Source organism: Gadus chalcogrammus, chromosome 21, assembly GCF_026213295.1.
Source record: "Gadus chalcogrammus isolate NIFS_2021 chromosome 21, NIFS_Gcha_1.0, whole genome shotgun sequence".
Classification (NCBI taxonomy): domain Eukaryota; kingdom Metazoa; phylum Chordata; class Actinopteri; order Gadiformes; family Gadidae; genus Gadus; species Gadus chalcogrammus.
Genome location: NC_079432.1, coordinates 11,829,312 through 11,930,449, shown reverse-complemented (window position 1 = coordinate 11,930,449; position 101,138 = coordinate 11,829,312). Strand labels below are relative to the sequence as shown.

Sequence of the window (101,138 nt, the reverse complement as noted above, 5' to 3'; positions counted from 1 at the left end):
AGAGAGAGAGAAGAGAGAGAGAGAGAGAGAGAGAGAGAGAGAGAGAGAGAGAGAGAGAGAGAGAGAGAGAGAGAGAGAGAGAGAGAGAGAGAGAGAGAGAGAGAGAGAGAGAGAGAATTTGTTTACCTAGCCATTTTCCCTCTTAAGGTCTTAAGCATTGCAGTCTCTTTTGCCCTCTGTCTGTTCTCTCACACACAGGGGAGACGGTGGCTGCCTGTTGGACTGACCATTCGTTTGCATTTTTTCTGGTGTTTTTGCCGCTGAAACCTATTCTGTCCCGGTCACAGCCCCTTGGGAGCCGCCCTGGGCTCTGCACCCTGCCTGCTTGCGCACACACACACACTCAGACAGTTCCTAGACTAATGCTGACTCATTGTCCAGATTGTAAATCTGGGCATGTATCTGTTGTACATCCTGACCTCTGTGGCCCACAATGAATGTCAAGGCGCTAAAGTCAACCAACACAGACAAGGAAAATTATGTCAATTCCCCGCCCAACCCCCCCCTTCCTCCTCTCCCCCCCCCCCCCCCTCCTCCACATCTCTTCACCCTTCCTCCTCTTGCTCCCCCTCTTCCTCCCCCCCCCTACAATGGCATATGAGGCCTGTTGTTGTGGTGTGGTTTGTCGGTGATCAGTGCGGTGCCCATCGGAGGTGATGGCCCGTTTTGGACATGACGCGTGACACCGCCGTGCGACTGTGGTGGAGGACCACGACGGGGGCTCTCTCGCTCTGCCCTCATCCCAGGTCCTCCTCAAGCCTCATCCCGGCTCGGAAGTGTGCAAGAGTGTGTGATTTGACTCCCGCCTTCCTGCTCCTTTCATCGGTGGCAGTGGGGGAATCATTTGCCTCATGTCATGGCGCAGGGGGGGAGGGGGTTTGGGGTGGGTCGGGGGGAGAAGCATATGCTCCGACTCATACATTCAGCGCTTCCACTGTTCAGACATCATCTGCTCTCTGCACGACCAAACTGTCTTTCTCGCGCTCTGCCTGTTCCAACCCCGCCCCCGTCCCGTCCTCCTCCTCCTCCTCCTCCTCCTCCTCCTCCTCCTCCTCCTCCTCCTCCTCCTCCTCCTCCTCCTCCTCCTCCTCCTCCTCCTCCCATCTATCTAACATCCGTCTGTTCGGCTGTTGGTCTGTCCTTCAGGATGAGTCTCTGCAGAGGGCTCTGGGTTCTGCAAGCTTGTTGTGATGTGTGTGCTGTGTGCCGCGGAAACATTGATCAAATGTTCCCCGTGGGACGCTTCTCCAGGGACCGGGCCTCAGGCAATTCTTCAGGAATTATGTATGGTTTAACCTTACCACTACGCGGAGAGAGTGAGAAAGTCTGTGTGTGTGTGTGTGGCTGCATGTGTGTGGCAATAAACATGATAGATATTCCAGTGGCGTGCGATGATGTGATAGAAATGATATAAGATATGATGCACTTTATTAATCCCAGGCAATGTAATAAGATGTTTATTGTTGCGCAATATCGGCGGGCTACTTGTTTTTGTTTGTGTTTGCAGGCGAAAAAATCCTTACAAGGTTTTTATAGCCACGCTGGATCAATGCAAGCAATGTCTAAAGGACATCTTCTCTTTATCAAGCTGTAGTCCCTCCGTCCTTCTCCCCAAGATAGATGGAAGTCTAGCGAGTCTCGCCAGTTGGGTGCACCACTGTTTTAAGTGCCTATAAAGCGAATGATGGCGTCAACTTCACTTACGAGCCAAAAGAAAATAATTGTAAAAGTTTTCTGCTTACGCTTGCCACCTGACCCGAGTCTGGCAGCTCTGAACGAGCAAATTGAAAAGGCTCTGCTTGTCACCACACTCGGGCTGGGACTAATCGATGGCACCCCAGCGAGTCATTCAATTGACTGTTTGATTGTGTGTGTGTGCGTGCGTGCGTGCGTGTGTCAGAGAGGCCCTCCTTAAGTCTGAGTTCATTCTGTTCGATACATTACGTTACTCCTTATAAATCTATAATGCTGATTAATACAAAAACAATGTTGGTGCGATCGCAACAGCCGAATCCAGAATGATGCATACAAAGATGCAGCTGAAGCGGACGCGGTCTACAGATTTGATTTAGATTTAGATGTTGTATATATACTAATTGATCCCATGGGACCACGCTCTGAATTCCACCAATGCTAGCTAGGAGCCCTGGGCTGCCACAAGGTAGCATCTCCATGCGTAGTGCTCTTGCCTGGGTAATGGGCAGGGCAGGAGTGTTAACTTGCAATTTTTTTTAATTTTTGTGGTGCATATAAATAAGAGCCGTTGGGGTTAACAGGCAAACCCCTCTCAGGTAGCCAACCCTCCTACCCCCCTGAGGTTCAAACCCAGGACCTTCTTGCTGTGAGGTGCTTACCGCTGTGCCACCCGTAAGTTACGGGTGGCCGACCGCAAGATAGTTTACCATTCACATAGTGTGGTGGTACAAAGCCACTACTGGAATGAAAGCGCTATTGCATATTGTATAGAAATGAAAACGCGAATCCAGTTCATTGAAGTGCCATAGATAGATCAAGGGAAGGCATTTCATATTCACAGTGTATCACATCAATCAGGGAGAATCAGAATCTGATTATTGGCATGTTTTTGTTTTTTCGAAATCCTGGAGAAACTTTCACCACTAAGGAATTGCCCCAGATTCTCTCTTTTCTCTCCTACATCCACACTCAAAGCAGCTGTTTGTCAGAGCCAAAAGATACATTTGCGGAAAATGTCCCTTTGAGTCTATTTGTGTAAATAAAAAACAAAACAGTTCTCTGTCACTCTTTCTCTTGTTGCTCCAGATGTCTCGTTTTCACTCTCTCTCTTGCTTTGCTTCCACATTAGCGCTGCCTTGAACGCCTTAAAGTTGTGGTGTTTGCGTGTTTGCGTTCGTGCGACTGACAGCCCTCCGTCTAGCTCGCGCCCAGTTGAGGGCTGTCACACAAATCCAGTGCGGCTTGTTTTTCACGGACCAGCCACATCAAAGAGAATGCACAGCAAGCAAAGGCAAAATTAGACTCAATACTCGTGAGTGTGTTGGGCTTTTTCAGATTTTTGTCTTTGTTGCTTTAAAGAAAATTGTTTGAAGAGCTCTTGAGGGGCGACAGTAAAAAGATAAAGAAATTAATGCAAAAGAAACAGAGCATGGGGTTCTGATGAGAGAGAGAGAGAGAGAGACAGACAGAGAGAGAGACAGACACTGGAGTACTTGTTTTTTTTTAGAAGAGTAGACAGGGAGGAAAGGCAGAGTGACAGAACCAGGGCTTCTGTTACGAGGGGCGGGCGTTGATTGTACAACCGTGGTGGGGTAGAAGACAGAGGAGGAGAGATGGAGACGGTGTTAAATAAACAGGAGGTGATGACGATGATAATGAGGACGGAGGTGGAGGGTGCCAACGAGCAGGGGACAGGGTGCACGTGGACTAATGGAGTTAGTCTGAATGGTTTCAGCGACTGCTCAGGGGGGATCAATTACACAGTGTCACACATACTGAGATCAACGGCTGTTGCGGCTGTCATTGAAGGAGCGGAGGCAATCAAATGGCCTTATGAACAAGCCCCAGAAAAAGCTGCCCACCGCCAAGGTGACTGCTCCCTTGAATTTTCTAAATTGGTACTTATGCATGTATATATGTGCGTGTGTGTCTCTGTGTGTGTGTATGTTTGGGAAGTGAGTATACATCCAGCTGCTCTGTTACATCCAATCAGCTACGCTCATAATGGTTTCATACCTCTGCTCTAACTTGATATCTGACTCACTGGCTTCTTGGCCTCTACCCCATTTTCAGCAGCAGACCTACGAGAAATTAAATTAAATAAAATTGCATATTTCTCAATCTCCGAACATCTGTCTAGTGTGTGTGTGTGTGTGTGTGTGTGTGTGTGTGTGTGTGCGCGAGACAATAAAAAATAGTGTGTGTGTACGCGAGAGTGACGATGGAGAATAGTGTGTGCGCGTGCGTGCCCCCAGTCTTGCGTGCGTGCGTTGGTCGGCGTGCCTCCTAAATATCATTTGGATTAGTGCTGGGGGCTTAATTAAAAAGCAATTACCTCTGGTGGCCGCAGACTGCGCGTGGCAGGGAGCAGCTTGGCTGTGTGTACGGCGGATGTGGGGTGTGGGGGCCTCTGTCAGACACACACACACACACACCCACGCTCAGACAGAACCTAACACACTGACCTCTCCTGACCCCCCCCCCCACATACACACCTACACACCTAATTACACCTACACACATGCTCAGACCGAACCTCACACACCTACACCTACACACACACTTTTACACACGCACTTGTACACACACACTTATACACAAACACCCCTACACACGCACCCCTACACACACACACACACACACATACCTACACCTACACACCCCTACACACACACAACTACACGCACGCACGCGCAGCACACACAGTTCACACAGCACACACACGTGTATGCAAACACACACACACACACACACACACACACACACACACACACACACACACACACACACCACACATGCGTACACCCACACACACACGCACGTAAATTCCAAAATTGTGTAGCGTATTAAAGATGGTTTAGAACACTAGTTAATCAGTGAAGTGGGATGCGGGCCGCAGGGAAGCCGTACAGCCCCCTCCCACCCTCCGATCTCTCCTCGCCACGCAGGTGTTTAATCTACGAGGTCAGACCCACTATTGATACACAGAGGAGGGACTCTGTGTGTTTTGGGTCACTTGGGCTCTGACCTTCTTCATACTCTCTCTGTCTTCTCTTCATCCTTCCTTCTCCTCATCTGGTTCTCTGTGTCTGGGTCTCTTGATCTGGATGTCTCCGTCTCCCCCTCTCTCCCTCTGTCTTTGCCTTGCTCTCTCACTCAATCTCTCTCTCTCTCTCTCTCTCTCTCTCTCTCTCTCTCTCTCTCTCTCTCTCTCTCTCTCTCTCTCTCTCTCTCTCTCTCTCTCTCTCTCTCTCTCTCTCTCTCTCTCTCTCTCTCTCTCCCCTAACTTTTCTCTTTCAGGTTATCACTGGTGGTGGCGCGGCTAATATCTTTTCATTTTCCAGCCTAAATTAGATTGAGCTAATGGCCATAATTAGATCTCCTCCATCGGGGAGGGGCTCAGAAGCGTCCTTGAATTGCCAACACTAGTGATGTCTGTTTCCAGGAGTGTGAGTCTGTGTGTGTGTGTGTGTGTGTGTGTGTGTGTGTGTGTGTGGCCACTTGGATTGCGGTCCCTGTATCGTTGAGATTCAATGGATGTAAGATGGACAATATGTGTCAGAAAACGATGGCCACTTTAAGGGAGGAAGACAGTAAAAGGCAAGTAGCCCATGTATATTGTATTAAATTCTTATTATTATATGTGCTTCTGTGCTGTGAGACGGCACAGAAGCACATAAACCGGTATATGGAGGTATTTGAGTTAGTCAGACATACAACATTCGGATTGTGCTGCGAGGATTGGGGACTGCGCACACATGCCCTCAGACACAGGCACACGTGCACACGGACACAAAGACACAGTAGCTCGCCCCTTGAGATTGTGTCTCATAATTGTCCTCGTTCTCTCACTGGCCCTGCTCTATATATAACCCTTGGAGCCCCGCCTTCTGTGAGACAGCACCTTGGTGACTGGCTGATTGACAGCGCAATCGACCAGCAAACCGACTGGAACTTTTTGCCTGACCCTCTCTATCCCTTTTTGACCTTCCCCTCTGACCATCAACGCTTTTGTGTGTGTGTGTGTGGGGGTGTGGGTGTGTAGGGCATAGCGGGCGGGGGGGGGGGGTTGTGTAATCATAATTCAATTTTCTACAACCTTACACCCCAGTGGTAAATGTCCCCTGACAGAGAGCTGGAGCAAAGTCAGCACAGAAATGTATTGTTGGAAACTACAACCACACAAAAAGACACACTCCACCAACCCCATCTCGACCGTCTTATTTGTTGCATTCACTGATGCTTCACATTGGGGGCCTTCCATGTGAAGCATGGAAGGCCCTTATTTCCTTCTCCTCCCTTTCGCTCCTCTGTCTGGAGCAGAAATCATGGTGGGGGGGAAACCAAGGCCCTATAGTCTGTCTTCAGACGTTGCATGCAGCACACAAAGAGCATACTCGCTGTCAAAGCAACATTCCTCTGTACATGCACGCTGATTACGATCCCTCCGTAGCAGTTGTCATTTTCCGTTTTGAGTCATACGCCTATCACGAGAAGGTGAACGTCACTCCTTGTTATAGACGGTGAAACTAATCCATTTCACCTCATATCAACGTTTCCACAGTCTGTCAAAATGCACCTTTATTTATTTTTGGAGCTTCCTTCTGCTGCATTCCACAACATTTTCTGTACATTTCTAGTGCATCTCTAGTGCATCCCAAAGCCCTTAACAGGACCTTCACTGCTAGAGTCAAGACGTGGCTATATACAGAGACATATTTATTTGGACAAAGGAAAGTCAGAAGTGTCGACAGAAGCAGTTCTTTAGAAACTTGATCCTATCACTAAAATAGCAACAGTTCCAGCAGTGTTGTCGTACAGAAGGAGCGATTCTGTCGTTTGCTTCTGCAGCATTCAGTCCCTGAATCTCCTGCTGAGTCTACAACAAGTCCACCTGTACCTCCATAAGGACTTGATGAACCGTGGCGTGCCTTGTAAGCGCTGCAGTCCCTGCAGAGCGCCGGCTTAAGCCCGTCCCCAGCACATTTCCACCACACAGCCCAAGCACACAAACACTTGTTGGTGGTTTGTGAGTAATAGCAAGCCCCCATACCAAAATGAAAGCACTGTTATTAAATGGAATAAAAAAAAAAACACAGACTCTTGAGTCTTTGTTTGACTCTCTGCTTTTTATTTCTTTATGGATTAGTCATTTTGCAGATGCTCTTATCCAAAGTGACTTGCAGCGAGGACAAATCCATTGATGAGCAAGGGTGGGTAAGGGTTCGGGCATCCTGCCCAAGGATGCCTTCCGGTTGGGCTGCGGTAATCGGGGATTGAACCCTGTGCCTTCACTTGGTTGGCAAAACACAATATCCACTAGGCTATGCACGCCCCCATAACGATTCCTTTCAGCTAGATCAAATCCTTTGAGATGAGACAGGGCTAAACTCGTACACCTCCATGCAGCCAGCCATGTCTATTTCTGTCTGTCATGGCGGTGGGCTCTTGTTGTGTGTTCTCTCTGTGTGTGAGTCTGTACTTTTCGTGTTATCACGTTGAAGTCGACCCACCGCTCCGTGCAACAGGAGACCGGTACAGCAATGCACCGTCGAGGGGGAGATGGAGGGAGTTTGAGACGGGGGTAACAAGGAGAATGTCTTAATGTACGTCATCAGTCGGCCCACATGCCACCAGGCCGCCTCTGGGGCTTCTGAGCCGATTGCGATTGGGGTTATATTTCATATCCCGTGGCAGAAGGTCACCAGGGAGCAAGGCACCACGATCAGATTTCGGTACTCCTTCCTCACTCAACCCATTTCTCTCCCAGCCGCCTGTGCCTTGGCGCTGTGTACCGCTGTTGTAAAGTGGATTTATACAGGATTGCGTCGCGGCATGCGGTCTCCCAGGGCTCCACTGGCCTATATTAACAGGGCAATGTGGACGGCATTTCTCTCCGCCCACCATGCCCTCGGACAGGCATGGGAAATTGTCAAATTAAATGGGATCCTGGTAAGAATGGCCCAGGCGATTTGTGAGGGGCCAAATGGGAAATATAGTACAGCAGAAGTTGATCCATAAATATATATGGGCAAATTGAATAAGTTGAATCCATAATGTGTATCTACACCAGGGGGCGGGGGGAGCAGGGGAGGGAGATTGAGCTGGGGCGGTGCTAGAAGGAGGAAGCCGGAAATCGCCAGACCAACTGGAAAATGCATATTAGCCTTTTCATTTTTGATTTCCTACGGGGCGTTATCAACGGGCTCAGACTAAATGCCTCTGGACGCAATTGGAGCAAACAAACCTGTGACATAGCGCTGAGAGCTCCGTTGGTTAAATTAAACTTTTACCACATCCTATTCGAAGTAAGGCAAACATATCTTTGTAGACCAAAGCATTAACTACAGTCGTTTCTTCTTCTCTTAGGGAAAATAATTCCACCCGGATTCAACTGACGGTTCCAGCGGTAGCCATCTTGTTCATCTAGTCATCGGGTGTGTTCGAAACCACCTACTTGCTTACTGCTTACTACCTACTAAATATTTGGCTCACTTCTCGAATCCTTAAATAATGATTGAGTAATCCATTTGAGTAATCGACGTTCAGAAGACCGTCCTTACTTAACCACCTCAGATGACGTGAATCAAATGACGTGTCAATAACCTGCCGGCCGGGCCGTTAATAAATATTATAAATAAATATATAAACGTCACAGTACATCTTCAACCTAAGGATTTGCGGTGATGTGTTAAAAACAATTATTAAACAATTACATCGGTATGGCTGTGGGCTCTGCTGCTGCGGCTCCCCGTTTAGCGCCATTGCTTCCACTGTTCTTTTGAATAGACGCAGTGCATTCTGGGGCAGTTGAGTACGTCTAGTAAGCTAGCGATGCTTACACAAAATCTTTCCGGAAGTAGAAGACATTCGGATACTACTCGCTTACCTAAAACTCGCTTACTACGTTCTGCTTACTCAATTTGACGTCATAGTTAGTAAGAGTAGTAAGCAAGTAGGCGGTTTCGAACACACCCATCGTATTAAACCCGCCCAATATCAGGGGGGCCAGACCATCTGCCAGAGCAAGTCAAACATGAGCTCACAGATTAAGGCTTAGAAGGAAGTTATCCAATCTAAAAAGAAAGCTGCCTGTTAAGTTAACATCGTTTTCCTTTCCTTTTTGCGATGAACAGGAGGCCGGGAAAACTTTGTACATTTTGTGCGGTCGAGTTAAGACATGTGTGCGTGGGGGGTTGGACGGGAACGCCATTCTGACTTCCAGTCATTAAAAATCCCGAGCAGCGGTTTAACCGGCTCAGAATATGATAATCAAGTCGTCTGCACTGCAGCGGTCCTCTCCAGTGCCGGTGGCCTCGTCCTTTCCGAAATCTTCCTAATGACTCTTTCCTCCGCGCGTGCCCACGGGCAGCTCATTAGGCACCAAACAGCTTGCAGCCCGGAACATTCTTTCCATCAAAAACGCTTTCATTGCGCTCCTCGCTCACTCGGGCGCGAGTGTGTGTGTGTGCGCAGCGGGTAAAAAACCTCACACAGCCCCGGAGGTGACGGTCTGGAGTGCCGGGCCCGCGCTTTTCGTGATCAAATCCTAAAATGTGTGCGCTGGGTTCATCGTTTGATAAGAAGTTAATGAGACTGGGCTCCGGCGATCCCAATCACCTCGGCCTTATTAAAGGGAAAAAGACGGGGAAAAGTAGCCCGCAGCTGTCGACGGCTAAACGTAGCGTGGCTAGCGCGTGACGCACTCTGGCGCCGATCCGCCATGTTCCCCCGCCCCTAACGCCTCAGCCGCCTCCTCATCGCCATCCCGCCGGCTCGAGGATCAATTGTGCTTCTGGTCGGACGGCTGCCTCAACGCAGAGTTGTGTGTTTTGTCAACCGACGGAGCCTGGAGAGATGCTATGCCCGGCCGGCACGGGTCCGAACCGCTCACAGGAAGTGAGTGCAAGCTAGCTCTGGATGGCGAGCGCAGAAGGGGTGGGACAGATGTCAACGTTAGTGGGAAAAAAGATCGCCACAGGCTGTTTCTTTTGCTCTGGCAGCCTTTAGTGGAGATTATTATTATCATTATGGTGATTATAATTATAATGATGTTCTTTTTCCCACCATCTGTCTGTTGCGAGGTCATCAGAGGTCGATGTGGCGTTGCGTCAAGGGTGTGAGAGTCAGGTGTCTGAGTGTCTCCTGCTTTGCAGACAGTCTGCTGATGGATGTCAATGAGGGCAAGGACACCGGTTCAAATCTCTTGAGGTGGATGTACCGGCGCTCTGCTGAAGTGCCCTTGAGCAGAGGCATAGAAAACCGCTTTCCGGTTGAGGGCGTGATGCCAGCCCACTCTAGCACTGTTCTTCCTCTCTCTTCAACTTCCCTTATAACATTGCTTCTCTAGTCCTCCTCCTCCTCCTCCTCCTCTGTCTCGAGCAGCGAACGTGGTCTATTGATCTGCCTGCCTTACAACCCGACTGGCGTTTGTAAGCTCTGTCTTCCCTTTTACAATGATTAAGCAGTTCTGTGCCATGATGTGCCTCATTCCCTTAACCAGCCATTCTCTTCTGGACATAAACTGCCTAATTGCCTCACTAGGATTGGATTATTTTGCGCTCTCATTTTCGTATTCCTTCTCCATTTGTACCTGCACACGTTTCCTTCCCGCCTTAAATTGGGTGTTTACCCACGCTCCGTAGAGACGAGCCGGAAAAAATCACCGGCGGAATATCAGGAAATGCTTAGTCATGCGTTTGGCATTTTGTTTGTCCCCACAAATGTAATTTCATTGGTGTTTTCATAATTCGCACACCGAATGTAGTTTGTGTATGCCAGACACACTTCTCATCCTGGTTCGGAGGGAGCTCCGTCTCCTGCTGAAGCCCCGAACACGGCTCCTTTCAGTGGTGTTCGTAAAGTGTCTTTATCCGAGATGATGTATAGCCTAGAATGTTATCACTTCAGACCGCTTTCCTGGCAATGGTGCGCCGAGAATCTATTTAAGTTCCCTGTAAATGTACTCCGCTTGACAGATAGTGGATGGAAGAACAACTTCTGCCTGACTGTGATATCTCTTAGTGTACATGAAAGCCTGTGTTTGATAGCCGCTAAGGCTTTGACAGATTCCCGGGGGGGGGGGGGGGGATGTTTACCCCCTTTCCTACCATAAAACCCACAAGGATCATGCACACCTTGGTAGCAATGCTAATCTGTTTTGTTTTTAATTATTGTGGCAGTGTAGCCCCAAGCTGACTGCTCCTGTTGCAGATAACACTATTATTCCTACGATAAAGCTGTGCTGGCCTACTGCCCATGCCGACGGACTCCCTTCTCCAATCTATTATCTTTGTTAAACCTGACCCCTTTCTCCCTGTCGTCTGGCCCTTTCTTACTTGCTTTCCTTTTTCCTCACTATTCCTCGCTCTCTCGCTCTCGCTCTCTTTCACTCTCTCCTTTTCGCTCTCTCTCTCTCTCTCTTTCATTCACTTTCACTCTCTCGCTTCCTCTATCTCCCCCCCCCCCCCCCCCCCCCCCCCCCCCCCCTTCTCCCTCTCCCTGTCTCTCTCTCATCCCATTCTCCGTCTCCCTCTCTCCCGCAGTCTCCATGGTTTTTGTTTCTTCCTATTCTCTCCGCGTACCTCTTGTCACTGTCTTATCAATAAGGGATTGCATGAATTGATTTTGGGGGCGTGGCAGGAGTTCTTGTTCCTAAATAACGCAGAACACTGATGCGGTCATCTGTTTTTGACCGGCTCACCTTCTGCAGCGACGGCTTGTGGGTTCGGCTGGGGAGGGGGGCGATGCGTTCAGAAACCATAATGTTCTGGGGATATGACTTGCCGTTTTTGCACTTCAAGTGTTCCCGTATTCTCTAATGGTCTGTGTTATCACGGAGGTGAAATAAAACGATGTATAACCATTTATAAAGACAGTGATTCAGATGGCACGCACGGCAATCACAGCAATAAATCTAGAAATAAAATAGCAGACAAGGTGAACAGGGTCACAACAGCAGCTGTCATCACAACAACCCTGCCCAGATTCTGGCTTTACTCAGTCTCCATGTTTGGTGTTAAGCATCACCCAGACCCTGTGTGTGTGTGTGTGTGTGTGCGTGTGCGTGTGTGCGCTTGTCTCGCACAGATGTTGCGCAATGTGATGGCAGTTTGGCCGTGCGTTGCACTGCTGTCCCACCCAGATGTGGGTCTGGTGCTGTGATCAACAACATTGTGTGTGTGTGTGTGTGTGTGTGTGTGTGTGTGTGTGTGTGTGTGTGTGTGTGTGTGTGTGTGTGTGTGTGTGTGTGTGTGTGTGTGTGTGTGTGTGTGTGTGTGTGTGTGTGTGTGAGTGATCGGTAGTGACGTCTGGGTTTGTGTGTGTGTGTGTGTGTGTGTGAGTGATCGGTAGTGACGTCTGGGTTTGTGTGTGTGTGTGTGTGTGTAAATCAAGGCTTAGCCATTTAATGTCCATCGCCAGGCTGCCAGTCTCCACATTAATATTTACAGCAAAGGGGGAATGGAGGGAGACATCCACATGTCTCCCCTTGTTATGATTCTGTTTACCTCTCGTGTAAAGTTACAGAGCTATGCTCAGTTAGCGCTGTCATCCTTCACTCTCCTTGCATTACCTGGAGGAAACCACCCCACAACCCCTCCGTTCTGCCCTACAGGCATGGGTCGGTGTAATGTGAGGTTGAAGAAAACAACAACAACCACCCAAACAGACGGAGGAACTATATAGATCTCCGAAATATCGAGGCGGCCCGTCAGGGCTGTTGCACTGAAACGTCGCCCCGGCTTTCAGAAGGGACTCGCCTGCTTACTCCCAAGGCCTCGTTAGGCCTGGCCCCCCCCATGCAGCTACAAACGCAGACGGCAGGGAGGAAGTGTCTGCGGTAAACAACGGAGAAGAAACGAGCCCCCTCCCCACGGCCCCCACCTTCTCCTCATCCCAACGCCGGCCCTCGCCAGAAAGCTTTTAGAAGCTACACTTTGGTGCTTCGATCCAGCCACTCTCTCTCATGGGGGCGAGGTAGAGCGGCTGCTTCCTAATGGGCCCCCTGTCTGAGGCGCTGCTCTCAGGGCACACAGGGACGCTTGTGTTGCCTAGGCTGCTCCGAGCCGAGCTGGGATGTGAAGGTAAAGAAAGAAACAACAACCTGCCTGTGTGTGGGTGTGTGTGTGTGTGTGTGTGTGTGTGTGTGTGTGTGTGTGTGTGTGTGTGTGTGTGTGTGTGTGTGTGTGTGTGTGTGTGTGTGTGTGTGTGTGTGTGTGTGGGACACAGTAATATATTTCAAACAGGTATGAGGTTTAATGTAAAGTGCCAGAGAATACCAGAGAACAGCCAATTGTTTATGCTTGTTTGTGAGGGTGGGTGGGTGTGTTGGTTTGTTTGGGGGTGGGGGGGGTGTTATTCTTCAAAGAGGTATGATGTTAGGTAATGCAAGGTGCGCTGTAAGGTGTTGGTGAAATGGAATCATTTTCAATTTACGCGGGCGTGTGTGTGTGTGTGTGTGTGGGCGTGCATGTTTGTGCCGAAAGCCATGTGCACCCTCATTTAGAGATCAAAGTCTAGCCAATTAGCCCATCAGGGCTCTGCCGGTCAGGGTTAATTGGACTAACCGAGTCTGATATCGGGTCAGTCCCGTCGTCGCCGTCCCAGCGAGACGTTCCGGGGGCACGGAGAACAGGAGAATCTGAAACATAAGGAAAAGGGCATTTGAGGAGACGGTGAACCTGAAACACAGAGCTGTGAGGAAGGTTTCGTGAATAAGGATCGCAGGCGATTTATTCCTTGAGTTCGAATGGATCCGGTGGTTGAATCCAAAGCAGGGCTGTAAACAGGAAGAGCAATAACAGCAAATGGGTTGGACATAACATTTTGCTTGTTATCTTGTTATGTTCGATGGGATAATGTTGTTTAGAGCTTACAGCTTCTACGGTCACGGCCTTTTATGCAAATAAACATCAGGAAGAAAAAAAAAAAGCCTTGGGGTGGATTTGCAGTGGTGAACAGCCGTCACTGTGATGTCCCGTCTCCTTCAAAGGCTTCCTATTACTTGAATATTTCTGCATACGAGGGGGCAGGGGGGGGGCAGGGGGGGGGGGGGGGGGGCTGGGTTCTCTGCCACATACTGAGTTCAATTAGAGAGGCAGCGCTAGCTCCACAGCTCCATCTGTATTATTAGAGGAAATCCCCCTTTTCATTCATTATAAATACGTTCCCCCTCCGTCTATTCTTTGCATTGTATCGGTGGATGTATACAAGATGGCCGACGAGGGTTCTTACCACCGGGGTATGTTCACAGATTAGGGGGGACGTACCTGAAGACATCACTTGAAGCCTATCACGGCTGAGTGGATGTAACATGTTGCAGGGAGGTCAGCTCAGACATTGAGACCACTTTGGGTATGGTCAGTAGTGCACAGTGGGTGATTATATGTAAGATTCATGATCGGTAGTACTTACCATATTTGACATTTTCATGATTCACGCCTTTTTTATATGGGGTGCGTGAATCATCGTTTCATGACGTTACTTTCCTCGTGAATTTGCACTGTAAAATGTAATGTTTCCGGCCAAAAGCATTCAGTAGCTATTTTCTTACGTGGTCGCTAACATACTTTTCATCAATGTACTAGTGATGTGTCGCCTCACATTTTTGTACTTTGACAAAGCCCTCTGATTTGACTTGCCTGTTGGTGTACCCAACAGCTTGCCAATCGCTCTTCACCCAATCCAAAGCTAGTGGAACAATGCAATACAATACTTCTAAAGCCGCTGTGGTGTTAAGTAACGATGACAAAGAAATGATTTGTACGACCTAAGCGTGAAATTGATGACAGCCCGACAACTAACGCAGACCAATCCTCCATTCAAATCAAGCATGAAATAGTCTTCATGCTGACAAGAAAAATACTTTCCTTATTTCATGATAGGAATACATTCTGGGAACAACCCAGATGCACATTGCTGTACCCGTTTGGACAGCAATGTACATCTCTGTATACAGACAACAATGTGCTGTTGATGCATAATTAATTAATTTCAATGTTTGCCGTCACAGCTATTCATCTATTAATAATACTCCCTGTCCACTCCCGTCCACTCCACAAATAACGATGTGAGCCAATGCTTATGACTAAGTTAAGTCCATCTGAATCTATTCTAGCATTTCTTTTGAGGGGAGAGCGCTTTCACTGCAGTGCACGGCTAACCGATACGTACACATATTTTGCTTCAGAACTATGCGTTTCATAAATCGCTTTAGTCCCCTCTAATTAAGGCCCGAATGTGTGTTTCCTCATCAAGTTGCGAGATCAAAGGGAGTGCTCAAAGGCTGTAAAAGAAGGCCTTTTGCAAGTGCATCTGTGTGGTTGCATGCGCGCGTCAGTAAATCGCTTTCACTCTGTATTTTTGCTGTGTGTAATTTGTAGTGCTCCACATCAAGACCGACCTTCAATAGTGTCCTTCTAAAATTAGCGCCGATTGTACAACAACTATGTATTTTTGGGCGGAATACAGATCTCTATTTATCACAGATGCCTCGACCAGTCATGTCAGATCTGCTTCGTTTGAGGCAACACAGTCGCGTCTGACTGACCTATTTGGGACATGAATGAGAGTATTCACCGTGATGTGTTCGGCTAATGGAGCATATAAATGAGAGGGCAAGGGCACGCGTGTAAAGTCAGCCTGATGGATGTGAAAAGCCAGGCTTAATCAAGAGTGAGGGATGGAGGGAGGGATGTCGAATGAATAAAGCAGAGGGAGAACTCAGTGGCAAAAGTGACACGAGGTGATATGAGGTGAAATGTAAATGTAAATATGACCCCAGCAATGGAAACCGTTCCAGATCTGCTTCTGGTGCCACCGTTCATGGTAGGCTTAAACACAAGGTCCAGTGGCTTTGTGCTTACTAGGTCACTAAGTAAGCACATGCTATGTGTGTAGTACACATTATAACACCGGAGGCTGACACAGGGAGTGCTTTAGTGTGCGTACTGTGCTTGTACATCACCGTGAAACAACTCTAAGCTACTCGAATTGCCGGTAATGATGCAATCATACAATGATAGAACAAAATGCCTAGACATATCTTGCCTGTGAATTGGTCTGTTGTATTGCGTCAAGCTTCTGAGACATTGAGGACCCTGAAATTGCTGTTTGTATATTTGATTCGTCCTATTTCAATACAAAACTAAAGTCAACTTAAATCGTTTGGTAAATGTATGACATTTTGCACAAGGACCGGTGTTTGGATCAACTTGAACACCATCGGCACGTATTACAGTAGGCGAGATAAAACATTGAAATGAACATGGAGCACTATCAATCCACTCTGAGGAAGGGCGGTTTCAGCTGCCCAGGCTGACCCCTACTTGGCCTAGCTCTCTAAGGGAGCTCAGGCCCCGCTCTCCAGCCATCTGCTCATCCAGTGACGTCACGTCTCTATTCCCCTCGGGAGTCAAAAGGGCTGATGAGGAACACTACTCACCTGGCCCAGCACATCCTCTCCACCGCCTCCTCCTCCTCCTCCCACCTCCCCCAGACTTTGTTCCCCAGACTTACTTACGCAACATGGCTCCCTGTGTGAGAGGAACTAAGGTGTCTGATTAAGTGGCTGGGCCTCCCGCTGCGCATAATATGGCATCCATCGCATTATGCACGACAGTATACGGCACGCGACAGGCTGTACAGGAAAGCAGTGATCAAGAGAAAAACAAAACAGGAATCGAGGCAGAATACGCTGCGTGACATGTGATTCACGTTTTATATAATATATGTTTTGCTCAGTGTTCAGGCAGACAGACTGAACAACACACAGACGGACAAACGCAGACGCGTCCACACACAGGCAGACACAAGCACACGCACGCACACACACACGCACACACACACACACACACACACACACACACACACACACACACACACACACACACACACACACACACACACACACAGACACAGACACAGACACGCACACACACACACAGTCACACACACACACAGTCACACACACAAACAGTCACACACACACACACATAGACACATAGACAGACAAGCAGACAGACACAGACAGAACGCAAACAAACACGCAGTGAGACACACAGACACAGTGTTGGTATTTGTTGGTGCGGAGCAGACGGACTAGGCCGGGCCCTTGGGGACCCGCTATATGTATTTGACACCGGGCCCCCCCTACCTAGCGCCTTTCATCTCGATTAGAGGCAGTGGACCGTGGCAGGATCCACAGAGGTCCAGATGCGCCAGACGGTAACTGCTAACTCTTTTATTTATCCCCTCCGACCGTTCTTATCTGTTTTTTTTTTCTCTCCATGCACTGCTTCATCCTCCCACGCGCACTCGTCCTCCGCCTCCTTCCTTTTGCTCCAAGTCGGAAACAGCTGTCGTATGTTCATTAACCGCCTAATGGTGGTGCCGATAACCCTCGGTACTGGGTTAAAGTAGCACACACGTGCGCACGCACACACGTGCGCACGCACACACGCACGCCCAAGCCCATGCACACGCGGGCCCTCAAACCAGAACCTTCCATTTCCCTGCATTTCTTTCTCACGTTTTTGTCCCCATGCTCTCGTTCCTGTTCCCTGTAATTACCCTCATTGAGTTTTGCATCCCTCTGAAGTCTGAAGCACGCGCTTGTTTTGTGTCAACGGCTGGCAGGTCGGCCTCCATCACTAAGAAAAAGGGCTTGTGGTGGAAGTTTGGCTCTCGCGTCGAGAGGCAAGATAAACCTGCAACCTCTGCTTTTTTCCACATCCGCTCCCGCTCTCGCCTCTCTCTCTCTGATCTTCACCTCTCTCATCCCGGTCTCCTGATCTTCGTTTGGGGGTAATTTAAGTCAGCGGCGCTGGGCAGCACTTAAGGCGAGTTCAAAGTGTACCTCTGATCTGCTCTCCTCCATGTGTGGAGATGAGAGACTGTAGGTTGATGCTGGTTGACCCTGTTTCCACATAGGGAGAGGAGTGTGGTGAGTGCCCCGCTAGGCCGATACGGAGACACCTGGGTGACTTTATTTTCCACAGGCTTGACCAGACTCCAAATAATGTTAATTTGCCATAGAAAAGGAGAGATGAATCTTGCCCTTAAGTGAGCAACAATGCTTTCTTGCAAAATACGGCCTGTGTTGTTGCACATAAGTACTCATCAACATTACTTCGCTCAAGCCTGTATGACTAATAATTAGTCATATGACCTAAATGTGCTGCCAGCGATGTTGTCGTTTGGCTAACCTCCTGTTCTTTTTAGTTGTCTCTCCCCTCTCCACCCCACATCACCATATGTTTTTCCACCAATCAAAGGCCACACTGATACAAATCTGGGTCTTGCAAGACTATTTCCTGGCAGCCTTCTTACTACTCTTTTCTTCACTGTTTTTTTGGGGTTGGCGCATTTAGTTATTCCGGTTTCGCCTTTGATACCGTAGCTTTGCCGGTTTCGCCTTTGTCCCTCGACAGTGACATCCTGCTAACTGCGTTGCGGGTTTGTGGAGTTCTCTCTCCTGATCGGATAAAATGGAAAATGCTAAAGGGGGGAAGCTATTTCACACGTATTTAAACAGATGAATATCACTGACTTGCTTGCTTTCTTTTAATGCACTCTGCTGATGTGCTGCTAAGATGCGCCTTGCCACACAAGCTGCGTACATCGCACTGCGTAACACAGTAACACATCTGGTGAGCTCGGCTCCACCTCGGCTCCAGCTGTGCTCCGGTTTTGGAGCAAACGCGTCACACATCGTCACCATGCGCTGTCCTGTGTTGTTATGTCAGGCAGGAGGTTCCATCGGTTCAGTTAGTCAGGCATCCGTCCAGAATGGTGTCAGCCCTTATGTAAATATGTGTCTTTGGAAACACGCTGTGCACACCCTAATAAACTGCAACAGTTTGATTGGACCTGTGTGGAAAGCGGGGGATTTTGTAGATGGTAAATATATATTGACACACTCTTTGATTATGCATTTCCAAGATTTTAGATCTGATAAATGGAAAATGTACAAGCCAGTGACTGACCAGTGGCGTGGGGATTTTTTTTGAGTAAGTGAGACAAAACCTTTAATCTGCATGCTTTTTGAAGTTGGGGAACAGAAAATAGTACGTCGCAGCTTGTATCTATTAAATGTAATGTAAATGTAAGAGCTATTTGAGCGCCTGGTAATTTTACCAGGATTTACACACGCCTCTAACCTGACTGACACGACACACGCTCTCTCTCTCTCTCTCCCTCTCACTCACTCACTCACTCACTCACTCACTCACTCACTCACTCACTCACTCACTCACTCACTCACTCACTCACTCACTCACTCACTCACTCACTCACTCACTCACTCACTCACTCACTCACTCACTCACTCACTCACTCACTCACTCACTCACTCACTCACTCACTCACTCACTCACTCACTCACTCACTCACTCACTCACTCACTCACTCACTCACTCACTCACTCACTCACTCACTCACTCACTCACTCACTCACTCACTCACTCACTCACTCACTCACTCACTCACTCACTCACTCACTCTCACACACGCCTGCCGTCAGATTTAATTTTTCGTTTCTGCCCATGGGGCAGTTTGGTTAAATTTGACTAAATACTCTAAATCTCTCGACCCTCCTTGTTGCAAACGTGCTAATCTCCCGCTATTTGTTTACGTTGATGCTTTGATTTGATTGGTGTGAAGCCTGGCACCCTGCTGACTAATCACAGGAGGGCAGTGTCACGACGGTAGCCTCACCTGATTGGTTAATCCTTCTTCTTTTTTTTCACCAAGGGATGCCATCTCGGGCTGGCTTCCTCACAGACATACAGTGTGCAATGTCCTGTTTTACCACGTATTCAGTATTTAAGATTTAGAGGCGCTGTTTCGTGCATTTTGAAATGCTCAATGAGACGAGAAAATGTGGAAAAAATTACAGCAACACAGCACCAAAGAATAACCGAAACTGTTAATATAAATGTTTTTATTGGATGTCTAAAAAACAGGGAAGCCTGGCTTCCCTTGGCCTCCGGGAGAAAACGCCACTGCCAGTGACCCTTACACAAATAGCTTAACCCCCCCTCCCCCAGAATGTATATCAAAATGAAAGAACGAAAAATATAAATTTAAAGTACAGATATTTAATTGGAGAGATATTTTTTCCAGCGTTCTTCTGAGGAAAGGGGAGTCATGCAACTTTAGAGGTTAAGAACCATAAGAGTTTATGGAAGAAATACCTTTATTTTTTGTCTACGCTAAGCTACGAAGGGGATCAATAGTAATCATACTTCTTGATGAAAATCCTGATAAAAAAACATAACTGCAATCGGCTTCACGGTACACACCGTGATCACTTTGTAATTGAAGCCTTTCTTAGATCCATTCTTAAGCCTTTCTTCAAACAAAAAACAGAGGCCTTTGTCCTCCAATCAGTTCTCGCTTCACTGCATGCAAACGCCAAGATGACAATCAGGCAGTCAGTGAACATTGTGTCTAGGCAGCGGGATCTAAAATGTTGGCCAACGGTAGCGGAAGAAACAGATGGATGGAGACAAGCGACAAGGTAGCCGGCAGAATGAGGAAAGGCTGTTGCTGCCTGAGGAGCGGAGGCCATGGTATCGCTGCGTGGGCCCAGGCAGCCCCCTGCTGCTATAAACATCCAGGAAGTTATATGTTGATCCATCAGATCGTTGTTAAGGAGATGGGGAGGGGGTGTCAGAGGGAGGGCGACCTGTAGCTCTTTCTCATCACTTCATTCTCCCTGGGCAATAAAGGAACAAGGGGAGGAGGACGAGATTGAAGCTTGTTGAGTAGTGATAGAATGAGGAACAGGGTCGATTATCAGGGGGGGAAGGACATGTAGGATGTGGAGAAGAAAAGCGACCTTGAAAAAAATACAAATAAAATAAAAGGTACATTTTCTGCATTTGTTAGGAAATCTATAGAATGACACTGTTTAGCAGGCAAACATTAAAGCTTTAATACATTCACGGCACGCGCACGCACACCGACGGACTATGTCATGTCACTGCCTCTGTCTAATCTGGTGTTCATGTCCACACTTTTTTTGGCACCGGCAGTTGGTGTTTATGCTCCTGGAAGCCCTGTCTGGATTGCCAGGTGATTGCAAAAGAAAAAAAGACTAGACCTTGTTTTGTTTTGTTTTTCCTCGTGCCATATGGCAACGCTTCACCACCCAACCCAGGTGTGATTTATGAATTGGATAAACATGCTACCGAAGTATCAGGAACGTTAATTATTTCTCCCTCTTTAATGAGCCATCTACACCCTCCAGTGACTAACTTGGGCCCTTATTTAACATTCATTGGGGTGCACGAATAAGTCATCAGTCATGATGAAAGATAAACATGCTGCAAAATCGTAAATATTACAGTGAACTTGCTCTTCATTACTTTAGCATGACCTCCTGTTTAACCTCTTATAATTTACTTCATGGACATACGACCCTTTCCACTATGTTTGGAAAGCAATTATGTTTCCTTTCGGAAAGCTGACCTTCTCCCTACTTCATGACCTACCCTTGTCGTAACGCACTTTGTTCTCAAATATCCAGAGATTTAAAAACAAAACCTTAACTAAAATAAAAGTCAATGTACAATAACTGTTTCAATAGGTTTTTGCATTTCACGTACAGAAGCGCTGAGGCCTCTCGGTTGTGTAATGTGGGAGGTCGAACAACGCCACCATTCAGCTGTATCTGCCTTATACCCTCCAGTCGACACCGTACCATTCAAGGTAACGTGTACTTTGCAATCGTCTGCTCTGCTCGGCCAAAGCCTATGATCTCAAAGCTCACACAGGACCGTACAGCTGATTGATAAGCCACAGTGTAGGTTCACATTCACAGTGTGACAAGCCTCAAAAAGGCATTTTATGCGTCTATTCACAATGTCCTTTAAGGTTCAGTTTCACTTATATAAGCCATGTGAAGGTGAACACAGGGTCAATGGTACACTCTGGTTCTTTCCAGGGAATTGTGGAAGATTTCTAATACTGCAAGATAGCCGGTTACAATTTATGTCATGTCAAAAACCCATCCAGGCGTCTGATTGCTTCATCGCAGCTCGCTTTGGCATCGTAACCCCCCTTACTCCGCAAGTCACACGGCAACCGATTAGTCTTCAATTCTACCCAATTTGGATAATAGTTAGCGACTGTCAAATCAGCTTCAAATTTTGGCCTAATTCCTGGAGTTTCATCATCTGTAATTTATTCCAGCTACAGGCCTATTAATTCTGCTGCTTTATTTTGGTGTCTTAAGGTATGACTGCGGTGAGTAATGTGTTCTGTTTGCTGGGATGTAGATCTCCGGCTCCCTGCCTGTTCAGCATGTTCAGTGGGCTCGGAGAGGCCACGGTGAAAGCAGCTTTGCCATCAGAACAGTGTGTGCCCCTTAAGGCTGCCTCTCTGTGAAGGCACGGGCGTCACAGGAGAGAGAGACGCTAACCGCAAGCTCTAGGCCGCGGTTGAAAAGCTGTTTTGAAATCCTGAGAGGAATGGGTTAATATCCGTTCCTTTTCATCTTGGTCAAGATTTTTTTTCTGTGGTCTTTGTTATCTGAAGGTAACTCGTTTCCAATTTGCGTCACACTGTCGACAATGTAGCGCAGCTATTTGTTAGAAAAAAATTCTCTGAGAAATAAATGTCTACTTCCGATGATTTGGTTTAGAATTCGAGGTTACGGAGACTCAAATTGTGAAGATGATGCCCGCGTCTGGTGAAGGGTCAAGTGTTTGTTGGTTATAATACGGTGATAACATATTTTTTTTCTTTTAATCCTTCAAAACATCAGCGTCAACCTGCCGCCATTTGAAACCTCTCTCCAAGTTTGAGATTTAGAAACTCCTCATGGAATGTTTCCTCAAGAGGTGGGGATAGAAATTGCCATTTTCCAACTCAGCCATCCCTTTATCTATTATCCCGATTCTTAACGACCCAAATTCCTCCTTTTGGGTTTCTTTTCTGAAGGAAGCAAGAATGTTCCGCTGCACACAAGGCCTTCTCTTCCACTCTTGTGCCGTTTCTTCACGGCAGTGACCCGTTGTGCTCCATCCCCCGTGCCTCGACCTCCGTTCTCCTCTTCACTGCTCTGTTCAATCCCTCTAAGCATGTTCTAATTTGTCTTTCACTGCCTCCGTCCGCTCGTTTATCTCCCAGCCCCAGATTGTGTCTGTAACCACGCGCTCCGGGCCTAGGCTAGACTCACACCATATTCTTTTATGATGACGGGCCGAAATGGCCTGCTCCGGGGTGAGAGTGTGTGTGTGTGTGTGTGTGTGTGTGTGTGTGTGTGCGTGCGTGTGCGTGTGTGTGTGCGCGCACATGTGCACGCATGCATCATACACGGGCAGAAACAGATGGGGACATAACTTTTTGCCATACTTTAGGTCTTTTGAAATCTTGACTTTGTGACTTCAGCTCATTCTAAAGGACCGACGTTTTAATTCCTGACTTCAGCTCCCTTTCCGCTACCGCCAACGTCGTTATTTATAAGCGCCGGTGCCAGTTTGTGTTGGCATGATGCTAATTGGTACCACAGGCTCCCGCCCTTTCTATCACGGGCGTCACAAGGGGTCTGTCGTAGCGTCTCTCCGACAGAGTGTCGGACCCCCCACTGCGCTTTGTGAGATTAGCCTTGCCCACCCCCCGGAGGCAGAGCACTTGAAGCGGGGCGTTTCAGAAGGACCTAGTGAAGTGGAAAGAAGACAGCCCCCCCCCCCCCCCGGGGGGGGGGGGGGGGGCACGTTTTTGGCTTTGAACGCTGGATTAAACGAAGGCATATCATCATGTCCTAGCGTGCACACAAACACAGTCACAGAGACACCCACAGACACAGACACACGCACAGTCACACACACCGACACATAGACACACACACACACACACACTGATTTACTTATCTCTGGTTATCTAAGCGGCTTACAGACTACAAAGGGTCCACCATGATCAATTGGTCATTATTGGAACCAACAGTGCAACAAGTCCCTGATCGATTCCAATCTTCCCCGTTTTGAGCAGTTGATCTGTCTACCCATGGACAGCCTTCCGTTGCTTTTCGTTGTCACCGAGGGTCAATCATCGAGTGGTTGCACGCGATGTTAACATTCTGCCTTTTTTTTCATTCAACCTTTGACCCCACGTCCCACCCATTATTTCAAGAACGTCATGGGTGTCAGATCATTCTAGATCAGCTGTCGGGGGATGTTGTTAAAGGGAGCGATTGGTCCGTTTCTTAAAGCTTGCTGATTACGAAGGACAGAGGCTGCTGCTATTGAACCGTGTGTTTGTGTGTCCGTGTGTGTATGTCCCAGAGTTCGGGGTTGTGTTTATGTGTGTGTTTGAAGGTTTGGGGTTGTACGTGTGTGTGGGGGGGATTATGTGTGTGTCGGTCTCCTGTTTTAGCACATTATTGTATAGAGACACTCAAGCCCACGCAGCCTCAGACTTTGACTGGCTTTGTCTTTTTGCTTTTTTTCTTAGCTGCAGGCTTTACTTGAATATTTTGCATCCTCTCATCTTATAATTTTTTTTACCTGGACCTAACCGGCTCCGTCTGGAATGAGATGATCAAGGCCGCGGAGTGAGGAGCTCCGACAGAGGCGTGCGGATCCCTCAATCACATCACGGAGCCCATCATGTCGAGCAGTTGGCGGCTCCAGCTCCTTGCGTTTTTGTTTTTTGGGCGGTGCTTCAGGACTTTTTCGGTAGCGGCTTCCGATTCCGGCAGTCCTGTGGTGATCTCGTATCCACCCACGCTTGATTAAATACATTATTCACAGGCTGCCAACCTTATCAGATGGCAAATCCTGGCAAATCCTCTGTACACATAGCTTTCGAGGACGCCGTGTGCGTCTTCCCTGAATCGCCGAGCCTTTGCGTCCGTTTGTGCAGGCGGGTGTATTTCAGTGTGGGCAACCACCACTAATAACACCTTTCTCGACATGGCTCTCCATCACCTGTCCGAGCATACCTCTTCATTGCTCTGCCTTGCCGACCGTTCAACCTGTATCTATATTGTCGTTTATTGCTGAGTTTGTTGTGCTCACATCCCATCAGATCATGTGTGTCTTTGTTAACGGCTGTTGTTGAACAAATGCACTGTATTAGCCTACAGTGTGCGCTCTGATGCAAGCGGCAAATTGCACATTTAATTGGGACTCAATAGGGATTTGCGTATCGATTTGATAACGGTTTCTGTAGCCTTGTAACACAGAGAAACAAGGTGCTCCACACACCATGGCTGGTCGTACAGATTTGCAATGTTCTTGCAGTGAGTAAGTAGATCAAGACCAACTCCACACACAAACACAGAGAAAAACTAACACACACACACACACACACACACACACACACACACACACACACACACACACACACACACACACACACACAGAAAAACACACACACAGAAAAACAAACACACAGAAAAACAAACATATACACACACACACAGAAACACACACTCACTCACACACAGAAAAACACAGAATCTCTCTCTCTCTCTCTCTCTCTCTCTCTCTCTCTCTCTCTCTCTCTCTCTCTCTCTCTCTCTCTCTCTCTCTCTCTCTCTCTCTCTCTCTCTCTCTCTCTCTCTCTCTCTCTCTCTCTCTCTCTCTCTCTCTCTCTCTCTCTCTCTCTCTCTCTCTCTCTCTCTCTCTCTCTCTCTCTCTCTCTCAACAGACACACACACCATGTATAAACATGAAGTCGCTGATCTGGGCTGACATCTCTCGGGCAGGGCGCTACAAACAGGAAGAGGTGTGCCAGCGATAACCTGGACCACAGGAAGTGACCTCATTGTTGATGGGGAATCTTTCTGAGAGTGTTGCCATCTGTCACTCTAGTTGTACAGAATGTACAGAAGGTCAGCTTGTCTGTGTGACACACAGACAAGCTGACCTCGTCTGCAGCACATTCTGTGCAACTAGAGTTGTACAGAGGTATACACCTACACACACACAAGGCATACACACACACTGTGTGTATGCCATACACACACAGTGTGTGTGTATGCCTTGTCTCCCAATGATGTTTAGTTCCTGAGGAGAGCAGTGTTGCCTTTTCTCATCACACTGGCCCCATTGTCTGCCCTCAGTTGTTGACTTGTGTACTTTTGGACAGGCTACTCAAAAGGTTCTTGCAAACAAAATAAAACAATAGCTCGATAACTGTAGAGAGAACTAAGTTCCTCTTTTAATTCTCTGTGCGCTGTTTATCGTCAAGTATAAGAAACGATAAAATGAAGCCTGGTTGAGTCTGGCTATTCCTCTGCTCGAACTCTCTTTTTCTTTTCCTCTTTCTCATATCCCTGTATTTAGCAGGCTTTATTGTGAATTCAGTGAGGTTTATTTCTATATTGCTTTTCGTGTAATGAAATCCTTTGTGCTCCTGTTTGTGTGTTTCAGTCAGTGTGTTGCCGGACAGTATTTCGGCTCCATATTCTCTCTCTCAGTCCTGGCTATTCTGTGTCCGTCTTTCTCTCCGTCTCTCTTTCATTCCTACCCCAATCCAGGGTGTTGCAGACAGATTTGCCTCAGCCCAAGCAAACCCCACGCAATTATTAACATCGCTATCGCTCCCTAGTTTCCCGTTTCACTCTATTCAGTGTTCGACCATTCTCTCACTATTCAAACTCCTATTTTTATGTACAAAATGCCTCCCCCAGGCCTTTTTCCCCATCATTCTGCTTCCTGCCGACTCCAGTGTCTCATGAGCCTTTATCCTTCATATGTTGTCCTCTCTCTCTCCCTCCGGCACTCACCGCCTCAGGGACAGTTCCCTGCTGCGTTCATGCTCTCCCCATAATGGTCCTAATCTTCTGTGGTTCCTTACTAATTTACTTTCTGTTGTGCTGTGTGTGTGTGTGTGTGTGTGTGTGTGTGTGTGTGTGTGTGTGTGTGTGTGTGTGTGTGTGTGTGTGTGTGTGTGTGTGTGTGTGTGTGTGTGTGTGTTTTCTACCTCACAATAACAAGCGTCTGGCAGTGTGTTGAGATGCATTTGAGTTTAACACATCACGAGCCGGAGCTGTCTTTTCTCTGGAAGGCGTGGAAGGATCCTCAAAGGCGGCATCGGTGGTTGTGCGCTCGCGTTCGCAACATGCTAATTCCCACCAGTTACTTGAAATGTTTTCACGTGCCGCGCTGAAGAGCACTCAAACAGCGAATATCCGTGTTGGCGCGCGTCAAAAGCGCCGCATAGCAGCGTATGTAAATATTTTAATTAGCTAAGCACACTTCAAAGCCCGCCGCTTATGAATATGCAACATTACGTTATCCCCCGCACTGCCACATATACACACACACGCACACACACCTTGACTGCCATCTAATATCTGGTCTTTGATGCGCACCAAATGTCTGTCCTTCTGTTCAAGCTCTAGATGCACACACACCCACTTACTCACTGCCTCACCCACCCACTCAGTGCCTCACTCACCCACACACACAAACACACTTACTCACTCACTCACTCACTCACACAACCCAAAGACTCACACACACACAAACACACACACACACAGGTGTATGTGGTGGGGGTGGGTTTGTACTTTTGTTAATGCTTCAGCTCTACAGCTTCTTAAACGCACAATGCTTCCCGCTTTGTGCTTCCTTCACGCTGAAGGCCACTCCTTCAAGTGCGTGATCCTTCTAACCTCCTCTCACTCCTCCCTTTCCACATCGGCTCCTTACCGATTCCCGATGCCATCCCTCCCCAATCTGGAGTTGAAAGCGCTTTTTTGTTCGCACGCCTCCTCTTCCCACCTCTTGCCCCTAACCCACCAACCCCCCCAGCCCTCCCTCTTTCTCTCTCAAGGCGGCAGGAAGTGGGTGTGTGTGTGTGTGTGTGTCAACATAGTTTAGAGAGTGAGTGAAGGCCGAGAGAGGTAGAGAGGAAGGGAGAGCGAGAGGGAGGGGGGACACTGCTGAGCGGTGGAGGGGTCCTGCGGGTTGGAGGGGTTGCAAAGGGTGGATTCTGATTAAATAATAAACAGCTGTGTGAACGAGTGAAGCCAGTGAGTGGAGAGCAGCGGAGGAGGGAAGAGGGAGCCCGGAGGTCTCGGTGGCGACCCGTCGTTCCCCCGAGAGGAAGAAAGAGGAGAAATAGACCAAAGAGACGGAAAGACACTGAAACCAGTTCCCTTTGACTCAGCCTGACGGGGAAGAGAAGGGAAGACGATTACACTTTCACCTCCTCCGTTTGCTCTCTTACCTCCGCGTGGAACGGAGTAGCTGAAGCAGAGGCCTTGGGACCCACAGAGGTCCTGACAGGCCCTGAGGCCCCCAAGACCATAGAAGAAGAAGAGGAAGAGTTCTCCAGGGAACTCGTTTGGAAGCGTGGACCCCAAACCAGAACATCTGAAGGGTGGGCCGGTTTCACAAAGTGTGCACAAAGGCCCTGTTGTGGCGATGATTAGGAGGGTGTGAGAGAAGGAGGCTGGGGTTGGAACGAGGAGTTCCTTGGGTGGGGCCTGGGCCGGTAAGGTTAGTGAAAGGCCAGAGACTGTAGCTGCTCTGTCTCACTCGGAGCTGTGTGGGGCCGGCTTTACCTCCAAGGAGCGCGAGGACTCGCCATGTGGCTTGCCCTGCGCTGCTGTTTAACCTCTTAAACTGAAGTGGGTCAGTGTTCGTGCCTCGGGATTCCTGCTTTTCATAAGTAATTTAGAACAAATGCGTTTGCTCACGAACCCAAAGTTGGACCATAACGGAGAAAGTTAAGGCAGCTCGTTCATGCCCTGAGGGGGGGGAACTAAAGTGTGTGGGGGGGGAACTAAAGAGAGATAGGGGCTGAAGTGAGTTCAGAGAGGAAAGGCTTTTCCTCTGGCCCCACCACCGGTTTACATCAACCAGTCCTCCCTAAGGACCTGGAGCCGTTATCTCCCTCGCCGGACCTCCGCCCAAGACCCCAGCGATTCCACGCCCAGCCTCACTGACTTCGTTGCTGGCCTTGGAGGAGCACCACCACCTGGGCTCTCTCTCTCTCTCTCTCTCTCTCTCTCTCTCTCTCTCTCTCTCTCCTTCTCTGACCCAGCTGTGAGGCATGACCACGGGCTAACGGCTCCTCTCCGCCCTGGCAACCGCTTCTGCCGCCGGCGCCGCTGCTGCTGCTGCTACTGCTACCGCCGTGGGTCTGAAGAGGATGTTTCTGTCATGTGGCCGGATCAGGCGAGCACACACCAGCGTGCACCCGCAACAGCGCTGCCAAGGGCTTTCTGAGGGCTGCGCGGCGCCTTACCGAGGATCATTACCTGGATCGCTGTCGTCCGTCGCGCCCCAAACCCTTCCAGGCGCCCCTCTCCGCTCCGCAGGTCCCCCTGACCCAGGAGGCTCGCAGCCTGCCTGCAGAGGATCAACAGAGCGATCGAGCCCGGAGCCGGACTGTCCGGGTCAGGACCCGGACCACTGGAGGACCCCGCCGTCCCGCTCCCCGACCCCTCGGTGCCCCCCGACCGGCGAGCCCTCGGAGGAGGGGATGTGGTGATCGCCGTTGGGCGTGGGCGGGGCCGAAGCGTGTGTTGCAACATGATAGGCTTGAACTTGGGCCTGCAAGAGGTGCTGCAGAAGTTTGAACAGGTAGATCCGACCACGGAAATGCCCAATGGGAGTCTGGGATTGTATCTAGTGCGCACCCATGCACACACAAACACCCACATAACATAGCTGTAAAAGGAGGAGTGAATGTGTGTTTCTGTGTGTATGTGGTCCCTTGTGGGATTTTGCCGTCATTGAAAAGGTGACTTATCGGAGAAAGAAACTTAACCTTTCAATAGTTGCAAGCATTGTGATGCTGCAAAAATATTTTTTCTTTAGCCCATGTCACACTATAATTGAGTGAAGAAAAATGTTGTGGAGGAACCTCGCAGAGAGGCGGAAGCTTCTGAAAGGGTTAACATTCATAGCGCTGAAGGTCGCGTTGCTTATTGCCATTGTATAGTGCATATAGGATTCATTTGAATTCCTGTCGCTACCTACTCGACTCTAACCTTGTTACCCTTCTTGCTCTCTGTGCTTGTTTCTGTGTGTGTGCATGTGTGTTTATGGCTGTGATATGCTAGTTCCGGTCTCTCTGCCTTTTGCGTCTCCAGTAGAATATACAGAAATTAGGGTAATTGTTTGTTTGTGTCTCTAAGCTGTCCTGAATTCCTCAATGTTCTGGTGGGGCCGCTTTGTATTTTTCTGACATGATTTGGTTAGCCCGTTGACGTGCGTCCCGGTGTGTGTCTGAGTGAGGGAGACAGTCAGTGATTCATGTCTCCAGACGTCACCTTCCCATTTGTCACAATGAATCAGAGCTGAGTTCGGGTTAAAGGAAGACATGACGTTAGTAGTCAGATGTCTGCTTATATGCCAAACTATACCAGACGCATGCTAGTTTGTGTGCTTGTGCACATGCTAGCATTGTAAAAGGGTCTGAGCAGCCACTACTACCTGTCGTGTGTGTGTGTGGTAAGATTTTTTTTTTTTACGCACTCGCTCGGCCTCTCAGTGCTCACTCTCTGGCTATATATCGATCCCTCCCCCCCCACCCATCCTGTGTGTCTCTGGCTTGTTTGACCTTTGCGTACCATTTGATTTGTTTGGAGTGGTCAGCATGTGACTGCTGGTCTACTTGATCCCCCGTTTAGCTCAGCCTCAGATAGCCACTGGCGACTGGTTCTTTTGCCAAGCACAGCACTCGAACACTGGTGCTTACACTGAACACATAGCCCATCTGCCAACTGCTGTGTGCCCTAACTGATGCCTCAATCAGGGCCGGCTAGAGGTATAACTCATGTAGGCGGTAACTTAGGGCGAGCTGGGCGATGGTCGCCCTCAAAGGAAAATCGATGTTCCTTTGTTAATAAATAATATTACGATTTAGATTTGCTGGGCACCCTTCCTAATTTTATGCCTTTAGGGAATAAATGAACAAAAAAAAAAAAAATGACACTTTGAACCCTTTTCTCCCAATTTTTCATCTGCACTGGCCAGGTGCGGTTGTACATGCACTTGTGTTTTTATAGATATATAGATATATGGCCGACTGCGACAACAAAGCCCTTTTCATAAAGAGGGAGACAATGTGAGCCACTGTTATTTTGTAATGAAAACTGACTTTGCGTTTCTTAAAACATTGTTTTTGTAACATTTTCCGATAATCAAGTACAATCACTGATTGCCTCTAATTAGTCCAACAATAACTGGCTGAATGCCAGAGCCTCAAACACTTTTTCTTAATTAATTTGGACCGTGAGACTTCCTTGTGCAGACACTTTGGCTAGCCCACTATCTTCAGATATTTTCTAGGGTTTTTGAGGAGAGTCAGGTGTCAAAATAGCTTCAAGCAAGCCTCAGCACAGCAGCATTGAGAGAAAGAGAGTTTTTGTGTTCTAAAAATAAACCGTTTGACTGAATTCTCTGTTGCGTCAGTCCTCCCCTTGTATCACACACACACACACACACACACACACACACACACACACACACACACACACACACACACACACACACACACACACACACACACACACACACACACACACACACACACAGACAGTTTTTTCCATCACCTTCGCCACTGGTGGTACCTGGGACAGAGTTGTTATGGCGACAGATGCTATAGGGGTGATTTCCGTCTGATAAGAGACGGTGCCGGGAAAAAATTGAAGGTCCAGAATCTCGATCCATCTTACTTTGTTTTGTTTGGTGTCTTTTTGGATAAAGGCCAGAAAGGACATTGCACTAGTATCACTACTTTACACACGGGGCGAAAAAAATATAGAAGCGTGAAGAATAGCAGAGGCCCTCAAGGCATATCCGGGTCTGCCACTGCATCAACGACTCTTCCAGAAAATAAGGGCTAAACGTCTCTCCTCAGAATCCCATCGACCTTGACCGAATGTTGCCCCCCAAAGAAATTCCCCAATTTCCCATTTGGGATTAGTAAAGTAATATCTTTTAAAAAAACGGTGTCTCGTCTGTTTTCAGGACATCCAGGCTGAGATCGATGCCCACAACGACATCTACCGCAGCGTGGAGGGGAACAAGTCCAAGATGGTCAAGGCCCTGGGCAGCTCGGAGGAGGCGGTGTTCCTCCAGCACCGCCTGGACGACATGAACCACCGCTGGAGCGACCTCAAGACCAAGTCGGCCAACATCCGGTCAGTAGCACCCAGCCACCGCACCAGACCACCCAGTCACTGCTCCACATCACACAACTGATGGTCAGTAGCAGCACCTAGTCACTTCACCACCCCACCCTGGGTCACAAGCAGCACCCTCGTCCAAGGGATGTGATTAAGGTTTGTTGATGGTCGCCCATGTGTCATTCTGCAGGCTGGGTTTTTATTATGTGAACACAAGAATGGCTTTTAAAGTCACTAACTGACTTTTGCCTTACCTGAGAGGTACGAGTTGCTCCACATCTCCATACGACCTACTCCACCGGAAACATCGCAGCCTTGCGTCCGAATTACAGGAATATAAAGGAGATAAAGAAAAAAAGAGTGCTCTGCTAAATGTGGTTTTCAATTGTTCTTACGGTTCATGTTTAGTCATTGCCGATGTTCCAAACAAACTCCCCTCAAGCTCCAATGACCTCCAATTATCCTCCAAATTGAGTCTTTCTTTAACTGTCCTTGTGTATACAATGCCTTATATAATGTCGTACAGCTCCTTTAATATCTCTACCTCAACTGCACCTTGTCCGTGATTGCAAATTTACAGTAGGGAGAAAATATGAAATAAACGAGAGGTGCACAGTCTGAGGAGGGACACAGGGTTGTAGTTATGTCCCCATATAACTAGTCTCCTCGGGCCAAATATACTAATCTAGGATTGATTGAAATTCAGAATGTACTTTCCTCAAAAACACGTTTATATATAGGGAGTCGCGTCCACAAGCGTAGAAATAAACTTGTATTAGCATGTTGCTTAGCGTCTGTTGTGCTTCAGACGGACTCAGTGAAGCAGCTCTCATTGATTAGAGTCTGAGCGTTTCCTCACGGCTGAGTAAGGCGACTCATTGCCTGATCTAGCCAGGGCGTTAAGAACGCACGTATCTACACACAGTGATACAGTAGGGGGTTGTAGGCAGAAAGTGGGTTTGAAAACCTCCAAAAAACACAAAGAATAAGAATAAACTTTTAATTTGTTCATGTTGATCGCAAGAACCCAAGCCTATACGTTGGAGTAGTGTAGCTCGTTCCCCCCCCCTCCCCAAGGTTACTCCTTAGTATGTCATAACACTCAGTGGTTACCGTAGTCCCTGTAGCGGTGGCTGTGCTCTTCCCGGGGAGACGGCCTCCAGACATCTACAGTAACCTACAGTGGCCTGATGCCTCCCTGGCAGGGGACTGACAAGATAAAGGATGGCAGAGTCGGGGGAGACAAGGCTGGCTCACATAACTTCCAAGGGACCGGGGCCACCTCGTCTGGCTTAAACGAAAAGAGAAAATGATTTGTCTTTGTGTGTGTGTGTGTGTGTGTGTGTGTGTCAGTGTGTCAGTGTGTATGTGTGTGTCTGTCTTTTTCTGTGTATGTGTATCTGTCAAGCTTTTGTGTGTGTGTATGTCTGTCTGTCTGTCTGTCTGTCTGTGTGTGTGTGTGTGTGTGTGTGTGTGTGTGTGTGTGTGTGTGTGTGTGTGTGTGTGTGTGTGTGTGTGCGCGGTGTCAGAAAGGCGAGAGGCTGACAGGATTGGGATGTTTGTAGCAGATAGCAATGGAAATTGACAAATCAATTCAGCGGAGTGGTGCTGGATGACTGTAGAGCGGCTGAATATTAAACACAGGAGGGCAGACGTCCTGCGGTCTGGCTGCCACCCCCGTCTGTGTTTGTGAGGAGATAAAGGGCACGGTTTCTGACACAGTGGGTCGATCACCGGCGCCATGGATATACATTTGAACAAATCCTCGGCTCCTGCTATTTATAGCGAGGAAATACTTTGATCCTTTCTGTAATGGATCCAGCTCAAATATGAGTTAGCGTTGATGCATATTTCGTCTCGCTATTTGATAGCAGTTTATGGATAGAAAGGGCTTATTTGTGTGTGTGTGTGTGTGTGTGTGTGTTTGTGTGTGCGCATGGTCTATATTTGTGTTGTGTGAGGCGAGTTGATTGCCTCTGGCCCATTACCCTCTAATTACATTGCATGTTTAATTAACACAAACACGGAGTGCAGCAATTGAGGCTCTCTGCGTACAATGTTCACATGCATCATCCCCAAAAGAGAGCATCAACACAAACAGGAGCAGAGTGCTTATGACGGCACCTCCTCCTTGCGCACAACCACAACTCACGCCGCCGCCGCCCCCTGGGACCATACCATGTTATAAAACACAGACGCGGACGGAGACCAGTTAGAGCTGTTTGACCTTTCCAATGGCACTGGGACAAGGCACATGCTAACTCATTGGGGAATGCTGAGAGTTAAGTCGGTGTGAGTGAGTGTATGTGGGTGTTTCGGTAATGTTTTTTTGAGAGAGATCACCGACTTGAAGGCTACAGTCTGATTTGTTTCACTCTACGCTCCAATTAGTCAGCTGTAATGGGATTCAATGTAAAAGGAAGGACTACACATACAGGAACCATGCCAATAGGAAAGTTGGCAAAGAGCACTAACATTGTGGATCGTTTTTGTTTTTGCTTTGCACTGATGAAGACTGGGAAGTTTGCAATTGCCGGTATCTTCACTCTCAAGACCTCCCTCCTCCCTTCCTGACCTCCTCTGACCTCTGACCTCTGACCCCTCACAGGGCCCACCTGGAGGCCAGTGCCGAGCGGTGGTCCCGCCTGCTGGGCCTGCTGGAGGAGCTGTGGCGCTGGATCTGTGCCAAGGACGAGGACCTGGCCAAGCAGATGCCCATCGGGGGGGACGTGCCCACCCTGCTGCAGCAGCAGAACCACTGCACGGTACGTGCCCATGCCTGGGCTGTCCTCTGATTGGTTGGGTCATTTGCTTTCAGGGATTTGTACATTTTCTGTAGTTTTTATATAGACTACATTTCTACGTTTCCAGTTATTTTATATAATATTCAAGCTCTATTCAAAGTCTATTTTTGGTGTCATTCTTACTTTTTCAGGAAAGGCATTCGAAAACCCTTCCAAGAGTTATAGAAATATATTTCAACCGTCCTATTTTTTTTTTTAAATATTCCATCGTTAAAAAGTGCTTCTATCTGTCGATATAAGAGGAACACTCTTCGCCTCAGCGCCGATATATTCATGAGGATTGACACTTTAAGCTACCCCTGTGCAACACCGAACATCATGCCCACGCGCTCACCCATCAGCGGGAAACCACCAGCTGCCACTCGTGATGGATGTCGAGACTACCACCACGCAGTTGTCAGCATGACCGGAGTCAATAACACAGGGGTGGTATCCCTGTTCCCACCCGCCATTTTATATTACGCCTTCCTTCGCCTCAAATCATAGCGGTCTCTGGCACCAATGCTCTCGGCTTCTACCTACCTTTCAGTCACTTGAATCCTTTGCAGTGAATCCACCGGTACGAACCGGTTCTCGATCCCCACCCCTAGTGCTTGTGCACTTATACTCGGATGAGCTGCTGGCTATGCGCTCAGCCTTTTAGTTGTAGGCCCTGGAAAAGGCAATGCCAGCGCTGGAAAGGCTTGTCGGGGCATGCATTCATGTATTGATGTTTGCTTTTGAGGACGGGAGTGGTGTGGCGCGTGTCATTTTTCCAAATTCAAAAATCCACACGATGGATCTCTAGTGATTGCTGAAACTCCATCCTCAGAGGTGTAGGGGCCTGGAGGGGGTGACGGGGATGGTGTGTCCTTGGTGTGTTCATGTCCACCTCCCCTGATGGGAGTGGAAGGAAGGCGGCCTCAGCCTAGCCGGTCAGACAGGCTCCATTAGGAGAGGCAATGTGAAGCCACCCACGAGATAATGGGGCCCCTTCCGGTGCATTCTCCCCAGCCTCCCTCCGCTCCTCACCCCTGGTCCTGTCTCTTAGCCGGGGTTCTGTTCCCTTGGGCTGTCGCAGCTGCCGCTGTCCGCTGTCTGTCTGTCTGTCTGTCTGTCTGTCTGTCTGTCTGTCTGTCTGTCTGTCTGTCTGTCTGTCTGTCTGTCTGTCTGTCTGTCTGTCTGTCTGTCTGTCTGTCTGTCTGTCTGTCTGTCTGTCTGTCTGTCTCTTATATATGTATGTGTGTATATATATATATATGTTCCTCTTCCTCGCCCCATGAAAGCAGAGACATGGTGAATTATTGGAAAGGTTTTCAGCCTCTTTTATTCACCATTTGGATCTTGAAGCATCTATGCATTACAACTCTTTCTCTGCATAGGCAGGAAATGACCCTGAGATCGACGAGGGCCAAAGCAGAACCACTAGCTGTGATAACAGCTAGTGGTTCTGAGGTACATAGGCAATGGATCTGAACTATACCAGAAATGTTTGTATTCTATGAAAACCACTAGCTGTAAGCAAGGCTAGCAGGTCACCTTTCCAAAGTCTTTGGAGAGGTGAGAGTGCTAGGCTAAGCCACATACCTCGGCAGAGGGGAGATGGGGTTGGTCTGTGTGTGAGCATCAAGGCAGCAGTGACAAAGTGGCAATCTGAACAATATGGTGGCAGACAGGAAGTAGTCAATGGAGGATGACGCAGGGAGTGGGAGATGAAAAGTGGTTGGGATGTTGATGGATTAAGCTAGAGGGGAGTTACTTCCGGCCGCAGAATAAACTAGAAATATATTTTAGAAAAGTTATTTTAACTTTCTCTCTCAATTTGAATAGCATTTATGCACTTTTGCTGAAAGTATTCAATAGTTTAATACACAAAAGTTGCTTTCCTTTGATGAGCTTTGTTCGTCCGAGGTTACATTTAACCTGTCTGATCCCCTTGCCCTCACGCACAAAATCTGCGATTCCGTCCGCTGATATGGTCACAGTGTCTTTTATTAATCGCAACATTCAATTATCCAATGAAAGGCCAGTGCCAGCGCCCAAACGGAATAAACCAATCCATCATCAGCTGTATTCAATTAACCGCCTTTAGGATGAGACGATAGGACAGGGGACAGGGTGCTCGTGGGCACTGTAATGACTATTTTATCTTTCGGCATCTGTTGCCATTTTGTCTACGATGGCAGCCAACCAAGTGGTCATGGTGGAATGAGAGGGCCAACCCATTACTTAGAAAATGATGAGCATCCAGAAAAGTACGGTAACTGTTTTTGGATTCTGCATCTCAGTATTATAGCATAAAACTAGTTACTGACTGCTGATCTTTGCCATAGGCTCTGCTCGACCAAGCTAACCATGCGCTACCTGTTGAGGCAATCTACATGCTAAGCTCACATAATCACCTTGCAAAGAGAGCTGCAACTGTTTTTTTCCTGGACTTCAGGGAGCTTATTTTTGAGTTTATTCATATTTTGAAAAAGCCTCAAGCCTTGGCTGGTTTGGCTCAAAAGAAGTTAGGATAAAAACAATTAGCTTTTATTGCACCTCACAAATGGTACCTAATAGGCTTCTTGTAGTACACCAACCTGATCCCAATGCCTGCCACAAGAACATGTTGATTTAAAACTGACAATCATCAAGCTTTTTTTTTAACCTTCGTTCTCACAGGTATTTGCGAAACATTCTTAACACTATTATATAGAGCCCTTTTATTATAAACATCCTTTGGTATTTATAAAGAGTGATTTTTGATAGTGTTATGCATTTTCCTTTGAAGGATACTGTTTAAACGCCAAAATTGAAGTTTTGCGATGCTATCTTCGGCACTTATCCTCCCGACAGCACAACGCGTGCCGAGATAAGACTCCTTGCTCTGCTACCAGGAGCCACACACACACACTCACACTCACACTCACACTCACACTCGAGTCGTGTCTAGTCAACAAGATCAGCTGCCTACCACGAGTAACAAACAAGCAGGTTCTTAAGGTGGAGTAGGTGGAATAATAAGCATTTGGATTTGCTCCATAATCCCATCTTGTCTCATTGCGGGCCTGCAGAGTCCCTCAGGAAAAGATCCATAGGTCTTCTCATGTGGGCTGGTTAAAAGGAGCTTTTGAGGAGATGTGTAGAATGAGGGTGGAAAGATCAAGTGAGCAATCTCCCTTGGTCTGTTACCACAGCCCAGGCTCAATCCCTCTCAGGAAAACTGATTGGTTTGAAAAAAAGAATGGAAGGGTTTACTTTTCTCTTAAAGCTATACACATATTTTGTGATATCATTTTTGATATTTTCTGCCTTGCCCCCCATTTCGACAGGGAAGGCCCCATGTGTCCTGGGATTGCCTTAATCGTCCTGAAAGATATTTTTTTTGTAAGATGTTTCTGGAACGGTTGCTGGACTCTGAAGTGTTCATCTAGCATGCAGAGTGGGGGACATGTAGGGACTTCTATCTGTACTCTGGTCATTTAGTAGACACTTTTTCCTGACGAAGCGACTTACAGTTAATATGGATACATAGGATTTAGGAGCAGCGGGCAGCGATTAGGCCTCTTGCGCACATTGGGGATCAAAACCAGAACCTTCCGATCGTTACCCAAACCACTGGACTATCCTGTTCCTAAGTCATGAGCACCGGCCTCATTCAGCATCTCTAAGGGACATGGCCGACATCTGCGTGTCACTCACAAAGATGTTTGACTCCCAGCCGTAATGTTCTGGGTTCGATCCCCAACGCCCACATGCCTACTCTGAGGTATCCTAGAACGGGGAGAAATAAATCAGATGGGTTGCGAACGCTAAACGGAAAATAAACGTTTGTGACTCACACAATTTAAACAACGTGCTCGTGTTCAGCTGGCTGAAATTGAGCTAATGGAGTTGAATGGCGCGCTACGCAGGTGAAATCTACATTTTGAGTGTGGTGAAAAGGTTCAATGTGTGACATGATTGTAGCTTCCATTCCATTACCTGAGGGCAAAGTGTCCGTCTATCGAGCGCCACTATTATGGTTCTGGAAATGGAATATATTTGCAGTCGCACGGTGCTTAATGTTTCAGTAGAGTCCAAGTTATAATTACTCTAGCCATTGCTAAAGCCGCGCTAATGGTTTCTGCATCCTCGCCATTTCCTTGAATGATTGTACGAAGAGATCCTTCATGGGAATGTGTAAATAATAATAAATAATTTACCGTGCTGAATTGCAAATTGCATCTACATATTTATTTAGTTTCTTGCCTTTTGACATATTCACGCTTGATCGTGAATCCGAATTAAGCATAATTTTAACCGCAACAGAGTTCTTCTGTTCAGACAAAATACTGCAAAATTGGATCCTGCTACATGAATGTATCTCGACCATCACCTCCCTCTCTCGTTATAGTCTTTCCTTAGCACCCCTTCTCATCCTGCCAACGTCCTATATTCCGTAATTCATTGTCCTCCTATATTAGATAATTCATAGCCCTCCTATATTCACTCCCTCAGTGTCCATTTCTTCTAGTCCCTTGACTGCTACCTGCCTGTTACATTTCCTCTAAATTAGTTTTGTAGGGGAGGAAATCACTGAATCGAAGCACACCATTCGTTAGCCAGGGTGATTTAATTCCTGCTTGGTGGGAGAGTCAATCAAGTGTGCCAGGGGGAATTGTGGGAAAGAAATGGTTGTGGCGGTTGGCCTAAGAGTAATCTTTGCCAGAATGACACCTCGGGAGCGATTCTGTTTTTGTCTTGTTTTCAACTCCAACAGAGAATACTTTCCTTTTTTTAAAGTCATGAACACCATATTAGCTTCTACTCTCTCAATTACCTCGGGGTAAGGCATACTCCTCTCATGACATAACGCCTGCAATAGGATTCTTCAATGTGCATTCATTGGTGATAGATAGGGCCAGTCTGCTGATAGAGATGATAACGTTTTTCCCTTGTTTTGGATATTGCTTTGTCAAATCCTTAGTCAAAAAGCTCCTGATTCATTCTCCTTGTCTTTGTCCTTGTTCTTCTTGTCACGTTCTTATTCTTCAGGCTCCGGGGGAATCTGAACTGACGCGCACAGCTCATAGGAGGCAGGAGAAAGGAAATTACGTTAGGAGAAGAACAGATAAGCAATGAAATGCATGACCTTCTCTCTGCCTACTCTCTAAAGAATGACAAAAAGAGAATCGGAATCAGTGTCGTGCTTTTTACCTTTCTCTTTTTCCTTCTGCCAAATCAACTCATTACCCCGGGAGGCTGTTCCTGCCTCCTCGTCCCGGTTCTCTTTCCCCGAGACAAGCAAGCAATCATCACCTGAACGTACTATGAAATGGATACATTTTCATGTCGGAGAGGCGAGACATGGCAACCAATTATAGCACCCTGCTGCCCTGGTCTACTTTTTAGGTAGGCAGTCGGTTTACCACCCAGTCACTGTCGTCCAGGAAACCCTGAATGTCAAAGAGGCACACCCCCCCCCCCCCCCCCCCCCCCTCCCTCTCCAACTTAACCTAAAGTACGCTTTCACTTTGAAATACATCACATCCCTGGATTGAGATACACTCTGAAGCCTTCAAGGTGAAACACATGTTTGGAAACCCATGTCTCGTCGAGGCCTCAAATAACTTTGATTGGCTCTCAAGCGCTTTCCTTGAACGTCTACGTGTGAGCAATTGTTCTCCGAACTCGTACTGCCAAACCTAATAGTCTGTCGGCTCATTGCCCGGGACCCAATAACAGAGTCCCGCAGGAGAGAAAGAAGGAATATAATAACAAGCATCCAAACGGTCGCACTTTGTAGAAACCTTAGGCACTGATCGATTCCGGGCGATGCCGCGGCACGCACGGGGAGTGAAACAATCACAATTCCGGTGCTGCTCACAGAACCCCACGTCTGTCCAAAATGCCTTTTAATAGAACCCGGCCGATCAAGCCACGGCCGGGCCGCGTCTCCTGGACTACATCATCTCATGGTGAAGCAATAACACACTCGGGTGGGCGCCAGACTGCCCCCGTCTACCTCCCCCCCCCCCCCCTTCCGTCTGCCCCCCCCCCCCCCCCGCGTTGACATGGTGCTGTTCATATTAAAAGGGGAATAATTAGGAGTGCCACACACCCAGAGAGAGAGCCGCACGACCAATCGTGCTTGGCAGATGTGGACTGGCACACAGCGGAGGATTCAATATCAGGGGGAGGCTGACATTGACCCTGCATGTCTTCAATGGTCACACACTGTGCGCGTGTGTGGAGGGCTTTATTCTCTTTAAGACGTCAAGGAGTGCGCCGTGTGTGCGCGTGTGACTGAGTGAGCGTGTGTGATCGTGTGAAAGAGTTGGGTCCTTTCTGCCAGCAGAGTGTGGATGCTAGTTGATTGAAAACAAGTTGTTGCTGCTACTGTGTTAGATGGCCTGCAATTGAACCTGAAGCTTATGAATTACTACTAGACGTCTCAATGATGGTTAGCCGGGAGAGAGTCCTCCGGAGCTTTATTTTGACCCTGAGGAAACGGTTTACTTTACTGTTCATCTTCGCCCACCCCTCTTTGACTTTCTCTTGCCTTTTTCCTCTTTGCGTGTCAGTCCCTCTCAACCTCTCACTCTCTCTCCGTTTCTCTTTCTCCTTTTTTTGACTTTCACTCTTACCTCTCGACTCGAGGTCGAGGGTTTTGTTGACAATATTCACAAGCCCAACAACAACACACATGCTCTTATCGCCAGCAAATGAATCAAAAGTACCCTTTTTAATATACCTTGAAAGGTTGCCTTATTGGCTTTTCGATAGCAGGGCTTTTTTGAAACAATACGCAGGCATCGATAATGTCAGGAGAAAACCAAACGTCCAAACAAATGTACTCACTGGGGCCGATGTAAACAATCTATTATTTGTTCCACTCGATTCGCTCTCTCCGTCCTTGTTCTATGTGGTCCCGTATTCAACCCCCTCCTTTGACGGACTCAGACTGACGTCAGTCTACTAGCCGGGGGCTTGACTCCTGAGTCGTAGTCTAAGGCCTGCATTGAGTCTATCTGTGTTGCCTTGTTTCTCTGCAGGCGCTGCTGTCCGAGCTGAAGGAGCGAGAGCACCTGGTGATCACCACCCTGGACCAGGCGCGCTCGTTCCTGGCCGACCAGCCCATCGAGGGGCCCGCCGAGCCCCGCAGGAACCTGCAGCCCAAGACAGGTGAGGATGGGAACGCGCCGGGCCGGGCCGCGATGGACACTGACGAGACAATCTGTGCCGTTTTTGGAGACATTTGAAGGACCGCTACAGAACGCTTTTTTTTACTGTAGAAACACTATCAATATTCTTCTGGACAATTTCTTTGCTTTCCACATAACAGAAAAGCAAAAATATCAGGCAACTATTTCAAGGATATAGGCTTTCCGAACAGACAGTTGGCACTCAAATCAATGGAGCACAATTTTCTAAACATAATTGTTTCCACGGTAGTTAGGCCGCGAAGAAAGAATTAAAACACCCCTGCCATTTGACATGAAAACACTATTCAAATTAGCACCCGAGCATTCCACCCTGAAGGCTTCTCCAAACCTCCGAGCCAATATTGAAAGTGGATTCAGCGGCCCGACAGAAAGCATCTTGTTTCTAAACAGGCAGCCACTCATTCGGCATTCCCTCTCTGGACCTCGGTGCCAGCTGCAGGGGACTTCTGGGTAGATTCAACTCATTTCCTGTCAAACAGCAGCCCCCTTCTGTGTAAATAATTAAAACCCCGCCCAAGGGGGCAACTGTGTACAGGGGGTGTGGTGGTGGTGGTGGTGGTGGTGGTCTTCCAACCACTGGGGCCGACAGACAGACAGACAGACAGACAGACTGACTGACTGACTTGGTGTATGTGATCTTTGATGCGTCATATCACCGCGTCGTCTCGTTGTGAGAATTGATAAGAGGGAGATTGGGGGCGCTGATCGCGTATCAGAGCAGGTGTGTTTAGGCCCTCCGTTCGCTCGCCCACCGCCGCTGCCCTCAGACGAACACGACACACGCTGTTTCTTTATCTAATCTCCTCATTCTCCTGCATACCTCTCAATATTGGCTTATCAAAGAGGGGGACGCTATCTTGTCTTCACACATTCCCCGACGTGTTTTCTTGTTTTGCATGAGAAACGGCAGTTGAAAAGGGATCGGTGGCAAATGAGACTGGAAGGCTCCTTTAATCACAGTCCTGCAGACAGTGATATAAATTCAGGACCGGGAAGCCCTCGCGTCCACCCACGTTCCTCCAGCGTTCGTTTCTACTTCAAACCCCTGACCTTGGAAACGTTTTTCTGCTTTTACCCCAACCTGTTTGTTTATTCGCCAATCCATTCTCTATTTGCATTATTCTCTCTGGTCACCTACCACAATGAACTTATTCATGCACTCTGAATTAAAAACACCTGAATGCTTTACGGCAATTATCAGGTCCTCATCGCATCACTTCATATCTCTCTCTCGCTCTCTCTCTCGCTCTCTCTCTCGCTCTCGCTCTCGCTCGCTCTCTCCCACTATAGCTCTTGCATTCTCCCTCTAACTCTCTCTCTCTCTCTCTCTCTCTCTCTCTCTCTCTCTCTCTCTCTCTCTCTCTCTCCCCCTCTCTCTGTCCCAATCAAAGGCCATGCACCATTTCATTTGGGTAAAAAAAAAGATTAATTAAAAATACCTGCCTCCGTGCTTCCAGCTTTGTATCACAGCTTGAGCTATAGCCCAGCCAGTAACCTTGGTGTTATCTCCTGACATGGGGGTCGATCCATGGCCACTGTGCTGTAGCCGCCTGCTCCCTCTGGGGGTGAACCCCCCCATCCACATATCAACCCCCGAAGCGATCAATAAAACAGCAGCCAATTCTCCTCTCTCTCCTCTGCTGCATTGACATTAACTCATGATTCTCCTCGTGCTAAATCGCTGACCTGCATGTCCCCCCCCCCCCCCCAACCAGACCTCACCCCCGAGGAGAAGGCCCGCGGCGTGGCCCGGGCCATCCGCAAGCAGACGGGCGAGGTGCGGGAGCGCTGGGAGCGGCTGACGGGCCACGTGGGCGGCTGGCAGAGCCAGGTGGAGCGTGCCCTGGAGCGGCTGCAGGAGCTGCAGAGCTCCATGGACCAGCTGGACCTGCGGCTGACCCGCGCCGAGGAGGCCAAGGAGGGCTGGCAGCCTGTGGGGGACCTGCTCATCGACTCCCTGCAGGACCACATCGAGAGGACCACCGTAAGGGGGGGGGGCGCTCTTGATCCGAAACCGCCACACGTTTGACCCAATTCAGAATATTTATATTTTTTCTTGTAAGAGCCACCTGTCTTCAGTCACCAGGTGTGATGTTGATGGATTGGCCAATTTCAACCCGTTTCCAAACCCTGCCCTGGGGGGACATCACATCAGTACAGGGAGCGTCCTCCCTGATGTTTGATTGATAGATCCAACCACCTACCTCTTAGTTGATTCGTTTTAGTTATGCTATGGAGACCCAAAAAAAGTATACAATATCAGTATCAGTGGTAGAAGCATGCTTAAACATGCTTATATATCTAAATCGAATGGTATAAGCAATTTATTTTGTTTCCATATATTCACCGACATATCTTTTGTTCGACCATGGAAGCATTACCGGCTGACATCCTTTGAATTCATCTCTGAGGAGAAATTGTCCACATAGACGCTGAACATAGCATAGATGGGAATGCTAATTGGAGCCCTTATTACCGGCCTCAGCGTTTCACCAATCACCTCAACTATGATGGTACGTCCTGTCCACTCGGGGCTGGTTCATCATCGCTCAGGCTGGTAGTAACCAAACACAACCCCCCGACGGCAGAGATGGTTGGAACCATCTAACGATCTCCCTTCGCCCCAAAGATTCCCATTAACATTTATTCAGTCATTTAGCAGATGCTGCGCTCCCCTCGCCACTTCCCAGCCGTTTGTCTAATAAAACGGATGACATTTCCGTCAAGTGTCTATAACTGAAACTAATGGAGTGGGTAATCACCATGACAACCGGCTGTTCCCCCCGCCCCCCCCATCAAGGCCTTCCAGGAGGAGGTGGCCCCTTTGAGGCAGGACGTGCACGTGGTCAACGAGCTGTCAGCTGACCTCACCCCGCTGGACGTGCAGCTGTCCTCCACCGCCTCCCGCCAGCTCGACCAGCTCAACATGCGCTGGAAGCTCCTACAGGTACACCTCCATACCTCCCTACTGCCTCTACAGGTGCTCCACGCTCCACCGTACTGCCACCAGTATGGTGGAAATATCGTGGAAAGATTGGACGGTTAAATAGGTGAGGGAATAAACACTGCAGTGCATGTTATTCTTGTGGATTTGTACTTTTCCTCTCCTTACTTCCCAGCCCAGTCTGTAGTGGTTTAGATGAGTGTCCTTTAATATTTGATCGTATCTCTCGCTTGTTTTATTAAACCTGGGTTATCTCTTGCTATCTCACTCTCCATTTATTTCCATCTCTCTCTCCCCCTCCTCTCCCCTCCTCGCTGTGTCTTTGTACCGGCTGACGCTGTCTCTCGCTCTGTGCGTACGGCATATTGATCCGTCCGTGCAGCAGAGTGTTTGTGTGTGATTTAGGCAGTGCATTGCCCCTCAGGATGCTGTGTGTGGAAGCCCCCCCCCCCCCCCCCCCCACCGTCCTCCCTGCCAGTGTTCAAAGCGGCGAGCCCCACTGAAACTTCTTTTTGCAAAACTGTTAGTTTTAACTCTAGACCTCTTTCAACTAAGGTAATGCTCTTACAGTACAGTATTTTTAGACGTTATTCTGCGTTCTACTTCCATCATGCAGTGTAGTGGATGATAGGCCAGGTAAGCGGTGTTTGCCATCTCCCTCAAGGATGCCATTGTCCATAGACAGACATGGACAATAACAAGAGGCAAAGCTTCAACAAAGTAGTAATTACACTACTCGAGCTTCATTTCTAGTGTGTTGCTGCTCTGGCCAGGCTGGGCTGGGCCACATCCTGCGGGGGGGGGGGGGGGGGTTGGGGGTGGGGGTGTGTGTGTGTGTGTGTGTGTGTGTGTGTGTGTGTGTGTGTGTGTGTGTGTGTGTGTGTGTGTGTGTGTGTGTGTGTGTGTGTGTGTGTGTGTTGTGGCCCGTGGCAATGCAGATGCCCAGGACAGGCTAGGGGCGCTGGCAGCGGTCTGAAGGGCATGGAGCAAAAGGACAGACAGACAGATGACAGCCTCCCGACACTGGAAGGAGGCCATTGAGTCCCGGCGTGGGGAGGCCAGTTTGTGTTTAATATCCTGTCGCGGGGTCGCGGCCGGCGGCCCGGCACCGAAGAGCGCCTCCGGGCCGTAAGACGGCGGGCAACTCTAGGCGTGGGAGTCGAGCAGCTTGTCAGATATAAAAGACTACCAAACGACAGAGCTTTAATGAGTTTAAAGAGGAAAAAGCTGAGGCGAGGTTTTGATTTTCCTGGTTCAGTGACAGCCCCACATGAAGGAGTAGAGGTCGCACCCTGGATATCTCTCCCAAGGTGTTGAGTCCCCCCATCGTTAACGCCTCCATCCCTCCGTGGATCTGGGTCGTATATCTCGGTTAGCCGTCCAGGGTCGCTGTGTGTGTGTGTGTGTGTGTGTGTGTGTGTGTGTGTGTGTGTGTGTGTGTGTGTGTGTGTGTGTGTGTGTGTGTGTGTGTGTGTGTGTGTGTGTGTTTCTATTACATTGACCACCATCGCTGTCAATAACATCACGGCTTGCCTGATGGAACACAATAACCACAAAGTCACGTTACAGATAAATACGCTGCTTGGAAAACGGCACACGCTCGGACAATTAGCCTGTGTTTGTGTGTGTGTCTGTGCGTTCTTTTGTCTGTAAGTCTAAGTCATCCGGCAAAGCAATACTACGCGTGCCGAGTTATTGCCATGTCTCATTATTTTGTTGCCTTTTATTGTCCTTTTCACATTTTATTTATTTTCTGTTGTCAGTTGAGGAGCACCACTTATGTCTGTGACTATGTTGTGACTGTTAGATCCAGCTTTTATATCTGAATGTGCCCCTCCTGATCTACAGTAATTAGAATAGGAAAGGTCTCGGTAGAAGTCCGGGGCAGAAGCGATGTGTATAATGAAGTAGCCTTGGACCAATTCCATCTATCGTTAGCTTCTGTTGACTCTTGTGTTCATTAATAATGTTTCCTTTGGAGCTGGGAGTAAAGCGCTAGTTCTCGGCAGTAATTTAACATAGAGGCTAAAGTTGCAGAGATGTGTACGGTGTGATTTTGAATACACAACTCTATTCAGGTTCTCTGCTTCGGGGACCTAGCTCTCTATTGACATAATTGTTTATTGACTATTTTTCCACTAAGTTGTTGAACCTTGATTAGTTCTGCATGATAAACTATTGCATATTGATTATGAAGGCATAATTACTACACATCATTTATAATTACAGTTGTGCTTATAATTACAGTTTACTTTGTTGCTGTATTAGTGGTGCTCTATTTAAGTGTGTGTGTGTGTGTTCTAATCTTAATCACCCTTGAATATCCAGACATTCAACCGACTATCCCAAATTTTATGTTGAAGAGAAAATTCAACCCCAATGTCAATCCAACCTTGTCTGCTGTCCTATTACAATCTTTGCAGGGAGCTTATACAAGAACATCTAGAAGTAATGGCCGTACAGGTATGGGTTAAGCTTATTGCTGAAGGATGAGCCAACAGGTGGATTGCGGACATTTGGGTTTAACCACAGAATCTTTGGGTTGGGGGTCAAACGTTCTAACCACTTGACTAATCCTGCCCAGAAAAACGGGGGTGATATCGACTATGGATCTTGCTGACCGAGTCCTATCCTGTTCTGTGTCCTCTCCCCCTCCTCCCCTCCCCTCCCCTCTCTTGAACTCCTCCTCTCCTCAGGTGGCAGTGGAGGAGAGACTGAAGCTCCTTCAGGAAGCGCATCGAGATTTCGGACCCTCCTCCCAACACTTCCTGTCCAGTGAGTACATCAGACCGTCATGTAGACACACCAACCAACACCCAGACACACACACAAACACACTCCCAGACACACAAGCACACACATGGTACCTCATTCAACAGTCGGTCGTCGTAACCGGCTTAGTGCGAGACGACGTGTGACCAAATCTTGGTATATTCCTGTCTTTCTTTATTCTTTCTTCCACCAATCTTATTGGTTCTTATGCTTCTTCTTCTGCTATGTATGATTCGCGCCACAAACAGTTGGCGAAACCTGTAAGTTGGAGGAATAGCATGTGGATGTGGAAGCACACACACACACACACACACAGGCTTGCGTGCACGCCAACACACATGGGCTCATTGCAGACGAGGCTATTTGAATAATGCATGGCTTAATTACACCGCTTCATCGAGCACCTCCACTTCCTCTTCCCTGAGAGTGGTCGTTAATACTGGGCCAGAGATACAGCGGGAGAGTTAGGGAGACGTATAGAGAGAGAGAGAAGATAAACGCAGCAACGAGAACATTTACCAAAATGGCACTTTTTCCCTGCTGCTTCCTCCTCTAATGTGAGTGATCATTTAACCATTAGGGTTTTGTTTTACTGGCGGGGGAGAGAGGGGTACACAGGTCATGGGGACAAAATGACCTCAGTTGAGGTGCTAGACAGGTGAGCGGTGGGTAATCCTGCATCGTCCCGGCTACCTGGGTGCTAGCAGCATGGCTGCCCCCCCCACCCCCAGACACACTGGTCTATTTTTTAAGTTCATCTGGGGTGTTTTTTATCTCCCCAACGCCCCCCAAAGCGCCAGCCGACAAGCAGCTTAATATCCCGCCCCGGGGATCAACATGGAGCGAGCCAGGTCTTATCACTCCCATCTGCCAATCAGTCTCTCTTGGTCTCTTTGTGTTGCCCTCTCTCTCCTACTCTTCCCGTTTTCCTCTATCTCTCCATCTCTCTCTGTTTTTCCGCTCTCTCCGTCTCCTCCCGTTTCTATCGCTCCCCATCTCTTCCCGTTTTCCATCTCTTTTCGTTTCTCCGTCTCGATCCGTCTGTCTGTTTCACTCTCTACCTAGTGGCTCTGTTTCCCTGTCCTTTTCGCTGTCTCTCTTTCCATTTCTCTGGCCCGGTCTATAGACTACTGTCCCTTTATCTCCCTCTATGTATATATCTCTCCATCTCTTTCTTCCTTCCCCTGTCTGTCTCTATCCATAGTTTTTGTAACTCTCCCATTCCCCTCTACATCCCTCTCTTTCTTGATCTCTCTGTTTCTGTCGGTCTCTCTTCCTCTCTTTCCATCTTTCTGTATTTGTGTGGGTCCTATGCTTCCTCCTCTATCTTTCTCTAGCTCTCATCCCTCCCTATTCCGTCTCTCTCTTCCCCTCTCTTTCCATCTTTCCATATTGCGTGGGTTCTTAGCTTCTTCCTCTATCTTTCTCCAGCTCTCCATCCCTCTGTTTCTCTCTCTTCCTCTTTTCCTCTCTTTCTGTATTTCCGGGGGGTTCTTAGCTTCTTCCTCTGTCTTTCTCCAGCTCTCTCTGTTTCCCTCCCTCTCTTCCTCTCTGTCCGCCGTGCCGTATGTGCGTGGGGCAGCATAAGCCGGGGGGGGGGGGGGAGGGGGGCGCGGGGGCCGCACGGAGCCGGCTTAGAGAAGCTCCTCGCCACACATTGTCTTTGTGAACGTCACGCAGCATTTCAGCTTGGCTGCCTCTCTCCCTCCCCATCCATCACCAGGCGGTGTCTCGTCCCTGCTCGCCGTCTGTCTCTCCGAGGCTGGTGTCTCTCTGAGCTGCTGCCCTTGCTTATCTTGTTCTCTTATAATGAAACCTACAGCGCAGCGCTGTGTCGTGCCAGTGATGCAACCCCTGGTGCTTTTGCTTCTTCCTTCTGAATCACTCCTCATTGGTCTCTCTGTCTCGCTCTCGCTCTTGCTTTCTCTCACTCTCGTTCTCCCTCTCTCTGTCTCTGTCTCTGTCTCTGTCTCTTTCTCCACCTCTCTCGCTCTCGCTCTCTGCCTCGCCCTCCCTCACTCCCTCTCTCTCTTTCTCTCGCTCCCCTTCATCTCTTTTGGTCCTTTTTGTCTCCCATGAGAAGTGAGCGCTTGTTATTGTGAGTGTTATTATTACGTTATCTGTGTTATAAATTTCTAACACTAGTATAAACAGTGCAATATTAATTAAACACCTGCGTCGGGTGGTCACAGTGGGGGTCCGTTATAACGATCCACCTTGACGTAGTGCTCGTAGGGCTGTTGGGCTGCCCTCTCTTCATTTTGAGTCTTGCTCTAACCCAATGTCAGGGTCGGTTACGTCAAGCATGTTACGTTTTGCTCCGATGCTGAAGTCAATGATGTTCTGGTTTTCTCTAATGCGTTTCTCACGTCACTTTCCCTTCCTCCCCATGCATCATCTTCTCCATCACCGTCCACCCCTGCAGCATCGGTAGAGCTGCCCTGGCAACGAGCAGTGTCTCAAAACAAGGTCCCCTATTACATCAAGTAAGGAGCCATGTCATGAATGTCTTTCTTTGCGATATTTGTGTGTGTAAATGTGTTTTTTATGTGACTGTGTTATGCTGTCTCGTGTGTGTGTGTCTCTGTGTCTGTTTGTGTCTGGGTGCAGTCTGTTGTGAATATTCAGTTCAACAAATGTGAGATAAAGCGTAGAGCTTGTTTTATCACAGTTATGCTAATATCACTTTCTTCTCCGGTGCCCATCGACCTGCCCAAATGTGATTCCGGAACGTGTGCTTACTCTCCTGGGGTATCTCTTTCTCTACAACGTAAAACGTTTATTAGAGCGTTTATTTTTTGTTGTTTTTTCCACTTTGTAAATCACATCCTTTACGGGGGCCGGAATCTGTCCGTGTGTGACCATAAAATCCCTTTCATTTATAAACCCCACGCTCACTCAATTGGGAATATTACCTCTGGTATATTTTATGTATGCCTTTGATATATGTCATTTAGCTTTTTTATATATACTATACCATTTTTATTCCTCCCCCCTAAATTATTATTTTTTTAAACGTATATGATTACCGAACTGCCATTCAGCAAAACACTTCAGCCCCCACAGTTCACTTCAGTGTGTGAAGCTTAGCGGCTATGCTTAAGCAGCGCTACTTGGTAGCGAACGTGGCACGGTGGAAAGGCTAGCTCACCCGCATGACATGTTTACTCTGTTTATGTGGGCCGTGGGCTACGGATTAGCTCACAGCTAATCCAAAGTATTGTTAGCTTGACAATTCGCACCCTACCTCAAAAATGGGACCTCATGTGCAAGGAGAAAATAAATAGGGGGGGGGGGGGGGGAGACAAGTGCAATTATACCACATGACTACGAAAGTCATTTTGAAAGATTACCCCCCTATTTACAGTGATTGTCCTTATCCTTTTTTCTCAAAAATGTCGACCATGTACACAAGTCACATAACAGTCACGTGTCTCAAGGGACTAGATAACGCGTGTGTGAGGCCGTTTGTGATGAGCAGCGGAGGCTTAGGAGCCCTATCTAGACGTTTCTCACTATGCCCCCTTTAAAGAGAAAATCCGCAGATAGGCTTAGAGGAAGATGGGATTTGGAATGGGAAAGGCAAGCGGGTGACGTAATGAAGAAGAAGAAGAAGAAGAATAGGAAAGAAGAGCGAGGAAGGAGAGGAAAGGATGACACCTGCGCTGTGTTTGGGCTTGCGGCGGACGAGTGGAGAGGATCTGAGGAGCGAGGCACATGCATACGCAGGCATGCGTCAGCTGCAAGGACATTGCTCACAACATAAACAACAGCAGCCTGCGATCTAGATGTGCCCAAACTATAAACCTCCGGTCCAAATGCACACATCCATACAAATGCACGTGTACACACGCACACACACACACGCACACGCACAATCACACTCTCTCACACACTCGCATGCACGCATGCACGTGTGTGTGTGTGCGCTAGGATACCTGTGCTTTGTCTGCACTCTGGCTGGACCTTGCAGGCGTCCTAGCTCAGGCTGCTGCAGCACACCCGGGGCTGATGTCCAGTCCATAATTAGCTGCTGCACTCTGACGCAAATTCGGATGACTTATTTTTCATGTACCCAATATGGGACGTTTTTCTCAGAGCGAGCGGCTTTTGAATGTGTGTTGTAGGATTGAGTTTTGTGATAGGTTGGCGGAAGGATCGATAGAAGAATCCTACACTGCGGTAGCCCATGGTCCCATCCAGCTAGGTAATAGGTGGCAGAGGAAAATGACATTGTATTATTGTTATGTTTTGGAGCAAAGGCCTACAAAATGGCCAATGAAAAGGACACCGCCTGTCAGGGTGTCACAAACAAACGCAACAAAACGTTGCCGTGCTCTCGGTTAACCTTGGAAGACAAGAGGTGTGTTTTTCAGTGTTATCAGATAGTCCCAGCTGCTGATTCATGTTCACCCAGACCCAAACAGCCCCGTAAAAAGAACATGAACATTTTTTATTTTATTTCCCCCCCCCAGAGCCATTGCTCTACTGGCCTCATCATTTTTGTCTCTCCTCCCCCAGCCATCCCAAGGTAGCCATCGCGAAGCACAGTTAAATATCTTCATGTTTACGCTGAGATTCCCCTTAAGAAACATATCTAAGCCAACTATCTCTTGCACGCGCGCACACACGCGCACACACGCGCACTCACTCACTCACTCACTCACTCACTCACTCACTCACTCACTCACTCACTCACTCACTCACTCACTCACTCACTCACTCACTCACTCACTCACTCACTCACTCACTCACTCACTCACTCACTCACTCACTCACTCACTCACTCACTCACTCACTCACTCACTCACTCACTCACTCACTCACTCACAACGATTAGTGCTATGTTGCCCCCTGAAGAAAGAGCAGCATCTCTGCGAGACCCTCAGCGTCCCGGTGTACAGTTAAACCCTGGCCCCCAGTCCTCTGAACAGCGCCTCCACGGCTCCTCTCGTCTGTATTTCACACCGAGCCCTCTCTTTTCTTCTCTAAATCGTCTTGAAGACAGAGAGAGGGTAGACAAAGGAAGAGAGAGAACGAGGTTTGGCACCGGCGGTTCTTTCATTAAGGAGTAAAATGTCAGCCTCTTGGCACGGTAAATATACGCCGCCGCCACCGCCTCGAATGCAGATGATTCCTGGATAATGGGCGCCCGCCAAACAAAGCTCTTCAAAAAAGTGTTCTCAAGTCCTCCGCTCTTTATCTCCCTTACCCTTGAAAGTTCTGCTTGTGTCTTGAGAGAAGGACTTTAGTAGCTCAGCTGGGCTGGGCCACCACTGTCTCCCCGGTTACTCTGAAGAGAATGGTGTGTGTGTGTGTGTGTGTGTGTGTGTGTGTGTGTGTGTGTGTGTGTGTGTGTGTGTGTGTGTGTGTGTGTGTGTGTGTGTGTGTGTGTGTGTGTGTGTGAGAGAGAGAGCGCGTGTCTCAGTCTGCGTCTGTGTATAAATAATCTGCAGACGGTCATGGCCGCATTACATCGTCTTTGATGTTGTTAGCCGGGCCCTCACAGCTGCGTTACGACACGCTTTGATTCACGCGTCCCATGGCGGAGTAAGTCATCGCCCCCTCCTCAGTAATCCCCCCTCGCCTTACGCTTTGCTTCAGAAAACACAAACCCACCCCCACATTTTGGGGGACGGACGGAGTGGGTAGATGAATCCTACCTTGAGGTAGCTCATGGTCCAATCCACGGACAGAGTGGGTCGGTGGCCATTGGGTTTGTGGGTGACTCTCTTCCACCTGGTTCCTCTCTTGTACGCTGGTGGCACACCCGGTGTGTGTGGGTGTGTGCGAGGAAGACATTGAGATGATGAAGGTGGGGGGGGAATTAGAATCTATAAAATCCACCAGGGGAAGGTTGGGTGAGCAAGAGTTAAGTGGACTCGCGCCCGCAGCAGAAACGGAGCAGTACATCAAGATGTCCCGTCATCTATTTGGCATAAACACCCCGCCACTGAATAAAATCAACAAACGACCGGCAAGAGATAGGAGTCAAACGAAGGGAAGGAGGAGACGGGGAGTGTCGACACGCTCGGGTTTGTTCTATTCTGGGCCTTGTGTTTTATGACGGTTCTCTTATTTTCAATATTTGATGTTTTCCCAGGCTTTGTTTGTGAGTGCGTGCCGAACACACGCTGAGGAATTGGTTTGAGGGGGAGGGAGTCAGCTCTTAGACGTCTCTATGGCGGCCTGATGCGGCTCTTCAACCGTTTCCCCGCCGTTGAGCCTGGCTGTGCATGCTGTGGTTCTTGTAGTGATCTGACAAGTGTGTGTGTGTGTGTGTTTGTGTCTGTAAATGTGTGCGTTTGAGTCTTTATTCTATGTGTATGTGTGTGTGTGTTGATGCCTTCTCTTGACTGTCAAATTCACATAAATAAATATAGATATAGATAAATATTATATAAGAAAAATGCTGAAGGGGTAGTTGACAGCAATATAGAAAACTTGAGTTTATTGATGATTCATATTTTAAATATCTGTTGCTCTCTTCTGTATATTAACATGCTCTTGGTGTGTGTTGGTATCACTCATAAATGTCAGAAAAAAGTGGGGCTTTTACGTTTGAATACAGTAGGTGTGTGTGTTTGCGCACAGCTTAACATCTGCCTCTGCTTGGTTTTGTGCTTTTTTTAATCCAGCCATCAGACACAGACCACCTGCTGGGACCACCCGAAGATGACAGAACTGTACCATTCACTAGGTAGACACACACACACACACACACACACACACACACACACACACACACACACACACACACACACACACACACACACACAGTAATGAGGGGAGGGTAGATTGTGTCTTAATAGGCCACGGTTCCTATGAGAGGGGCAAACTAACCCAATTACACAGCCCAGACCAGGGGGGGCTCCTCCCACCTCTTGGAAGTCAGCCTGTGTTTGCGTGATGCACACAGAGAGCACCCAGGGATCCCCTCCTGCTGGGCCCAATGAGCTGGATCTTTAGCTAACCTGAATCTCCATCTGCTGTTCTCTCTCTCTCTCTCTCTCTCTCTCTCTTTCTCTCTTTCTTTCTTTCTTTCTTTCTTTCTTTCTTTCTTTCTTTCTTTCTTTCTTTCTTTCTTTCTTTCTTTCTTTCTTTCTTTCTTTCAGCTGACCTGAACAACGTGAGGTTCTCTGCTTACCGGACGGCCATGAAGATCCGTAGGCTCCAGAAGGCCCTGTGCTGTAAGTTATCTCTATTCACACAAATCATTGTTGAAGTCTGTGTCCAGGTGCAAATCGGGATGTACTAACGATTTGAAACCGTGCCATACACAGAGCCAAGATAATGTGCAAGTCAAACATAGTTTAGACTCCACATTTAACACGTGTGTGTGTTTGTACAGGGCTGTCGATCTAATTTTATACGGGTGACACCAACTCCAGTTCGCTTTTTTTTTCCATGCCAGGACCACTTGGCTCAAGTAGAGCTGACATAAACGGGGAGACCACGCTGAGAGCAATCATTTATTAAATTAACTATATGCAAACATTAGCAGTAATGGGAAGCCATACCAAAAGTGTAGTGCATATCAGCAGGTGTAGTATAACGCAAAATTAGGGAGTGAGGAGCTTCAGGCCGGAGCCACAGTGAGTGAGAGCCAGCCGACGGGAAGGGCTTCTTTTAACTCCCGTCCAATCAGCCCAGTCAATAACCTGGCACGGCCCATAGCGACAGCTCCCCTATTGGTGATAGAGAGAACAGCAGGCAATAATGACACGCAAGGCCAAGCCAGGGAGAGAGGCACACCAAGCACTGCATGCCGGGCCTGACATCCATCAACAAGCTCATTGTTTGGCCTACACAGGTGCTGTTGTTTGCTAGAGTCTTTGCACCTAACTAATTTAATCGCGAGCGCATGCATGCACACAGAAACAGTGCGTGTCGTTTGGTTTTGTGAGAATCCCTCCATCCAGGGAATTTCAGATGGAATTTCAGAAGCTTAAAGGCCTGGCTTTGTATCGTTATGGCAAATAACTAAGTGAATATGTATCCAGGTGTTCACATGAGCAAAGTCACACACTAGAGCATCCAATAATGCTCATTTGTATCCCGATGTTTGAATAATGTGCGTGCGTGTGTGTCTACGTGTGTGCACGGCATGCATATATCTGTGTGTGTGTGTGTGTGTGTGTGTGTGTGTGTGTGTGTGTGTGTGTGTGTGTGTGTGTGTGTGTGTGTGTGTGTGTGTGTGTGTGTGTGTGTGTGTGTGTGGAGCACTAGGCATACATACCACAATATGTGTGCTCATCAAAGCAGCAATAGTGTTATTATGTTTGCCGGCTGTTAATGACTTTCAATGATTCAGGCGCTTTAGTTTGCTATCTCATATCGCCTGTGTGATCACGCGCATGTGTTTGTTTGTGACGCCAGCTCATAAGCCTGAGTGACTTCCACTCCCGGTACTGCAATTCAATTTCACCCATTAGATTAGAGCTGTGGCGGCAGACACACGTGCACCAACACACGCGCAGGAACTGTAGTTATTAGTTATTGGCCTGGATTCTGAGAATTTAATTCATGTTTGCTCGGAGGGATTTGCAAGATTGCGTGTGTGTGTGTGTGTGTGTGTGTGTGTGTGTGTGCGTGCGTGTGCGTGTGTCTGTGTCTCAGTCTGTGTCTGTCTGTCTCTCTGCATGTGTGTGTGTGTGTATGTGTGTGTGTGGGTGGCGCGTAAACGACACCCACACACACACATACACACACACACACGCATGCCATAAAACGGCTAATTAGGTTAAGTGTGCACCGCGGGGAGGGGGCCAGGGCGAACACGCCCACAGTGGGGCTTCCTGCCATCGCGCCACACTTTCCCGGCTCCCTAGCGGCGTGTAGCACCGCGGCGGGAGCCAACCGTGAGTGGCCGCTCGCTGACCCTCTCACTTTAGTTGCGAGGAGGCCGTTGTCCTTTGGCGAGAGGTGTCGGGTTCGGTGTAAACACGCCCTGCCACTGCTTGAGGCGGCGTGGAGCGATCGAGGTCACAGACAAAGAGGGAAGGGTGGGGGGGGGGGGGGGGGGGGAAGAAAGAGAGAGAGAGAGAGAGAGAGAGAGAGAGAGAGAGAGAGAGAGGATGTTTGTCTGTAGTGGACGACAGATGGATGAGAGGGTCGAAGGGGTTTGATGCCAGGCGGCCATGATGAAGGTCAGAGAGGGTGAGGAAGGTGATTGCCTGGAGCCTGGAGTAGAACCGTGTATCTCTGGGTTTCAAATCGTATTAGTGCTCGGCGATCAATAGAAAATGAATTATATGGATTTGATATGCCCTTTGATGGATGCTTTTATCCAAATGGTCTGGATCTTTCCGTGACTGAATACATTATTAGCATGGATGCCCACCCTTGGATTCACTATCCTTTTCCTGGCAGGCCTATCCGTCTCTTTGAGCTAGATAGATAAAATATTGATTAAACTGTTGTTCATCTATTAATGGATTTGGAAATTTACCAAGTGTATTGATTCAGACATGAAAATATCCATTTCACCTTTCCCCCTCTCTTTTGAGATTCTACAATTTACTTGTCAGCGTGTAAGACAAATCAAGCAAATTCAAGACATCCTCATTTTGCTCCTGGAACTTGATGGGCACTTTCCATTATTTACGACATGAGGTGGACTGAGATTAATTGACTTTCCACAATGAACATAATTGTTAGTAGAAGAGCTCTGAATCATATCCAAAAGTCTTTCTTCACTGCGATAGTATTATTTAATTTAATGTTTTAAATTAAAAGTTTAAATGACCTCAGTAGAATTTCATGATGAAGTGCTCGCATACACTACCCTTAGTGCCAGTCTGTGTGTTTGGGTGAAGGAAGATGTGAGTTAGTATAGGCAGTTGTGTGGGCGTGTGCGTGTGCGTGCGTGCTTGCACGCGTGTGGAACATAGATTGTGAATTGAAGGGAGCGTAAACCCTGCTTTTCACTTAACTCCCAATTAAATCACAACCTATCGTGTGCACCCATCTGCACTTTAGCGCTTACATGTATAGGTTGCATTGTTTTCTATCGCTCTCCCTTAGGGCTTTATTAGCGCTGTGGGATCAATAGTCTCTCGCTCTGTCTCTAACGGTTTTGTATGCGGCTTCTTTAACTAGCAGGCTCGCATGCGTCCTCATTAGATTGGCAGGCTGAGGGAGAGATGCATGAACTTGATAAAGCGGGTAGCACTTTTAATTTGATCCTTTTTCTGGTCTCTGGATGATGGATAACACTGTCGGTTTTACCGCGTCAACTCCGAGAGAGAGAGATGGAAACCTCCAGTGTGGGCTCTCTTGTTTCAGTTTATTAATCCCGAGTCTGCTATTCTTTTCCTTATGGAATCCTAATTTCATTTTAAAACTCTTGAAAGAATAAGTTGGGTGGTTTAATCAGGGACACATTTAGTGTGAACATTCGGCGTTCGCACTTCTGGGGTGTCTTGCCTCTATGAGTAAGCAATAGAGAAAGCTAAAGGCAACAGAACTGAATAGGTAACTGTTGGTTCTGCACACCTCTCCATCTCTTCTCCTCTCCCTGTCTGTCAGCTATCCATCTTGATCTTCCTTTCACTCTACTTGTGCCCCCCCCCCCTCCCTCTCTCATCACTCATCCACTCGTACTCTCTTTTCGCCTTCTATGTCCTTCTTTCTTCAGCTCATCCCCACTTAACTCTCAATTCATTTCTCTTCCTCTGTTCATTTTTCTCGGTCTCAATCTTATATCTGTCTCTGCCTCCCTCTCTCTGTTTTCCTCTCTCCATTATCATTCTCTCAAGTCAATTCAGTTATTAGAATGGATCAATTACGTGCACAAAAAGTTAAAAATTATACAATTACAAAATAGGAATAGAAAGAACGGTCACATTATAAATAAGGGGTATATTGATTAACCATGACAATTTAAAATTGGTTAATTCAGTAATATGCATTAACTAACAGTTAATCAACGTTTAACTAATGGTTTTAGTAATCATTTTGTGATGGTGTTCATATGTACTCATGGTGATAATGTTGATTAGGGTATCCATTAATACATTATTGAATAACCAAAACCCACTAGTAAGGGTTGGAGATGGTGTTCCAGTGCAGCCAGAGTAACCCAAACTAACAAAAACTCAAACTATGATACCAAAACCTTATTCATTCATTCATCAATTTGCGCCGCAGATTCTTCTGGCAGTAAATCCACCTCTAAACAAAGTCTTTGCATAGGCTTTGTATGGATTCACGCCACACATTAATTCTTGGTGTAAACGCAGCTTGAGACTATAATAATGTTAACCACGTCTCCCCCCCCCCCCCTCCCCAGTGGACCTGCTGGAGCTGGGCGTGGCCCAGAGCACCTTCGAGCAGCACAAGCTGACCAAGAACAGCCAGCAGCTCGCGGTGCCTGACGTCATCAACTGCCTGACGTCGGTGTACCACGGCCTGGAGCAGCAGCACAAAGACCTGGTCAACGTGCCGCTCTGCGTCGACATGTGCCTCAACTGGCTGCTCAACGTCTACGACACGTGCGTTGGACGCACACACGCGCACACACACACACAAACGCACACGCACACGCACACGCGCACACGCCCACAGAGATGTGCCTTGGTGGATGCCTGTGAGCTAATTGACTATAAATTAACTTTCTTACCAGTCAGGTACTGATTGCGGCGTCGCTACCGCCGCCGTGAAAGAATAATTGCTTTGTATCGTGATCTGAACCCGCAGACACGCCTATCTGCTTCCCAAGCGTCACACTTGTCACTGGGAGACATGTGCGGGCACACACACACACACACAAACTCTTTTACAGACTTGATGGTATGCATATTAACATATTGTAAATGTCGTTCATTAACTCATTTGTCCTCCTGTGTGTGTGTGTGTGTGTGTGTGTGTGTGTGTGCTGGCGGCGTCCACAGCGGTCGCAGTGGGAAGATCCGCGTCCTCTCGATGAAGATCGGGCTGCTCTCCCTCTCCAAGGGCCACCTGGAGGAGAAGTACAAGTGTACGTGGAGTTTCCTGGAAATTGGCTTCAACACACTCTCTCACACACAGACACAGACGCACTCCCGAGCTCCCCGACATACACACCTTATCAGTTCCCCCTCCGTCCTTCCCCCCCCCCCCCCCCCCCCTCCCAGCGGTATTAATCAGTGAGAGAAGCCACAGATAGGATGTGTTTTTCTCATGTGCTTTTCTTTAATGAGACCCCCACCCCCTCCTCCTCTTCTGCCCACACATTAGATCCTTCCCTCTCTTCTTGCTTCTGCTTTTGCCTGGCGTGTTGAGGGTTTTCAGGGACAGTCTACTTAGGCGGAGAGGAATCGTTTCTCCTAGCGGTGTGGTGGCCGTCTTCTGAGCCCTCCCTCTGCTGCCATCGCTACCAGACAGAGCCCTCCCCGATTCTCCTTTTCTCCTTCTATAAACGTTTCTCACTTCCTCCGTCCGCTCATGCTCCTCTCTTCCTTTCGGCTCCCCTCCCTCTCTCTCATTCACTTGATTCCTCTGTCTTTGTCCCTCCATTCTTTGCTCTCATTCTCCGTCTCCCCGTATATGCCTCTCTCTCTCTATCCCTCCCTCTTTCTCTCTCTCTCTGTATCTTCTGTGCCCCTGTCCATCTCTCTTTCTCCTCAATTTCTCTCTGCGACTGTCTTTCTCTCTCTCATTCTCTCTGTGTCTGTCTCTTTATCTGTCGCTCTCTGTCGCTCTCTCTGTGTCTGTCTCTCTTTCTGCTTGCCTGTCTCTCTATCTGTCGCCCTCTCTCTCTCTGTCTCTCTTTCTGCATACCTGTCTCTCTATCTTTCGCCCTCTCTCTGGCGCTCTCTGTGTCTCCATCTCTCTCTCTTGCTCCGTCTCTTTCTCTGTCCCTCTCTCTGCGTCTCTGTCTCTCTATCTGTCACCGTCTCTCTGTGTGTCTCTCTCTCTCTGCGTCCCTGCCCCTCTATCTGTCACCCTGTCTGTCTCTCTATCGTTCACCGTCTATCTGTCTCCCTGTCTCTCTCTCTCTGCATCCCTGCCCCTCTATCTGTCGCCCTCTCTCTGTCTCTCTCTCTCTCTGTCTCTGTCTCTCTCTCTGTCGCCCTCTCTCTGTCTCTCTCTGCATATCCCCCTCCCTGACACCGTCCCTGGGCCTATTCGTTCCGCTGGCACTTTTTATTAGGCTGAGAAGCATGCTTGATTGCGCACCGTCCTCCTCCAGATTCTCATTGGCTGTCAGGCCCGAGCCCGTAGTGGCGCCAGGCATCGCAGTCACGCACACACGCAGGCATGCACGCAAGCATGCCAGACGCACACACACACGCACACACACACACATTGAATTGAGCCCAACTTTCTGCAATTTCCGTTCACTTTGTGAGGGAGGTATAAAATATACACAAATTCTTGCAGAAAGTAAGAGGCTATGTGTAACCCCAGGGAGTCGGATTAGTGTGTGTGTGTGTGTGTGTGTGTGTGTGTGTGTGTGTGTGTGTGTGTGTGTGTGTGTGTGTGTGTGTGTGTGTGTGTGTGTGTGTGTGTGTGTGTGTGTGTGTGTGTGTGTGTGTGTGTGTGTGATGGTGACATCTACTCTAGTGTCCCAGAGCTTTCCTCATGAAAGCATCCCTACTACTGCTCCCACAACCATTACTCCTGTCCTCGTGCTTACATCAAGGCAAGCTTTCCACACACTGTCTTTCAACACACACACAAACATACACACACACACGCACACACACCTCGAGACTCCATCAACGGTAGACGCACGCAGCTTTGCGGAACAGCGACATTAAGTTACAGCAGGGGCTGGTGTGTTGGGGGGCCTCGCGGAGATCAAAACCCAACGCGGAACCGAACAGAAGAAGTGCGTCGGCCCACCAAGCTCTTATCCCCCCCTCCCAGCCCCGCTGCCGTTCCCTTCCCTCAGCATCACTCCTCTTCATGCCTCCCCTGCGTTCTAACCCCCTCGACTTCAGTCCCCTCTCCTCCCACCAGCGGTGCAAGCAGAGTGGTTCTGTGTTCAGCTCTGTAGAGGCACGGTATCTGCTGCTGGATAAACAACCCCGTCTTCAACCCCCTTTCTCCCAGCCCGCTCTCCTTGTCGCTGCGCGGGGCGATGAGGGCCCACGTTCATGGCGCTGCGTGTCTGAGGGTTAAGGGGTTTCAAACGCTACAACAACAATAAAAGAAGTAGAGAGCTTGAGCTTGTTGTGAGATTGTGCCACGTTGTCCCCATCTCACCCCCAGTGGGTCCCGAGATGTTTTATCTTGTTTGCCTCAAGTTCCCCTCCATGGACACTCACCCTCCAGACTTCATTGTCTTTCAGCTAATTTTATGCTATTATGATTGTGCATTGTTATTATGAATATTGCAGTGGCCTAGGTTTATAAAATGGAAGACGCTGAGGCATTCCTTCGTCTTCTATCTTTTGATCAGCAACAATCAACGTTTATAAAACGTTACAAATTCAACAAAAGCGATATCTATATTTTTACTTTGTTTTTGATTTTTTGTCCAAACAAGGAAAAAATCCAAACCTTTACAAGCAGCCCAAGGAACCTGCTCTGACGTACTCCTGATTGGGAGTCACAGAGTCTGTGTACCTCTGTATCTAAGCCCCCTCTCTCTCCCCCCCTCCAGACCTGTTCAACCAGGTGTCGTCGGCGGGGGACACGTGCGACCAGAGGCAGCTGGGCCTCCTGCTGCACGACGCCATCCAGGTCCCGCGGCAGCTGGGCGAGGTGGCGGCCTTCGGGGGCTCCAACATCGAGCCCAGCGTCCGCAGCTGCTTCCAGCACGTAAGTCCCCCCTACCTCCCCCCCTACCTCCCTCCCCCACGGTGCCCCCCGGATGGGCAAAACACCCGCAGGCGCCTCCACAGTGTTTAGAGGCATTTGGCCGTGGCCTGGGAGAATGCTCAAACTCGTCGTTTGAAACGATGCATGATAGGCGATGAACGTACATGACTTACTTTGCCACTTTGATCCAAGAGAGGTTTTATGAGCCAAGGGGGGGTTCAAGAGTGACATTAATGCGTCTCCTGTCCTTGATGATCTTGTGAACACTCAGCGCTCCCACACATGCACTCAAACATGTGATGAAAAGTAATGGCTCATCACTGGGAACATAAAATGGAAATGTTTGAGTCATTGCGATGATAAAGGTATTTTTGAAGGCGTTGTGATAATGGAGATACAGCTTGTGTCATTGATAACCTTGTTGTCGAGATTGACAAAGAGCCATTATTCCTTTATTTGTTATCATAAAAGGACCTTTTTTTGTTGTTGTCGATGCGACTGGGGACAGATGAGGGGCGCGTGGGGTGTTTGGAGTGGAACCGCCGAAACCTGCTGGAGTCATTGGAACGTCCTCGCTCACCTCCTCCTCCAGCCATGCGGTCCCCTCTCGCCCTCCCCGCGGGCTTTAATAATAAACAAACAGAGCTCACCTCTCTGCTGCCCTGTCCATCTCCCGGCTTGCTTTATAGCCGCCGAGCCAACCCCAATTTTTCCCGGCTTTATCTGCGGCGCTGCACACACAGTTTAACGACGTCTTCATCCCGCGAGCCCTCCTCCTCTTCCTCCTCTTCCTCCCACTTTTTCTTTGCCCTGACTCATGCTGCTTCGGCGGCTGTAAATCGGGAGTCGGGACGTTTGGAAATTAAGAAGTTGTAAATTTCGAGCGCTTCTTCTTCTTCTTCTTCTGCCCCATTTTTTCCCCCCCAAAACGGCGACCGCTGGAGCGGGGCTGGCATAGGGGATCGGACCCAGCGGTGGCGGGACTGTGTGCAGAAAGAAATGCTGTATCATAACGCCAGTCACTTCCTCCTTCCCTTCAACACCCTCGTCTCCACCATTAGCACATCAATATGCACATGCTCTCGGAGAGCCGTACACGATCGCACACCATGACAAGAGCTGCCTGCAGTGGTGGCCATTAATCATGCTGTCATCACCCCCCCACACGCGCACGCTGGGGATGCGAACACACACACACACACACACTCACTCACAACTCTGGGATGCTTACGCAAACACACAAACTTGCACGAACACACGCACACACACGCACTAACACCACCGTGGCAATTATTAAACACATAGACACATGGGCAAACACTGCGCATCACTTTTTCACCTACCAGTGCTGGCACACACACGCGCACACAAATTCTCACACACTGGGACACAAACACACACACACACACGCATATACTAGGACACACACTAACATCCGTGTGCCACTCTCTCACGCATACACACATGCAAATACAGAGCACATCCCTGCCCAAGCCCTCTCCCCATGCACACACCTGTCCACACACACACACACAGTCACACACACGTATGCGCACGCACACACACACTCACTAACAACCCTGCAACCCGTGTCGGTGCTCGACCCGCGAGTGTCAGCGCAGTGCCACCCCGGACCCTTTATGGTGTAATGAGTGTGTGATTGAAGAGTCTGACCTCAATAAATATGTCCCCTCTCACTCATCAACCTCCCCAGACACACCTCTCATCACTCTGAGTGTCCTCCCAGTACCCTCATGCCCCATAGACCCCACCCCAGGGTGTCATTAATCTGTGGGGGAGGGGTGGGGGGAAGCACTGAGCTAGGCTTAGTAAAGGTTAAAGTAAAGGGGGTAAAACCAGAGACTGGACAGCTCGTATATTTACTTTTGGCGATGGCTTCTCACTGCATCATCACCGGTATCGATGGTGCAAGCAAAGTAGGGAGGACTCCATTCAGCCATAAACAATCTGGTGCCTTGGAGTGGAGGTACTCTGGGAATGTTAAGTCAAATGGCAGGTGGCGAGGGAGGGAAAGAGTGTGTCTTGCCCTCGGGCTCTGAATCAGGGCTGCTAGTCCTCTGGTCTCCTGTTGGACGGGTGGGGTCTTTCAAACAATGCAGTCAGTCAGTCAGTCAGTCAGTCAGTCAGTCAGTCAGTGTTTACGTGTCATTTTGAGGAACACGTCCTGCCTGCAGAGTGTTATTGAAGAAACCAACAGCCACCACCTACTCACTCATATCTATATGGCCTCTGGTTGGTTCACTTGAAGAGCTTTAATTCTGTTCATTCTGAGATTGCTCGCTACGCTGTTGTTCAGCCGGCTGCTTTGTGCAGCGACCTCCCGTTGCCCTCTCCACTCGTTAGAGAAGGGGGAGTGTAAGGGTTGCCTCCTGCTTATCCAGCAGCTATGGACCTAATGGCGAGACGCAAATCTGAACAACAACGTAATGCAATGGTGAAGTACGTCTGAGGGACGAGAGTGTGCGCCATAGTCTCTAGCATGGGGTAACCTTCGGATGAATGTCGGAATGAGCAAGATTCAGTTTTTTTGTCATGCCAACATAATTACAAGCAGCATTCACGTACAGCAATGAAATACCCGATGCTTGAATATCTCAGGGTAGCTCGACAGGGCAAACCAACTAATATCAAACAGAACGGTTATTAAAACATTAAACGCTATTAAGGGCTTTGGAGTTTGAGATGAATGCCTTGAAGCCAAAATCTACATTTTTTTGGCTACCGTTACTTTTTTAGTCCACATACTAACGGTATGATGGATATTTTCCTGAAGCCTTAAGGCATGAAGAAAAGTAAACGCATGAAAAATATGGCAATTACAATTTTATCGGCATCTATTTGAAAACACTCAACGTCAATAAGTAGCCCATAAACTGTTTTAAATAGTTTAGTTTCTGTCCACAATTCAAACCACTAGTCTTCCGCAGGGAAGTAATTTAAATATACGTCCACGTTTACTAGACCTTAAGGTAACAAGCGGAGAGTAACAACCCATCCCTGGTCCATTTGAGTGAGCCCCCGTATATCGTTTGGGCTGGCGGGTTGACACCTCAGCCACAAGCTTTATATCTCTCTCTCTCTCTCGGTTTGCTGTGAACTTTAATGGGGTTGCTGCCTGGAACACCCACCGACCCCTGCAAAGGGCTCCCCCGCGGTCCTAACGCCCTGTGCGTTTGTTTCCGTCAGGTGGGTAACAAGGTGGAGCTGGAGCCCAGGCAGTTTGTGGACTGGATGCGCATGGAGCCGCAGTCCATGGTGTGGCTGCCCGTGCTGCACCGCGTGGCCGCCGCCGAGACGGCCAAGCACCAGGCCAAGTGCAACATCTGCAAGGAGTGTCCCATCGTGGGCTTCAGGTAAATGCATGCACACACACACACAAAGACACGCACACACACACACTAATCTATCTTGGATCTTTCATGCACTTCCCCTCGAAAGACACAGGTATACATGAATATAGACGGTAAGAATCTCTCTAAAACACAATAGAGATCGCATGCACTGAAACACAAATCCGATTTGCGTTATATATGCTATGTGATGCATACACACTCACATACGCACACTTTAGGTCACATTCGAGGGGGGAGCATTTCTGATGTGGGACAGCTAGACCGTATGGCCCAAGCCGCTACTGCTCTTTCTCCAATTCCGGCAATGCTTTCATCCAAATGCTTTTCAGTCTTCCAATGTTTACGCCGCGAGCCAAGATGAGCAGTGACACGGAAACCCACGTCACAGAAATCCGGCGAGCGTGTGCTCTTCTTCTGCCCAGAAAGAGCTTGTTTGACAGAGGAGAGCTTAACCCCCCGGAGGGAGATGCTTAACATCGGAAGAAACGTCCACCAAGCGATCGAAAAGATACAATCGTGGATGCACTTTTGGACAGCATGCGTCGGTCCATGCTAAGTAGTGGGAAGGGGGGGGGGGGACATCCAGTCAGACGTTTGACGAAAGCACAACGCTCGACGAAGCACAACGCGCCCCGGCCTTGTCAGTGATCGATGGGGGGGCGGGGGGGGGGCGGGGGGGATGGGGGGAGAGGGAATAACTCATTGGCTGGAGTGAGGGCAGCCGGGGCAGTGCTGGTCATTTTGTGAGGCTGCTGGTGTTGAGCCCCGCGCCGCACACCCTCTGAAGTGCAACTTCTCCCGGCCAACCAGGAGGGACGGTGGTGGGGACGCCCTCCAAAGCCAATCCTCGCAGTGAAACTAAACCTGAACTAAAACGATTAATTAAGGGTATTAGCGGCCTGCTCTTCTGAAGGTGAAACCCCCCCTTCCACTAATATGCTGCACGTCAACGTGTAATGGTGCGTTTGACGCGCCGGTGTCTTGGGCACGGCTCCGGCCTCTGATGTATGGGCTCTCGTAGATCATCACTGTCCCTCTCTCACTCACCCTCTCTCGCTCTCCAATGAGCTAACCTTGAGAGGGAAAGCGAGAGCTAGAGAGGGAGAGAGAGCTAGAGAGGGGGAGAGAGCTAGAGAGGGGGAGAGAGCTAGGGAGAGAGAGGGGTAGGGGAAGAGAGAGAGAGAGAGAGAGAGAGAGATGAAGGAGCAGATCCGTTGACTGTCGGGGGCTCCGTTCTCCGTTAAGAGGGCCTTAATGGCCCAGCCGTCGAGGACGGCCACCGCTAGCGATGTAGCCGTTTGTCGCGCACGCCGCGGCCACGCCCCTATTGCCCATGCGTCCCACGGATGAATAACGGGGCACTTAAGTGGAGATCTACGGCATATACGCCCCACAGGCATAGACGGTAATGTGTTTTATCGCTGGACCCACTGACTCACACACTCGCACATGCACACACACACACACACACACACGCATGCGTACACGCTCATGCATGTCCACACACAATGCACACAAGCGTCAACACACACACACACACACACACACACACACACACACACACACACACACACACACACACACACACACACACACACACACACACACACACACACACACACACACACCAGCCACACAGTAGTTCCACTAGCCATTAGTTGCTGTCTGTCTTCCTTTGTGGCTGTGTCCACTATATATCTGCTCTTATCTCCTACTTCGTCCGCCGCCCTTGCCCCGCTCTTCCCTTTTGTCCGGGCTACTCCATCTTGCCCCGTGTCACTCCGCTCAGCTCCAGTTTTGTCTGGCTGCCTCTGTGTGCCCCATGTGTCTGTCTCCGGCTCCCTCCTTCACTCACACACACTTGTGTTTGGCTCACACTGTGGGTCTCTCTCGCTCTCCCTCAGAGTCTGTCCTTCTCTGTAATTGAATGTGTGTCCTTTGTGCCGTCTTGGGCTGCATTTTTCTTGCTCCCTCTCTCTACGCTCCATCTCTCACACTGCTCCTATTCTTCCTCTTCGATGACTTTATGTCTCACTTTTTGTTTCTGCCACATTATGTCTCTCAGACTTTTGTCTCAATGTCTCTTTCTACCTCTCACTTTGTGGCTCTATGTCTCCCTCTCTCTTTCACATTGTCACTCTGTCTCACTCTCACACGCTGTCTATGTCTCTCACACGTTGTGTCTCTGTGTCTCTCCAACAATGTGTCTCTATGTCTCTCTCTTTCACACGCTGTGTCTCTGTCTCTCTCCAACATTGTGTCTCTATGTCTCTCTCTCACAATGTGTCTCTATGTCTCTCTCTTTCACACGCTGTGTCTCTATGTCTCTCTCTCACATTGTGTCTCTATGTCTCTCTCTCACATTGTGTCTCTATGTCTCTCTCTCACATTGTGTCTCTATGTCTCTCTCTCACATTGTGTCTCTATGTCTCTCTCCAACATTGTGTCTCTATGTCTCTCTCTCACATTGTGTCTATGTCTCTCTCCAACATTGTGTCTCTATGTCTCTCTCTCTCGTATTATGTCTCTATGTCTCTGCCTCTCACATGCTGTTTCTCAAATGTCTCCGTCTCCCTCTCACATTGTGTCTCGTGTCTCTCTCACACATTGTCTCTATGTCTCTCTCTCACACATCTTGTCTCTCTCTCTCTCACACATTGTCTCTATGTCTCTCTCTCCCACGCTGTGTCTCTGTCTCTCATTCACACATTGTCTCTATGTCTCTCTCTCCCACGCTGTGTCTCTATGACTCTCTCTCACACATGGTCTCTATGTCTCTCTCTCACACATTGTCTCTATGTCTCTCTCTCACACCCTGTGTCTCTATGACTCTCTCTCACACATTGTCTCTATGTCTCTCTCTCACACCCTGCGTCTCTATGTCTCTCTCTCACATTGTCTCTATGTCTCTCTCTCTCACACATTGTCTCTATGTCTCTCTCTCACACATGTCTCTGTCCCCAGGTATCGCAGTCTGAAACACTTCAACTATGACGTGTGTCAGAGCTGCTTCTTCTCCGGGCGAACCGCCAAGGGCCACAAGCTCAACTACCCAATGGTGGAGTACTGCACGCCGGTGAGAGTCGCACGCACGCCCACTCCCATGCGCGTAATCAAACACACACACACACACACACACACACACACACACACACACACACACACACACACACACACACACACACACACACACACACACACACACACACACACACACACACATGTCTAGTGGCTCATTTCCTATCTCTTTTCCACAGGCTCATATACTCTGTGAATTAATTTAATTATACCCTCCCTGTGCTACTCACACATTAGTGTATGCACATACACACACACACAGACACACACGTTTTGTAGCGCTTTATCCTTATCATTCATTAGGGCTGTTCATTTATTAGAGTAATAGTCACTCCTGTTAACCCCCAGAATATATTACATGCTTGGTTTGAATACCCAGACACATACACACACACACACACACACACACACACACACTATGTCTATCACATCATACAATGAGGTTACACCCTGGAAGACCCACAGAGACCCCGGCCACTCCGGCCTCCATTCTCTTCCCCACACCACTCTGTCAATTGGTCTGATTCCTCGAACTGCTCTCTGTCCAAATTGGTTTCACATGGACCAATGTGTGAAGCCTCTCTCTCCTCTTCTGTTCTGTTCTCTTTCTCTTTCTCTCGCTCTCGCTCTCAGTCTGGTTAACTTTCGCTCTCTTCCTTTGAATCCCTCTCTCTCTACCTCCCTCTTTCTCTCTTATAACAGAGTGTGTGATTTATAATTTCTCCCTGAAAAGCGATATTCCTCCTTGCTCTTCACGAGGCAGAAGAATAGAGGAGAGGAAGACTCTGGGAGTGAGATTGACTGTATTCTCTCCTTGTTCAGAGGGGGTTTGTTCCACGAGCCTGCCACACAAAGTGGTGCTTTCTTCTTTATCTCCTGGCCTGTTTTACACATTGTGCATCGCGCTCGCTGTCCTACATCTCCGCCAGTGCTAGGCACTAAAAAGTCTGAGTGTGTTGGCAAACTCGTTACTGGAGCGCCATGCTGTCCTCGGGGCTTACACTTCTAACAACATGTTCTCCAGTCCTCTTCCCGCGTCTCGCTAACAAAGTACAAAGTACCCCTCAACAACCCAAAACAACATTGTCAAGCTGTTCCTGTATCTTCTGTCTATTTTCATTTATTTGTCAATGGCACACATTTTGAGACGATTATTACGCACTCTGCTAATCTGAGCGGCTGTGGCTGGGAGCGGCCATTTTGAAGCAGCCATTTAGTTTCTCCGCAAATTGAGACTGGAGGCACCTCCAACCTTGGCGGAGGATGTCGACTCGGCTCGGGGATGTGTGAGCGATGAGCAGCGTCGGTTAATGAAGACGTTCTTCAAGTTTTTAATTTGGAAGCGTGGCCGAAGCGAGCGGTGCCGACGCCGTCCCTCCCCTCACTCGCTGGCCTTGCTGTGCTTGGCCGTGTCAGTGTGTGGCGACGTCCCCTGAAGCGACGGCGACAGCCTCGTGATGGCGCTCATAAACTAAAAGCTCTCGTGGATTACTGCTTATTTCTTGCGAGGCAAACAAAACACCGTTGGTTTATGCCTTCCCCTTAACTGAAATATGTCAGGTTTCTCAATTTCCAAGCCCCCCCCCGGTTATTAAATCAAGGATTGGATAATTAAGTACAGTGGTTTGCTGAAGAAGAAGAAAATAAAAGCCCTACTCTTTCTCTAGTTTCAGTCTTTTTTCAGATAATAATGTAAAGAATATGTAGCATATTGATATGGATAGTTATGGATAATAGTAATGTATTTCTCAGTTATATGCACACACTGTGTGTTGTCATCTGAGTAATGGAGTGGAAAGCTCCCCACCTTTCAAACGTCTGGCTGGATGAGGCTGGATAATTGCTTGTTTCCCAATCTACGTCACGTTTTAGGTTGTGTGTTGGTAAATAAGCCATGGGAAATCATTATAGTCAGCTCACTGCCTCGCATCTGTCAACTTGGGGGGGTGTGTGTGCATGCGTGTGTGTGTGTCTGTGTGCGTGCGTGGGTGTCTATGTGTGTGCGTGGGTACATTTGTCCAGGGGGATTGATTGTCAATTGCCTGTGCAGAAAGCACTCCGACGGGGGGGAAAACACTTGCAAATTATCTCGTTAGCAAAACACGGGCAAACACTAATATATTTAATGTAACTAATAATCTACATCCTCTCTCTCTCTCTCTCTCTCTCTCTCTCTCTCTCTCTCTCTCTGGCTCTCTGGCTCTCTGGCTCTCTGGCTCTCTTTATATCGCCAGACCACGTCGGGAGAGGACATGCGTGACTTCACCAAGGTGCTGAAGAACAAGTTCCGCTCCAAGAAGTACTTTGCCAAGCACCCGCGGCTGGGCTACCTCCCTGTGCAGACAGTGCTGGAGGGAGACAACATGGAGACGTACGTCCCGGATCTAGTGAAAACACACAACACATATTTGCATTGGTTCTGTGGCTTTATGCGTATATCTATATTTATACATATGGAGAGGAGGAGAAAGTGTTTGTCATTTCATTTGGTCGGGATTCAACTTGTCATTCCACGATGGACCCCAGCCCCTACCGCCCAAAAAGTATAAACATGGAAGGGCGGGGAACACACACACACACACACACACACACACACACACACACACACACACACACACACACACACACACACACACACACACACACACACACACACACACACACACACAGTAAATTCTACTGAGGAGAGTGTGTGTTTGGGTGTAGCTCGGAGTAGGAGGGAGCGTAGCAATCTATATTTGTGGGTTTATTTGGCTGTGAGCCCGGCCTTTACCTGGTTACGTTCCCAGAGCTATACATCTCTCTGGCGGGTGGCTGACTGCTCGCCGGATGGCTGGATGGCTGGCTGACTGACTGCCTTAATTGCTGGTTGACTGACTGTATGGCTGGCTGGCATGCCCGCTGGCTGACTGACTGCTGGCCGGTTGGCAGGATGGCTGGCTGGCTGGCTGACTGGCTGACTGGCTGGCTGGCTAGCTGTGGTCTCGATGACAGGTCCTGATTTACCGGGCTGGGGGTAGCTCTTGCTTCCCCGGAGCAGACCGTTTACCAGCAGCACGTTATGCAAATGAACGGAGCAGAACTCCGCCCAGCTGTGGAGCCGTTGAATTATGGTCCACCACCGCACCCTGGGATCCATTTCTATTTTAATGCACCAACGCGTTAAGTCGTTTTTTCTTCGGCACCTCACAAATGTCCTGTCAGCCAGTGTGTACGTGTCTGTCAGTCTGGGGACGGTAATCATAGAGCTGTCGTCCCTCCTTTTATAAATCCACCCGTTGCTTTTAGCTTTCCGCGCGGATACTGTATCTGCTTTATCCGTTTTCCTTCCTGGATGTCATTCTAAGCGTAAAGGATGTCGACGCCTCGCGCCGGCTCCACTCATCACGTCCCTGCGTTGCCTGGCCTCCCCGGCACAAACAACAATACTAAACAAACTACGACAACACACAGACTAAGACGAGGAGCCCCGCCCTTCAGGGGACATCCACGTGAGGTGGACACATAAGAACGCTCACGACTCTCAGTCCTTCTGCTTACTTTCTCTCGCTCTCCCCTGCCTCTCTGTACCTCTCACAATGACTATCTCCTCTCTCTGTCTCCGCCCCTCTAGCTATTACCTCAACCTGTCCCTCCCACGTCCTGTCACTCCTCTCCCTGTGTCTTTGCCGTATCCTCTCTGTCACCCTTGTTCTCTCTCTCTCTCTCTCTCTCTCTCTCTCTGTCTCTGTCTCTGTCTCTGTCTCTCTCTTTCTCGCTCTCGCTCTCGCTCTCGCTCTCGCTCTCTCTCTCTCTCTCTGTCTCTGTCTCTGTCTCTGTCTCTCTCGCTCTCGCTCTCGCTCTCGCTCTCGCTCTCTTCTCTCATGCTCTCTCTCTCCCTCTGTCTGTGTGTGTGTGTGTGTGTGTGTGTGTGTGTGTGTGTGTGTGTGTGTGTGTGTGTGTGTGTGTGTGTGTGTGTGTGTGTGTGTGTGTGTGTGTGTGTGTGTGTGTGAACCACCGCCCTGTCATAGTCCCCTCGCCTGACAAACACAGCACACCACCAAAATGTCTTGCCAAAATGGGCAGAGGGGGATGGGGGAGAGAGTCACGCCCTTGGCGTCGCAACTGTCTTCTCTCTCGCTGCCGGGGAGGTGAGGACATGCCTGGTGCTCCCGGTGCTCTCTCCCCCACTGTTTACACGCAGGGATGACTCGGGTCATTTTCATTTAAATCCCGTTAAAGGAGCGGGATACGGGTGTGATCGGTTACCGGGGAGATGCCATTCAACCCAACGCCCACTAGTGTTTTGCTTCTCACATTCACGAGCCTCCAGACGTCCTCCATCCACAAGTTAATAAACGCATGCAATAGGTCACTGCCAAGGTCAACTCTCTGTTCCCTCCCCTGGTACTCCCAAAGTATTCTAATATTTTTATTTGATTTCTTTTGTGTGCCACTCACACACAATCTGCATGCATAAAATATATATACCGGTAATTATACAATGATAATGGATCCGTCCAAACGTTGGAAAATAATTGAATATATATTTTCAACAATCCGAATCTTAAGGGTTCCCTCTGGGACTTTGGAGCTTGTCAAAGTGGCTTCCAACGACACTGCAAGCCGAGTGAGAGGATAGAGGGAAGTGGCTCGCTGGTATTTTCTCACCCGCTAAATGCACTGTCTCACCAAATAGCTTCTCCGCCACGCTTTTCTGACACCCACTCCGGTTTTTCTGCACCTTGAGCGAACAGATCGCCACCCACTCACGCCGCCCACGGAAATCTTTACCTAATTACACGGCTTGGTAAAGGTTGAGCTACATTCGATCATTCAAACAAAGAGCTCGTGATTGCCCTCCTCCAACTCTAAACCTATGCTAAGAGACACCGGTCTCATTTAAATACATTATGAGTTTATTTGTCATTCCAACCGAAGACCTATGGAATAATGGGAAAAAAAAGATCATACAATAGTATGTATAATTATATGCACTATATGACTCCCGTAACTCAGACACATTTCGGTTGTACTGCCCATATAAGAGTGCAGCTATATACAAAGTTGTATGACCAAAGTCGGTGTGAGAAGATTTTGGCGTGCAGCAATTTCGCTCCACAGTGATTATTCCCTTTATTCTATGCAAATACTTTTCAAAGAGTTGGTGACACAATCAATATTCTCTTAATGGTAATCCCCTACTGGCACAAACTTGAATTGCCATATACATCTTTCAGCATGTAATCCTTTGACACTATCCTGCCAATCGCACAAAAATCCTTAGATATCAACATCACAGCATTTCAAAGGCTTTCTGCGGACTCATTACAACCTTCACCGGATCTGAAGTGTGGTTACCTTCTTCCGGGTGGGTCCATCCCCACACTATCGGCAGCGTCTGCAGTGAGTGAGCTGCTCAATTTTGACTTTGAGATCCACAAAGACCACATGGGGCCCGTCGGATGTGCTTTGATATGCTTCAAATTGGGCATTTGTTAAAGCAGCCTTTACCCGGGCGTGGCTTATATCCAGGTTTGTTCAAGCCGCAGTTGTTAGCAAGTGCAGCACAATGTAATGTCTATATAGTGCAACTACGGTAAAACTCTAGATAACAAATGTCAAACTTTTCCTAATTGGAGCCAAAAGACTGACAGGGAAAGTGTGTAAACCTGGTGACATAATTTGACCCTGTTAACGCGCCGATAAATTGAGCTGAAATTAAGAGCCATAGTAATGCCCTGAAATAATAGCTAGTGATGTCCTGCTGGCTTCAGAGACAATAACAGTTAAAAAACACATTGATCTCTGCGGAGAGTGATTTGAGTTTCCAGTCCTCCACTAATGGCCGTGAGTTAAAAGCGGTGAAAACCTTGCTATTGATTGTTGTCTTCCGTAGCGGCGGTTATTATCGTTTTTTATTTAACGATTTTGCTGTTGACGTCGCTGTTTATGAACATCTAAATGCTCTGGAAGGGAATGCATTCTCAGGGCCTTTCAGGGTGTCACAGTATCCTACTGGCGTTAATGATGTCTCCTCTGACAAAATGTGGGTGTTACTTTACATCCTCATCCTTTAGCCCTATCTCTCTCTCTCTTATACTCTCTCCCCCTCTCTTCCTTTTTCTTAAATGTGGGTGTTACTTTACATCCTCATCCTTTAGCTCTCTCTCTCTCTCTCGCTCTCTGTCTCTCACTCTTATACTCTCTCCCTCTCTCTCTCAGTTTTTTCTTACTTTTCTGCCTGACTCTTGTCTTTGTCTACCTATTTCTCTCATCCCTCTCTTGCTGACTTTCGTCCCCTATATATTTGTCAGTTCTTTTTCTGCTATACCACAACCATCCCTCTCACTCTATCTCCCCCCACACCTACACCCATCCCTCTCTCTCTCTCTCTCTCTCTCTCTCTCTCTCTCTCTCTCTCTCTCTCTCTCTCTCTCTCTCTCTCTCTCTCTCTCTCTCTCTCTCTCTCTCTCTCTCTCTCTCTCTCTCTCTCTCTCTTCCCCCAAAGCCCCACACCCACACCCACCCAAGAATCTACAGAGCCAGCACTGTCTTACTGTCTTTTGTCTGACATGTTTGAGGAGGTGTCTGGTTTGAGAATACGTGGCAGGCTGTGGTACCACACACACACACACAGCTTCGATTTTTTCACAAATCTATCTTTGGTATTGCTGCCGACGCAGGGATTGACACATTAGACGCTTGTCTTGGCAATGGATCGCGCTATCGGCTGCCAGTCACGTCCAAAATTGCTATTGGGCAAGGAGGCTGTCGTGTGTCCCCACGGAGCAGTTGAAAAGCCAATCTGAAAACCGGGCAGAGTGCAGGTCTACGTTTCACAATGGCCATTATTTGAATGGCACTCTCCAAATTGAACTTATTTTTTTGCTTTTGAATTTCGGGGGCTGTTTCCACGGTCGATTAGGTCCACTCCATCACCGTGAATGGAAATATTAAGCCCAATGTTTTTTATTTGTTTATTAAACCCTGCTGTGTGTGCACAAAGCGATTTTCGTGTATATGAAAAAAGTGAGAAAATAAAATCTGACCGAAGTTCAGGAAACCTGCACTCTGCCCGGTTTTCCAAAAATTTGGCCAACTGGGTCCTCTGAAGCAGAGCTCAGAAAGCCCTCTCTCTCTCTCTCTCTCCCTCTCTCTCTCTCTCTCTCTCTCTCTCTCTCTCTCTCTCTCTCTCCCTCTCTTTTCGCTTCATCGCGGTTCATTTCCTATAGCCGCTAGATCCCTCTCGGTTTCAAAGCCTTTCCGCTCTTGCGCACTTTATTTCTATTACTCCCACACTCTGTGATACCATCCCTCTCTCTCTCTCTCCCTCTCTCTCTCTCTCTCTCTCTCTCTCTCTCTCTCTCTCTCTCTCTCTCTTTCTTTCCGTGTCTCTCTCTTTCCGTGTCTCTCTCCGTGTCTCTCTCTCTCCGTGTCTCTCTCTCTCCGTGTCTCTCTCTCTCCGTGTCTCTCTCTGTGTCTCTCGGCCCTTAACTAGTCCCGCCAGTTTTACGAGGTGCCGCTCCCATCTGAAGGTTAAAACAGCCGGCTCAGTCACGGTAGACGGGGTCAGAGGAATGATGGGAAAAGAATATCACTAGCTCAGCAAAGGCTCGCCGTGCTCCGCTGAAAATACAAAACGTAAAAAGAAAAAAAACACGCTAGCGAGCAAAATGATCCGTCCCTCACGGTCGACTGGCATGGGGGTTTTGTCTTCTTGTTTCTCTTTCTTTCTTTCTTTCTTTCTTTCTTTCTTTCTTTCTTTCTTTCTTTCTTTCTTTCTTTCTTTCTTTCTCTTTATCACTCTCGCTCTCTCCATCTCTCTCTCTCTCTTGCTCTCTCTCTCCATCTCTCTCTCGATCGCGCTCGCTCGCTCTCTCTCTCTCTCTCTCTCTCTCTCTCTCGCTCTCTCTCTCCATCTCTCTCTTGCTCTCTCGCTCTCTCTCTCCATTTCTCTCTCGATCGCTCTCGCTCGCCCTCTCTCTCTTACATTTGTTATTCTCCTCGTGGTAAGAAGAGCGTAACTGCTTAAGCTATCGCGTCGTGCAAGAATCGAGACACGCACAGCTCTCTGAATCCTCCATACTGAGAACAGAAACACCTGAAGAAGAGGAAGCCGACCAACCAATCTCTCGACCCCCATCCAAATTGTTGAGCCATGATCTTACCGGCTCCAACTGTTCTACCCCCCCCCCACAAATCTCCACTCAGGAAAATAATGAGTTTTCGGTTCCTATATTTAGTCTTCTATTCACCAATTAAGAAATGCTTCTCATCAAATGTCATTGAATATCAAAGGGAAACAGCCAATGCTATATGCAATGCTTCATAACAAAACCAATAATTTAGTCGTAAAAGCTTTCCACCACTTTGAATTCCATCCCCAGTCGCTCGTCTGACCACCCATGCGTCACTGATGTGTTTTTCTTTGTTTTCTAAGCACTGGTTGGAGTAACCTTTAAGTCTAACACTTCGGCCGTCTCTTATACCCGATACAGCGTCTGTTCTCATGCCCCCTTGTTGTTTGATAACTCCTTCGTAAAAGACGGATCGAGTCCTTTTCCTCTGCGGGAGGTTGGACCTGCCGCTCGGTTGTTTGCAGAGTGCTGGGGTGTACCTCAAGTGTGGCTAGCAGTGGTCACAGATAAGTGACTCACTTATAGGCCTTTCACACATGCACCGAATGTCTAAAACTCTCTCTGCAATCCCCGGTGGGGGACATATGTGTGAACAGAAATGTCTGAATCACCCAGGCCCAAGGTCTAAGGTCCTGTTGCTGACGTGTTGATGACGTTTCTATCATGCGACTGGCCTGTAACCAGGAGACACTTCTCTCCTGTATTTTTGCGTTCCAACCTCTTTCTGCTTTCCACTCTTCTGTTGATATTGCGGATCCGTCTTAATAAATGCAGTGTTGATGTCACCACCATTTTCAACGTGTTGTAAACAAAACACTTCGACTTCTGTTGCGTACTATTTGCGTACCTCCTACACACACTGCCTAGGCCACCACCTAAAGTATACAGAGCATCTCCGATATGTGTGAACACGGCTGATGTGGCTTGTCTCCTGTTGTGTGTTGCATGTGTGAAAGGGCGACTCCTAGTCATCTCCAGACCGGAGTGTGAAATAACTATTGGTGACTCACACTCCCTCTGATCAGATCCTACTGACTGTCCCCTCTGTGGATGTATTCTTCAGTATGACTTGCGGTAACCATACCTCCGGCAGACTCCACCTTTTCCATGTGTTGTCTGCGGAACGGTGAGGGGACTGTGACTTGCCCTCGTCCTCTCCCCTCATGCCCCCACTGTTCTAGCACACTCGTGATCCCGATAAAAAATGTACTGTGCTACCTTTCCCCCCCTCCCTCCCTTCCTCCCTACCTCCCCTTCCCTCCCTCTCCCTATCTCTTCTCTTACAGTCCTGTCACCCTCATCAGCATGTGTCCGGAGCAGTACGAGTGAGTATCGCCAGTGGGACACCGGGGTCGCAGACACCGACCCCCTCCCTCCCCCCGCCAACCCCCCCCCCCCCCCCCCACTATCCTAATCCCATCCTGACCGGGATGCCTCCCCCCCCTCCTGCATCCAATCTCACACGACCGGTTCCCGATTGCATGACGGCACGCATCATCAATGCCCATGCACGTCTAATTCTGCATGCCCGCCTGCCACGATCGACCGGCCGAGAGCGCGACCCACCACCCCTCCCAGCATCCTCTTCTGCAACCACTAACGCTTCTTTCTCTCCGCCCCCCCCCCCACCCCCCACCACCACGACCACCACCACCACCAGTATCCAGCTCCCGTTTGGATAGCACGTAGCCCACCAAGTAGCTCTCTAGATCACTCCCCTGCTTTGTTCTCCACGGTTGTCCACCATAGGCACCTCCTCCAGATTGTTGCGTGTATCATTTGTTTGTTTCCAGGGGGCTTACGCTGCACAGGGGCCACGCATAGCGTGCGTGGATCACGTCGAGCCCACCCGTGTGTTTGTTCGTGCATGGCCATTTGCTCACACATATCCATTGCACCCCTTCCTCCCATGTCATTCTCACAGGCTGTCCCAGTCACCGCAGCTCTCTCATGACGACACCCATTCCAGGATAGAGCAGTATGCCAGCAGGTAGGCCTCGTTCCAACCGACCACCACCACCACCACCACCCGTTCATCCTCTCACCTCCTCAGGGTAGCCGCCTTGTTAAGTGTCGGGGCAGATGTTGTTGTAAATGCTCGCTCAAGCACAAGCACTGCCCGCTCCTTTTCGCCTGATTGAGGACGTAAGTCCCATCACCAGGGTTCATCATCGGGGCATTGATTCATCGGATAATTACACACAACGTTTCGGTGCTCGTGGAGAATTTGCCAAACACGATCGTGTCTTTGGGGAATATGTTTGAATAATATTTACACCGAGCCTTTGAAGTTAGAGGGCGACGGAATCAATCACAGATATTCTTTCGACGCACTTAGGGGGGAGGGGGTTGATTCACACATCATGACCAAAATAATTCCCACAAAAGGCGTGCTGGCTGCCAGGGCCCGGCGGCCATGCCAGCCCGCTCTCTTAATATATTGCCCTCGCCCACCATCTTGGCTGGGGACTCCTGGCTATGGTAGCTGGGATTAAAGTGGCTGTAGATCTTCCCAATGGCCAGCTCTATTCAGGGCCATCATACATTCTGGTCACACGCTTTGCTTATTTGTCACCGACGGCTGCATCAGTTTTTTGTCTGTGTACGCGCTCGCAGAAAACCTTTTGGTAGTCTTCATTCTGTCCTTGTACGGTGCATCTGGCCTATAACCTCCCTGTAATAACGCATCATTAACCTTCTGTCTGGATCCCTTCCTTGACACCAACCCGCATCAACAGGGCAATTTGAACAAATGCATGATCACGCGCACGCTCACACGCACCCACTCCAGAACAATCACACACAAATTGCGACCTGCCGCATCTCCATACAACAAGGGTTAGTGCAGCTCTTTCAGGACGTGCACATGAATAGCCTCGCTGCATGCTAAGGCGGTCCGGCTCGTTGTTAAGATCATGTTCCCTAATCTGCCCAGCGAGCCGGCTACAGCGAGCCTATTACAGAGCTCAGTACACACTGGCTTTGATCTGCGGGGCCAATCTAATTAGTAGTCCTGCTTTGTCTGGATCCATGTCTGAACCCCGCGCCCGCCACCAAGCGTGGCCCCGCGTCGGGCCACGCTGTGGGCCACCGAGGGGAGGGGCCTGGAGGGACACTCGTACACACATTTCAGATGGATGGTTTGGGTATCATCTATGATGTGGTTTTATCTTTGTCGTGTGTATGTTTTATGTTTTTATCTATGTATATAAGGCTGGCATATATATATATATGTATATAATATATATAGAATATATATATATATAGTTAAAATGTCTATCACCCTAAACATGTATCTAATAAGTTTAAAATAACACTTAAGCCACATTGTATTTGGTCACTTAATCATCATCAATTGGGCGGAGGACTTTATTGTCAACAGAATTTTCGACAGAATTTCAATTCAGACGAGATGGGTTTGGTGACCTTAAGAATGAAGTTTGGGAACACAGGCTAATGGATTGATGAAGTGATTACCATGCCGCCACGTTCCCACCTCATTGTATCCTAACAAGCTTATGACACAGCGCCGTTGGAGTCTAATACATATCAGGCTCTATATAACGGGCCTAGTCTTATCTGATAAAACATGACGATGATGAGGATGATGGTGCCGGTGGTTCTGTTCATGATGATGATGATGATGCTGTTCCTCACAGATTGGCCCAGATGGAGCGCTCCAACGGCTCTTTGCCAACTGACAGCAGCTCAGCGACAGGAAGCATGTGAGTGACACCTCTTTTAAATACAACCTTGTCATAACGACAAGCTTTTTGGTGTTTCGTTGTTTTTTCCTCGCCTCTAAATGTAGGAACAGGCTTTGTTTGTGTTTGCTCTGTTTGTTGGTGCTCCTAAAACAACATCAGAAGTTGGCTTTTTTAACATTTCCTGACAAGAATTGAGAGAGGTGATGAAGAGGTTTTGCAACCTACAATGCACTAGCTGTGATAGCAAAGACTTATCTTCAAAATACCCATTGAGGAGATTGGCTCAAGAGCTGAAGTGTAGAGTGTGCGTGCGTGCGTGCGTGCGTGCATGCGTGAGGCGTGTGCATGTATGGGCGTGTGCGTGCATGCTGGTGCTGCATGCTTTTGTCGACTTCATTCTTCAAGGGCATGGTAAGTCTTTTTCTCCCAACTGAGATGCTATCATGAGAATGAGTTCTTGAGATTTAGGAACAGATTGCACGTTTTGAGGTCACAAACACACACACACACACTTGCACGCAGACTTAAACACATGGAGACATATAAAACTAATCTTCTATTTGGAGGAGCTTGTTTTCAAATGTCAGCCTTCTTTTGTAGCGGAACCGGTCAATGATTTCACGTGTGAATCCTCATCATTTTTACTTAGTTCGAGTGTGGCCCGTGTTTGAAACTGGCTTTACAGAGCCTGGAGAAGATTTACGATACTCTTCATCGAAAGCGATCCATAGTGACTTACAGTGAAGCCTCGTTTGAGGATGTGTAACTTGGGGATTAAACCTAGCTTTCAGCCGAGAGTCAACAACCAATCCATCACCCTATCCTGCCATCATAAAATGTTGACCTCAATTAAACCAACAACCTCTGTTCACATGTTTCTGTGACTATCCTTATTCAAACTGTTGCTTTTGATTTCCCCACACAACCTTTTGGTTTGATCTTACTCATAAAAAGCTATAGTTTCATACCCTGGCTAATATCAAACTGTAAACACAAAACTTCTAAAAATGTGCCGGCAGATGGCAAGGCGGCCAGACGGAGTGAGTTTCAAAGAGTATGATTCCCTCAAAACTTTTGTTTAAGTCACCCATTATCTCCGCCTCCCCCCCTCCTTGTTTGTGTTGCTCAAAGAGGAGCCATTATCTTAGAGAGCTTTCCCGCTACGCCGGCTCAGATACAGGAGAACGGAGCCGTAATGAGGTGAGCACGCCGGTCCTTTGATGAGGACTAATGGGCGAGATAGCAGAGAGAACAGAAACAAGGAGGAAGAAGGCACGTTAACCCAGCCGGCCGTCCTTCCAAACGTCCCTTTTCACACGGCGCACACATTACATTTGCCAAGATGGGTTCTAGTTGTCGTGGCGAACGCCAAATGTCAGCACGCATCGTTTGGACAAAGGTGCACGTCTCCTTTGTCTCCGTGTTAGTGGTATGTTAGGGAAACATACCACTAACAGGCATGCACACATAGATATTTGTCGCCATTTTTTTGAGACCAAAGTGGGCCACCCCTGCGCCTGGGTCACTGTGTTCGATCTGTTGTCTGTAGTCTTATTCAACGTACTGCTGAACCGGTGTCTGAGGCACGCCGCCAACCCGCGGACACGCGTGCACACCAGGCGAAGGGAGGTTACCACCCCCTCTTGAAATGATGAAACACGTGTGATGTAACGTGGCAGACTTTATTTCGGAGCACTCTTTTTTTTGCCAATTACATGCGTGTTTGATTTTCATGTTGTTGTTTTGCCTCCTGATCCGTTAAGCCTGCAAACTCTCATTTGCCGGTTCTGCAGATGCACCGATACAGTGTGGGTGTTTATTTTCTGTAGAGTTCTTGGAGCTAAGAAATACGTGACAAGGCCACACAAATTAGAAGAAATTAATAGCGTCTATTATTCACTCTTTTATTATTATATTTTCGGGTGGCAAAAGAAACGCAGGGATTTGATCAAGGCTCCGTGAAATCACATAGGATCCTTCGTTCTTCTCCTTCATTCATTTCAGCGGCAATCTCTCCGTTTCCACCCGATCCCTCTGCGATGGCCTCCTTTCAGTCCTCCTTTCAGTTCTCTCTTTCATTTGTCGTGTCCTCTCTCTACCTCTGCTCTCATTACTTTCTCTTTCATGTCCCCCCCCCTCTCTCTCTTTCCCCTCTCCTACTGCATTCTTCTGTCTCTTTCTTCTCCCTCCTCCCCTTTCATCAGCTGCTAATTGTAGTCTAATCAGGTTTCACCATAGCAGGGGTGCAGCTTTCAATTCATTTGGGCAAATTTTGCCATTTATTATGTCCCAGGGGGTATATGAAAAACAACAAAGCTGCATTTTTCTGACACTGAATAAAAAACACCCTCCAAAATGGCAGAGGCAGGGAAATGTTTCACCTTGATCAGAGCCTATAGCCTTAATGGGACGTCTGCCATCTTTCTGAGGTCAGGCGGCTGTAGAGATTCAGGTTATCTATTGTAAAACTTCCCTAAGCCCAGACTTTTGAGTTAAAAGGAGATTTAATGTTCCGGGGCTTCCAAGTCAGCAGGTTTCTCCCTCTGCCTCTTCCTCCCAGTGAGCAAGGTGAGCGTTATTAAACTGCAAACGGGCGTTCAACCATTCGCTCAATTGAATAGGCTTTGGGATGTCACATCAAGTTCAGGATTTTGGGCTTTTAAAATGACATCATCTGTGGGGAGAAAATCAATGATACCAATTTGAGGGGTTTTTTTTGGTTGTTTTTTGTTCAACGCTCTCTGCATGTTAGACCAACCTGCTCTTGCTGTTACTACCCATAGTCAAAATATCGTGTATCATTTATTGGAAATTTAAGTCAGTGTTGCATTGCAATTGAATACCATTACCTATTATTTGTAAGGATTTTTTCCTGCCCTAAAATGTATTGATCAACTTATATTCGGTCCTTTTTCCTAATCCATACACTATGTACACTAAATAAAACATTTCCCTCTCTGAACGACCCAACGTACACATTGATTCAGCGTTCCCTATAAAACGTCTTCCCTTATGAAGGATTTCTAGGGGCAATATTTATCACGACTGTGAACCCCACTAGATATACTGACGAGAAATAGGGCAGTACTTTCTCGCAGAAGATCTAACAGCCGAGTTTTTCCAGATGGCCAAAAAAGTTATCCAAACTGCGAATAAGTTCCTGTCTGGTCCAGAGTAATGATGACAGGAACATTAGATGATGATGAACGTGCCATGCTGGTCTGTAGGGTTAAGGCTTAGTTGTTAGTCAACGTTGACGCAACGAAAGGGGTTTGCAGACCCAATACGTCCTTAAGGACCTTCCTTGCGTCCTACGCAAGGGCCTGACGTGCGCCCTTGCATAGAAGCAGCAAGGGCTGTGAGTGGTCCGCTCACTAAAATCCGGCGCAGAACAAAACGGGTACATGAATGTGTTAAAGGGTCTGCGTGGTCATTGCGTTGCGTCGACGTGGAACCATAACTGTGCCTATAGAGTTATGTCCAGAAGTCTCTCTGCCAGCAGCAATGTGCCAAAAAACAGGAATTAATGGCTCTTAATGCACAGTTCCTTTATTTCATGTTCCAAGAGATAAAGGTGATCCTTTGGTGTTAGAGCTCATGCATTAGTAACCTATCCAATCCCCACTTTCCATTAAGGGCACTTTCGCCAGTAAGATGAGTTATGCAGCCACCACTTTAAAGTAGCCTACAGTGAAGGAAGAAACTTTTTGCCAGGCAATAAAATAAAGAAAAGTAATGGTTTATAAAACAGCAGGGCTATTTAGGTGCTGGCTAACCCGCCAACAGGATCTGGTCATGAGGTGAAGCCTCCTCCAGTTTTCTTCTTTGCAGAATAAAAGAGAGGAATAAAACAGTTTTCACTATTCTTCACTCCTCAACTCCCTCTGGCCCTCACCAGATATCCCATCCTCATTTCTCCTTTCTCTCCAGGAAAGTCGCTTCTGATTACGCTACTGCCCCTTTCCCTGTTCAATCCGCCTCTCTTTCATCTCGTTCGCAGCCTGTCTCGCTTTTTATTTTCCCCCAACCTCCTTTTTTCTTTTCCCCAATCGTTTTTTTTCTTTCCTCCCCTCCTGCTCATTGCGACGGACCATGTGGTTCAGCCAGGGCGGACCATGGCACTTTGTGTAAGGTGGGACCTGCTGGTTGATTGGTCGGTGCCCTAGTCCACCTCTTCCACACCATAGCACGCTAATAGCCTCGCCACAGTTAGCCACGGTGCATGCTCTCCTTCCCCACGCGTTCCCAGACCGGCCTTCCCTTCCCTCGCCTTTGTCGCGGCCACGCACACTTTTCGATTCTCGTATTTCTTCATATGGATTCTTTCACACATCTATGGTCTCTATGGAAGCACACCAACACACACACACACACACACACACACACACACACACACACACACACACACACACACACACACACACACACACACACATAATGTGTGTGTGTGACGAATGTCCCCTCTGCCTCCGTCCTCTGTGGTCTCCACCCTCCTCCTTGCCCCATTGCCCCATCGTCCCGGGACGTCCTGTCACCAGGGCAGATGGTAATGGGTCTCTGCCCCTCTTGTTGGGACGACTGGGCCAACCTGGCCAATCACACCCTTGGGAATATCCTGGTTAGGAATGGAAACACTGTTGGACATCTGTGCGGACCCTGTCGATACAGAGCAAGGCTTCATGTTTGTGTTCTTTTTACAATTGTTGAAGTCTATAAATGTATATATCACGTTTCCATGGTGATGTATTTCATTTATTTGAGTCTGAAGTGAGTGCTACCATTTTTCCAGTGGGCACATTGGCGACTAGCAGGCAAGTCACAAAAGGCAAGATTGATCGACTCAATGGAAAGTTTGCGACTTACTTAAAAGGTGGAGAAAGGTGCTACAATTGCCACAGCAGGAATTTGGTTGAAGAAGAAAAAACTTTACAGGGAATAAAAAAAAGTTTTTTATCACGATCGACATGCTTCATGCTACCGTAGCGCCACTATGCTAGAAGGAAATTCTAGATATCTGCGGAAGCTTCCAAATATTAATTCAAATACAACCTTGTCATAACGACAAGCTTTTTGGTGTCATTCAAATGATGGTTGTGATCGTGTAATTGTGTCCTTTACTTCCTCCGTTTATCTCAAGATGATGCTATAACTCTAGACGTTGAAATGTCATGGTAGTTTCCTGTTCAAGTGCAATTGTCATGGTCGTTTTGTGTTCATGTGTAATTGACATGGTAGTTTCGTGTTCATGTTTAAATGACATGGTTGTTTCATGTTCATGTTCAAATGACATGGTAGTTTCCTGTTCATGTGTAAATGACATGGTAGTTTCATGTTCATGTTCAAATGACATGGTCGTTTCCTGTTCATGTGTAACTGACATGCTAGTTCCCATAAATAATGTTAAAATCAATGGACTTCTCTACAGTTTCAAATCAAGGTAAAAAATTGTTGTCCATTGCATTCATTTTATTTGTGTGATTTTCTCATATGCCCCATCTCTATCAAACAGTAGACGCCAGAGACTGCGGTGAATTAGAATGAGTTTCATGAACAGAACAGAATGGACATTTCTTTGGTGATGAAAAGCCGAAGTTGTGGCTGGCTGGCATCAAACTTTCAGCTTTTCAGCTGCGTGTAGATCTGTGCTCGTGTGCGTCTGGGTTTGTGTGTATGCACAACATTGACGGGCCTACTTTTGCACCTCCTGCCATTCTCTGTCAGATCACCCAGATCTCTCACACACACACACACACACACACACACACACACACACACACACACACACACACACACACACACACACACACACCTGAGGCAAACGCTCTTCCCTCCCTCTGTTTTACTCTGTCAAGTTCTTCACCCAGACCCCCAGCCTGCCCCCCCCCCCCTTCACTTATCAGATAGCCGAGGCTGACAGATCTCAGCTGCGCCGCAGTACTGCTGGAAGTCACTGTGGCGTAGCCGGCTTACCATAGCTTAAGATCTTCTGCAGCATCTGGACCACCCAAATCCCTCTAATGGATCGCAACGCCGTCGCCGCCCCCACGTTTCCTCGCCCCTAATCCTGCACTCCGGCGCTCTCCCTCCCCCTTCTCTCTCTTTTGTGGAGGGCTCTTGGGACAAGTTCATCAATTAACAGCGAAGAGAGCTGTTGTTGTGACGACGGTTCGATATCCGATGTCTCCTGAGAGGAGACGTATAGCCATGGCGACCTGTCACCTGGTCGTCATTATCGACTGTAGATGCTGGCGAAGGCCTGATTTCCTCTCGGGGGCGGGATTCTTGACCTAGTGTAGACACGTATACCGTCTTTCTAATGGCTTCTGCTTCCGCTACATCTTGAAAGAAGTCATTGAGTTGTATGCACTCTTTATTCTATTTATTTATTAGTTGTTCACAGAGTTTCTGTGGCTGCCTCTTGCGTTTTCTCTCTATTCACAAATAATGAATGTAAAAGCTTCCTGGGACTCGGTCCATTGTAGTGGATAGTGCGGTGGCTCTATTGGTCGACAGCCCAAAGACAACGGGTTGGATCTCCCCCAGTGTAGGCCTACCTGAAGGCAGGTAGGCCTACCTCGATGAGCATTATGCTTCACCCCCGCCGGGCCCTTCCTGGCACCTACCTGAGAACAATAAACAACCAGAATGCTTATTCTTTTGCCCATTGTTCATGTCGTGTCATCACATTGTGTGACGGAATTCTTTGCAATGTTTGTTTCTTTAGAATCTTTACTTATTTATCTGGTTCCCCCCCTCCCCACCCTGCCCTCCCCAGGGATGACGAGCACGCCCTGATCCTGCAGTACTGCCAGACCCTGGGCGGGGAGGGGGGCTCCCCCAGCAGCCAGCCCCAGAGCCCCGCCCAGATCCTGCAGGCGGTGGAGCGGGAGGAGCGGGGGGAGCTGGGGCGCGTCATCGCCAGGCTGGAGGAGGACCAGAGGTAGGCCGGAGACGCTCACTGGACCCCATGCCGAGTCCTCCTGTTTGAACGCAAAGAAATGCTTAGAAGTACCTCCCTGTCTTTGTTGCTCGCCCGCTGGTATCGTGCGTCTCTCTCTCTCTCTCTCTCTCTCTCTCTCTCTCTCTCTCTCTCTCTCTCTCTCTCTCTCTCTCTCTCTCTCTCTCTCTCTCTCTCTCTCTCTCTCTCTCTCTCTCTCTCTCTCTCTCGCCCACACGGTGCGTCTATGCCTCTATTTTTAAATTGATTGTGGGCGAGGACACCTTAATGAGGACACCGGGTGTTGGGGAGGTGTTTTGTTCCACTGAGGAAGCTAGGATAGTGCTTAATTTTTTATTCTGAGTGTGTATATTTGTCTCAGTCTGTGTGGGTGATTGTGTCAACCAGGTTTATTATATCACATCTTCTGGGTCCATGTATCTATCAACCCATAATTGGAAATTGACTTGCTGAAATGAGAACGATTTCAGTGTGTCTTTGGCGATCTCCCCGCCCCGCCCCGTCCAGGACCCTGCAGAGGGAGTACGAGCAGCTGAAGGAGCAGCACGGCGGGCAGCGGGGCCCGGCCCCCGGGGGCCACTGGGACCCCGACAGCCCCCCCGCCCCGGGCCCCCCCGGGGAGGCGGACCTGCTGGCGGAGGCCAAGCTGCTCCGTCAGCACAAGGGCCGGCTGGAGGCCCGCATGCACATCCTGGAGGAGCACAACAAACAGCTGGAGTCCCAGCTGCACCGCCTGAGACAGCTGCTGCACCACCCGGTAACCACGACTACACCCGCTGACACGACCGCACCACCCACTGACACTACCGCACCACCCACTGACACTACCGCACCACCCGCTGACACTACCGCACCACCCACTGACACGACCGCACCACCACCCACTGACACCACCCACTGACACTACCGCACCACCCACTGACACTACCGCACCACCACCCACTGACACTACAGCACCACCCACTGACACTACCGCACCACCACCCACTGACACTACCGCACCACCACCCACTGACACTACAGCACCACCCACTGACACTACAGCACCACCACCCACTGACACGACCCCACCACCACCCACTGACACTACGGCACCACCCACTGACACTACAGCACCACCACCCACTGACACTACTGCACCACCACCCACTGACACTACCGCACCACCACCCACTGACACTACAGCACCACCACCCACTGACACTACAGCACCACCACCCACTGACACTACAGCACCACCACCCACTGACACTACCGCACCACCACTGACACTACCGCACCACCACCCACTGACACTACAGCACCACCACCCACTGACACTACAGCACCACCACCCACTGACACTACAGCACCACCCGCTGACACTACCGCACCACCACCCACTGACACTACAGCACCACCCACTGACACTACCGCACCACCACCCACTGACACTACAGCACCACCACCCACTGACACTACCGCACCACCCACTGACACTACTGCACCACCCACTGACACTACCGCACCACCCACTGACACTACCGCACCACCACCCACTGACACTACAGCACCACCCACTGACACTACTGCACCACCCACTGACACTACTGCACCACCCACTGACACTACTGCACCAGTATCTGAACCAGTTCACACCACTACTGCACCAGTAGCTAAACCAGTTACACCACTACTGCACCAGTATCTGAACCAGTTCACACCACTACTGCACCAGTATCTGAACCAGTTACACCACTACTGCACCAGTATCTGAACCAGTTACACCACTACTGCACCAGTATCTGAACCAGTTAACACCACTACTGCACCAGTATCTGAACCAGTTCACACCACTACTGCACCAGTATCTGAACCAGTTACACCACTACTGCACCAGTATCTGAACCAGTTAACACCACTACTGCACCAGTATCTGAACCAGTTACACCACCACTGCAGCAGTAGCGCCCGGTCCCTCGCCTGCGGGCAGAGGGAGTGAAACACTGCTTAGGTTTCTTCCGTTTATTATGCCGGCTTTTATAATGCCATGGCATTCCCTTCCTGACACCAGGAGTGTGCACACATCATTTCCCTCCGTATAAGGTTTGAGGAGTTATGAGTCATTTGATTTGTATTTGAGACCTCCATGGACAGAGTTTTATTCATGAGCTGTGCAAATATACCGTTGATTTGGGTTATAGGAATAGATTATTAAATGTGCTCTGGAATGAGCTTCAAGATTTAGTGGCCCCGGAGTCGTGTTGGAAACGGGAAGGAGAGAGACGGATAGGGTACGTTGGAATCAAAAAAACGGGATCAGGAAATGAAACCCTATGCTCCTTAAAACGAAACAACGTCAGCACAGAAATACACACCGCCACGCGAGACTCATTAGATATTAAATGATGAATGAATTACAGATCAATAACCGCTCAATATGTAGAAGGTGTACGTGTGTGTGCAGTCACCAACACAAAAGGTAATTTTTCACTCTTTGCATTCACATCCCTTAATTGAATTACCCTCGTATAACGAAACACTAAACTCAGATTAGCTCCTAATCACGTCGGATCCAATCTATCCGGCGGCCCCTTCTCCCCCTCCCCTCGACGTGTTTACGCCCTAATCGTTCTCTACGGCCGCTCAGAGCGCATTGCCCTCAACGCCGAATAAATCTCGGGACAGCCAATCAGAATAAGCAAACCAAGGGCTGGGTGGCGTTGGGTTGCCGGGGAGATCCGGCCGGGGTCCCAGAGTGTGTTCTCGCCTCGCCTGCCTTATGTAAGTGCGGGTTGATTAACATGCGGGACACGGTTCAGCTTTGGTTCCGAGTGATCTGCCTCTGCCAGTCGCAAGACAAGTTCAGAAAGTTCAGAGGAAAGGGAAGTGTGTTCCCCGCTATCGCTGGGATTTCCTCCATCAGGAGGCGATGCTGGATAGTTATTGGAGGTGCATTTAGCGTAAGGGGGGGTGGGAGTTGGCCAGGTTTGAGAGTGTCGATGAGAGTGCTGGGCCGACAGCATGTCTAGTTTTTTAACTTCAAAGAAATATATACAGGCTCCCTTTTCCAGAGGCCGTGGGACACTCTTTGGCTCTGCGCTGGAGAGAATCTGTCATTTTTATCACTATGATAAACGTTCAATTGATTCTTCCGTGTGGCATATTGGTAAAGGAAGGAGTGAAAAAGGGTGGATAAAGTAAACACGCATATATCCCCACGGATGTCCCCAGGCTCGGCAACATTTATGTCTAACCCTCACTGACACTTCTCTGTGAGCCGGCCTCTTCTCGAACCGAGCAGCAAAATAAGAACGGTGCTATGGTTCAGCGCGACATATTTAATTCACACTCCCAGAGGCGTTCTGGAGGCCTTGACCTGGGCTATTCTGAGACTGGGGAGGAGGACACTATGGCTCCGCGTTAGCCTTAGCCTTTACTAGGTGGGGGGTTGGAGAACTAGGAGGCAGATGGATGGATGGAGCAATTGAAAGAGTTTCTTTTTAACAAGGGAGGCGAGGGAGCGAAGAGGGGCACGGAGGAGGAGGAGGGAGAGAGGGAGGGAGGGAGAGAGAGAGAGAGAGAGAGAGAGAGAGAGAGAGAGAGAGAGAGAGAGAGAGAGAGAGAGAGGGAGAGGGAGAGGGAGAGAGAGGGAGAGGGAGGGAGGGAGGGAGAGAGGGAGGGAGGGAGAGAGGGAGGGAGGGAGGGAGAGAGGGAGAGAGAGAGAATTGATTTGGTGTCCCTCAGTCTGCTGAAGGCCTTACCATGAGAGTATTGCAGGGAATGCCAGCGTGGTGCCACATCGCACACAGTGGAATGCTTATGGAAAACAGGTGGACGAGCGCTGGGCGGAGATGTTTCTCCCTGCCTCATTTCAGAGGCAGGGAGATTATATAAAAATATAGGTCAAATTTGTCCGTTTGGAGTTGTCTTGTCAATACGTTAACCTACATATTATTTATTTATTTATTTCAACCGCAACCCGCCCGCAATTCTTCCCAGTAGGCTATTACGTCTTTTCAAGCAATCCACCCAACCCGTGGATGATCCACGGTGTGTATGACCGCCAGCCGCGCATCTCTACTAGTCTTGACTTTAATAGTTAGTAAACACTGCCTGTGAGCTACAGCTGTTCGCGGGATTCCCTCGCACAACAGGTGCCGGGGTTCCCTCCACGTTAACAATGGATACAATTTATTTATATTTTTTTTATTTATTTTTTGGAAACTATCATGGCCGAAATTAGACTATGGTGGTGTGCCATAGTCTCGTCAATGTGTGGGAAACACTGGTTCCATAGGTTGATGGGGCATACAGTGTTGTTAAAGAGACAGTCAGATGAACCACCTTATTGATTTATCATTTTTCTGACATGACGTATTCTGTGTTTGTCGGATGCCTCTTGCGTGTGTTTATTTAAGAAGTCCACCTCAAATAACGACAGTATGATTTTGTCCTCCCAATAGATACTTTGAGTCGGACGCATAAGAGTCAGGGTTTCACTTAATCCTGTTTAATTTCCTTGACAGGAGCGTCAAGGAAATGACAATAATGTATTTGTTCACCTTTTATTGGATTGTAAAACAAGAAACGAACTCTAAACCGAAAATCTCTCTCTCTCTCTCTCTCTCTCTCTCTCTCTCTCTCTCTCTCTCTCTCTCTCTCTCTCTCTCTCTCTCTCTCTCTCTCTCTCTCTCTCTCTCTCTCTCTCTCTCTCTCTCTCTCTCTCAGCCCGAGGGAGACTCGAGGGTGAATGGGGTCTCTTCTCCCAGTGTACAGGACCGAGGACAACTTAATGAAAACTCAGGTAAGCAGATTCACACATATTGCTGCAGTCCCAGGCAAATATTGTTTTGCCACGCCTTGAACCGCCCTTCTGCTTGTAAACAAACACTGCCCTAGAACATGCATTCCTCCCACCTATTATGCTTTTATGTGTTAGTATTAGATTTAATGATTTTACATTAATCCAGCCTTCGCCAAAGCCTTCAAATGTGTAAATTAATACTAATATCGCCTTCAGTGGTCATTATCTGGTCGGAAAAACACGCAATCATATCTCAATATGATTTATGTACAATATATTAAAGCAGTTGATTACAAATGATTCATGATGATGAAGTATTTCTGCAGCAGAGCAAAATAACCACCTCTAGCAGAAATAACTGCTACATGGACGATTACTGATACAATAATCGTCCATTGTACGTATGAGCGTGAACAATTATAAATTGTTTGGGAATTTTACCCAGTTTCCATTCTCAGATTGCTTGGCCGCATTACAGTAGCAGCTTTTCCTTTTCTTGCCATCAACACAAACGTGCTTTGTGTGAGTTCTCCAAAACCAATCTGCCTCTAGTTCTGATTCACATACAAGTGGTAGTCCATTCCTGTTGCTCGACCAACCAGGGGCCACCTGATGATCAGAAGACACTGTCTGTAGATGGTAAAGTGGTGTGTGTGTGTGTGTGTGTGTGTGTGTGTGTGTGTGTGTGTGTGTGTGTGTGTGTGTGTGTGTGTGTGTGTGTGTGTGTGTGTGTGTGTGTGTGTGTGTGTGCGCAGAAGAGCTTCTAGACCCCCAGGACAGCAGCTCTGACCTTGCGGAAGTGATGGAGCAGATAAACAACAGCTTCCCTGCATGCAGTCGTAAGTTTATGTTCCTCTTAAACAGCAGTTCCACAACCGACTTTACTTTTGTTAGCATACTTTGCATTAGCCCCTTAGCAGAGATAAGATATATGGTTAAGCCATCGGTCTCGGCAGTAGGTAAGGTAATGTCTGTTGTTTACTGATGAATACCCGGCAACCAATTGGCCAAATCTGACTAAAAGTTACAGCTCTATTTCTCTAAAAGGAATCTGGCCAAGAAATAATCCTTTTCCTCTAAGGCGCACTTTTGTTAATTTATTCTGGTTTAACTACTTAAGGTTTGTCTACAAGGTAGACGTGACCAGACCAATATTACCATAATGAATAAACAAGGTCAGAGGGAGAGGAGACCGGGGGGGCTGATGAAACGCTGTAGTAATCCATCAGTGGTCAAGTCTATCATTGAAGTATCCGTTTAATATCCACTGGCCCATAGCTGTCCCAGCATCGCACTAGCACCTTCCATACTCTCTTTATTACCACCCACAAACGCACACACACATACACACACCGTCCTTGTTCAGGTTTTAACTTTGTGAAAAGTGTGTGTTTGTGTGCCTTTCTTCAGAAATTGTATTATTTATAGATATTGATATGCTCATACAAACCACTGAAGCTATTTTTTGGTGAGATTTCCATGACAACAGCGATTGCGTCATTGTAACCGGCTCCACTGACAGATGCAAACATAAACATGAATGCCGCCGTCGGCCAATCAGAAGGCAGCCACTGCGTTGCCACCGTCACCATGGGAGTCGTGTCCCTGCCTCTTCATAATGTGGTTAAAAAAGAAAAGTGTTTATTTTTTTTTAATCGTTCTCATAGGCAGCCGAGCACGACATCCCAAAGGCTGTGTATTAAAATACATATTTCTGGTATAAGACCGCCTTTCACACCGCCTCACTAAATTTTGGGTTGCAATAAGTCAGGGATTTAGTCAAAAATCGATCATCTCGTGCCTGCTGCTGTCTAACAACCCAGCGTTAGGACTGAGTATAAATAGTGTAATGCTGCGTGCGTGCGTGCGTGCGTGCGTGCGTGCGTGCGTGCGTGCGTGCGTGCGTGCGTGCGTGCGTGCGTGCGTGCGTGCGGGCTAGTGGGCATGCGTTATCAGGTGGACAAAAACATATTTATCTTTTAATCCCTGAAATGGTAATATGTTTTTTGTTGTCTGCTGTTTTCCAGCCTCAAGCCTCTCCTCCAGACCACAGGTGAGATCACAGTCTTTCTCCGCCGTGTTCCGGTACAACCCACCATTTTGGGAAAGTACAGAAAAGTTTGCTTTCATTGTCACCGTCCCCTTCACTGCCGCGGCAGCCACCGTGTGAGGGCATTGTGAGCACCATGGTCGCCGTTCACTCAAAGTTACCTCAGCGACGAATCCAGAGGTCCAGAGGTCGGGGCCTCAGACTCAACCCTACCGTCAAACCGAGAGAAAAACCGAAGTCGAGGAGAGGAGATAAAGAGTTGAATACGGAGGTCCCTTCGGCAAGGCGAAAGGACCTCCATGCATGCTGCAGTTGAAGAGAAGAGAAAAGAGGAATGTTCCATTGTGATCCATTTCTTAACCAAAACTATCTGCGTTCAGTGGTTTGTCATGGTTCAGGTCGAGCAGCATTTTAGAGCTAATATTGTGATTTTATTCAATAGCAGAAAAATATTATTCATTCTTGAAGTCCCTTGACATATTTATTTCCAAGTTTTCAAACCAACGTTAAACCGGCACAACGTAACTTTTTCACTGCAGCCATCACTTTTGTTCAAAATGTGATTTTCTCTCATATTTCTCCACAGCCCCCCAATCGTGTTAGAGCGAGAAAGGATGCCCGGGTTCATCGTGTCGTGGGTGGGTGGGTGGGTTCTGAGCGCTAGAAACTCAAATAACACAACTGATGCCGAACTTTTGTACGTTTGAGCAAAAGTGATGGCTTAAGTGTTAAAGTTTGGGGCACAGTGCGTGTTTCAACAAAATGTCAAAACGGCACCTCAAAAGCTGGAGCAACGTATACCTGACAAAATCACTTATATTGTCATCTTTCTGCTGATGAACCTCCATTTGACCCTCGCAAAAGTACCAGAGACGCCTTTCGCTCTGCTTCACTTCACGGACGCCCTGCATGGCGGACGCCACGACCTCGCCACCACGGTCAACTCGCTGATTAATGGAGAACAAATTGACCTTAGACGGAACAAGATGATTTGAGTGGGCGGTTGGCGCAGGTCAACGGAGGCAGGTCAGCCGTCCGGTGACGTTTTCATTTCGTAAAGGTTTATCGACATCCTCAAACTCTTTGGATGGCAGCAAGGTGTTCCTCAGTTCATAATTGCCCATGTCAGGCAAATTCCAAGAACACACCCTTTCGCTTAGCAATAATACTCATAAACGTAACTAACCGAAAAAAAACGATCTTGTAACTATAGACACGGGCCCAATTTGCTGCTTGCATTTCCGCCCAAAAACATTTTTTTTGTTTACTTTCAGTTTGATTTGAATGAGGAAATATCTCTAATGATACTTATTAGTGGATACAAATGGATAATCCAGCAGCTCACGTACCACCCCCCCAAGAGGCTAACCACTGCTGCTGTCAGAAAGGAAAGCCACAGTTAATAGCAGCAGCCCCTCCTGTGCTGTTGTTGCCTTGTGAGAAGGAGATGGCTAATGGATCCCTAGGGACCACCATTATGTTTCATCTCCCCCGGCGCCGTCTGAGGGGTCAGGGGTCACGGAGTGGTGCAGAGTCGGCACGCTGTTGTTGTTTTTTTTTGCCACCTTTAATGCCACCGTAATTGTTTTGTGCACAGTCTGAGCCCTCCTTCCACTCAGCCCTCTCTGTTTAAAATGAGGTCCCCACAACCCACCAATAATAACTATTCTTTGCCTCTTTTTCTTTTTTTTTGGTTTACATATTTGCTCGTATTTATTGTTCATTTTGTGCCACTCTCTTCGCCGGTCTGTTTTTATAGTTTTCCCCCCGACAATTTGTCCACCTCCTCCTCACTCTTCCCTCCTCTTCATCCTTTGCACATCAGTTCCAGGAGAGTTATTGCAAACTTTGTGTAACCCTCCCTGGTCCTTATCTGACCGGTTCATATTCATATTCTGCCTGGTGGTGGAGAACGGGCTCCGGTTCCGTGTGGAGAAGCCAGAAACCTTCCAGTAGAACCAGGCCTGAATCCTCCGCTCCCACCTGCCTCTTTATCTCAACAGCGCTCTGCCAAAGGGGCTCGAACAGGCGCCCTGTATCCAAGGCAACTCAGCAAGCCTTCAAATAATATTTCTTTTTTGGGGGGGGGGGGGGTTTTCCCGAAAAGGCAAAATAACTGCTTTGAAAAACACAAGTTAAAAAAAGTATAAAAACGGATGTAGTTTCGTCTTAAGTTTAATTGATCTGTCCTCTTTCGCTCTGTGTTTTCTACTCCAAGTTCAAAAGTGCCATCCTCTAGTAAATTGTCCTTGTAACACCTTGGTCAAAATGGACCGCCTGCCAGCCAGTGTTATATTGAGTTTGAGGTTTTTTTGGGAACCAAATTGCTTGTGTGTGTGTGTGTGTGTGTGTGTGTGTGTGTGTGTGTGTGTGTGTGTGTGTGTGTGTGTGTGTGTGTGTGTGTGTGTGTGTGTGTGTGTGTGTGTGTGTGTGTGTGTGTGTGTGCACAAAATGCATTTCAAGCAATTGTGCCAACACATCCCCGCACACACATACACAAACACCTGCTCACACTCATGAAGAAACCTGCTCTAGATGAGGTGGGTGGGTGCATGCGGAGGCGCCCAGAATGAGCATGCAGAGCTGTGCTCTCTCTTTATCCAGGTATGTGTTTCCAGCTCCATTGTGTAGGCTGCTGATCCAATATCTCCCATTCTCTTTGTGCTTCACAGGTGATGTGAGGGCAGCCACCTAGAGGGGAGAGTATGTGCGTGCGTGCGTGCGCGCGCGCGCATGTGTGTAGTGTTTGTGTGTGTTGGCGAAAGGCGATTGAAGTGTGACTTTGGAAAAAGGCCGTAACTCTCCCGAACACGCCGGCCTCCTCTCCATCTCCGCGCCTCGGCTCCGTACTGAAGGAGTAGGTGGAGCTTCAGGCCCCGCCCCCACAAGCCCCGAGAACCAATACCAAGTTAGAGATTCTGCACCCAGAAACCCAAAGACACACAGGACCAGAGAACTGCTATCCCCTATGTTGTTGTGTACTATGCAATACTTGTACATTTGATAAAACTGTGGAGTGAACCTTAAGTTGGCCTAACATTTCTATGGGATTTGTACGCATATTCCGATGATATCCTAGGTTTGGGGTTTGTATAGAAAAATATGTTTATTTCTTTTTCTTGTTTTCACTGGGAATCAAATTGTTACATTGTCCATCTTTTTAATTCTGTGTGTTTGGCCTCCCCCCCTTCCGCCCCGCTTACCCATTACTGTCACACTGTTGAGGTTCATGTTCCAAGTTTGGGAGTACAATTCTTTATGACGAGTGAGACCAACCCTTCATTACAATCATGTATTTACCCTGTGTGAAGCTCCGCAAACTGTTTTCTCTATTTTATTTTTCTATGACTTGGGTATCGATGGCTGATCGTGGCGCATGTTGATGTCAGAGTTCCCCTTTAATTCCTCGGTGTGACCGTTGCTATCGCCATAGCGACCGCGATTTTGTTGAACTCGCACCCCTCCTGTGCCTATACAGTTGTCATTCCAAGTGTGGAAGACTTAGATGCTGACATTAAAGTGGGAATGTGTACAAAGTGAAGAGGTTTTATGGAAGAATATAGATTTAATTTGAACGTTAAATGTTGAAAAAGGGTTTTCAACCGGCCCCTAACTCACCATGTAGAGCAGTTTTATATGAAAATAAAATTACATAAAGTCTATGTTTGAAAAATCAGAACGAAAGCCATGATTGCCTTGCTACCTCAGAATCACTGACACAGTTTTGTCTGCGTGGTCCGTGACATAGTTTTCTTTGACCAACCAGCGCTAGACGCAGAACACCCCCCTCGCATTAGCATTCCAAGCTCGTGCTTACTGTATCGATGTACCCTGCAACAACAACAACATCGTTCGTTATTACTGTATCGCCACAATGGTTCGGTGGCCTGCTGAAGCTAACAACCCTTCATCCCGCGTGAGGAGTGACACATTTTTGGCGTTTTTAATTCCACTGGCAAATTAAGCACTGTATTCCTCACATTGTTGTGTCGTTGTGTTGTGCTACATGCTATCCTGTAAAAAAAAAAGAAAACGTGTGAGGTTTAACAACACTACTATGTCTTCTCCTCCGACCGTGGACAGAGGAACGAGGCGACGACGATGATGTTTATGATGAGTGTGTCGATGTGGTAGCGTTTATAATCTTGAACAAAAAGCGAACCATTGCAGAACTGTGTCGTTTTCGCCTGAGGTATGTAGAATAGATTCACCACACTACGTGTAATATGGCTACATTGTTTTATTCTGAATAAAATTTTTATAACAAGTTAATGGGTCCCTGGATATATTTGTTTAAAATTGTAACCAGATGTTCATGTGCAGAAAGTATTGGGTAAAATGTATTTTCCTGCTGTTTGTAAATCAAAATGTTGTAGTTCCATATTCAGAGAGGTTGCAGTCCTTTCTGATGGAACTCACAAAAAGCGTCGAGCTGCAAACTCAAATCTAACCCAAGCTACCCTGCCTGCCTGTTTGAATACGGCTCTGCTGAGCCAATCACACTGCAGGATATCATGAATAACGCAGCGGTGTTCTGCCCTTCCCCTCCTGTCCACGGACCATTAAATGCCCAGGAGGATTCCTATGCATTGAAATGCATACAAGCATTTCCTGTAAGCCTCGTTATTAACTGTACCGCACTGCAATGACTCCGCAGGGGGGGGGGGGGGGGGGGGGGGGGGGGGATCAATGCAGTGTTGGGCGGGCAGAGAGAGAAAACAACATGATCTCTAACTCGCTTGTTCCTTCTCCTTATCTTGGTGTTTAATTATGTAGGGCACTAATGGCTGGACACATGCAGCAAATTAGGCCTTGAACATCGGTGATATTGAAATCCTTGTGTGGTTGTCGTCACCCAGATGCCAGTTATGAACAAAGTGGTGATTGGAAAAGCACAAAATCGAATTTGTCCGAAGAGCCTGTCAGACGCTGGTCGGGTTTAATTATGCTTGAACAACACAATTGGACACATATGCTGTTTGCTGGATGTTCTCTTTGGATCCGTCTTCCAGCGGGGCTGGCCGCCCTCCAAACACTCCCCGTCTCTTTTTAATAGAGAGGTCTGGTGATAAATACCTACCGTCTTGAAAAGCTTTGCTTATTTTTTCCTTCTTGAATGCTCGGGCTGCTTGGAGATGAATGGACGCAGAGAGTTCACCTCTTAGTCATTCACCTCCTCAGCCCTCCAGGGGAGGAGGTCCTGAGTCTCCTCCTCATTGCCCCTCAGTCCTTTTCTGATGTCGCACAAACAAATGCTGGGGGGGGGGGGGGAGAGACAAAAGCACAAGTAGTTCCACAGGAAGCTGGAAAGTTTTAATTGCAACCAGGGGTCCATTTGGGCTTCTTCATATCGATCGAGTGGTGGTGGTCAGAGGGTCTTACGTTCCTCCCCACATCTGCATCTCTCCCCTGTGTGAATGTGGTCGGTGTGAACCAGAATATGCGTGTGTCCTCAACTGGTTCCCCCCGGGGTGAACGGTGCAGGGGGTGGGGATGGAAGGGAGAGGGAGTTAATTGGGCCTATTGTGTTCCGGGTGTCGATAGGGTGATGCCCTGGTGCTATTAACGCTTAGGTTAATTCCTTGCCTCCGAAGCACGGTTCAATGCGCTCATTTGTTGCTAATGAAACAATGCACACTCCCTGTATGAATTAGCCCTTATTTAAGACTTAACCTCAGCCAGGCGGGGCTCCTGTTGGGATACTTTTTGTTTGGTATGGTTCAGTACAACTGATGCTTGAATGTGTATCTTTAAGCAGACTCCAGGGGATTGAACTCTGACTCTTTCGATTGGGAGATGAAAATGTGTGTGACTAGGCATTATGCCGCCATCCACTTTGAGCCTCAACAGTACAGTACTTACCTATAAATATCCACTTCATCAGGGGAACCTGCAGGTCAGGTTAGATTCAAACGCAGCCATTCTTTCCACAAAATGAGTCATTGGCCGTAGCATTCATCAGTATCCTGCGCGTGTTCATTATCATACGGACACCCACCGCTGTAAGCAGAACTATAACCATCCATCCTTGCTTTGTTTGTGAATCCTCTTATGGGAAGCCAAACAAAAAGGGATAATCGACTTACTTTCCTTTTGTCCCTGTAGTGGTACCGTGTGCTATTATTCATTCCCCTTTCCTGCGGTAGAAAAGAAACTCAACCGAAAACGAGACGGCGACAAGCCAAAGAGAGCTGAGAGTAGGGCTCAATCCATGAGCCCTGCCTCACCCCCTCACCGCCTCACCCCTGTGTCCGGACCTCCCCGTCCCCTCCAGAGGCGCTGGTTCATCTGTGTCGGTGTGAGGCGCCCCGGCCCAGGCAGTGTCGTGCCAGCAGGACCAGATGATGCCATTTGTTTAGATTTCACCACCCGAACCCCACCACCCACACCCATCCATCCGTCCTGCTGCCAGGGGGGGGGGGGGGGGGGGGGCCGGAGCACTGAGCCGTTGCGGTGCTGTCGGCTTTGATCAAGCACTTGGCAGGCAGAGCGAGGGCCTGGATGGGCTGGCTGGATGGATGGATGGGCTGGATGGATGGATGGGCTGGATGGCTGGCTGGCTTGCTGACTTGATAGAAGGGCTGGCTGGGCTGACTGGCTGGAAATAAGGGATGACTGGCTTGCTGGCTGGCTAAATGGGGTGACTTGCTGGCTGGCTGGCTGGATGGGCTCGCTGGCTGGATGGCTGGTTCGCCGTCTGATTGGTGGAGACTAGATAGATGTAGAGGAGGAGGGAAGAGACAGAGGACGGGGGGAGGGAGGGACAGGAAGTGAGAAGACAGAGGCTTTGTTTTTTTGATTTGGCTCACTTGTTCCCTCATTCCCTA

General features: G+C 48.4%; 1 protein-coding gene across 2 annotated transcripts; it reads left to right on the top strand.

Annotated features, from left to right (window-relative positions):
- Positions 1 to 28,728: 28,728 nt before the first annotated feature.
- Positions 28,729 to 98,344, top strand: LOC130374577 (utrophin-like). 2 transcript variants are annotated; one of them, XM_056581412.1, is made up of 25 exons: positions 28,729 to 29,243; positions 31,638 to 31,810; positions 34,404 to 34,560; positions 41,601 to 41,730; positions 43,487 to 43,755; positions 44,572 to 44,718; positions 47,412 to 47,490; positions 49,913 to 49,973; positions 54,126 to 54,187; positions 54,603 to 54,677; positions 58,781 to 58,982; positions 59,382 to 59,467; positions 62,081 to 62,238; positions 65,446 to 65,612; positions 68,577 to 68,688; positions 70,925 to 71,061; positions 78,097 to 78,135; positions 78,735 to 78,800; positions 80,470 to 80,535; positions 87,293 to 87,457; positions 87,983 to 88,232; positions 92,186 to 92,261; positions 93,017 to 93,100; positions 94,289 to 94,314; positions 96,984 to 98,344. In XM_056581412.1, the coding sequence occupies exons 1-25, from the start codon at positions 29,193 to 29,195 to the stop codon at positions 96,990 to 96,992; spliced, it is 2,847 nt and encodes a 948-aa protein (XP_056437387.1). In that variant the 5' UTR covers positions 28,729 to 29,192; the 3' UTR covers positions 96,993 to 98,344. The 2 variants fall into 2 exon arrangements, with proteins under 2 accessions (XP_056437387.1, XP_056437388.1); XM_056581413.1 differs by lacking the exon at positions 78,097 to 78,135.
- The last annotated feature ends 2,794 nt before the right edge of the window (positions 98,345 to 101,138 follow it).

Excerpts from the sequence above, each read along its gene's own strand:
- LOC130374577 (XM_056581412.1), top strand. The coding sequence starts at position 29,193 with ATGATAGGCTTGAACTTGGGCCTGCAAGAGGTGCTGCAGAAGTTTGAA. Across the intron at positions 54,188-54,602 it reads AGAACTGTACCATTCACTAG|CTGACCTGAACAACGTGAGG; the intron begins GTAGACACACAC and ends TCTTTCTTTCAG. Across the intron at positions 92,262-93,016 it reads ACAACTTAATGAAAACTCAG|AAGAGCTTCTAGACCCCCAG; the intron begins GTAAGCAGATTC and ends GTGTGTGCGCAG.